This window comes from Adiantum capillus-veneris, chromosome 1 (assembly GCF_014529385.1).
Source record: "Adiantum capillus-veneris isolate H3 chromosome 1, ASM1452938v2, whole genome shotgun sequence".
Taxonomy (NCBI): Eukaryota; Viridiplantae; Streptophyta; class Polypodiopsida; order Polypodiales; family Pteridaceae; genus Adiantum; species Adiantum capillus-veneris.
Genome location: NC_140931.1, coordinates 121303501 through 121447679, shown reverse-complemented (window position 1 = coordinate 121447679; position 144179 = coordinate 121303501). Strand labels below are relative to the sequence as shown.

The 144179-nt window shown below is 42.3% G+C and overlaps 1 protein-coding gene across 1 annotated transcript; it reads right to left on the bottom strand.

The window, feature by feature from the left end:
- Window positions 1–74549: 74549 nt before the first annotated feature.
- On the bottom strand, window positions 74550–141125 carry LOC147465460 (protein CORTICAL MICROTUBULE DISORDERING 2-like). Its single transcript, XM_086520301.1, has 4 exons — window positions 139215–141125; window positions 138803–139045; window positions 138612–138703; window positions 74550–75851 (listed from the first exon to the last, which is right to left on the bottom strand). Exons 1-4 carry the CDS (start codon window positions 140673–140675, stop codon window positions 74921–74923), a joined length of 2727 nt encoding a protein of 908 aa, XP_086376427.1. The 5' UTR covers window positions 140676–141125; the 3' UTR covers window positions 74550–74920.
- Between the last annotated feature and the right edge of the window lie 3054 nt (window positions 141126–144179).

Below are 144179 nucleotides of genomic sequence, written 5' to 3'. Positions count from 1 at the left end.
GGGTAAAAGACTTAACGAGCAATTTACTGCAAATGCGTTTAGTATGCATGTCGTATGTGAAAATCCTCGTTTAATGCAGCAGCCTGAGATGTGCAAGATGGTGGGACCTTCTCAAGCGGTGGACCTAGACCTTATGTTCTTATTGGATGAAGCTTTGGAAGGGTTCTCAAATACAGATGCTAAGGATACCAATCAATCTATATTCATGCATGAGAAAGTTTGTCCAGATGCAGCTGATGATGAACTTATGCAGCTGTTAGATGATGCACTACTTGATTTTGAGCCTCTACGAGATAGAGGATTGTTTTCAAATGCATCTTTTGAGCCTAATGAAGAGAGTTTTACCAGAGACTTGATGTATTCAGATAGGCATGATCGGAATTTCAATACTAATGAGAATGAAGGTGAACTGCCAATGCTTTTACCTGTAAATGATGATCGACAATTGGATGAGCCAGTTGCACAAGGGATATGGCAGTATGTGATTGCTACCTGATGCTATATGGAATCTGATGCTACCCTACGATGTAGGATATTTTGAGCTAGCTTTTGACCCAGGAGGTGACAGATATATGCATGGTCCTGGGCAATTGACTTATATGCCATATGATCCAAGCGGTTTTCATGAATATTTATGGGCTAATTGAAGGAGTACGAGCGGAAGTGCGATGCGAGAGAGAGTGCGAGAAGAAGAGCACGACGATATGGTGAACTCGCTCTACTGTAATGTATAGAGCATAGTGAGTTCTTATTAGGTTTTTACAAAAGAATATGTGTACATACCTGGCGGCCCGCCCACTTACCTGGGCGACCACATTGGGCTTTATACCCCAACAACCTCCCACTTAAAGTCCAATGTGGTACTTTAAGTGTGAGAGAAGCTACTATACAAGCTAATATACAAGAGATGTAGAGAAGTGATGTACTACCCTACACCTAACTGCTTGCGAAAATGCGCAAAGCTCTCTGAGGGAAGTCCTTTTGTAAGTAGATCAACAGGATTTTCTGTGGTGTGAACTTTGACAAGATGAAGTTGCTTATCCTCGAGCATTTCCCTGATGAAATGATACTTCACATCCACATGCTTTGTCTTTGAGTGATAAACTGCATTGCAAGCCAATTGTATAGCACTTTGACTATCACAATATAACACAGGCATCTCTTCTTTGATTCCCAGATCTGTTACTAGTCGATTAAGCCAAATTTATTCTTTGCATGCCTCTGATGCTGCAACATATTCAGCCTCTGTAGTAGACTGAGTAACACAATCTTGTAATCTAGAACGCCATGATACTGCTCCACCAGCCAATGTAAAGACATACCCTGACGTAGACCTTCGGTTCTCTAAGTCACCTGCATAATCTGAGTCTGTAAAACCCTTTACACTTAGCTCCTGACTCCCATAGCATATACGCATACTCTTTGTAGCTTTCAGGTATCTCAATATTCCTTTCACTGCCTCCCAATGTTTCTTGCCTGGGTTTGACATGTATCGACTTACTACTCCCACTGCAAATGCAATGTCTGGGCGAGTAGCATTCATTGCATACATCAAACTACCCACTGCAGATGCATATGGAATCTTATCCATTTCAGCCTGTTCTTCCTCAGACACAGGACAATCTTGTTTGCCAAGTTTCACATATGGTGGCAATGGAACACTCAATGCCTTTCCCTTCTCCATATTGAAACGTTGCAAAACCTTGTCAATATACTCTGTTTGAGATAACCAAATCAACTTCTTTGATCTGTCTCTCTCAATGCGCATACCAAGTATATGAATTTCCTCACCCATGTCTTTCATGTCAAACGATTTTGCCATCTTTGACTTCAAAGCTGAAATTTCTTCCAAGTGCTTGCCAGCAATCAACGTGTCATCCACATACAAAATAAGGATCAGCCAACTACCATCCTTAGCCTTCTTTGTATATAGACGGTGATAGAACTCACTACGTTTGTAGCCTTGAGAAAGCATAAACTTGTGGAATTTATGGTACCATGCCCTCGGTGATTGTTTTAAGCCATAAAGACTCTTTAACAACTGGCATACCCAATCTTCCTTGCCTTTCTCAACAAACCCTTCTGGCTGCTGCATGTAAATTTCCACATCTAAATCACCATGCAAGAACGCTGTCTTGACATCCATTTCGTGCAACACCAAATCTAATATGGCAACCAATGCAAGAAAGCATCTCAATGTAGTCATCTTGACCATCGGAGAGAAGACTTCCTCAAAGTCAATGCCTTGTTCTTTCTTAAAGCCCTTGGCAACAAGCCTTGCTTTGTACTTTGGCTGACTATCATGAGCGGTGATCTTATACCTGTAAAACCATTTACAGGGTAGATCCTTTTTGCCCCGTGGTAATTTAACTAGCTTCCATGTCTGGTTTTTATGCAGAGCTGTCATCTCTGACTGCATGGCCAATTGCCAATTCCCGGAGTCCTTCATTTGCACTACTTCCTTGTAACATGAAGGCTCATTGCAATCAGTCAACATGACATAGTTCATAGATGGAAAAAACCTATTAGGAGGTCGCGTGACACGTCGAGATCTACGCACAATAGGTGGCTCAGGCTCAGCCACAACCTGTGGTTCCACTCTATCCTGTCCTTGCTCCTCTTGAGCCCTGACATTTTGTCTTGCACGTGCAGGTCCATCTTCTTGGAAGACAACTCTTCTAATCTCCTCAACCCTCTCTGGTTTAGAATGATATTTGGATTCATTAAAGTGAACATCATTGTTGCGGACAACCTTTCTGGATTCGGGATCCCAAAGTCTGTACCCCATCTCACCAGAATTACCATAGCCTAGAAAGATGCACTTTCTACTCTTTGGCTCAAGTTTGTTCCTAAAATCCTTTGGAACGTGAGTATATGCCTCACAGCCAAAGACTCTGAGATGCTTGTATGAGGGCATTTTGCCTGACCATACCATCTCTGGCACTGAATCCTTCTGCAAAACCTTGCTAGGAGATCTATTTACAAGATGAACAGCTGTTGATACAGCTTCAGCCCAAAACCCATTTGGCAGATGTGCATTAGACAACATACTTCTGACCTTCTCTTGTATGGTCCTATTCATCCTCTCAGCAACACCATTTTGAGGAGGATTGTAAGGAGCAGTAAGTTCACGTTTTATACCTTTTGACTCACAAAAGTCCTGAAAGGCCTTTGAAACATACTCTCCACCATTGTCAGTGCGTAAGCATTTAAGCTTCTTGCCACTCTGATTCTCCACAAGTGTCACAAACATTTTGAAAACACTAAACGCTTCATCCTTGTGCTTGAGAAAGTAAACCCATACTTTCCTCGAGTAATCATCTATAAATGTCATAAAGTAAGAAGCTCCCCCTAGAGATAGGTTAGGCATAGGTCCACACAAATCACTATGAACAAGTGCCAACTGTGTATCTCTTCTACTGCTTCTATGCTTATGTGGCTGTTGTGTTTGCTTACCATACAGACAATGTTCACAGAATTCAAAATCATTAAATGAAAAGCCAGGCAAATAACCAGAACGAGACAAGATTTCCATTCCCTTCTTGGACATATGTCCTAACCGGCTATGCCACAAAGAAACGTTCGGCTGCTCGGTTACATTGATTACATTTTTAGAGACATTTGATACATAAATCATGTAAAGTCCTCCAGACTTTACTCCATGTGCTACTGTCATAGAACCCTTGGATATCTTCCACATGTTCTGTCCAAAAGTGGTGACGTAGCCAGCATCATCAAGTAAACCTGTGCTGATCAAGCTCTTTGTAATTGCGGGAACATGTCTCACATTCTTCAGCATGAAAGAAGAGCCATTTTGAAACTTCAATTGAACATCTCCAACACCGAAGATCTCACATGTCTGCCCATTGCCTAGCCGAACATGATCTTTAGTGGGCACATAAGAGGTAAACCACTCCTTGTTTGGAGACACATGAAGTGATGCCCCTGAGTCTATAATCCAGTCACTCAGTGCATTTCCATCAGATGATGTAAGAAGAGCTGAGTCCACTGTATTCTTCAAGAAGTAGATGTCTCCTGGCACTAGACTGTCATCCACTGCAACAGTGTTTGTCACATTTATTTCTTGAATCTTCACTGAGGACTTGTTCTTCTCACCATGGTCTTCAGCTTTCTCTTTGCCTTTTTCTGCTTTCCATTCTCTGTAGTCTCTTTTCATGTGACCCTTCTTGCCACAATGGTAGCATTCTATGTCACTCTTGCCTTTAGCACTGCGGGACTTGCTACGAGACTGATTCCTCTTTCCACCTTTGTACTTTTCTTTGGTCCTTCCCCTGACAACTAAGGCTGTTCCTTTGCCTTTGTCCATTGTCTTTCTATTGGTTTCTTCAGTAAGAAGACTTCCTTCTACACCTGCTATGTTCAAACCATCTGGAGGTGCAGAATTACTCAAAGCTGTGCGAAAAGTGTCCCAACTTTCCGGCAATGTGATCAACAGGAACATAGCTCTAACAGGTTCATCAAACTTGACACCTTGAGCTGACAACTGACTATAGATTGTGTTGAATTCGTTCAGATGATTGGACATAGGTGTTCCTTCTTTCATCTTCAAGTCAACAAGCTTCTTAAGCCAGTATACCTGTGAAGCTGCACTCTGCTTCTCATAAAGATCACTCAGCTTTAACCATGCTTGATAAGCCGACATCTCGTCTGCTACATTGAAGTAAACGCTTTCTGCCAAAGTCAGCATAATGGTAGAAAGTGCCAATTCATCCATTTCGCTCCATTCATCTTCGTCCATATCTTTTGGTTTTATCCCCTTGAGCTTTATAGGTTTTATCTGCTTGTTTTGTACCAACACGTGCCAAATCTGCTTCTTCCACAATGGGAAATTGGTTCCATCCAGCTTCTTGATATTGTAAAGAGCAGTGTCCTGTGATCCAGCCATAGCTACGCTTCACAATGGTTTACTTTCCTGGGAAAAATTCGGCAAAGTTTCCCCTATAAACTGACCTCTGAACCAATATCAACCTGTCAAATGAACCAAGAAAGCTTCAGATTCTGCATAAATTTCGGCAGAGTCTCCTTTGTAAAATGGCTCTGGTGTACTCAAAAACAGACCAAAAAACAACTCAAAAAACATTGTCTCTCTAACACTATAAGCTGCGGGTAAACCTGTCCTGCACTTGTACTGTCTCTCACTGTCCTGTGACTGTCCTGTAAGCATAGACTACGGCAATGCCTCAACGGCAGTAAAGCAAAGATGCAATCCCAACTGTCTAACTCACAGTCAATACATCCTAGCTGTCTATCTAAGGGTGCTCGAGGGATCGCTCCAAGACCTGTATCACCGAAAGGATCTCAACATTCGAGAATCCCCCAGCTCAATAAAACCTCACTCGACCCTCAACAAAGGCTGCAGTAAATCTGACAGTACATAGACTTCCCACAAAGTCATACATCCACAAATTTCCCACTATATGCTATAACCGCTGCGGCGGTTGTTTGCTGCGTGACTCACAGCCAGCAAACCCTCAACAAACATACATCATCTCTGACAATACATCCCATGTGGAAGTACCTGCAATGTCAGGATGAAATCTGGAATATCAAGCAGCAAACACAAGCTACCTGATGAACTAGTGGATGTCGCCTACAGTCTGTGTGTAGATGCGCCCGTGTCGTATGTGACACGTCTCCAAGAACTGTGAGCCGTCCTTCGATGTGTAGACAGCCACAAATCAACACTCTGGGAGTGTCGATATCCTCAGCACCTGCAGTCGTAGGCTGAAAACCCAAATTTGAAGAGTCGGAACTGCACCCGCCGAGACCACGTAGTCGAAAATGGCATGCGCAGACCTTTGTCGAAGCCGAACGGTGGCCGAGATGACCTCAGAATGAAATTCTGAGAACACCGAGCCCTTCCGATTTCCCCACAGGATTTGGGGCCGGTTTCGTACCACTCCGGTCGGCTCGTATGGAGTGCCATCTGGGAGTTTTGGATCTCGAACGGATCTTGGAATGCAATGGTCGTGGGATATAGCCAACAAGGTAGGACCAGGAAGTTGGCTATTTGGAGCAGATGCAAAGCGAGGAAAACTCTCCGAATGTATCCACTTATGGCACTTAGAAGTGGATATGAGCATTGGAATTCACGATGATATTGTTAGTCAAGAGCTGGTGGAAGATTGGAGTTGTCGTGTTTGGAAATGCTTTGCTAAATATGTATGCCTAATGTGGAGCTCGAAGGCCGACCGCCCAAACTAGGCCACTAAGCAAAGCCGCCCAAGCCAACCAAGGAGCCCAAGGGCCGTTAAACAAGGCCGCCCACTTGAGGGTTTTATTGAGTGTGAACAAAAGGTGGAAAAAGGCCATGGCGTGCAGACAACGGCGACGAGCAGGCAACGTGAGGGAGAAAGAGAGATGCGCAGGCCGCAGGGTTGCTCAGGCGGGCATGGCCACGAAGCAAAAATCATCATCATCTCGGGGCGACCTCATTCGGCACCACTCCTACCGGCTTTCATGCTGGTCGAATTCACAGCTGCCACGTCATAAGCCCGGTTCCCGTGCCACGTCAGTGACGGCCGGCGCTATTGAAGGGAAGGGGCATGCTAATAATAAGAGGCTCTTTTGCATGCGTATAAGCAAGGTAACGAGGGGAAGTCAAGCTTAGGAGAAGAAGCTCGAAGGCAGGCCAACGAGGGCATAAGAAAAGGAAGGCAGGCCAATGAGGCTTCAACGAAGGTGACGAAGGCAAGGCCAAGGGAGGAAGCATCTCTCTCTCTCTCCATCGGGCTTTGGCATGAGATGAAGGCAAGCCAACGAGAACTAGGAGAAGAAGATCTTGAGGCAAGCGAAGAAAGCTTGGCGGAGGCAAGCATAGCAAGCAAAAACAAAGGGAGCTCGAAGGCGAGGGAGCTCAAGGAGGCTATCAACGAAGCAAGAAGAGGAGATAATAAGGGAGGAGATGATAGAAGACGAGCTCTCTCTCTCTCTCTCTCTCTCTCTCTCTCTCTCTCTCTCTCTCTCTCTCTCTCTCTCTCTCTCTCTGTTTAAGTAAGAATGAAGTCTCTCCCTCTCCATCATATACTCGAGAAGCGAAGTTATTACTCTCTCTCGATCTCCAATCAAGCTAAGCAAGAGAGATAACGAGGGTAAGGAAAGCAAGAGGAATAAGGAGCTTGAAGCTTTTTCCAAAGCGACCAAGACGAGAAACCTGTTGAAGTAAGCAAGCAGGCTTGAGAAGGCGAGAATTGATAAAGCGACAAAGGAAAAATTCCATCACCATCATCCGTTAAAGATTGAATTAACATTCTGATAAGTCCGGTGTCGTTAACGGCCCAGTTAATACTGTAAAGCGGGAGCTTAAACTCCTCGTGAGCAGATGATCCAAGTGACGGCGCTGTTAACAGCCCGCCTCGGCGTAAGGATTAAGTTGTACTCAAAGTAATATTCAATTAATTAATGATTGCGGTGATTGGCAGAGCTGTCATTGTCTCTTGTTCTCTCTCTTTCACACCTCCCACAGCCAGAGACCCGGCGCCTGCCCGGCTCACGTAGCGAACACATATCCCCCGACAACGGTTGGGTGGTTAGTGGCATGTCTATCTCCCTATGTCCTTTCACTTTCACAGGGCCAACATACTACATTTCTATGTTGACTTGCATTATTGCGCTGTGCATTTCCATAACCTCTTTCCTCGGCCTCGTCCACAACCTATACCACATTCTCTTCCTCTTCCTCTGTTGTTGAAAAGGACCTACTCAGAATTGTTTCCACCCTGTGTAGAGGAGTCTACCTCAAGTTTCTTCTTTTTTACAATCAATATGGACACCAAATCTGTAAATGAGGGAATGTTCTCTCGAAGATGGTTGCCAGTTTTAAATTGCTTGTACTCGGGACCCAAACCTCGTAGACAGATTTCTACTTTATTAGCATCATCAACCGTAACATCAATCGATGCAAGTGACTCATGTATGTTGGAAAACCTACTGCCCACGTAAGTGCAAGGGATGCGTATTTTATTACAAGTTACATAAGCATATAAGTTAGGGATAGGTCCCCAATAATTTATCTTCGAAGCTAAAAAATAAGGGAAGGGGGTATCATATTTATGGAGGTGAGGGTTGGGGGGGGAGGGGCTTGTAATGATTGGTCAACGATGTGCACTAGAGCTCGGATGAATTTCAGTTTAATTCAACCTAACAATTTTATCACTTTCTTATTGTTTTTGAAAGCCGTCGTGACCCTTTCACTTGTTTAAGAAGGATCTCTGCCTTGGACCCTTTCACTTGTTTAAGAAGGATCTGTGCCTTGGTGGGAAAATTTTTTGAACTCCTGGGCTTCTAATCTACACTCAAAATATAGATATTGCTTCCTTAGTAGTATCTCAAGCAAAGGTTAAGAAATGCCGTGTATTTGGTAACGAACTCTCTGTGGATAACTTCTCAAATATTGTACAAAAAAGTAAGGAGATAATTTATGTGTTACGGAAAGGGAAAAACTTGAATGATTGATGTAGGGCGACTCTCGCCATCCCATCGAACCTTCATGTGTAAAGGGTCGGTAATAGTTTGTTACTAGGTTATGATGTAACCTTGTGGCCCTCAAGGCTCGGCAGGCTAATTTGTATATTTCTCGAGATCATTATCCAATACTATCACTCACAATTGTGAGTTTTGCCACCAAAAAAAAAAATGTTCCTAAGACATTAAAATTTCTGCTGGATAGATCTTTGAGGTCTCTTGGGTTGTTCCTACAACGTTAAAGTTTATCTTCTCTTCTAATTTTTCTTCTTTTTCTCTCTCTCTCTCTCTCTCTCTCTCTCTCACACACACAGACAGACACACACACACACACACACACACACATGTGTACGGACGCAAGGTGGGGCAATTTTCATGGAGAGAAAGATGGTTGTAGGGCTAGAAAAATACATTTTTTCCTAACCGGTTATAACAAATCATCCTCTTCTTTGCATGAAGTCACGTGAAAAGGTCGTGATTTTTGTTCCTTTTTCTGTCCTCCCAACAAAGACAAAGATAAAGGTCGTGTAAGCATTGTATACTAACACTTTAAGGCTCAAAGCTAGTATAGAAAGTATTGTTTCTCTTGGCAATGTTTCCTCTTTTGGCACTATGCTACATACCTTAAAGTGGCATCCATATCTCTCTCTCTCTCTCTCTCACACACACACACTCTCTCCACACGCATGCGCGCGCACAATCATTTCTTACATACCACCTCCATACTTAGAGTACAGCTCACTATCAATCATTTGTTGCACACCACCTTAAAGGAATTTTTAAAAAAATCCATGAACACTACATCCATCATCCCTTTCTTAGATTTGTGTGTCATTTCTACTTTCCTCAAAAGTAGCCAATGCATAGGCAAAGTCATTATCATGGCAAAAAGAGTTAGATTTCTCCCTCGGAGGTCACAATACCTTTAAAAAAATGTCAGTGCATTTAAATTACACATTTTGGTAATGGGTGCATTCATTGAGGCTCACAAAGGTAGTAACCAAAATTCTTCTTTGAGATAAGGTCTAACTCACAAAAAGAACATGGAGCATTGGTACATATCATCTCTCCTCTAAAGATAGGACGCCCCATCCAAACCTTACACGTAGTAGTGCAAGCATTGTATACTAACCTTTTAAGGTTTAAAACTAAGTATAGAAAGTATTGTTTCTCTTGGCAATGCTTCCTCTTTGGCACTATGTTACATACCTAAAAGTGGCATCCCTCCCTCTCTCTCTCTCTCTCTCTCACACACACACACATACTCAATCATTTCTTACATACCACCTCCATAGTGAAACTTCTCATTGTCTATTATTATTTCCCTTATGCTTATAAAAACCTTAAAGAACTTTTTCAAAAATCATAACACTACATCCATTAACACTTTCTTAGATTGTGGGTCGTTTCTACTTTCCCCAAAAGTAGCCAATGCATAGGCAAACTCATTATCATGGAAACAAGGTGAAAGTTCACTATGGCCTACATAAGACTATAAAAAAAATTAAATAATAAAAGGGTTTTTTTTAGAAAACAAGAAAGTGATATTAATCTTTTAAAACATTTGGTATCATAATAAAATATTATGTTTAAAAAAATATATAACAATAAACTACAAAAGTTAAAAAAACAATGTTTGAAAAACCAATTGAGAAAATTGTAGCAAATTGAAGGATAAAAAGGTGAAAGAAGACGACAAACATTGTATATGACCCAATATTCAATGGTCCTCTTTAAAAGAGAGGTACACAAATGTCAACATCTCTCACAAAGACTTAGAAGAAAAGATAGTTTGTTTCCAAGTGGCACTAATCTGCAAGCTTTATTCAATGGTCCAGAATTGCACCAAAAATCCAACGCTTTACTAAAGACTCCTTATGTAATCCAAAAAGAGTTAAATTTTTTTTAAAATGTCAGTGCCTTTAAATTACACATTTTGGTAATAGGTGCATTCACTAAGGTCCACAAAGGTAGTAATCAAAATACTTATTTGAGATTAAGTTCTAACTCACATCTTCATCAAAAGCATAAGAATCATACCAAATGAGTATTGTAGGATGATCCAATCATGATTTGAAACCAATGGTGACAATCACTGTTCAAAGTCAAGAAAGCTTAATCTTTTGGGATTATTAATAAACTTGTGTGCGTAAAGGTAGGGCCCAAGGGAGCATGTAAAAGGACTAAAAAGGGATATATTTTGTACTATTGTGAGATTAATAAAGTTTTGAGCATGGAGAAAATGACTAACAAGGTACAATTTCTTGGAGAGATGTATTTTGTAGTCTTTGACTAAGTATCTTTGACTCCAATTCCATTCTGTATGCACTCTTCTTTTAAGCCTTTGAGATTTTTTGAGTATTTATGCTTCGATTGATGTACCTCTTCAAGTGGCATGTACATGGTCGTGGCACTTGTTCCACATGCATAACTTTAGCTTTTTCTTTTAAGAAAGCTATTGCTTGTACCTCAACGAGAGCCATTTCTTCATATAAAAATTTAGATTCCATAATTAAAATAGCATCAACTTTGGGAATATCAACTATGTTCAAAATGTCAAGTTATCTTCAAGGAAGCGAAAAATATTTCTACTCTCAAAAGAATGGAAAATCATTGTGTTTTCTAATTACTTGTGTGATTGAAGGAATGATGATGCTCTTTTTTCAAAAATAAAATTGACCCACAAACGTAAACTTTTTGTTCAAGATGAGATTATCTTGGGAAGTTTTTTTCTATTTTAACATGAATAATACCATAGAACATTTATTCAACACCTACTTTGAGAATATTACTAAAGTTTTTTTGAGTTGCTCAATCAGAAATCCACTGCCTTCTGCTGGTCTCTCTCGTGCTCGTGAGTGTTTGGGGAAAATCATTTTCCTTTCATGAGCTTTCCAAAAGGAAAATTTGAAAATTTGCTCCTGAAGCATGCAACATTACTCACAATAGGGTGGAATAAAGGGTACAATTTACTTTTTTTTTAATATTGAACTTAGATTTAAAAATTAATAATATATTTATAATATAAGATTGGGTTATTTTAGCAAGAAGACTATTGAATCTCCTTAATCTTTTTTAAATATTTTCAAAATAAGATGTTTGGGAGAAGTAAGTATTAGCATATCAATTCTTGTGAATATGCATGTTGTATTTGGTATACTTTTGAAAGAAGTAAGTATTGGCATATCAATTCTTGTGAATATGCATGTTGTATTTGGGATATTAAGGGGAAAACAAGGTCTCACACATAGTTAATGAATGGCTCTTCTCATTGTGTCTCTACTACTAAGTTTGTCAAGCATATTTTTTTGGGGGTAAAACTCACAATGGTGAGTGAATTATATTAGCAAATCTAGCAAATTTTAATCATGCTCGTGATGATGAACAATGACGTCTCCTAGAAACCATAGATATATCAGTTGATAGAGAGGCCACCCCATGGCATTGAAAATGGCTATAGAGAGAGTCTTAGCTAACCACATCTTGATCCGAACATGGATTCAACAAGTATCTAGTTATTGCGACACCAATCATACTATTCCATTAATCAAAGTCCATCCATTTCCCAATGACAATGATCGCTTCCCTATCTTCTTGTATAATATCCGTGAGTCTAGCTGTTTTCAGGGCGTTCTTGAAGATCTAATAGCTTCTTGCCTTCCACTCATGTTTGAAGTAGCAATATCTAGAAATTTGTGTTCCATAAGTAGCACTTGACTCTTGATTACCTTGCCACCCAAGAAGAGACTTCTTAAAGAACCCTATCTTCTAGGTCTTTTGAACCCATTTGAAAATCTTACTTGATAGGCCATAGATAGGCAAGAACTCCTTGAATATGTAAGGGAGGTTCTCACTGGCCATTCTGCATTGTGAGCACCTCTGCTCCAATATCTTTGGCTAGGATCTTCACACCAGTAGGGAAGGCTCCGGTTGTCAAGCAATTCTTTTATTAGAAATTCATTACACAACAAAATAATGTAGTATTTTACAAGTCCCTATTTAGATGGATCAAACCATAAGTTTTGTCTATTTGGACAATGTTATCCCTAAATTTTTTGTTACAAGGAGTTTTCTTGAAAATCCATAAACTAAAGTAGAAGACTATAATCTTCTTTAGAAAATAATAGACAAGCAGACTTGTTCAAAGGCCTTTGCACATCGCTTGCATCAAGGGTCTTGCAACTCTAACACATCTCTACACCTAGTAGCCGTAGTTGATCCTCCCTGGGTGGGTGCATTTTTTAGTGTGGTCACGAATCTCGGGGAGGTCACCTAAGAAAAGTGTAACCTTTGAAATTTTTTGAGTAATGATTCGGTTGATGTACCTCTTTGAGTGGCATTACATGGTCATGACACTTGTTCCACATGCATAACTTTAGCTTTTTCTTTTAAAAAAGCTATTGCTTCTGCCTCAATGAGAGCCATTTCTTCATAAAAAATTTGGATTCCATTAAAAAATTAGCATCAACTTTGGTGTGTCAACTATGGTAAAAGTGTCAAGTTATCTTCAAGGAAGAAAAAAAAAGTTCTACTCTCAAAAGTATTTTATTTTATAACTACATGTGTGATTGGAGGAAATCATTGTATTTTATAACTACATGTGTGATTGGAGGAATGATGATTCTCTTTTTCCAAAAGAAAATCGACCCACAAAAGTAAACTTTCTGTTCAAGATGAGATTATCTTGGGGAACCAAAAAAATTAAACATGAATAATACCATAGAATATTTATTCAACATTTACTTTGAGCTTAGATTTTGAAATAAATAATATATTTATAATATAAGACTAGGTTATTTTAGCAAGAAGACTAGTGAATCTCCTTAACCTTTTTTAAATATTTTCAAAACAAGAGGTTTGGGAGAAGTAAGTATTGGCATATCAATTCTTGTGAATATGCATGTTGTATATGGGATACTTTTAAAAGAAGTACGTATTGGCATATCAATTTTTGTCAATATGCATGTTGTATTCTAGATATTAAGGGGAAAACATGATCATGATGATCATTGAAGGTCTCACACATAATTAATGAATGGCTCTTCTCGTTGTGTCTCCACTACAACTATGTCAAGCATACTTCTTTTGGGTAAAACTCACAATGGTGAGTGAATTATGTTAGCAAATCTAACATATTACAAATTTTAATCATGCTCATGATGACAAGCAATGACGTCTCCTAGAAACCATAGATATATCAGTTGATAGAGGGGCCACCCCACGACATTGAAAATGGCTATAGAGAGAGTGCTAGTTGACCAGATCTTGATGTGAACAAGGATTCATCAACTAACCAATTGTTGCGACACTAATCGTACTACTCCATTAATCAGAGTTCATCCATTTCCCAATGATGAGGGTTGCTTCCCTACCTTCTTGTACAATCTCCTTGAGTCTAGCTATTTTCAGGGTTTTCCAGAAGATCTAATAGCTTCTTGCCTTCCACACATGTTTGAAGTAGCACTATCTAGCAATTTGTGTTCCATAAGTAACACTTGACTCTTGAATGCCTTGCCACCCAAGACGAGATTGTTCTTAAAGAACCCTATCTTCTAGGTCTTTTGAACCCACTTGAAAATTTTACTTGCTAGGCCATAGATAGCCAAGAACTCCTTGAATAAGTAAGGGAGGTCCTCACTGGCCATTCTCCATTGCGAGCACCTATTTGGGCCAATACCTTTGGCTAGGATCTTCACACCAGTAGATAAGGCTCCCCTTGTCAATCAATTTTTTATTAGAATTTCATTCCACGGCAAAATCATGTAGTATTTTACAAGTCCCTATTTAGATGGATCAGACCATAAGTTTTGGGTCTATTTGGACAATGTTATCCCTAGATTTTGTCTACAAGGAATTCCCTTGAAAATCAATAGATTAAAGTAGAAGAGTATAATCTTATTTGGAAAATATAGACAAGAAAAATTTTTCAAAGGCCTTTGCACGTCGCTTGCATCGAGGGCCTCCCAACCCTAGCACATCTCTACACCTAGTAGCCTCAGGTAGTCCTCCTTGGGTGGGTGCCCCATGTAAAATTAAGTGCATTCTTTAGTGTCGTCACCAATCTCTCACCAATGTTGAGTAGGTCTATAAAACTACTTTGAGCAAAATTGCAATGGCATCTTCATTTGAAATTGGGGCTTGTATATTAGGCTCTCTAGTATTCATGTGAAATATAAAAGCTCTCAAACCATCCTTTTGTCTATACTCCAAGTGAAACAACTCCAGTTCACACCCTTTATGAATGAGAGCTTCATCAAGATGAAGCATGATGATTGATTGCGCTTGCTCATCATCCTCCACATCTTTCGCATCTACAGAGTCAATTTTTGTTGTATCTTTTGATGATCGACCAATATTCTTTCTCCATCATTTTGTACTTAATTAAGACTTGCCAAGAATGGATTTTCTTTTTTAAACTTACATTTTAATTCTCTACATTGATGGCTTTAAGAAGCATACTCTAATTAATTAAGTGAGAATGGAATTTCATGACAAGGAATTAATTGTTGAGAGCCACCACATTGTTGGTGGCTTAACAATTATTATGTTGAAGTAATGAATGGAAAAATATTTCCTTCTTGTAATTGATCTCTATTTTATGATCACATCTCGAGTCAAAGAAGAGAAGGGGTTCATGATACAAGGGCCTGGTGTTTGAAACACGACCTTGATTGTACAACTTGATACTTGATAAAGAAAACTTGATTATAAGGCTTGGTTTAAGACTTGTTTTTTGCAAGAAAAATGCTTGAGTGTAAGGACAAAGCTTGAGTATAAGATGAGATTTAGAAGAGCTTACAAGACTTGATTGCAAGGATAAGGCTTGAGTGCAAGATGAGGTCTAGAAGAATGCTTGTCTCACAAGAGCTTCACAACTAGTTTTTGCATGACCGAGGGGCTTGTAGCCAAAGACCTCTATTTATAATAAAGCCTAAGGAGTTTAAGAACCTTCTATGTTTTACATTTTGAGTTCTTTCTTAAGCTTCTAAATATTCTATAAATAGCTCTAAAACCTTTCAAATACTTCTAGAACTTTCTTGAACTTTTTGAATCTTCTCATTTCTTATAGAATCTTTTGGATTCTTCTAGGTTTCTTTAGAACCTTCTGGAAGTGTCCAAAATAATCTAGATGTTTGCATCCACGACATTACACCCTCCTCTAGTGACGAGTTCCACAAGAATCAATTTTCCCTCTTGGTGTTGGGGCAGGCTTTGACGGATATTGTTGATGATACTCACAAACTTTGGTTAGTGCTTGATAGAAGCTAGAAACTACTAGGTATTCAAGCCCATTAGTGTCTTAGCTCGTGGGTACAAGCTATTTAACATGCAAGTCACTTTTAATGGTAAGTTAAGACACGCATGGCATTTTGCCTTCATATGTAAGGCTATACTTCAAAGAAAAGATAGCGTGTTATTTTTGTTGCAAGCAATATCAAGTTCTCTCTCTTTCTTTCTCGCTCTCTGCTGTAGCACGCCTGCACCATCATGCTTCCATAGCTAGCCTCTCCCTCCTCAACAGATGGTATCAAAGCTCGGTGAGTCTTGGCTTGAAGTGACATGGCGTGGGTACGGCCGCATGTGAAGGTGAAAGAAAACGTTTTGACCTGTAGCAAATCCAAAGCAAACGCCATCAAACAGAGCGCCTTGGCCTGAACATCAACACTCGACACTACAGCTCTTTCCATATCAAGCTCTGTGCGTTGCTCTGAAGCAAGCCGTTGTCGGCGTCGTCTGCAACAACAGAAGGAACTCGCTATTTGTATTTCTTTGCATTAAAATTCACACACAAGGCTTATTTTGAGCCTGTCTGCCCATTATTTTCTTGGCCACCCCCTCTGAAAGAGGTGCTTCTCACCTTCAAAGCCAACTTGGTGGACCATTAAGGCATTGGACCACCATCTTGGGGGTAGGAGGCACAAAGCTATTGCTGAAGGAAATTGTGCCATTGCTGAAGGAAAATTAGCCAAGTCAAGTAACACGTCAGTTGATGGAAAACCTAACCCTATTTTGATTTTTCAAAAAACGGGCATTCCCATCCTCGAAAAATCTTTCTGCTACAAGTCAAATTTGACTGAACTCTTCACCTTTTATTTTAAAGACCTCAACATGGCATCGAAAGTCGACAAATATAACGGGACCGGTTTCCACACTTGGTAGATCAAAGTTCTATTTGATGCGGAAAAACCTATGGAACGTGGTCAAGCCTCTCGTAGTAGACGAGCCTGGCACATCCACTGCAGTTACAAGGGCATTATCTGCCGAGCAATAGAGGAAAGACAAACAAGCTTTTGGTATCGTTCTAACTTCCTTAGAAGATGACTTTATTCATTATTTGGATAATGTTGACTCTTCAAGTGCTCCCTGGATAGAGTTAGAGAAGCTTTTTGGTGCCAAAGCTAAGTATTCAAAATTGAGTTTAAAAATGGAATTATATTCTATTCGCATGCGTGAAGATGAAAATATCGCAGCTTTAGCTAATAGAATGAAGAGCATCAAAACACAACTAGTTTATGTTGAAGCCCCTGTGCCAAATGAAGACCTTATAGCCGTTTTTTTGAATAGTCTCCCTACAAAATTTTGTCAAATTGTCACTATTTTGAAGGAGAAGGATCCTCTGCCTTCTTTGGATGGTATTGTGAACTCATTGCAGGAAGAAGAGAAATGAGTACCACGAATCAGCTCTTTTGTACCAATTGCATATGTGTAGCCCGTGGTTGCACTTCAACTGCCAATTCCACCAGGTCTGCTACTAGCACTAGACCTTATGCTATATGTGGACACAGCAATCATCAAACCAAGGATTGTTTCAGAAAAAATCCTTGCACCCATTGTGGAAAGACTAATCATCCGTCGGACAAATGCTTTAAGAAGAACAAGCGACAGATCAATATGGTAGAAGGTGATGAAGACGATGCAGCAACAATGCTTTTCGTAGAAAGTGATGTCCTGTAGTTTGTTTCTCTTTAGTCTGTCTTTATATTTCTATTATGTCAGTTATTTCTCAATAATTGTATGGGTTATAGACACTGCCACAAAATAAAGTGGTAAGACCACCCTTTGTTTTTTGGTTGAGTTCTGGTATGTCTCACACTGATGGTTGTTTCAGGGAAGTACACACACACACACACACCTATGCTCTAGTCAAGGGGGGGGGGGGGGGCTTCTACTCATGGTTTCAGGTGATTGGACTCTGCCATGGTCTGCGTTGTCAATGGTTTGGGCTTGAGGGGGGGTTGTTGGGTATTCAAGCCCAGCAGTGTCTTAGCTCGTGGGTACAAGCTATATAGCATGCAAGTCACTTTTAGTGGTAATTTAAGACATGGATGGAATTTTGCCTTTATATGTAAGGCTATACTTCAATCAAAAGATAGCGTGTTATTTTTGTTGCAAGCAGTATTGAATTCTCTCTCTTTCTTTCTCGCTCTCTGCTGTAGCATGCCTACAGCATCATGCTTCCATAGCTAGCCTCTCTTTCCTCAACAGAAACAGGCTCACATGTTCATTTGTTAGCATCATAACCTTTCCAGTGTACAAGGTACTAAAGTCCTCCATGAGAGATTCCAAAGTCAAAGATTTTTTTGACTTCATATTCTTCATGACCATAGCTCTCTATGGTTGGTGCTATCTATGCACATGGTGACAAATCCAAAAATGTTTTCGAAGGTTCCATTGTTGATTCACGAACATGAGCAATGAATGCAGGTGCAAAGCTAAGGGTGCTACACCAAGATGTATGTAAAGAGTTTTCAATTTTTCTTGATCAATTTGAAGCATTTTTGAAGCAATTAGAGATTCTTATGGGTGTAAAGGAGACAAGTACTTAAAGTTGTCAAAGTTGCTAGATTTTTTGCATCCAAAGATCAAAGAAGAGGTGGAATTTGGTGTGGATAACTATGATGACCTGGTGTATCTAGCCAAAGTGAAGAGCAAAAAGATAAGCCAAAAGCTGGAGCTGGGTTTGCGAAGGCCTGTAAATTATGTGCCTGTGGTGGTGATAGTGTACTCTATGGTTCAACCAAACTTTGGTGCCATTTGTTTGAAGTGTGGAACTTGTTGAGGTAGGACAATGGTGAATTATGCTCCTTGAAAGTTTCATGTTTATGATGTGCCTATGATGATGGATGATGAGCTTGTCAACAAGGATGATAATTCCATGGAAAAGAACCTATGTGTTGAAGAGATAGCCGATGTTGAGTCTCAAGAGCAACATGAAGAGCAAGATAATGAAAATATAGATATGGATTCAGCTTATGGTGTTCCGTTGATGATGAAGATACAAGCTTGAGTTTTTTGGGGACAAGCAAGGAGGATAAAGTGGATGAGTCCAAATCCTATGGCAAGGAGATTGATTCCAATGAGCTTGTGTTGGTAAGGGTAAAGCTACCTTATTGTTTGTCTGATAATATGGTGATTGACAATGTGAAAGAAGAGTAGGTTGAATTGTCAAATCTTTTCAATGCAAATATGCAACTGAAGGCGTCTTGGGGCTCTATGTTGGTGACCATGCTGATGAGGGTTGCAATGGAGAGTGCTATGGCAATGCAATTGGTTTATGCCTTTGCTCAAAAGGGCAATGCCTTATTTATGGATAGCCAATTGTGCCTACAAGATCAAAAGAGAACGGTGATGAAGAGGAGACCAAGGGAGTTGGAATATCTTTCTGTGCTCATGATGTGTTGGTGGATGTTGGACACACGGATCGGTTATAGTTGCTTATGGATTACACTGGTGATTTCGCCGTGGAAACAGATTCTTTGGATCAGGTATGCATTGAAGATGAGTCCGATTGGGGATTTGATGATCCAGTGGTTGGTATGGATGAAGAATCACAACTGCTTGTTGGTAGATCTTTGACCAAGATACATGTGATGCAAGAGTTTTCCCCATAGAAAGTGGAGATTTCAATGGGTGATCAATGGTCTACTACTATGGTTATACCGATAGAGGCACCCGTGGAGGAGTGTTTGTATCAACCACAATGCTCTTTGGAGGAGATTTCTTGCATGGATATTGTTGCAAAGCATGGGTATGTAGGAGGGTCAAGTACAGTTTTTTTATTTGATGGTGTGCAAGACGAGGTTGTAGCTGAAGGCAGCTGTAAAGAGCAGATTCGTGGTTGGGTGAAGCACTATGGGAAGGTGCTACAGGTGAAGGGTGAAGACAAAGTTTTCTATTTGAACCAAGGGGTGTTGATGGTGTTTTGCACGGTGCAGCAAGTGGTTGGCCATTTCACCCAGGTGGATTAGAATAGAAAATAGAAAGATTAGAGAAGAGAAAGAGAATGATTAGAGTAGACATAAGAGATATTAGACTAGAAAAAAGAATAGAGTAAAAGAAAAAGACAAAAGGAGTAGAATGGAGAGAGGAAAGTAGAGAGAGAGAGAAGTAAGGGGGGAGAGAGAGAGAGAGAGAGAGAGAGAGAAGTAGGAGACAGAAGGAGATGGAGATTAGAGCAGATAGAGAAGATTTATGAAAAGAGAGATTTTTTTGTCTGGATAGACATAGTGGAGAGGGAGTATAGGGTAGAGAGAGATAAAATAAGACATTAGAGAGAGAGAGAGAGAAAGAGAAAGAGATAGAGTGGAAAGAGGGAGAGATAAAGAGGAAGGCCAAGAAACGGCCATTTGAAGCTTCAATGAGGGCCGATTCTGAGCCTGTTTGGTCACATTGAAAGTTTTCCACGGTTTGTAGAGGTAAAGGAAAACATCTAAGTTGCATTGTACGCTATATGGCATACATATAATATGCTTTAAACGAGTGTAATATACAACATCATCAATTAAACGGACGTCTAATACGGTGCCACATCAACAAAATCATCGTATCATTTAATTTAAAAATAGTTTGATCAAACTATATTTTGATCGAAATAAATTATTCTATATTTATATGAACCACGAGCCCTTTTCCATTATAGGCTTTTTTATTGAACTATTTTCCTTGAGTTCAACCTAAAGGTGAACTCTAAAAACCAAAACAAAAGAAGTAAATTGTATTGATTGAGTTAGAGTGGATATAGTGAATCCTTACCATGTGTAGAAAAATTCACCCTTTAGAAGTAATTTGATTTTATGTAGTTTTGTAGTCACTTCTTTGTATAGAGCCATGCTCACACTTAAAAGTAACTTAGGTACACTTAGCCAGCGATTGTATGCCAAGTGGAGAGAAATGCTCATGCTAGAGGTGATTTTTGCAAGCAGAATAGTCATCCCTTACCTTGCATAGAGTTTGACTCACATTTAGAAGTGATTCAAGAAGGGTAGGACAAAATACCTCATGTGTTGAGATTGCCTCACACTTGAAGTTCATTTAGGATAGATCTTGAAAAATGTATGTTATGTGTAGAGTTTACTCACACTTAAAGGGTATATAAACAATTCTTCCTCATGTGTAGAGTGAAAGCTCACTCTCAAAAATAATTTTTAAGATGTAAATAACAATACACATATGAAATGTTTATGTTTATGTTTGTGACATTGTAGATGTTTGTTGATTTTTAAATAAAAAAGCAATGGTGATGATTTGATTTTTAAATAGAGCTGCAATGGTTTTTATAGATTGAAACTAATTTGAGGTAAAATGTTAATAAAGTTTTGTTATGCTTACATACCTCTTTGCAATATGGTGAAATGATATGAGTGGAGCTACATAGATAACTGGACAGCAGGAAAGACTTCATCGAGGTTGAGGTGTAAGTCTTGTGGCCACAAACCTAGCAAGAATGCACACTGAATAAAAGAACATGTGTTCAGAATACTTGGAAATGTGCTAGATTACAAAATTCCCCCAAACGATATCGCTGAAAAATTTCTTGAATGGATGCTCAAAGTAAAGAGAGTACTTTCCGAAGGGAAAAAAAAGGGTTGGTACAAAAGTAATTCATTCATTCAATGAGAGGGATGTGGAGATGAAGCAAGCCAGCCCATTGTGTGTGTAGAAGGTGGTGAACAATGATCCCGATGCTACTACTACATACATCCAAGCATCTAGTGGTTCAAGCCTCACACCTACCACTTCCCATTTAAAAGGATGCGATGTAGCACCAGTTGGTGGTCAACAAGCATAAAGTAGTGCTACTTTATATCAAGCACTTGACAAGCAATGGTTGCTTGAGCTATATCTCAAGTGGACTGAATCCTTTGTTACTTTCGAAATCCTCTTTAATGTAATCCATAATCCTATCTTCAAAGATGCTTTGATGAGCACATCAAAGAAAGGATTTGTGGCACCTCATTACAATAAGATGTATATATGATATTTAGATAAAGTCAAAGCTTCAGTAGAGAGTATTTTAAAGCGCATAGTGCTTGAGTACGTGACACAATATGGATGTACAATTTCTCTTGACATATGGATACGTTGTTAAAAAAAAAACCCTTGATAAATGTGATGCTAGTGTGTCCTAGGGGATCCATTTTCATTCTGGGGGGGGGGGGGGGGGGGGTAAACTTAATAATTATGTGACTATCATGTGAGTGCAACAAAGGGGTTGCTTATTTTATTTTTTCTCACATTTTCACATACAGAAGGGCACCACAAAATAAAATTAGGGAAGAATTTTACAGATTGAATAAAATAAGGATGTATTTTATTTGTAAAAAATTCATAGATAAGGATTTTCAAAAATAGTCTTTGAATGCACGTGATATACACAATTTATACATAGTGACACACCCCCCCCCCCGACCCCCCCCCCCCCCCCCCCCCCCCCCCCCCGAGTTTTCATTGAAGCAATCAATGCATCTTTGAAACAAAAAACAAGCAATTGTTTTTTAAAAATCTATGAACATGCAATTTTGAAAGCTAGTGGCCCCAAAAATGTTACTACCATTGTCATAGACAATGCATCTAACTATAAAGGTATAGGGTGCCCAATCAAAAGAAAGTATCATGAGCTTACCTAGATTCCATGTACTGCCCACACTTTGAGTTTTCTTCTCAAAGACTTTGGAAAAGTGTCGTCAATGAGACAGACTTTAATAGAACCTAATCATGTCGTCAAGTTCATTAGAGAGCATGCCTTTACTTATTCTATTTTTAGAACTAAATCACCTGGCAATAATTTATAGATATTTTGTGAAACACAATTTGCAATAGCGTATTACGTTCTTACAAATACATTGCAACAGGTAAAGCCAGCCCTTTGTGAAAAAATTTCAACTAGAAGATGGGATATTTGGCTTGACAAGTATCCTTGGTACTATGAGTCCACAACCACTAAGTGCTTTTAGCTTGTGAACTCTCCTATGCACTGGAGAAATGTTGAAAAAACTTATCAATGTTACGGAGTCCTTCGTGCATCTAGTGTGCTTGGTTGACAAAGATGCGTTCATACTTTGGTGGACTTATTAGTACCTGCATGAATCTGTTCACAAGCTAAAAGAGAGTATGTCCTTTGTAGTAAGAGAGAAAAACATGATGGTCTCTTTTGTTGAGAAACAGTGGGATCAATTGCACATGTTGTTACATGGAGCAAGCTTTGTGTTGGATCCAAAGTTTCAAATGCACAATCAATCTGCTAATTGTTGAGATGTCAAGCTCAACATGTAAAACCCTTGGATGACCACCACCGACAGTCATCACATCATTGGCGCACCGTGGTAGATACAAATATCTTGGCTAGTGATACTACAATTGTACTACACCAAGTTGGTCTACTTACCGGAGTGATATCACACTTATCTACTCACCTCACTCTCACTAGCAATTCATACTAGACCCTTTAGAAAATTTCGAAGGTCTTTTGGAGGGTCTTATAGTAGAGAGAGAAAAAGGAGCTCCTTGAATGAGAGAAGGGCCAACATTACGTTAAAAAATAGGTTGATATTAGCAAAAATATAAAAAAGGTATCACCTACTCATTCAATGAGACAACAATCCTAAAAACGATCACCTATTTATTAAATGTGATTGTCTTTTTCACGAGGTCGGCGTAGTTCATTCAATACGACTTTCGACATCATTGAATTTTTTTTTAAAAAAATCACAAATCTATCCACTAATGTCAAAATTTGATGATTTCGACACCACGAATGCGTCTGGAATGCTTAAAAACATAAAAATCAACTGTCTACTTGCCCTATTCTGATACCTAGAGAGGGAGAAAATGTCCAAAAATCCCTAAAAATGGATTTTAGCCAAACGATGCGTGAGGGGCACTCTAACTTCTTGTGGAATGGCCTATGCGCGCCGTTCGACTAAAAACTCCTTTTAGGGGTTTATGTATATATAAAGAACTTCTCACTATATATATATATATATATATATATATATATATATATATATATATATCACACAGGCCATTCCACAAGAAGTTAGAGTGCCGCTCACGCGCCATTCGGCTAAAACCGGTTTTTAGAGGTTTTGGACATTCTCTCACTCCCCGGGTGTCAGAACAAGGCATGTTTTTGTGCGTTCCAAATGCATAAGTGATTGAAAAATCATCAAATTTTGATCCTAATTGATAGTTTTCTGATTTTTTATAATTTCAATGATGTCAAAAGCCGTATTGAATAAGCGGCACCGACCTCGTGAAAAAGACAATTGCATGTAATGAAAAGGTGATCGTTTTGAAAAACCCCAAAAAGTTAGGTTTACTTTTTAGAGTACTTAGTTGTCCTTTTGGAAGTACTCAACAAGTGCAAAGGCATTTTAAAAGGATTTTCTAGAGAGAGACATAATTTCTTAGAAGGCCCTCCAATGACCTCCAAAATCTTCTAATGGTTGTACTAATTATCCTTTTTAGGTTTTATTTTTTTCTTATGTTTTATAGGCCTCTTATCTTGAGTTAGTGAAGAAGAAGAAGTACAGTCTTTTGCCTCCATCTTTGTGTGTGTGTGTGCATGCGCACGCTTGCAAGAGTTGAGGCTCTTTCTTTCTCTATCTCTTGACATGGTATTAGAGCCTGGTTGTGTCTGAGGAGCTTGGAGCATCAAGCAACACAGTCTAGGAAGCTGCTTTGGTATTCTCGAGAGCCATTCTCAATAGTCTTCGATTAAGGTGATTCTTCTTGGAGAGTGTGCATATCAAGGTGGTATAAAGTCCTTTGGACTGCACTTTGCAACCGGGTTTCCATTTTGGGCACGTTTTGACCCTCGTTTTGGAGTTATAGTGTATTCACATGCAAAAACTCTAAGGTTCTGGATTCTGTTGATCTTAATATAGCTGGTGCATAAAAATTTGGTTTGGCTGCAGTGTCCACAAATACTGTTTAGTATATTGAGACAAGTGTATGCACGTAGATTGTGGTTACAAGAGGTAACCGACTATTTTTAGCAGGCTACTCAGAGACTCTGTGAAGGGTTGGAAACATGTTGTCAACAGTGATGGGCTTAATCAGGTTTTCAATAAGAAGCTATACAAGGACAACTTCAAGCTATACAAGGACAACTTCCATGCTTGGAAGTTTAGAATGACCAATTTCCTTATGGGCAAAGGATATTGGGACTACATTGATGGAGAGCATGAGATAGCAACACCATTGCCATAGGAAGATGTGAGTGTTGTGCAAGTTAAGACATTTAAAGATTGGAACGATGGATCTTGGAAGGTTATGAACTGGCTTTTGATCAATGTACATGACACTATGATTGGACATATACATGATGCTCAATCTCCTAAGGAGGCTTGGGACACTTTATTATCATTGGATGTGACCAACACAAAGGCAAGGAAGCTACAATTGAAGACTGAGATAAATATTGTGCATAGGAAAAACATGTTTATCACTGACTACCCGATGAAGATAAAGAACCCTGGGAGATTCACTCTATATACAAAGCGGGATGCCACCTACGAGAAAAAACTTTGATAAAACCCCTATATATGACTCATATTAGAGAATATGACCCCTCTTTCTACGCTTATACAACAATCAATGAAGAAACTATCATATCCCTATTTTACATATAAAATTTAGGTCTCACATGATCTAATGGAGTAAAACTAGTCAAAGAGTGTGTAGCATAGTGACTGGCAATGTACTAAGGAACCACTTCTATTGATAACTAGATGTACCCTCAATGTGTCTTAGGTTGACTTTCAAACTATGTGCTTGATCAACCTAAACTCTTGCGACTCTCGAGTTCTGGCCCATCCAAAGCTGGTGTAAATAAACCCTTGACCTGCTCCAAATCAACCCTTCTCTATGATCAGCTTGATGCAAAATTTGATATGTAACCTGATAAAAAAACTTTCGTATCAGTGTTTGGGAAAGGATTGCCTCAGCTTAGTCTTGAGCCAATTGAAAATTGAGACTAGCTAGCTGCAAACCATGGTAAATGGAAGAAAAACCAATGAAATATGTGAGAAAGTCGTCCAAAAATTTTGCAAATCTTAAAATTTCTACTAGTATTTTCGGCTCTTCTTTGTGAGGAGGAAACTCGATCCGCTTAATAAAACAGACTTTCTCGAACGTTAACACTGATTGGAATCAAGCTATAAAATGCAAGAAAGGTATTTCTGTGGAAAGTCATGTGGGGTGCTCTGCTGACGGGCGTAAAGATACAAGAAAGAGGAATTGGGTCCGATCGTGCTCGGGGTGCCGAATAGCTAGTGAAGACCTAGCCCACCTGTTCATGGGATGCCATGCTATCAATGGCATGGTTGGGAAAATATGCAAGTGGATTCAAAGGACATGGAAAATTAAGTTCTTCAAGACTGATCTGCTCTTTGGTAGTAACAGGATGGAAGGTCCTGCTCTTCTTGTTTGCACTCAAATAATCAGATACTACTTCTTTCACCATATTTGGCAAGCAAGGAACCGACACGTGTTTGAGGGGGATCTAGTTGTGGCAAGCTTTTGTGAAATCATACAAGAGAGCAGAGTGACGATCCACATGATCGGAGGCAAACAAGCCTCAGAGGACTCGTCTAGAATCATACATGTCATGGTAATAAGTAAAGCCTAGGAGTAGTTGTGGTCTCTATGTCAAGCAGAAAACTTGTAGTCTTTTGATCCTCAAGGCTCGGTCTGAGCTTGAGGTTGGTGTGTATTTCTAATGTTCTTAATACTATCCACTCACCATTTTGAGTTTTGCAAAAAAAAAAAAAGTGAAATGAAAGGTGAAATAAAAAGAACTAATTAATATGTGTGTGTATAGAATTTATTAGAATTATGCAAAGTGAAGCTTCACTTTAGCATTCTAGAACAATAGAATTAAAAAAAAACATATATGTGTGTGTGTGTGTAAAATTTATTAAAATTATGCAAGGTGAAGCTCCACTTTAGCATTCTAAAACAATAGAATGCAAGAAAAGTAAAACATGTCCCGATGTGAAATGAAAGGTAAGTCTCCATCGTTCTTTGAAAACAATGAAAGTCTCCCTAACCCAACACACCACTAAGGGTTTCTTTTAAAAAGCCAAAAACCTATCTTGAACTCTAGTGAAATTAAGACCTCTTATTCAAGAGGGAATTGGGATAACCAACCTAGAGAGAGAGAGAGAGAGAGAGTACACAACTACACACTTTTTTGAACTTTGTCCTTTAGCAAGTGACATTTCACGTGATTTTGTGAGATACATTGTGAATCTATACTATTATAAAAGGGAGAGGGATTCTCCCCCCCCCCATTCACATGTGGTGCGAACTCCTTGATTGGTCACCTTCGACAGTGTGGCCTGCAACTAAGTGCGCTCAAGAGAGAGACAAAGACTACATGGAGAGAGAGAGAGAGAGAGAGAGGCGGTCGAAGGCTGTTGGTTGTACTAGTACTTAATATGTACTAGTATGTGACCCACGTGTTGCTACAACTAATTAGAATCCATGCTTAAGTTTGTGACACTCTCCTTCCTTATCTTTTCCGAAGGTGGCAACATGTGCAAACATTCTCTATGCATTGATAAGGTAGTGCAAATATATTCTTCGATGCTTCATTATTAATTAAGATCATCCTCCAAAGCTATGATAAGGCAACTATAATAACTAACTATCAATAGTGACATCTTATATAGAAAAATGGAGGAGATGACATCTAAACCTTTTGAGAAGACAATCCAATGAAAATCCACCCACATCAATGTGTTTATCCCTATAACCTTTTTGAAACATAAACTAATTATTGGCTACTTCAAGTTGTTATATTGTTCCATTGACCTGGTTATTCTTTGATGTTCATTGGTTATCAAATGACTTAGAGGTGATACATTTTTTTTTCCTCATAGCATGGCTTAATTTTTCTAGGATCTTTAGATGGGATGTATAATCGTGGTGCATATGGTATATAATCTATGAGGATTTGCAGACTTGCATATCACATAATTTCCAATCATAATTCCCAAGATTTTGTTGTTCAATTAGCCAAGAAAGTTGAGGCACGAGTTCATTTGTGTGTGTGTGTGTGTGTGTGTGTGTGTGTGTGTGTGTGTGTGTGTGTGTGTGTGTGTGTGTGTGTGTGTGTATAGAAGCGGATCTTCACATACAACATTGTTCGTTACAAAGGAACATGCGAAACTATATAAACTGGCATTGAGAATTTTCTTTGACAATACTTTGAAATAATTGGCCCTGAAGATACGTGCTTACCTAAGTCTTTGTTCACCTATGCACTTTGTTAGGTACTTGACATATTTGATACACCATGTATCTGTGCATTGTAGGGGGCTTTGTTAATGGCGTGGATAGGCTCTCTGGCCTTATTTATCTATCTATCATTGTTTGAAAAACAAAAGAGACATTCTTTCTCTCTTAGTCACTTTGTACTAGTATGTGACCAGCACGTTGTTGCAGCCAAGAGAAGCATGGAAATTGGATCTCTCTCTCTCTCTCTCTCTCTCTCTCTCTCTCTCTCTCTCTCTCTCTCTCTCATACACACAATGGAATTGTAGTCCTTGGCATCACTCTAGGAAGATAACAATGCATATGTATGCTTTCTCTCTATCTTTCTCTCTCTCATAAAAAATCTTGAGATCAAGACTCATCGAGTAGATTTGATATCTCTTTTATCACCTTACTTCCTCTATTTCTCAGTTCTTTTGAGTCAAAGACTTGATCAGTAGGTCTCTCTCTCTCTCTCTCTCTCTCTCTCTCTCTCTCTCTCTCTCTCTCTCTCATAATAAACACATGGAGTGCTTTCAGCCGCCCAATTTTGATTGACTCATCCTTCACATGACTTCCAACAAATTTGAGCTATTCATATCTCCTTGCTCGTCAACCAATGAAAATGTACCAGATTTCTATCAACTTTCTACTATTGTGCCACGCTATCAAAATCATGACTTGCCAAGAGACGCGGGCTTCTCATGACACTCAATTGGTTGGAGCAAGACAGGTTTTGATGCTTTAGAGTTATTTTGGTGGGCTACTAGCTTGCCAAGAAAAGTATCTCTCTCTCTCTCTCTCTCTCTCTCTCTCTCTCTCTCTCTCTCACACACACACACACACACACACACATAGATTGACAACAGCTTGTCAGACGCATGATTTTCACTATTTCAAGTTGCTGGGAATGATAGATTTGCATAGAATTAGGACTATCTCATGCAATTTTTGAAGGCTAGGAATCAACATCTCAATTTCGGCATTGATCCAATGGGCCATGCAAATCAACCAGAAGGCAATGTGTGAAGTCCCTCTCCTTCCTCTATTTTTTCAAGGTCCATCATAAAGAGTATAGGTAATGGACTATTGAATAATAGCCAAAAACTATTTTGTACCCGAGTGCTCAAGGAAAACCTAGGTTTAACAATCTCACCTACAAATTTCTCAACTATATCTAATGCACCTTGGAGGCCCCACCATGTGACATAAGGAAAGGGCTTGGGAGGTGGAGGCCAAGGCAAAGAAATAAAGAGAATGGATTGGGTGCACCCCCCCCTTCTCTCTCTCTCTCTCTCTCTCTCTCTCTCTCCATAGGACGGGCCACACACTCGTAAGATTTAATTTGAAGATTAGGACACCCATAATAATTGAAGAGAAAACCTAGGTTTAGTGTAATTCCACCTGCAAATTTTGAGAATTACCTATAATTTTTTTAAGTTTTTGTTTTTAGCAACACTCACTTAATAGAGAGAGTTGTACTGAATAAAAAAACATAAAATGCTCCAACAGAGCCATGGATGTAAAAACAATAACACTTAACATCACAACCTTAAATTTTAAATTAAAGGAGAGAATACCCTCAAAGTTCAAAAAAACTAAAAAGTTCTGAAAACCTTTTTTGGCTTTCTAAAAGAAGACTCATAGGAGAGTTGAGTTAGACATACTTTCAATGTTTTCATTGATGATTGAAACTTACCTTAAATGTTATTTCAATTTTAAAAACTTAAGTATATCTTTTTGTTTCACCTTTCATTTCATATCCTCACATGGCTTGACTTATCTTCCTTTCTATTCTTTTAATATGCTAAAGTAAAGCTTCACCTTGCACAATTCAATAAATTATATACATACAAAATATATTTATATATATTTATATATTTTATTTATATATACACATACATACATACATATATACATATATATATATATATATATATATATAGAGAGAGAGAGAGAGAGAGAGAGAGAGAGAGATAAATTAATGAGAAAACCATGGTAAACGGGTTAATAATCAATGAAATATGTAAGAACTTAGTTCAAAAATCTTGCAAATTTTAAAAAAATTGATAGTATTTTCGGTTTTCTTCTTTGCAAAGAGAAAACTTGGTCGCTTAATAAAAGAGACATTCCTGAACAATGCTTCACCTTCTATAATACTAGTTAAATTCAACCTAATGATTTTATCACTTTGTTATTGTTTTAGAAAGCCACCATGAATCTTTCACTTGTTTTTTTCTTGCAGTACTCACTCAACTAAGTGAGTTAGATTAAATTAACCATCCAAAAAACTACATGACAGACCCTGCTCAAAGACTAAGCCAGGGTTTCAAAAAGAATTTCCTGGCTCAGAGGGGAGTCACCACACTAACCTTAGATACAAAAGACAACATTCCAAATACCTAAAGCAAGCTATGTCAGGCTTTACACAGAGCCACACTTATACATCGATACCTAGAGGGAGTTGCCACAAGAAAGAGCGTCGACTGCCACCGAAGACTCACCGCCTCCAACTAGGAGCATAAACTTTCATAGAAAACAATATAGCCAAATGGGCGGGGCCCGAGTCCCCATCACCAAAAGAACGGGATGCCACTAAGAAGTCCCAGCATCACAACCTCCAAAGCCATTGGAGAGACTGGGATGCCACCACTGTCCAGGCGGTTACCACCATCCCGAACACTATCCGCAGCCAAACCTCCACACACAGCTGGAGCCACACAACCCCCATGCAGCCATGAGGACACCTCATATAGATCAAAGCCGAACATGAACTGCCAAATCCTCCAATGCAAGGAGAAATACGATGCAGGCTGTTTCGTGGAGTCAAGCCCCATCATCAAGTCCCACATGCTACCACCGAGCACCTTGCATTTGCCACCCAGAGAGCTATCCGCATGCAATTGAGCTTGAACCATCCACAAGAAAACCTAAATCAAAGTTTAGAGGATCTACAAAGTGTAAAGAAGTTTAGTGCATAAACCTTCAAACATAGTAAATTTGCCTCTAAAGTTTTTGGGAAAATGTATAGCCTAGCCAAATGCTCCAAAAACCCTAGACCTATCGTAATCTCACCTAAATATTTTGTAATTTATCTCTATACCTACAAAGTATAAAAAAATTGATTGTGAAAGCCTTCAGATATAATAAAGTTACCCTTAAAAAATTTCATACCTACATTTTTCAAGTTTTTGGGAGAAAACATTGCACCTCAACTCGATTCAGTGTAACCCCTCCTACAATTTTTTGAGATTTTCTTTGAAAATTCTAATTTTTCTTCAAGCCATTAAAAAGCCTAGGGTTAGTCACTTTTAGAATTTAAGTCAACCCTAAGGAAACCACAAAGCTCACAAAAATATAGCGTAAAAATCTTCAAAAATAGCCAAAAGTTGATAGAGTTGCCTTCCATCGTCTGCCTTTGCCGTCTGTTGAGGTCCGATCCTCCCTTGGGCTTGCACGCTTTCTGCTTTAGATTTATTAGATCAAACTTTTTTTATTACATCAATTGCCGATTTCGTCGATTATTGATTTTTGGTAGATTTTGATTGTCAATTCTCGATCCTTGATTGCAAATTTCATGGATTGTTGATTGTAAGACCAATGTTTATTATCCCTCCCCTCTATCTCTAGTGCCGGTGTGAGAGCTCTCTCTCTCTCTCTCTCTCTCTCTCTCTCTCTCTCTCTCTCTCTCAGACACACACACTCACATGGACTATAATAACAAATGGCACTCTCTCTCACTCACTCAAACATGAATTCTCTCTCTCTCTCTCTCTCTCTCTCTCTCTCTCTCTCTCTCACACACACACACACACACACACACAATGGATGAATCACATGGACCATTTTCTATTTTTTAGCACACTAACTGACAAGCATAGAATGGTACTCTCTCTCTCTCTCTCTCTCTCTCTCTCTCTCACACACACACACACACACACACACACACACACACATACATGTGCATACAATGTGTCCAAGGTATCTAGTGTAGATCATTTGACTCCCATGGCTGAATTTTTGAGCTTGTTGCACCTCATTAGTGCAATGCAAATGTGGAAGACCTCCTTGAAACGCTCCAATACCTTAGCGAATGGCATGTTGACTCTATCTCTCATACACACACATGCAACGGGTCTCTCTCTCTCTCTCTCTCTCTCTCTCTCTCTCACACACACACACACACACACACACACATACACACATGCAAACAAACAAATACACATACAAAACATAGATACACACATGCAATTGGTGAGCTTAGAGCATTGAGGTCGAGGATCATTTACCGCATGGAAGGTCCGTGCAAGCCTGTTGAGAGAGGTTCATTGGGCAATACATAGAGGACAGTACTTTATGGCGTTCAAAATGCAAAGTAGAGTTATTCTTCAAAGAAGGGCTTTCAAAAATAAAAGTAGTCACCCTTGACATTTGAGGGCTGAAGTGAAACTCCATGGGCTTCTCAAGACTTGTGAATAATGTAAATATAGATAGAGTACTAATTTTTTAACTTTACATTATCAAAACTGAGTGCTAATCTTTTGACTTTACATTGCTAGCAGTATGTCCCTCTAATTTTGGTTTCGTTCATATTAAAGAGAATCTGTAAAGATGCCTTTGGCTTGGAAGTGGGAAAGTCGAAACCTTTGGGAAAGTCGGAAGGGGGGCGGTGGCTGCGCTCGACACCTGGCAGGAAATGTCAGAGAGATGCAGCATTTTGGCATCTGTAAAGTGGGGGACGAGAAGAGAGTCTTAGGTAGTTTGAGGTCTGTGCTGATGCGCATGGCCTGTTGTTGCAGGCGACGAAGGGAGAGGAAAAAGAAAAAAATGCAGGCAATTTGGACCGTGATCTCTTGGAATTGCTGTGCATGTTAACAAGCTGCTACCGGTTTGTGTACTCTCAGATTTCGTCGGCATCCGCACAGAGCAACACGGACTTGGTTGGAATGCAGGCAATAGATTATGGGAGTCTTCTGGCCATTGCTAGATGGGAGCCTCGTGGCCATTGCTAGATGGTGGTAGGATCGGAGCCCCAGTGCGAAGAAGAAGACTTCTAGCAAGCAGGCTTGTCCACAACAAGCGTAGTGGACGCATTGGCAGAGGTCACTCGAAGCGCTGCTCAGCAGAAGGGGAAGACGGAGATGGCCCAAGGGACGCAAGGAGCAAAGGTGGTTTGGGGCGACTGCTACCTGGTACAGAAGGGGAAGAGAGACATGGCCTAGGGGGTGCAAGGAGCAAAGGTGGCAGGCACCTGAGCCAGAGAGAAGGGGGGGCGTGATCGCTTACGAGGCGTGTGCATCGGACGCAACTCAGAGATTGCATTTGATAGTTAAGCTGTAGGGGAATCTTCCAAAAAAATTAATTAATGTATGACATAACGAGCCACTATGATAGGTGAGAAAGTCTTTTCATTTTCTATTATCTAAGTACTTGCCCTTCATTTTTTAGTTTCAAATGAAATGTTGCCAAAGGTTTTCTTTGAAATGAACCACGGTGTGACACATGGAAGCTTTGTCCTTCCTTGAAAGTTTTAAGCACCATTATATATAGTATAGATTTTCAAATGAAATGTTGCCAAAGGTTTTCTTTGAAATGAACCACGGTGTGACACATGGAAGCTTTGTCCTTCCTTGAAAATTTTAAGCACCATTATATATAGTATAGATATAGATTAATAAAAAGAAAAGAGTGTTTGAAACAAAAAAGAGACATTCTTTCTCTCTTAATCACTTTGTATTAATAAAAATAAAAGAGTGTTTTCATGATTATTTTGTAATTGAAGCTTTAACTTACACACAATGTAGTCTCTAATCATTACTACACTCAAACTTTAGTTTGCCATGACAACATAGCTTAACAAAATGCTCATAACTCTCCCCATTGCTACACTAGCCCACTCACTCTTTCCAAGATTCATTATAATATCATCTAAACTCTTTCAAGATATGAGGATCCAAAAAACCGCGAGGTTAATGTAAGACAGGGGTGACCAGAGCCTGAGAGTCCACCACCCAACCACCCTTTATATAGGCATGCCACTGGCCCTTTGCCCTAGTTGGACTCCCCGTTCCACACCGCCTAGCCCGGCTCTGCCTTATCTAGTCCGGCCTTGCCGGTGTCCTGACATTACTCCCCACTTAAGAAGAGTTTTCGTCCTTGAAAACAAAAGTGGGGAACTTCTTCTTAAGAACACTAATGTTTTCCCAAGTGGCATCCTTCATGGATCTAGTTGTTTGGTTGACCGGAACACGGTTCAGCAGGAGGCTCAATAAAACCAAGAGTAGCATCTTGATTTTTCACATTGTTGTCCATATGCAACCATCTTGTGTTACCGATTCCTATCCAATCATAGTGTATAGACTCCATTTAGAATACACATGAGTACGCAAAAACGAGTTATCACACAAAGATGTACCCTAAAGAGTACCTCTTTTCACTTTCCATGGAAGTAACTTGCTAACATGACTCATTAGCCAGGTTTAAGTCCTTGACTTGTTTTTCAAGTTCAACAGTAAATAACCCCACTATAACTAGTGTTCAAGGTTGAGAACTTGATTTAAAAATGAAGAGATTACACCTAATGGCAAACATGCTTAAACTAATGGTAAGCAACACTCCAAGTAGAGCGATAAATGCTTACCAATTGGATCATGTGGTGCTAACGTACGCACTTGCATATCCTTTAGCACAAGATTAAACTTTGTGATCTGCATATCCCCTTGGACAAGTGACAGTATTGAAGTGTGTTTCTCCCATGGTTTACAGCCAGTCATTCTAGATGGCTAGTAAACAGGGATCCCCTTGAACTCCTTGAGTCTCTAGACCATGTTGTATCCCATGTGACAACATGTGCCAAATCGAATCCGACAAGTGGATTCATAACAGCATAATGTACTTTGGACACTACGGCCCAAAATACTTGTTTCAACATGCCCTTGGCATGGCCCTGAAATATTCAAGTGTATTTAAACGACTTGAAACACCCAAGCAATGCATACTAAAAACTGGATAACACCAAATCAATAGATGCGTACCTGGATCTTGAATTGATTGTTCACTTACCCATATTCCAATCTAGAGGTACACGTTGCCCATTCGTGAAAAAACAAGCAACATTGCAGTGGAAACCCTGGGTGTTGCCTTTGCAATCCAATCCCTTTGGGTAGAATCTACATAGTCAAACCCCTTGGTAAGACCCTTTGTAGAAATTGCTCAACTAGAAGGTAACGATAACCAACCTAGTTAACCGTGTATAGAATGATGAGAATTAGCTTGAAATATTGAATTTTTCTGCTACTGCGTGGTAGATTGCGGAATTCTTTCCTTGAAAGTATAACGGGAATAGTTCAAACTATGATCCTCAATGCATATGGGTGATTTAGTAAGCACCCACTGAATAGTATCCCCAAAACTGTGATGCCATAGACACTCGTAGTGCTATAGAGAGAGCAAGAAATCCACACAAGTGAGATGCCTAGCTTGTATCAACAGCCATGATGTCACAACTGTTTGCTGCATCTAGACTCCATGGTATAGATCAGTTGATGTAAGTGCAAGAGTATCAAAAAGTCAACTTGAGCGTCACACTAGAAACATATAGTGCAATAATGACACCCTAATCCTCCGAAAAACTCTTGCTCGTCCATGAACGTTGATGTATTCGATGTGTACTCCACTGGGCAGATCTATTCGATCTTGAAAACAATCGCCCAAAAAATGACAGTAGTTAGGTCTTACCCTTGGCCTGACAATGGCTCTTAGCCAATGTAGCTCATGGCCATGATGCAAATCATTTCAATGGACAAACTGATGAATACTAATTTGAGTAGAATCTTATTCACATGTTAGCTAAGAGGTAGAGCACCTTGGCTCAGGCTGACTCACCAACAAAACATGTGTCAAAAGTTTCGTAGACGATTTGCATTATTCGCGTAAAGAGAGAGAGAGAGAACACGAGCATGCTAGGCTGAGGAAATTTCCTTAAGGTTTTAGAGGGTGTACGCAATTTGTGTGCTCTTACGCATCTTATGTATAAATTACAACCTATCATATAAGTAGTCCATAGTTTTCAGGCATGATGCTCTCATCTAGAGAGGTAACAGAAAAACAAAAAACTCATTTCGACCCACCTACCTTGCAGGGGTCGTGATTGTATGAGGAGGACTTAGCATCGACACTTTTCTCGTAAAGTAAGTCCTAGAAGTAGGTTCCTTCTAATGTTGTTGTGTTTTGATAGCAACCAACAAGCATATTAAAACAATTCCTGTGTTAGTCTCTCCGTGACAGAGTTGCCAGTGTGATATTGGAAAAATCATCAGATAGTCAGTGTAATTCTTAGGGTAGCATGCCGTGCAAAACTCATGCATAAAAAATTATAGGCCCTTGGCTACAATGACGGGCTCTAACATACAAGCCAAAATCATAAGTGCCTTGCATAGTCGGTACCGTTAGGAATACTTGGGAGGTGATATCCCATTGTCGCGGGGTCGTACCCCAAACTTGTGTGCCAATTACCTTGACGTCCAGTAGGCAGTATCTCGTGTAGCTGGCAAAATTCTTTGCTTTGCATAACTGACAATCCTTTGCAATGGAAATGTATATGCATGAATAATAAAGCAGATCTTAACATAATCTAACCCGGCTTCCATCACGTATATCATATATACTCTCCTATGGCTTTCATGTCCGTCTGGTATGTAGTGAAATAGCATGCAAGCATAGTGTCAAATTCCTTCCTAGTTGGTATGATCATAGCATATGCCAAACGTGGAAAGTCTCAATACAAAATTTGTCACTTTTAGCTAAACGACCATGTCAGAATTGCTTAAAGAAAGCATTATGTTTTATATCGTGACTGAATATGCTATACTATGCCAGGTATTGTATCATATACAACTAACCAAAAAGGGTTATCTGAAGGGAAGATAACCTCTAAAGAGCATGCAAAAAATTGATTGACTACTTAGCTGCAAAATCCTCGAAGAGCTAAGAATGCAGTACTTGGGGACAACGTTTCCGTTGATGCTATCCCATACAATTGAAACATAACTTTTGCACTTTGGCTTTGCAAAAATCGACTGTGGAAAGTCTCCTCTTTGCCACCTGCTGGAGACTGGTTCAACAATTGCCATAGGTGTAGACACGGTAGCTTGTGGAATGCACAACATGACCAGATTTGTAAGGTTATCCACCTATGTAGCAAGCAATTGGATACGAACCACCAATTTGCGAAACCGTTCTTTAAATATTTGAAATTGATGTCGTGTAACGTACTCTTCGTCATTGATGAGATTGCTAGTATCCTCCAAAAGTTCAAGCACATTTTGAGGAGGAGGAGTAGATGCGGTTGAAGGAAGTTCAAAATCAAAAAGGTGATTCTCGGAAAGTTCTGTATCCATGATGACTGTATGTATTGAGAGCAAATAAGGAGAACAATCGTGGCCGTATGATATATTCGCGTTGCCCAATAACTAGCCTTGATAATTAGGCTCGCAACAACTAATATTGAGATGCTGACAAAAACTTGGAATTGTTCGCTTTGAAACCTCGTAGACGACTGATTCTTCCCGAAGGAAAATATTGCAATAGATAATTTCTCGAAACTTCAACTCCGTCGAAATTTAACTTCTACTGATTTCTGAAATTCTAACAGTTTGCCAAGAATTTCTGGCCCCTTGCCTATGCTTGTGTCGAATCTCGGGCGACAACCGTCGAACACCTTGTGTATGGGGTGTGTGCCCTGGTGGGCACGCACCCTAGCTTGATTTAATTGAGGAATTGCCCAAGGCCAAAGGCCTTTGGGCACCTTGTGTGTGAAAAAAAACCTCTGCTGTTGACTATGGTGACCACGGCAATGCCGCAAGGGCGACGGAGAGAGAGAGATTCCCCTTTGATGCTTGTTGGGCGTCGCTGCTGTGAAGAAAACTCCCCCCCTTCGCAGCGCGCATCCACTGGGCTAAGCCGCACAGCATATGGAGGAAATCGAGGTCGCCTCCCTCCCGGCACAAGAGGCTCTTCTCATGCTATGGAACTTCGTCTTCCCCCTTAGCAGGCGGTTCTTCACGCCCTCAAAGAGAGGAGCATGCAAAAAGCTCCACGCCCTCTTGCCCAAAATAGACCATGCTCTGATACCAATGTAAGACAGGGGTGACTAGAGCCTGAGAGTCCACCACCCAACCACCCTTTATATAGGTATGCCCCTGGCCCTTTGCCCTAGTTGGACTCCCAGTTCCACACTGCCTAGCCCAAGCCTGCCTTATCTAGTTCGGCCTTGTTGGTGTCCTGAGAGTTAATGTAAGATATCCAATTTTTGGGTATCTTCTAAAAATAAGAAAAATAGCTTTCAATATCTATTTTGCCAAATTTTAACTTAAGATGCTTGATTGATAGTATTGGAAGGTTCTAAAATAAAAAGCAAAGTCGTTTCCATGTTCTTGTAGGTTAGACAGACGTTTGGTTCAGTTTTGGAAAAATCCTCTATCTTTATCTTTTCCATGCTTTTTATGCCTTTAGGTGCTTTTTTGCAAAAAGCAAGGTCGGATCCTTTATCTACATGTTCCAAGGAAACTATGGTTCAATTTTGTAAAAATCTGCTTTTTGAGTGCTTTTCACTCTATTTTCCAGTGTAAAAGGAGAACCCGTGGTTCAATTTTAAAACTTTTTCTTTTTTTTTCTTTTTATCCTATTTTTAGCTTTTTGTGCTTTTTGGTGTTTTTGAAAAAGCAATATGCTTTCTATGATGATCTAAACATAAAAATATTAATTTTAGTCTCCGTCGGATTTAAAATTGATCACCCAGAGCAAAAACAAGATCAAATGAGATTTTCACGAAAATTATTTCTATAAAAAAGCGGTACTGTAAATACGTCGAGACAGTACAAAAAAGTCATAATTATGTCGGAACATTACGGTGCGGCATAGTCTAGCTACAGTTTTCATTAGTTGGCCAGATACTGTTCAATTGGCCAATTTTGTTGTAAAAATTGAATGGTAAGTGGAAGAGGTGACCACCAAAAGCAAAGGCTTGTTTTTAGCAAAGTTCCCAAAAGCTTGCAGCTATTCCTCGCTCAAAAAGTAGCGCTAGTTTTCTGCTTGGGAATCACTCCAGCCAACTGTTGCAGAGCCTATAAATTCACGTACAAGCCTCAGTTTTCAATGCCGTCTGTTGCGTCTACTACCCCAAGGGTATACGTATCTATTATATGAAGTGGTGCAAGCACTTCATCACCATCTCCATAAGCTCTACTCTCTCTCTCTACTTGCTTATTATCTTCTCTCTCGTTTCACGGTGTACGTGCTCTCCGGAAGCTTTTGTGGTGGATACCTCTATGTAGCTCTCATCATCACTCTCTTGCGGCAAAGAAAGAAGCCTTTTGACAGCCACTAATCGACTCTAAATCACGGTGAGGATCTCTAAACTCCGTAGCCATCATCTCTCTATCTCTCTCTATGTCGTTTTCTGAGTAGTCACCCTCTCGGTGATTGTTTTTTTCGCATGCGAGTGCATGCATGGATTAACCGAGTACGTACGAATTTGCCCCATGATTATTTCATCATGTTTAATATGCTGATTTATGCACATGATGTGTTTATGATCACGTGCATGCATAAAAAACGCTTTTCATTTCATGTCATAGAGGCGGTAGGAACAGTATTTTGGTCATAGATCACAAATCGTTATAAATCAGCCTGAACCCTTTACACCAGAGATAAAACACATCATTTAGAACATTTTCTCTCCTTGGTGTCATGTGAAAAACACGCACGAGCTAAGAGATATGGTCAAAAAACAGCTTGTTGTCCACTACACAACCAATTTTTTTGACTCTAGGCTCCTTGGAGAATTACTATATAGATTCACCGGATGGGCAAACCCACTTAAAAGATTGAAAAGCTTGATGAAACTCGATGATGAATGAATTTAGGTCTCTGTTATCACTTCGGGAATGCGAGTTATTGATCGTTCTATAATTGGATTTACCTACACATGTGGGGGTGCTACCTGGGGGGGTACCATATGACGTCGTGAGTTGACCGAGTTGTTTTTATATGTTTTATGGTTTTTTTTGGTGAGTTGATTTCAACTATTAGATGGCCATAAACTTATAAGGTTAAACATCCCGAACCGCATAGGCATATATGATTAAAGTGGCTTTCTTTTGGGGTTGTCGTTTGTTGTGTGAGTACTCTATGGATCAAGTGATGTGATAGAGTGATACTCTATATTATGGAGATGATCTTGATGCATTGTTTTGAGGTCAATTACTTTCATTTGCATGTTTTTCATACTCACAAAAATACCAACAAATTGTTTTTTGCATATGAAGGTATGGTTTATGGTTGACCTAAAGGTCGGAGCTGTTTTGCATCATGTTTATGGTGTTGAAATGTTATCATATGATGTATAGGAACTTATGTATTGATGTGGATGCCTCATATGCATGGTTATGGCTGCTTTCCACCTTTCTAGGTAAAACTATGTGCTAGGGAGGTGAAGTGCAGATGTGATGCATCAACTTTGCATGGTTGGATATTTTCAAAATTGGATTTTTATATCATGATTAGTTGCTAGTCGGACTCTTTTTATGCATGAAAGAATGATGTCTTAAGGTTCATATGTGTGTGGACTCCGATTGACTGCAGGAGATGTGTCAAACTCCAAGTGCGGGAGTTGGTTCACTGTGATTATGATTCATGGTTAAGGACTAAGATTCCCTTATGGATTATGGTTGATATTTGATGGTGTAAGCTAAAGTGGCTCATGGTTTTTTTTTCTGGATATGGTCATGTTGCCGAAATTTTTGCAGACATGTTATGTTCTAAAGTGGTTATGCAGGATTAGTTGTGCCTCACCCAGGTTGGGTGGAGTGCTCGCCTGTGTGATGTGATTGGATTATGGTTTATGGTTTTGGGATTGAATCATGAAGTGGTCTAGATGGTTTATGGTAGACATGTAAGAATAGAGACCCTGTATAGTCTAACTGCTTGAAAAAGTTTATTTGTGCATATGGGAAGTGCTATTGTGATTGGACTCATGTGTTAGGTTTCTCATGGCAGTGTCGCTACAAGGCTAGGATCACCTACATCGATTAGCCTTAGACTATAGGGTCGTTGACCTGGGCTTTGCTAGATCGGGGGTGTTGCGTAGATCTTCTTGTTTTTATTAGGCTTATCTACACGGTTAGTGTGTCGGGGGTTGAATGCTCTACACGTCTAAAACGTCTGGGATTTTGCCTTGGCTTTGCCTAACACCCGATGTTGGGCATCAAAGTGGTGTGGCGCCTAAACTGGTATGTTTGGTGTTGATACCCTACCACCTACTACTACTTGGGATCCTTTCAAAGCTCATGTTCATGGAGGGAGGTGAAGCGGCCTCAGCCTATGTCTGTCTTAGGTAGGTTAGAGGTGTTCTGGCTCGCTCCCGACAAAGTGAAATTCTCTCTGTCCATAGTAGAGCGGAAGTGGATGGGTGGACCGGTCGATCCCTACATAGGGTCCGATGCTCTGCTAGTTATTTTGTCATAATTTTTTTGATGTTATGGTATACCCAGATTTTGTCATTGTATTAATACACGATTGCCTGTTTCATTTAGACAGGACATTTAAAGATTCTCTGTCGTCGTTTTCTCATGTCTCTATGCACTCTATTTCACCCTCCACTATATTCTCTCTCTCTTTCTCTCTCTCTCTCTCTCTCTCTCTCTCTCTCTCTCTCTCTCTCTCTCTCTGTGTGTGTGTGTGTGTGTGTGTGTGTGTGTGTGTGTGTGTGTGTGTGTGTGTGTGTGTGTGTGCAACACGGTGTACACATATATTCACTCTCCACAATGTTATATTTTTCTTGAGTATGCTTTCATTCATAACACCCATTCAGGGGTAGCACTAGTTGCTAGGTACCTCTGGATGCAATTCGTCTCATGGCCTAAACTCCATGCTTGGTCGGGCTGAGAACTCCTCTCCTATGCAAATGCTTTCGCAACTCTGATGTATATTGAAAATTATATAAAAGTGTAAATTGTATATTTTCTACATAGACCCCCAGGGAGGGGTATCTCTCACCTAGTATCAGAGCCTATGCTTAAGGTCATGGGGATAGACTAAAGCCTGATACTAGTCAAGTTAGTTATGCATCATGCACGGATTCATGCATGCTGTTTGAGAAAAGATATTGTATTCATGATGCATCTATAAGTGACATTGGTTGGTGATACTTGTTTGACTTGTCTTCTTGAGTGGAAGTGTTTGGTTTGAGTTATGGTTGAAGTGTTCACACAACGGTGTTGTAATTTCTTTGTATGTTGTTTTGTAGTAACAAATGGCTCCCCGAGTGATGTCTGAATGCTTTAGCCAGCGGGATGAGGTTTTGGCCATAGTGTTCAACAATATGGTGACACCGTTGTCAAGGGATGATCAAGAACTCTTTCACTTAGAATTGACACCAAAGTCTTTGGCATGCCAGGAAGCACAACTTGTTGGAAGAGTGTTGACCATAGTTACCTTACCCGCCACCAAGAACCCTTCCATCAACTCTTCATCTATATTGACGACAGTCCAAAGAATTGGTTTGCCAACCTCAGACTACTTCAACTCATAATATGGTTAGGCCTAGAAGACATGTTCTACTACTTGGCGATGCGTTCCTAAATGTTAAGGATTGCCAAATTCGCTAAGAAGTTTGAAGCTCTTACAGATGTCATAGGAAAGGAGAAGTTGGAAGATAACTATAGACCTTGTTGTTGCGTGGGAGGTCTAAGAGAATACCCTGTTATGAGAGTTAAAAGAATATATAGAGAAATAGCTCCAAGACACCCATAATATTGTAATAAAATCATAAAAATAAAATTTTGATAAATAAAAGAAGCATAGACTCGGTTTTGATTCACATGTGTACTAAGTTTTTCTCTCTCTCTCATTGTCTTGTTTTAAATAAATCTTCTTAACTGTCTAGCTGAACTCTCGAGTGAATTTTCACAAAGAGTTTTTTTCAGCTATGCGGTTGGGTTCAATCTCCATTGGGGAATTGAAGTGGTTCGAGTTTTAAATGGGACTAGAGATTACCCTGTACCCAACACTTACGTAGCATGGGAGTTATATGTTGAAGCTCAGCCTGAACATCGAACACAAGTGCCTGATAGGTTTATGACCAACCCACAGCTTTGGGTGAAGAAAAAGATTCAAGAAGGCGATGCTAAAGTGCAAGGATATGTTCTTTACATTAACTTATGCTCTCTTTTGAACATACCAAGTCGTAAACTCATACTTAGTAAGAAGGCCCTTATGCTAAACCAAAGATACGGCTTTTGTGAGAAGGTCATAATCAGAGTATAAAAATGAAGTCAAATGGTGGGAACCAATTCTATTATGTACCCCAAGATTGGTTCAATATAGTCTATGGACCTATTCTCAAATACAACCCTCACAATGTCACCGTTACCTTTGATGACTACACGAAACCAAGGTGCATTGGTGACTTTGCCCAAGCATAAGCAATGGAAGTGAACTTGAGTAGATATTTCTACAGAAATGATGTAAATGAACGACATGCTCATGTAAACTTCTTTAATGGATTATCACCCAAGGATGTATCACGGGGGGGAGGAATGGTACGAAAAGAAAGACGTGAATTGTAGTGCACAAGTTGAAGTTCGAAACTTTGACACCCAAGATGTGAACAAATATAAGGATAGAACCTTAGTTGTAAAAACCAAGGATTGGTTCATTGGACCCTTTTGTATTTATGTATCTCCCTAGAAACACAATGTACCTTTTTGGTCTTGTGAGATTATACAAATTTGATTTTGATATAGCACATATTGTTTTAAGGATATAATATTTGATTTTGAATCTTGGTTTTATCATTCTAACTAACTCGAGTGATGGGGTGTGTGTAGATGACTGATATCTTACCTCGAGGGATATGGACGGATATACTCTCTCGTCTTATGGTGGAGGAGCATTTCCAAACTGGAGTGGAAGTGCAAAGACTTGTCACTACCACGCATAACAGGGAGGAGAAGAAAAGGTTGATGTCTAAAGATTACATTGTACCAAATACCTTTAGAGCTTGGTATCATTATGCTGTAGGGAACCCCGAGTTTAGACCACCTGAGCATAAATCCTTGCTTGTTGAGGGTATCGAGTGGATACAATGCAAGTTGGGAACAGAGATTGCTGTTACTAATCAAATATTGTACATAAATGCATATGAACTCACCCTAAGATTGACAAAGGAAACATAGGATGGCTAGAAACATACTTCATTTAGTAATGGCTATGGGATGCTTTGACATTGTTATGTTTAATATATGAAGCCGGCAATGTGAAAACAAAAATCGATATTCCTTTAGCCCGGTACCTTGGAAGCTAGTCTTTGACTTATTTGGGAAGTCGCTAGTCTACAATATTCGCAATGTAAAAATTTTATACAATGCCTACAACACACCTTAGTGCCTTGCAAATTATGCAAATATTCACAGATCAGTTGGATGGGACACACCGGATGTGTTTCCAAAAGAATCTTCTTTCTTCAATGACTACTTCGGGTATAAGAAGGCGATTGTTCACACCGAAATGGGGGTACATGTAACAAACAAATCTCTTACTCAAGAATGATATGAATCACACGCCAACAAAGAGATATTCCAGCCAAGGATCATAAAGGGTTATTGGAATCAACCATCAGACATGCTCAAGAAATGGGACAACTATGCTCCATTAGTCGAAGGATGTTACAACATGGATATTACCAAGTGCATTATGTTAGAGCCATTATGATTTATTAGAATCTTTTGAGACACGTGTAGACTTTTCAAAAACCCAAAGTTTTGTGATATAGAAATCGGATTAATTTATTCATTATTCTTTCTCCTATTTTCTTCTCATCTTATCTTTAAACATCTATTCTATTTGATTTTAGGACTTCGAGCGGAATATAATATTTTACTAAGTGTGACTTTGGTTGATATGGTGCAATAAGTTACGATGCCTCCTAGAGGAAATGCACATGTTGCTAATGCAAATGCATGTTAGGAAATAAGTCGTAACTAAATAGATAATTGAGTAGATTACTTAATGGAGAGAGACATATTTACATACTCGAGATTATAGAGTAGACAGAGAGAGAGAGAGAGAGAGAGAGAGAGAGAGAGAGAGAGAGAGAGAGTACACACGATATACGTGGTTCACCCAATGTGGGCTACGTCCACGAGAAAGCAGCCACTCAATGGCTTTAGTACTTCAAAACAAGAAGTAGTTTACAAAGGGATTTTACACTTAATGGAGCTCCCGCCTTGCTTCACTCTCATCACCTCACACTCACCTTGTTGCATCAACTTCACACTATGAAGTGTGTGTAGAAATGGCCTCCTTTTATAGGCCAAAAGGGCTCCCTCTCTCATGAGAGACAGCCATGTGTAGCCGCCCTTGTGTAGATAAGTCCAAATCGGACCCTCCAATCCACCCATGTGTGGCCACCCTTGAGAAGACAAATCCGCTTTTGAATTCAGCCACTAGCCACCGGCCATTGACTTCCAACCATCGGCCACCGGCCATTGACTACCGGCCACCGGCCAACCGACGGTTGTTTTCCGACGACTTTTCGACTGCCATCCGGCCATAATATTCCGACGGAAAGGAATATTTTGATGAAGGGAAAAAAAAAGTCTCGGGGGCAAAAGCCCCCGAGGCCCCTAAAGTTGCCCCTGATTTTTGGCCGTGAAAATTTTGGTTTCCAGCGAGTGATTTTTCTTCACGCACGATGGCTTCTCCTCATAATGGGGGCCTTACAAATGTGCGCTTTTACCACAGAAAATTACAAGGTAAATCAGGCTCCATACTTAACAATCTCCCACTTGGAGACTGATCTCCAAACCAAACCTGTGACTGCTTTCCATCCTTGCTTCTTATACTTGAATGCCGATTGAAGATGAGCAAAAGCTCAACTTCTCCTTGTTGACCACCTTTATACACATGTCTGCAGGATTTTCACTTGTATACACCTTTCCTAGCTTTAGTTGTCCCTCTTTCAAAAGAGTGCGTATGAAGTGATATCTCACCTCAATGTGCTTTGTCCTTGAATGAAAGGCTGAGTTCTTCGCAAGATGGATAGCGCTTTGGCTATCACTGTACAAAACACAATTGTCTTGTTTGAATCCAAGCTCTTCTAAGAATCTGTGAAGCCACAGAATTTCTTTTCTTGCCTCCGTCATTGCTACATACTCTGCTTCCGTGGTAGAAAGTGAAACCACTTTCAGCAACTTTGAAGCCCAGCTTACTGCTATGCCTCCAACCGTGAACACATAGCCAATAGTGCTCCTTCGAGTATCTTTGTCACCTGCCATATCTGCATCAGCATACCCTTCTAGAAAAATATCAGTTCCTCCAAAATACAAAGCATTTGTTGTTGTCCCTTTTAGATACCTAAGTATCCACTTCATAGCTTGCCAATGCTCTTTACCTGGGTTGTCCATGAACCTACTCACAACTCCCACTGCATGTGCAATGTCTGGCCTTGTCCAGACCATAGCATACATTAGAGAACCTACCGCTGCAGCATATGGAACTTTAGACATATAGGATATCTCCTCTTGTGTCTTTGGACACATATCCTTCGTTAGTTTAAAATGACCAGCCAAAGGTGTAGAAACTGGTTTTGCATTTTGCATTGCAAACCTTTCTAGTACCTTCTTGATGTAATCTTCTTGAGATAGCTTTATTGTCTTCTTCGTCCTGTCCCTTGATATTTTCATACCAAGTATCCTCTTTGCAGCACCTAAATCTTTCATTGAAAAAGATTTAGACAGCTCCTCTTTTAGGTCTTTGATGGCCTGCATGTTAGCACTTGCAATCAACATGTCATCAACATACAACATTAGGATGATAAATTTCCCATCTCCCAAATTCTTCGTGTAGACGCAGTGATCCGAGTTGCATCTTGTGAATCCATGATCCAACATCCATCGATCAAACTTCAAGTACCATTGTCTTGATGCTTGCTTTAAACCATACAAGCTCTTTTTTAATCTGCAAACCATTTTCTCCTTACCTTTTACTTCATACCCCTTTGGTTGAAGCATGTAGATTTCCTCCTCTAAGTCACCGTGAAGGAATGCCGTATTTACATCCATTTGCTCGAGATTTAGATCATGAGCGGCCACAAGGCTTAAAACAAGCCTAATTGAGTTCATTTTTACAACAAGAGAAAATATTTCATTGAAGTCAATACTTTTCTTTTGAGAAAACCCTTTTACCACAAGCCTAAACTTGTACCTTTTCTTCCCACCTTCTTCTTCTTTCAGTTTGTACACCCATTTGTTTTGAAGTGCCCGCTTACCTTTAGGCAGCTCAACCAACTCCCATGTTTGGTTGCGATGTAGTGAGTCCATCTCCACTTGCATGCTCTTCGTCCATTCTTCTTTGGATTCATGTTGCATAGCTTCTTCGTATGATTCTGGCTCTCCATAATCTGAGATCAAGAGATGGTTGAAGGAAGGAACAAACCTTTCTGGAGGTCTACTTGCTTTTGTAGATCTTCGGGGAATAGGTTGAGGCTCCTCATTTGGTTGATGTTGTTGCACATTGTCACCGTTTGCAATCCTTGAGTCTTCACCGTCCTCAAGCTCCATGTACTCATCACCTGCTTCTTTTGTTTGTTTTCTTTCCAAGTAATCTTTGTGCATATTTTTTTCGTTAAAAATTACATCCCTACTCCTTAAGATTTTACCATCTTCAGGATTCCATAGGCGATACCCAAAGTCACCTTCTCCATAGCCAATGAAGAAACACTTTTTGGACTTTGCATCTAACTTTGATCTTAGGCTTCTATCTATGTGCATGAAAGCCTCACACCCAAACACTTTGAGAAATTCAAAATTCACCAGTTTACCGGTCCATGCCTCTTCTGGAACTCCCCCATCCAATGCCGTTGAGGGTGACCGATTGATTAAGTACACAGACGTACTTACAGCTTCCGCCCAAAGCTCAAGCGGTAGGCCTGCATGTAGCGGCATGCTTTGTGCTCTCTCCATGATTGTCCTGTTCATCCTTTCCGAAATCCCATTTTGTTGAGGTGTCCTTGGGGTTGTCCTTTGCCTCCGAATGCCATTGTTAGCACAAAAGCTTTCAAAATCTTGGCTGCAATATTCGCCTCCATTGTCAGATCTGAGGCATTTAACCTTGGTACCTGTTTCATTCTCTACAAAGGCTTTCCACCTTTGAAATATGGAAAATACATCGGATTTATTCTTCATGACATAAACCCATGTTTTTCTAGTCGCATCGTCTATGAATGTTACATAGTACAATGAGCCACCAAGTGATGGTGTACTTGCAGGACCCCAAACATCAGAATGAACCAACTCAAGTTTTTTATTTTTTCTTTCATTTCTTGATTTTTGAAATTTTACCCTCTTTTGTTTACCATAGACACAATCTTCATAGAACTCTAAGTCCACTTCTTTCAAACCTGGTAGAAGCTTCTTTGTTTGAAGGATTTGCATTCCTTTGGCACTCATATGCCCAAGCCGGTAGTGCCACACCACACTGTCAACTTCTGTAGTTGCTGCACAAGCTGAAGGTTGCGTGCTAATAGTACACAAGTAAAGTGTACCGACCTTTTCTCCTTTGGCAACCGCCAAAGATCCCTTTGAGATCTTCCACCGTTTGTTTCCGAATGTAATGTTGTGACCTTCATCGTCCAATTGTCCTGTAGAGATCAAATTTTTGCAAAGAGAAGGAACATGCCTAACATCTTTAAGCTTCCATTCATTTTCGTTAGCAGTTTTGATAGAAACTGTACCTTTGCCGACAATCTCACAAGCTTCATCATCTCCCAAGTATACATACCCAAAATTACCTTTGGTGTAGTCTTGGAAATGTTGCTTGTGTGGTGTCGCATGGAATGAAGCCCCGGAATCTACTATCCAGGATAATGAGAGAATTAGAGCATCTTGCTCTACTTTACCTGCCTCATTGGCCTCCGATGTTGGCTTGTTGTCTTGAGACTCTATCTCCTTCTTCTTCTTGGACCAGCAATCCTTCTTGACATGGCCCTTCTTGCTGCAGTTCCAACATTCAAGAACTAACTTTGTGCGTGACTTTCTCCGCCTTGAGCAATCACGACCCTTTTGGTTTTTGAACCTTTCCTTAGGCCTTCCTCTTGTTTCCACTGATAGTGCAGCACTTGATGATTCTTCTGTATTTCTCCTTCGTATTTCCTTGCTTAGGAGAACACCCACAACATCATCAAACTTAAGAGTATTTGTACCAGAGATAGAATTACTTACATCCATCACAAGGCTGTCCCAACTATTCGGTAGAGATGATAGTATAAGGAGAGCTCGCACTTCATCATCAAAATTGATTTTCACCGATCGAAGTTGACTTATGTTTGTGTTAAATTCATTTAGGTGTTCTGTAACTGAACCATTCTCTGCTATCTTTAGATTGAACAAGCGCTTCATAAGAAATACCTTACTGAATGCCGATGGTTTCTCGTAGAAGTCGTCAAGTGACTTCATCAAGTCCTCCGTGGTCTTCATCTCCGAAACATTGAAGGCCACCGTTGACGCCAAGCTTAACCGGATTATTCCCAGGGTCTTTCGATCAAGGACAATCCATGCTTCATCTGCCATCGTTGCGGGCTTCTTTGCAAGACCGCCTAGTGGAAAATAGAGGTCCTTCTGGTAGAGATAGTCTTCAATCTGCATCTTCCAATGTTGGTAGTTTTTGCCGTTGAACTTCTCAATCTTGAGCTTCCCTTCCTCCGCCATAACTCCCACTTAATTCAAGGAATCCTTTCCTTGAGATAATTTAGCTACGAGAAAACCTTGCTCTGATACCAAGTTGTTAGGAAATAAGTCGTAGCTAAATAGATAATTGAGTAGATTACTTAATGGAGAGAGACATATTTACATACTCGAGATTATAGAGTAGAGAGAGAGAGAGAGAGAGAGAGAGTACACACGATATACGTGGTTCACCCAATGTGGGCTACGTCCACGGGAAAGCAGCCACTCAATGGCTTTAGTACTTCAAAACAAGAAGTAGTTTACAAAGGGATTTTACCCTTAATGGAGCTCCCACCTTGCTTCACTCTCATCACCTCACACTCACCTTGTTGCATCAACTTCACACTATGAAGTGTGTGTAGAAATGGCCTCCTTTTATAGGCCAAAAGGGCTCCCTCTCTCATGAGAGGCAGCCATGTGTAGCCGCCCTTGTGTAGATAAGTCCAAATCGGACCCTCCAATCCGCCCATGTATGGCCACCCTTGAGAAGACAAATCCGCTTTTGAATTCGACACCGGCCACCGGCCATTGACTTCCGACCACCAGCCATCGGCCATTGACTACCAGCCAATCGACGGTTGTTTTCCAACCACTTTTTGGCCGCCGTTCGGCCATAATATTCCGGCGAAAAGGAATATTCCGACGAAGGGAAAAAAAAGTCTCGGGGGCAAAAGCCCCCGAGGCCCCTAAAGTTGCCCCTGATTTTTGGCCGTGAAAATTTTGGTTTCCGGCGAGTGATTTTTCTTCACACAAGATGGCTTCTCCTCATAATGGGGGCCTTACAAATGTGCGCTTTTACCACAAAAAATTACAAGGTTAATCAGGCTCCATACTTAACAATGCACCTATTGTTCCTCAACTCACCATCATCGATAGAGACATCTATGCTATGCTTCACAAATCTCAATCTAGGAATTTTAGCGGGGAAGGCAAATATGTAGGCAAAGTTCTTGAAGATTGGATTGAGCGCATGGATGACTACTTTGATTTGGCTCATTCACCAGTAGTAAACAAAATCATCGCTAAGTTCAAGCTAGAGAAAACAGCCAAGCATTGGTCGAGAGACCATTGCACAGAAAACAATGTTGATCCTAATGATGCAACTTGGGATTACCTTAAAACCCAACTCAAGAAGAACTATTAGAATTAAGTCTATTATTCAAACTGTATGAATGAGTTTCTTGATTTTACTCAAGGAGAAAGAAATCTGAATCATACTATCAATATTTCTTAACCCTTATCAAGTATGCTCTAGCAAGAATGACTCAAGAGGTCAAAGTAGCTCGATTCGTGTCAGGGTTACATAATCCTATGAAGACTAGACTCCAGAGTTTTTGTATTACAAATTTTGCATATGTCCTTGATGCAGGCAACCCCATTGAAATAGAGTTATCTACTACCGGAAAGAGGAAATCAAAACTTGTTCATGTTCATGAAATCAAAAGACCTCATCCCAAGGAGGAAAAAATATCTGGGAATCCACAACAAAGAAGAGAGAACTTATTACGTATGAAAGCTAGACAGGATCATTTGTGCTACATTTGTCTTGATCCTGGTCATCAATCCAAGGATTTTCCATTTAGCAATTCAAGCTTCACAAGATTGGTGGACAATTATGAACATAGAAACTTCAATCCAAATCGGAACTTCGGACCATCGGTAATTTAGAAGAACTTCAATCAACAAAACTTTAACCAAAACCAGAGACAACCTCCAAACCAAGGAAATTTTAGACCAGGCAATCCACATTTTTTTCGGAATGGACCACCTACCAACAATAATAGAAATGCTAACCGTCAACCTTGTCCAGGAGGAGGAGAAAATAAAAGACCTCAAGGAAGACCTCAAGTTAACAAAGCTCAAGGGGCTCGAGGTGAAGGAAATCAGGCAAACGCTTATGCTCATGCTGCAATTGAACATCATGGAGTGAATGAACAATTTTTAGTTATTCAAACCCAGCGGAGGATCAAGGTAACCATTTTACCTTATTGATTGATTCAGGGAGTACACATTCTTTCATATCTCCTAAGTACATCAGAAACCTCATTTTGCCTGAACACCCTGATATAGACCTTACATTAGAATTATCTATGTGTAGGAGGGTTAGATCTTCTACTTCAGTGGGTAACTTGAATTTTGTTTTGGATGGTCATAATACTTCTGCAAACTTCAGAGTCTTACCCATAGGAATCTACTTTTGGAATTCTAGAAATGGATTGGATTAAAGACAATGATGTTCACATACATTGTAAAAACGCTTCATTGACTTTTGAAAATGATCAAAACTCTAGAGTTACAGTTACTTGGAAACGAGGGAAGCCTAATCTCAGACTTGTGAACTTTACCAAACTTATGAAAATTCATAGGAAGAATGAAAGGATTTACGCAGTAAAGCTTAACCCCCTAAGGAGAAGAAGATCGATTCACTTGAACCTGAATGGATAACAAAATTTGATGATGTATTTTCTGAAGAACTTTCATACTTACTTACCACTCAAGCGTGATGTTGATCATGCAATAGAGCTTACTCCAGAAGCTCAACCAATTGCTCTTAGACCTTACAAAATGTCAGTATACCTGAATATGTGGAACTCAAGGATCAATTAACTCAACTCCTTGAAACAAGGCTTCATTCGACCTAACGTTTCTCCATGGAGTACTCATGTTCTCTTTAATCAAAAGAAGGATTGTACTCGACGTCTTTGTATTGATTATCGTGGATTGAACCAGGTAATAGTCAAGAATAAGTATGCAATACCAAGGATTGATGAACTGATTGACCGATTACATGGAGCTTCTATCTTCACAAAGATTGATCTTAAGTCAGGGTATTAACAAATCTGAATCAAGGAGGAGGACATACCAAAGACATGATTTGATACTCGTTTTGAATTTACAGTTATGCTTTTTGGACTTACTAATGCTCCTGCAACATTTAATCATCTTATGACCGACGTGTTTCGCATTAGGCAAAATTTGGACTCACAAAGGGGCCCTTTAAGGAGTTTGACTTTACCTCTCTCTACCAAAACGGGCACATGGATAAATTTTTTCAAACAAACTCCAAAGTTGGCAGAGGTTTGACAGTTAGAATGTCCTCTTCAAGCTCTATCTACTCTGTCACATCATAGGTGAATCAAAAAAAGAATCTTCTAAAATATGAGGAATCTATTGGCGTGCTATATATCAGTAGATAGAGCTTGAAGAGGACATTCTAATTGTCAAACCTTCGCCAACTTTGGAGTTTGTTTGCAAAAAATTATCCATGCGCTCGTTTTGGTAGAGAGAGGTAAAGTCAAACTCCTTAAAGGGCCCCTTTGTGAGTCCAAATTTTGTCTAATGAGAGCATCTTGATGATTTCATTCTTGTCTTCTTTGATGATATCCTTGTTTACTTGAACTTCTCCGTCAAAATCAACTTTATGCCAAACGTACCAAATGCACCTTCATCACTAACAAGGTGGAATATTTGGGATTTATTGTATCCAAGGATGGTGTTTCTATTGATCCAAGTAAGATCAAACTTGTTATAGCTTGGCCTACACCGAAATCAGTACGTGGCTTTCTTGGTTTGATAGGATGGTATCGTACATTTATTGAGGGTTATGCTAAGATTGCATCTTCATTGACTAATATGCTTAAGAAGGCTAAAGTATCTACTTGGAATAAACGTTCTCAAGCTAGTTCTGAGAAACTCAAAGAAGCTTTGGTAAATGCTCCAATACTACAGCTTTTAGACTTCTGAAATACATTCACTGTGCTCACTGCTGATGCAAGTGGACAAGCAATTGGTGGCGTTCTGTCTCAAGAAGGAAAACCAGTAGCTTATGAGTCTCGCAAGTTGCATATACATGAGTTAAATTATCCTACACATGACTTGGAATTATTGGCCGTTATGCATGCTCTTAAAGTATGGCGACATTATCTTCTTGGAAGGAGATTTGAACTACATACCGACCATAAAAGCCTAAAGTGGATCTATACCCAACCTGATCTTAATACACGGCAACGAAGATGGATGGAGTTGCTATGCGGATATGATTTTGGAATTGAATATAAACCTGGCAATGAAAAGCTTGTGGCCAATGCCTTGAGCAGGAAGAGTACTGTAGTGGCTGTCACAACCTCTACTACTTCTTAAATTGACCTTATTCGAGAAGGTATGACTAATGACCCGTATTACATAAAAATCCAGTACCTCATGAACCTAAATAATCACACGAAGAAGCAAGAAAGGCAAATCAAAGTCTTTCACGTTGAAGGAGATGACCTTTACTTCGATAACCGTCTTTGTATTCCAAATCAAGGTGGAATCAAACTTCAAATATTACAGGGAGCTCATGATATACTTATAGCAAGACATCTAAGATACATTAAGATTTACTCTACTGTAAGAAGGAGTTTCTTTTGGCTAGGACTAAAGTGTGATGTGTTGAACTATGTTACAAGATGTTTAACATGTCAACGTATTAAAGCTGAACGAATTCAATACCCCGGTAAGCTTCAACCTATTGATGCTCCACAAATGAAACGGGAATGCATATCCATGGATTTATTTTACAGGCTTCCTACATCACTGGGATATGACTCTATTGATGTGGTTGTTGATATGCTTACAAAAATGATCCATTTGTTTCCAATCAAGACAACATTTACAGCTAAGGATATAGCTCAAGTCTTCATGAAAGGTGTTTTCATGTATCACGGTTTACCTCGACAAATACGTTCTGATCGTGATGTGAAGTTCACCTCTAATTTTTGGAAAGCTTTATTCTCAACTATAGGAAACCAATTAGCCTTTAGTATTTCTTATCATCCTCAAACTGATGGGCAGACAGGAGAACAGATCAAATCATTGAAGACATGTTAAGAACTTATTGTATGCATGAATAGAGTAATGGACTAGATATTTGTATTTGGTTGATTTTGCGTATAATTCATCATTCCAACACTCAATTGGAATGTCTCCTTTTCAAGCATTGTACGGACAAGAGTGTCTTACTCCACTCAAATGGATAGACCCTCTCATACGACAGGATATTAAGACTGCTCAAGATAGACAGAAGAGTTATGTTGACCCAAGACGATCTGTCAGACTTTTCAAACAGGGTGATATGGTATTTTTTAGGGTAAAACCCAAACGTAGTTCTTTATCAATGGGTAAGTGTAAGAAGCTAAGTGCCAGATATTGTGGACCTTTTGTAATCACAGAGCGGATTAATGATCAAGCTTACAGAATCTTGTTGCCACCACACATAAAGTTACATGATGTTTTTCACGTCAACTTACTCAAGAAGTATGTACCTGATCCGCAACATATTCTTGATGATTCTCTATTATCTACCTCTACCAATGGAACTTTTGAAGTATATCCGAAGTAATACTTCAAAGCAAAAGAAAGCCTCTACGTAATCGGACCATTAGTGAACACCTTGTTAAATGGTCATTGTATCCTCAGGAAGATACAACTTGGGAACGTGATAAAGTAATGAGACTAAATTATCTAGATTTCATGTCGAGGTGAGGACACCTCGAATTCTTCAAGTGTGGGAGGATGTAAGATCTCAAATTTTTGGATCTTTTCTAAGAATAAAAAAAATAGCTTTCAATATCTATTTTGCCAAATTTTGACTTAAGATGCTTGATTGACAGTATTGGAACATTCTAAAGTAAAAAGCAAGGTCGTTTCCATGATCCGGTAGGTTAGACGGACGTTTGGCTCAGTTTTAAAAAAATCCGTTATTTTTTGTCTTTTTATGCTTTTCATGCTTTTAGGTGCTTTTTTGCAAAAAAGCAAGACCGCATCCTTGATCTACCTGTTCCAGGAAAGTTATAGTTCAGTTTTGTAAAAATCTGCTTTTTGAGTGTTTTCACTCTATTTTTATCTTTTCATGATTTTTAGTGTTTTTTGGTGAAACACGAGTCTGCTTTCTTATTCCAGTGTACGAGAAGAACCCGTGGTTCAATTTTAGATTTTTTTTTCTTTTAACGCTATTTTTAGCTTTTCGTACTTTTCGACGTTTTTGACCCGCACAAAATTGTTGTTTTTGCTCTCCAAAATCCATCTTATTGAAGACAGGGGCTTTGAGATGTAAGTCCCAAAACTTGTCTACATATTTGTGAATAGATTCGTAGGGAGAGAGCTTCAAGCTTCACCATTCGGTGAGTACTTTGACTTTGGCATCGGTAGCCAAAAGCTGCTTCATGATGGAAGCTCTTAAAGCTTTCCATGTTTGTGGAGCTTTACCATTTACCCATAGGCTAGACCACCATTGCCTGCTGGCGGACTTTTGAAAGTGCACAACTACATGGTGTAGCTTAGAGGATTCCATGAAGCCCTCATCTCCAAACACCGCATCATATTGTTGGATGAAGGCCAAAACTTTGTTCGTAGCACCAAAGGTGCCATTGTAGCTAAGGAAAGAGACGTTCTTTCCTCCCTCTTTGAACTTTTTGAGCTTGGACGACCTCTTCCATGTGGCATAGGATTTTCTATGGCCTCTTCTTTTTGGTGGTTCAAAAGCTGCACCATCACTTTCTTCAGAAGAGGAAGAATTTGAGGAGTATGGACAAGAGGTGACCTCTTTCTTGCCTTTTTCTTCCCTTGTTGCTCCTTGTCTGCACCATCGCTTTCTTCATAAGAGGAAGAGGATGAAGAAGATGGAGAAGAGGCTGACCTCTTTCTCGCCTTTTTCTTCTCTTGTTTTCTATCATCCCTCTTTGAATTATGGTGTGGAGAAGTGTGCGATGATCTTCTCCATTTAGAAGGTGTTGGAGAGCTTTTTGCCCACCATCTTCGTGGATCCATCTCCACCAAGGTGGCAGGAGACTCACTTATTTCTCATTCTTTCGGTGGGGGCTCTACCATTGAAACTTGAGTTCTCCTTTGGGAAGGAGATACGTCGTCAAGTAGTAGATTTTTGAGCCCTTTGTACGGATCCTCTTCTTCTTCCCTTATCGGCTACAGAGAGGCCTCTTTTGGAAGTCTCACAAGGAGGCTTCCTAGGTACTCGCTCTTCTTGGTGGGGAGTTTGAAGAATCCTGTGAACACGTAGCTTCCATTGCACTTCTCTTTGGAGGGATGGATTGCCCATGGCTTGTTGAAGCCTAGAAACAAGTTAATTAACAAGCATAGGGGCATCATTAATAGCATGTTCATTAGCAAAATCAAAGCTATCAACATTAATTTCACTCTCTTTACTATTGTCAGTCATTGTAACAACATTTAGATGTAAAAAGATTTAGGTGTACTTTGGCACTTCAAGCCCTAGTTGCTACTCCTCTTAACCCCTTTAGAAAAGTACTCAAGCTCTTGTACCGGTGGCTCAAATATCATTAATTGCAAGGAATAAAAGAGAGGGTCTTCACCACCAAAATAGTACCGACACCTGTCAAAGCTTCTAATAGCTCAATAGTGGTTAAGCCGTAGGCAATCTCCATAGGACTCCACTATTAAGACCATAGCTCTCGACGGTGATGCCCCATTATTTGCACAAAGTAGGCACACTCCAAGGTTGAAAAATCTCTATTCTACTTACTCAGTTGCAATTAATAATACCAACCATTTAAATTCGGCTTGAGGACCTCTCTTCTTGAGCAAGAAAATAGAAACCTTGTGCTCTGATACCAATGTAACATTGAATGGTCTAGTAACTTGTGTGTAGCAAAAAATAACATAGACATAGTGAGCATTTCATTAGAATAGATTATTAATGAGCATAGCAAGAGTGCTTGGATGGGGAGAGCAACAAAAACATAACACCTAGTTAGATAGGCATGAAAAATACTTCAAAAAGAGAGAGTATTAAGCTATTGACAATCGAATTTACATGGAGCCGGTCCACCCTCCAAAAGGCTTTGTATAATAGGTTTCCCCATCAAGGGAGATATTTTACAATACAATACTTTGTGTTCCTTCAATAACTTGTTGGTGCAATGAAGATGGAAGCTTCAAGCACCAAGCTCACACTTGTAAAACACAACATAAATTCCCTCACGGTCTTAGACCCAAGACCTCACACACCTTCGAAGATGGTGAGAGCTAGCGGGATATTAGAGTAGACAGAGAGGAAGAAGGAGTATTCTTACGAGAAAGAAGTGTGTCTCCTCACATAATCACTCATAATAGCTTAGCATAGCTTAGTAATTAGCATGGTAGAGGAGATGAGCATGCATTGGAGCTTGGTTCTTGGTTGGATTTGCATCACAAAGCCAAGAGTTGTTGGTGTAGGCCTCCCTTCTCACAAGCTTCGAGTAGATGATGAGATTTCCATTAAATCTTGAGAAGGAGAGACAGTCTTCTTTTCCTCACACATGAGCTTGTGTGAGTGTGTAAGTGATAATGCTTTGCAAAAATCATCCCCCTCTCTCTCTTGGCTGACCCCCTTGCTAATTGCACATGTTGGCATTCTATTGGATCCTGCAAAGCTTAGCCAATGACAATTAAGAAGCATAAGTAATAGCCTTGTGACATGTGTTCCCCTTTCCCCTTTTGTGAGAGCTTTAGGTATTTGAACAATGCAACTAAACTCTCATTGGATCCCTAATTCTCATTGGATCCCTTAGTCTTCTGGCCAATAGGAATCAGGCAAGCCATTGGGCTGTTGAATGCTCATTGGACCCCTTGGGAGACTGTCCAATAGTCTTGTAGAGAGCTTAATTTTTGTTGGTTCTTTTTATCAAGTGTTTTTGAATGAATTAAACTAGATTTACTCTAGCCTGATTCTCATTGGTCCACCTCTATGGCCATCCAATAGGATTTGAATGCACCTTGAAGGCAACTAGGCTAGGAAGATGAAATGTGTCCACTATGCCCTTTGTGTAAAGGGAGCTTGGAAGAGTGTGTGTGTTTATCTCTCATCCCCTACTAAAAGGGCTCTCCCCCTCAAGGATAGGGATGTGGGAAGACTTTTGAGTCTTCCCACAAGCATCCAATTTACCCTAAGCTTGACCATTGGACATAGCCTTTGAATTTTGGAACCTTAGCATTTTCGAAGTCTTAATGGGCTGAACCTTAGGGTCTTTGAATCCCATTGATGCACATTTCTCTTTTGCATATGGCCCCCCCTTTGGATCCCTATTTTCCCTCCTTTGGATCCCTACAATGACCGGTCTGCCAGTGTAACCAATATTCTAGCTTTTTCTCCCCTGGTACTTCCCCATATTAAATGATCAGTTTAACATGAGAAAATAATTTAGGAGAATTAGATATTAGTTATTATGACATAGAAGATCCCTTTTACTCTATGAAATCATTTTAGAATGGATGACTAGTCTATTTGGTGCTCAAGAGACTCAGCTGCCGCAAGCATGTCTACTCTTTAGTTTGTCTCTCATAATTCCAAGAAAATGTCAAGTTAAGACATTAATGTATACTTGGCACCTCTAATTGACGCCCTTCAAGAGTTGTGGAGAGGCATATACGTGCTTGATATGTCAAAATCAAGAAAAATAAAAGAAGATTTAGAGTGCAAGGAATTTTTGCATGGACTATACAGGACTTTGTTGATCACAGATTATGTGCCGGTATTGATTTCATTTAAAGTAATACATGCAAATACTTTTCATTTCATTCTATTTTTATCATCATACTAAATATTTCATTGTGGATGTAGGGTGCTCAATCAAAGGTTGTAAACAATGTCCCTCATGCCATGATTGGTTGAAATCTATGTATAGTAAGCAACTCAATAAACATAGATACCTTCGACACAGATGATTCTTATCCGAAGATCATTTTCTACACCAAAGCACACAAACTAGACATTTCAATGGAAAGCTCAAGAGTGGATAATGTCCAGAATGACTCACACCCGTAGGTATGTATCTAAAGTGGACTGACGGGCCCATTAGAGCTTACAAGCCAAAAATGGATGACCGATCTTGAGGACAACCCTCTCTAACTCCCTCTATCTTTGTATAATTTTCTTTGAAGTATTTGAAATATTTGAAGATCGCTCATCTTTTTTATCATATTCATATGTTTAAAAATGTAGACCACTCTTTGTGGAAACATCTATTGGTTTGAAAGACACGAAAGAAGATCAAAATCACAAATGCAACTTGTGGCCGCACATTGATGAAGAGACGGGTCAAGAAGAATATGCACTTGTACCATGGGTGCTTAACTCCAAAGACACTGACACGATTAATCAAAGAATACAATCTATTTGCACACCCATGTGATATGGTATCTTATTGAAGAATATATTCATTGTGAATGACACAAGTCTTTTGAACTTGAAGACATATGATTGGCAAAATTTCATAAGGTAGACCAATATTTTTTTAGTCATAACAACTCCTTTCTCCAACTAAGATATACTAATTTGATTGTAAATTGATACATGTAGCATATTATCCCCCTCGTTATTGATGATTGCTTAATGAGTGGTATCCGAGATGTTATCTATTGTTTAGGGAAGCTACCAAGGTATGTGTATAGCTTACCAATTTTTGTATATATGCTTTCAAAAAACTTTCCACACATTGTTCTTCTATGTTTTTCATAGATGGATCACGTCTAAGGAGATTGATACAAGGTCAATATCGCAAAAGAAAAGGGAATGCTTTGAAATCTTTTGTTTGGTAGAGAAAGAGTTACCGACGCCCTTTTTTGATCCAAGTCCACATATTCATTCATCTCGTGGATGAGGTAGAGATTGCAGGTGTTGTTAGCACTCATTGGATGGTTCGGGCTAAATGATTTATGGGAGTTAATTCATTAAAGGGCGCGACCAGAGGGTTCAATGGATCCTACATTTTTAGATAAGGTTTTATGTGGCAAGGGTATTCCTCGCAAGCTCACAGCTGCAAAAATCTTGAACATATCTATGTTTGTTATTTTCAACTCACAGTGTATGGAAAGATTGTCAAAGAGTACCAGGAAGTTTGCAACCCACAAATAAGGCAAAGAGCTGGAAAATCTACCAAGACTGAACCTCCATCCATTCTATCATGGTTATCTAAACTTATAAGAGATGGAATTTTGGAGGGAGAAGACATCACAGATGAGAGAGAGACAGAGATTGGATTTGTTTGTGATAGAGAAGTAATAATTCTTCTATAAATGTATATTTACAAAGCTGTTTGAATCCCTCTATGAATGTATATTACAAAGTTGTTTGAATTTCTAATATTCTTACTTGTAGTTTATGTACTCAGCTCTGTACTTTTAGGTATCCCCGTATAGCAACATGTGGGCCTATGGACAACACCTTCGAGTTGATAATTGATCAACAACAAGTTACTCAAGATTCTTGCATTGTTTCATATTTCATTAGGAAAAAAATATGAACTCCAAAAGGGCCTTGTAAGGATCCCTAATTTTAAGGGATTAAGGCTAAGTGATTTAGGAGACAAGGCCATTGCATGAGGGTATTCTTATAGGATTTTTTCTAGGCTATCATAGGTGTTTTGTAGGGTGAAATAGAGGCTAGGGAGGGAGGATAGGTATAGTCTCTCTCTATCAAAAAGAGTGGTGGCCCTTATGAAAATAACTACCCTCCCCCCTTTGTTTTGCCACATCATCAAGGGAGTCCATAACCCTAGTTCAAAAAATCACTTTTCAAAAGAAATTCAAATAAAACTCATTTTTACTCAAAAGTTCTCCCCAACCTATATGTATACCCAAAAGTCAAATTTTGCTCTCAGAATCTCACTGCTAGACCTGCAAAATGTCAAACTTCCTTCCTAATTTTATTTCCTTTTAAAATCACTCCCATCTCTCTCTCACTCCTCTCCCTCTCTCTTCTCTCTCTTCTTTTTAGCACATACGCTTCCTCCTTCCCTCTCCTTGTTGTAGGTCCACTCCATAGCTCTCCATTCCATGGCTTTGTTGAAACTCTTCTCCCATAGCTCTCCACTCCATAGCTCTCCTCTCCACTTTGTAGCTCTACTACAGCTCTCCATCCCATAGTCCTCCATCCCATAGCTCTCCACTTTATAGCTCTCCTCTCCACTCTGTAGCTCTACTGTAGCTCTCCACTCCATAGCTCGCCTCTCCACTCCGTAGCTCTCTTGCTTGAGGTTAGCTTTATTGCCCTTGCCATGGAGCTAAAGGACATTACAAATCTCCCATCCACACCAAACTGATAATGGAAAAGCCAATGCACTTGGATGCACATGTAATCCCCTTAATTTGAGTATTACAACATATTTTTTTTGTCACAACTCTCTTGTTTTTGGATTGAGTGTTTTCATTTTTTGATTGTGTACGCAATTGTTCAATAGACATTTAGCTCTGCGTGTTTGAATAGTTCTCTACTTTCATGTGGTTTTATACTTCAAAAGATTATTTACTTGTCCTTTTAGCGGCACTTTTCCACCCTGTGAACCCACCCTTATATGGCCACCCTATATAAAAAGGGAAAAGCCCCTCACCACAAACACAAAACACGCCCTCCCTCACCAAAGACCACAAGCTCTAAGAACGTACCCAAATGCACTATCTAGATGAAAAGGACCAAACAAACTACAAACAAGAATCCAAAGACCAATGAGATGCACAACAGGCAGAAGATGTGCGTTAATCGGCAACCAAAAGAGCTAAACGACCTGGAATGCATAGAAACAAACACATCCAATGAGAGTCGGCCATGGGAAGGGGAGGAGGTCCCATTGAATCATAGGGTGGGCAAAACTACGTTGCCAAGAGAGATGTACGCGAGGTTTTCCGGCCCAGATCGCCAAAATGTGGTCGGCAAGTCACTGCCCAGGGGGATGGGTGCCATGCCTTATAATCCACCCAACAATGATGATGCAACAGCGATGATGAAGATTATGATCCCAATGAAGATGCCCTCGACACACATCCCAAGCACCGCCGCAAGTCGGAATTCTACAAGAAGCCACAAAGAGCACGCCCACAAGGAGCTTAGAGGCCCCCACAACAATGATTTCAAAGAGAACGATGCTTCTCAAGAGCATTCACTAAAATCCGACATTACCACAAGACGACGGACATGCTTATCAAGAAGGCACCATTTGCATGGATGTGTAGAGAGGTGCTACAAAGCTACAGCACAGAGCTTCAAATGTCTATTGTTGCCCTCTAAACTGAAGTCCTTGAGTTCCTAGACCATGTTATATCCCATGTGACAACATGTGCCAAACCAAACCCTACATGTAGGTCCATAACTGCATAATGCAAAAATGTAATTTGGACACTAAGATCCAAAATACTTTGCTCATACATGACCCTGTCATGTCTCTGAAGAGCAAAATGAATGAAAGCATAGAAGCGTATACATCCTACTTGGAAAAATTCAATCAAAACATACTCGATATTAAAACTAAATCAAATGTATACCTGGAGGTTGAACATGGTGTTCACTTACCCATAGTCAAATGCACATGACCAAATCTCCCACCTAAGAAGACCTGGCTTTAGGAAAGGGCTTGTTTGTGAGCTTTGTTTTGTTAACCACTATGAAAACCCTCTAGCTTAATCATGTCATCTTTCATTTATGAGTAATGTATCCACACATGCACACGAATTGACACCAATTACATATCATCAATGATGTCACTAGAGCTTGTCCCTGAACTTTTATTTAAGAGTCACTCATTTTGTGATGCATCCTATAGTTGGGGCATGCACATCCAACAGTTGGGACAAGGGGTCATGGGCCACGGGTGAACCACCTCCTAGAAATTAAAATTAAAGTGTGGGGTGTACAAGTGTCAAATGATTGGTAATATTCCCTATGCAATGTAAGGAGGCCATGAGTGGAGGTGTGGCAATGTTGTGTGTGTGTGTGTGTGTGTGTGTGTGTGCACGTGCGTGTGCGTGTGCGTGTGCGTGTGTCGATTATCGAACAATAGATTGGATTGTACAATCTATTGAAACATACAATGGAATAGACTAGATAATATATGAAAACAATACATGTCTTAGCATAAACCATAATTATACAACCTTTTAGACATTATATGTTTATAAATCATTCCCATAACCATACAAAAAAGTTATATTGTGTAATCATCATAGCCCATAACCCGTGTAAGTCTGCTCAAGCCAATATGGATATGCTGCAACATTTGAAGTCTACTAAGTACTCCCAAGGAAGGAACGCCACCATCCAAGAAACACAACAAGACATGAGTATTCTTGTTAGCATTTACATGGGAAGACAGGTGTCAATGACCCCTTCCCCTTGTTATTGGTGTCAAAGATTACTAAAACACTAGCAACATGTAAGCAATAGATGATGTAAAAAGCTATATGTGTGAAAACCTATTAATTGACTAAGGAATCCCCATATTAGAATATGTTTATTTTCCCTTCATTTGGTTATTTTCCCTTCATTTGGTGTAGGTTATTGAACCCAATTGTTAAAGCAAGCACCTGTTTTATGTGAAGCCCAAATATGGGACTTTTCGGAAATTACTTTTAATTGCTCAAAAGGAGAAAAACAAAAATACTTAAATTAAAGTGGTATGCTAAGTAAAAGCGGGGTGTGTGTGTGTGTGTGTGTGTGTGTGTGTGTGTGTGTGTGTGTGTGTGTGTGTGTGTGTGTGTATCAGTGATACAACAACAGCTTCTAGATATCTGCATGATTTATCTATATAATTTAACAAAAGAACTGTATGCTATATGTGCTTGACCACATTAGGAGCAATGGCCCCAACCCATCCTCTTGGATTAGGTGGGCCAAGTAAAAAACATATGACTGGTCTAGGCCCATTGTATGGCGCTAACCCGACCAAAGGCTAGCTAGAAACAAGTGTATGTGTGTTTAAGAATGATAATCTAACAATAGTTTGATTTAATAAACTATTGAGCCACACAATGGGACTAGAAACCAGACAAAGTGTATATAATGACCAAGAACTATCTCCACATTAGATAAGAAGTAGTATTTAAACTTGATAGAGATAAAACTACAATTGACATATAGACTAGACATTGACATATAGTGTTATTTGTCAATATATGAAATTATCAAAGAAGCATATACAAGGGCTATCAATCAATTATACAAAAATCTCGACAATGGGCGATCATCTATATTATTGCAGTTGTCATCGTAATCCCAAGGAAGGAACCTCTTACCTGCCACCATCCAAGAAACACAAGCCCATCAGAACTGGCATTACTTGGGAAGGCCGCTATCAACGACTCCCTCCCCTTGTTTATCGGTGTCAAAAATTACAACAAAAACTAACAACATAACATAGATCAAATATTAGGTTTAGAGAATGAGCCATTTATTTACGGTAATGTTTACATCATTTAATTCCAAACAAAATCGGACAGCACCTCCTTTGGAAATTGGATCAGTTCTCAAAAGTCCTGTCTAATGCCATGTCATCCGAGAACCCCACTTGAGGCTTAAGGCTCTTTTAACAATCTTTGGACCAATTTCAAAGTAAATTACAAACATTTGTTTTGAAAATTATGCATTTATCCACCAAGAAAGGATAGCATAAAAAAAGCCCGTTACAATTGTGAATTCACCACTTTATACCTACCTTCATCACAAGTGAGTTCCTGCATATATAGATAGAAGTATAAGAACTTTATGTCCAGGACCAAGTTCATGTAAAGTTATTGTTGCTGGAATTCCAATAAACATTAGGATAGCAATTAAAATTAAATCAAATTGGTGAAACTTGAGTCCCATATATATCACTATTAAAGCCCCAAAACACTGAAGTTTTATCTACGAGATACAGTCGAATCTCAGTTTGAGACTACATCCAACCAAAGTGTACAATGTAACAATTAAAAACAATGAAGAATCATCTCAAAAGTATGAGATATACATTAGGTATATATCGTATGGTTACTATGTTATGGCATTTATCTACTATGTTACTGCTATGCATACGGTCTGGTAGCCTTGAACACAAGATAAAATAGTGCCCAGCTAATAAAGTTGGGTATGATAGCCCTGAAATGAAGCTACATTATCCTCAAGTCACACATGATGGGCACAGTTTCCCTGAATACAAGATATCAGCTTTCATCTATTTATCAGATGGTTAACAGCCATATATACACTAGTCTATGTATGCAAATCAATGTATAGAAATTTCGGCATCCATTCCTTGGTATGTGCTCATTATGTTTTAAAAAAATAGTCAACACCATCACCCATGAAACTCTCACATGAGGTTGTAGGCAACCTAGGTAGTGACAATCATTTCCAAAAACCATATCCCAACTAGACCATGTCAATTTATGTAGACTTTTTTCTGCAAGTCTCAAAGTGAGCAGACCAAAAAAAAAAAAAAGATTTTGAAGCTTAAAAGTTTACTTACTCAAGACCAGACTATGTACTTGCTGACATGTGTTTGTGTCTAATGAGCCAAATGCTTATAAAAATAGTGGTGCACAACACAGAACTTTTCATTCAAGAACCTATTTAAAAGTCTGGATGTACTAGTAGGTGCAAATGCACCTACTTGTGTGATCGTAATCAACGAGCCTAAGGTATGAAAGGTAGACTTATGCCAACCATCTCCAACCATCAATCTCTAGATAGTACAGGTTGTGTATTCGTTCAGATCCAAGCTTGAGTTTAGCAGTTCTGTGTGTACATTGTGTATTCGTACTACCTCGACGTTTGTCTTCCCAGCCATGCAGATGCTAGAAGGTGGGCTAGCCTGCTAAAGAAGTAGAGTATTACCAAAGATTATTCCGTGTATAAACCCTTGTGTGTGTGTGTGTGTGTGTGTGTGTGTGTGTGTGTGTGTGTGTGTGTGTGTGTGTGTGTGTGTGTGTGTGTGTGTGTGTAGCAGTTCTAAATCTTTATATATATATATATATATATATATATATATATATATATATATATATATATATATATATATATATATATATATATACGCAAACGAACACTACCTTTCACAGACCAACAATTCTAGAATAATACAATGGATTTATATAGTAATTTATTTGCAGTTGAAAATAAATTTTGTACAAGGTAATGATGATAACAGAATATAGCGCGGGAAACAACAATCCCACAGTCTGGGAAATTTTGCTTCACGGTAAGAGATCCGCCATAAGTTAAGACCAGAATGTTTTAATCAAAGAAGGTAGCCCTCACCTGCACCCATAGCCACAAGAAAACAATTCGTTAGCACGCAGGTGATGCTGGGCATCCCAGTTGTTATCCATGTCACAATAAAAAAAACACAGTTCTTAACTTGTATTTTGTTCTTTTAGAAAAAAAGTTCCTTGGCTTTTTGCCAATCCGATAAAGGAAATTGAAATTCCCACAGAGCAGCTATATATCTTGTTAGTTCCTGATTTAATTTATAAAATTTTCCTTGCCTAACCTTAGATTTAAGGAGTTTTAAGGAGATTATCAAAACTAAAAAAACTTCTTCTTCAATTAGAATGGAGAGAATTTCACTCTATAGAAGTAGGCACAAGAAATCTCGAACTAGATATCAGTTTTTTAAGGACTACCCTCTCCCTTGTAATTTGAAGTATAGAAAAAGCAATCTTTTGGAACAGTTCCTAAAAAAAGTTTTATTAGAAAGCTGAGTTATCCCAAAAACATCTAAGTATTTACCGATTTCCAAAATACAAACCAGAGCCTTTTTTGCTGGTTTAGTTATATTACTGTCTTTATAAAAAAATACCTCTGTTATTATGTCATGTCTGACATACTTTTGCCCAAGCCAGCTATAAACTACTTTTCATACCATAATACCCTAGATGACTCAATCCATAGAGCCAGCTCAGACATCGCCCGAGAAAGAATTGAAGTAAGCTAACCAGCCAGGATTAGCTAAAGGGAAGTTGATGAAATTCCTTATACTATCGAGAACCTTTTAAACCAACCCCCTAGAAACTTTTCCTTGTATACACTGCAAGATGGTAGGCAAAGAATTGTTGATATATACTTGAGAGAAAAAAAAACGAGCAGATAATGGCAAGCTTAATTTATTGAATAACCGAGGGTCAAACCAAACCATGGCCAACAAAAATCTGTCAATACACTGAATTTGTGACGAGCCACAAGAAACTTTCACTAATCTTACTAGCATGTGATGTAATACGGTAAAAAAGAGCGAGTAAAATTGCAAAAAGAAATTTACTACCACAATAGGGTATGTGATGCCACTCAATACCTACAGAATATCAGAAGCTAGGGCAACAAATCTGAAAAAATGTATTCGGTGAATTCAATATTCTTAGATGATTCAGTAAAATAGGCACCTAAACTAAGAAACGAATCAATCTAAGGTCTGTCAACTTACCCAGAGTACCTCAAACCTACAATATTACAACTTACCAAAGTATCCTATCAATCTTATAAGACCATTACAGCTCACTGTTTTGAGATTTTTTATTTTAATGTGAATTTCGGCTTTATTCAGAGACCTGTGGTATCCCATTCATCAGTACATTCCTCCTATTGAGTATCTATTTTACAAAAAATAGCATCATCAACCATATAGACATACCACTTCTCATCAGACACAACGCCATCCAATACCCAGTACTCAATACATCCATACATTATGATAAACTCGAGACCTGTCAGTTCTTAGCAAATAGGGACAAATTTTATCTCATCCAAAAAACCCCTTTACAGAACCCGGAGTTTGTTCAACACTCAGCTTATTTTACGGAAACCAGCATCATTAGTCATATAGACTCACCACTTCCCATCAGTCATAAAGCCAACCAGTACTAAAAACTTGGTAGTTCTTAGCTATATGAGCCATTCCCATTTCCTCTCATAAACCAGAAAAAGCCAATTTCCAGAACATGGTTTTTAAAAAAATAAAATTCTAATTACTGTTTTTCCAAAACCTTACATTTTACTAAGATTCAAGCACTTTCAACATAGCCACATATTCCGGCTCGCAGTATCTTTCGAAAGCCTCGAGAGCAAAAAAAACTTTGTTAACCTGTAGATTAGGAGACGACGAAGGCTCCACAATCCCCTTCTCAGTCTTTTTCGGCATGTTGAGCTTACAGTAGTCAATAGATTTGTACTCACACAGTTTTGAACGCACACACAGGTGATTATAGAGCACAATGCTAAGTGAGTATGAGTACTCACCTTGAGAGGCTTTTATAATTGTTGATGCTTATCTGTAGTAGACACGACCCACAGTCGAACAGGTTTCCACAATCAAGGTCGCCAACAAGGGCCATATTCTCAAGGATTACCCCCAGCCAAAGATCCAGACGTTATTACAGGCCTTGTCGCTCCACATCCGCTACAGTATACGCCTACAGACCCATATCCCAGTACATACATGGTAGTGTGCGGCAAGAAGCACGAAAACTTAATGCAAAGAATACCTTAAACGCTACAGAGCTTTTTTTGAGTACAATGTAGAGATATATTTAAGTTAATTGCAAGGACAAGTCACAATATCCCAAATTTTTTGGGGCAATAGATAATAATCCATTCACATGGTCGATACCCGGTCCGTAATTCGCTATGCGTTATTGCCCCTAGCCCTGTGTGGTCATACATAACCCGTTACCCATACGATAGAAACCTCCAATGAGCTTATGTCATACAGCTATTCACTTGGGTAAATTATAAGAGTATACATGCGCCGATCTCAAAAGGTGTGAGTTAATCTACTTATAGAAGTCAATTTTGGGTAGTCTTTATTAGTTCCAATTTGGTCTAGGAGTCATAAAGTGGGTCTATAAAAGACAGGTGTCATTTTTACAGAACCGAGTGCATAGTATTAGTCTAGAGTAACTTTTCCAGAGTTAACATCTCCAGCTTACTTGTTCCTCAGGTGTATCTAACATATTATGGCTTACATTCAAGAACAGGTTTTTGCCATAGCGATAGCACATCTTCGTCTGTCAAGTGAATCTACTCGGAGAGCAACATCACTTCGTTATGAACGTTATCTATTTCCTCAATTAGGAACTTCAATATGGTTCTATGGGACTTTACGTCGACTATAGAGCACTAAATAATCTTAACAATCAAGAATAGGTTCTCTATGCTTAGAGTGAAAGATCTTTTTGATTAATAAGAAGGAGCCAAGTATTTTACAAAGATCGACTTAAGATATGGTTATCATCAAGTCAGAATAAAGGCTGAAGATGTTGCAAAAATAGTCTTTAAGACTAGATATGGGCATTATGAGTTTTTGGTAATGCCTTTTGGGCTTACTACTGCACCTAGTACTTTTATGAAGTTGATGAATAGTGTTCTATGGCACTATCAAGGCGAACTCTTAGTAGTCTTTCTTGATGATATCCTCATCTATAGCCGTCCTTGAGAGGATCGTTTAGAACATCTCCAAAAAGTGTTCCAATTGCTCAGAGAAAATTCCCTTTATGCAAAGGAATCCAAATAAATTCAAGATATTTTGCAATGGCCTGAATCTAAGAACCTAAAAGTGTTGCAAAATTTCTTAGAAATGAGTGTCAGGTTGATCCTACATATTCCAAGATATGGGAAACCATTCAGAAAGGGGATATAAAATGAGAGGTTTCCAATGAGAATGAAGCATTGACTGTTGCTTTAGAAAGGTTCAAGTGGAAGAATTTTTTTATAGATGATGGCTATTTGCTCTACAAAGGTTGGTTATGTGTCCCAAAAGATGAAAAGATTAGGCACGAGATACTCTATGAGTGTCATGATAGTCCAAGTGTGGGACACCCAGGACTTGTACTCTTATTAAGAGGCAATTTTATCGGTCTAGAATGTAAAAGGATGTCTTAGAATATGTGGTTAAATATAATAAATGCCACATCAACAAGGCTAAAAGGTTTAAGATGGGAGGATTACTCCATCCATTAGACATTCGTTCAGGGAAATAGGAGAGGATCCATGGATTTTATAGTTGGATTACCTAGAACACAAAGGGGCCATGACTCTGGGTAAGAGTTGATAGATTAACCAAAATGGTTAGGTTTATTCCAACCAAATATGATGTTATAACTCCTAAATTGGCTAGATTATTTGTAAAAAATATCTATTGATGTATAGTTTACCAGCAGACATTGTGTGAGGTAGAGATCGAAAGTTTAATAGCCATTTTTGGAGATCTGTTTTTAAGAGGTTGGACACTAAAGTAAGCATGAGCGCAACTGAACGTCCTCAAATGGATGGTCAAATTGAAAGGGTCAATCAAATCCTAGAAGATATGCTACAAGCATATGTAAGTAAAGCAAACTAATTGGGAGGAATACTTACCTATAGTAGAGCATATAATAGTCCCAAGGACTCTTCCACTGGAAATAGTCCACTTATATTAATCTATGGGTAGGTTTCATCCTAGAGCTCCTTATGCATATAATAGTCCCAAGCACTCTTTCACTAGATATAGTCCATTTATGTTTATGGGTTTCATCCTAGAGCTCCTTATGCACTAGGATTGCAAAAGGAAAAGGTTCATGCAACTAAAGATTTTTTAGAAGATATAAATGAAATGTTTAGACTTGCTAAAGATAGTACCAAAAAGAATCGACATAGAGCAAAGACATATACTGATTTTCATAGAAGGCATCTTGCCTTTGAGGAAGGGGAGCAAGATTATTTGAAAGTTCCTGAAAAGTTTGAAACCATGAGGACGAGACCATGTCCAAAATTATCACCAAGGTATTGCGGACATTTCACAATGCTAAAGAGAGTTGGAGATATGGCTTACAAACTCCAATTAACAATGACAAGTGGCATACATCCAGCATTCCATGTTCGCAAACTCAAAAAGAAATTGGGTCAATCTAATAATCTTGTTCAAGATTATTAAATAGTGGAACTTGTGAATACTCAATCTCTCCCACAAGAACCTAAAAAAATACTAAATGCTAGAGAAAAACGAACTAGAATAAAATTTATAAAGAGTGTTTAGTTGAGTGGAAAGGTTGTGTTGAAGAGAGTTCAACATGGGAGTCAGTAAGCACTCTCCAAAAAAAGTCCCCAACTTTAGGATCATTCCTTCCAATGAAATTTTTGAGGACAAAAATTCTTCTCAAGGGGGAAGGAATGTGACGCATCCTATAACTAGGGCATGCACATCGGAGCAAAGGGGTCATGATCCATGGGTGAACCGCCTCCTAGAGATTAAAATTAAAGGGTGGGGTGTACAGGTGTCAAACGATTGGTCACATTCCCCATGCAGTGGCGACGCCTGCGAGGAGACCATGAGTGGGGGTGTGGCAATGCTCCGTGTGTGTGTGTGTGTGTGTGTGTGTGTGTGTGTGTGTGTGTGTGTGTGGCCGGGGGGGGGGGGGGCTTGAGATCAGAGCGCGATCAAGCACGCCATAGTTCCTAATGGGAGTAGAGCTCGATCAAGCACACCATAGTTCTCAAGGGGGAAGGAATGTGACGCATCCTATAACTAGGGCACGAACATTGGAGCAAAGGGGTCATGATCCATGGGTGAACCGCCTCCTAGAGATTAAAATTAAAGGGTGGGGTGTACAGGTGTCAAACGATTGGTCACATTCCCCATGCAGTGGCGGCGCCTGCGAGGAGGCCATGAGTGGAGGTGTGGCAATGCTCTCTCCGTGTGTGTGTGTGTGTTGTTGGGGGGGGGGGGGGGGGGGGGGGGGCTCGATGAAGCACGCCATAGTTCCTAATGGGAGCAGAGCTCGAGCAAGCACGCCATAGTTCCTCTTAATACATGTACTCTCTCTTTGAAGTTCTAATTTAATGTTAGTAGAATCTTTTTCAACATTTGAGTCTTCTCTCTCTCTCTCTCCCTCTCTCTCAAACATGAATGTGAAATGCAACAAACCACCCCCACCCCCCCCCCCCCCCCCCCCCCCCCCAAGTACATAAACATAGAAAAATTTCATAACCCAAGTAGAAAAAAATACAAAGCACCTTGCATCAAAAAAAGAACAAAAGAATAAACCCATGGTTCGAGAGGAGGAATGCAAAACTACAATAAATTAGAATTAAAACATGCAAAGAGCAGTAGAGTATAATAAAATTAGAAACAACCTTTGTATTAGAGGAAATTGCAATAAATGTTTAATAAACACAACACTAGATTTTAAAAACATCAAAAAGTACAAAACATCGCTATGTGTATATTTGTATTGCATGCATTCCATGCTTGAGCATGTGTGTTTTGCTTGTATTGCATGCTTGCGTTGGTCTCTCATTACAAGCATGTGTTTGTGTCTGTGAGCACTTGACACTGTGTGCATTGTCAGACCAACAATTTACATGCGTGGTAGTGAGCGTCGTGTGTTATCTAAGAAGTATCTAGTATCCTTCATTTATCTCACTTCTCTTAGCCTTATTTTTACAACGTACGCTATATGTCAATCACACTACTCCTATGGGAAGACCAATATTGGAACCACCCAGCAGTCCAATACTAGCGGACAAAAATATCTAGCGGTTGTTTTTTGGAAAATATAATCAATAGCTATGCATAGCTTTGTACCCAAATGGCAAGCACAATAGTTCAAACACTAACTGAGAAAATTTCTTCGCAATGTAGTGGCTTCAGTGGATTAATTTTCCAGAGAACTATACCTTCACGCAGCAGAACGAGATTGGATAGTGACTAGGTCACAATATAGATAAACAATTATGATACACATCAACTACATTTGTGTAAACTGAAGATCTGAAAAGAGATGTAATTTATATGAGAAAACACTGATAAAATGTTTGTCCAGTATTTTTTTCTTCTACTCAACAGGTGTGGCCAACTCTGGGAGAGACTTGATCCTGAGCTTTCCTGTTGAGATGATGGGAAGAAGAAGCGGGCGATAAAGGCAACAGCTGAAGCACCGGACGACCGCAGGAATCATTTCACACTTCCAATAGAGACATCCCTGAACCAGCATAGCCAGACAGCTGAAACTGGCCCAGGAATTGCAGAAGCGGTGCCATAAAGGAGGATTACTGAGGGAGTTTTGTGAAGGTAGCCTGTCCCTCAGATACCTATCTCTACTCAGAATTTGTAGCCATGCCTAAGCTGTCTAGCTACATCTACCTGGCACAAGGAGAGACAGGTGTGATGGATGGGGCAATTGAATTTGGAGGGGTGCTTGTTCAACGCACTGTTCATGTGGATAGGACGCCTAGCAGTTGGTGGAGGTGCAAGGTGAGCAACAGGAGAACTTGGTCTTACTCCCCATGAGGATGAGGCTCAGTAAGACAGTTCAAGACATGAGGGGGCAAGATAGCTGGGCAGGTAGCGGGTTTGCATCCACAGACGCAAGGTGGAATTTAGCACAGGCAACTTTTTTTCAACACTCCATCCGCCTCGAGATGCCCATTTTTCTCTCCCTCCGTTGATCCCATCACTCCCAGCCCATGGAAATTAGTGTTGTGGCTAGGGCACCCTGGGCTTTCTGGATTGTGCACAACGTGAGCATCTCCCACAATCCCCACTTCCTCACCTTTCTCTTCCTTACCAGACCATGCTAATGACTAATGAGTATACAATCACCCATGGTTCAGAATTTTCCCAGGGTTGGTAGCTGTAAATACTTAACTACCTTTCTGCACATAAACGGTCAGTCCAGTAATAGCTTTATTGATGACTTCTACACTCGCATAAAAAGTCCTTCTGATTCATACGTCACATTCCTTTATCAGAAATGTGCTCTGCTTCAAAGGAAAATTTGAGTTAAAGCACAGAAGTAAGTCGTGAAAATAACTTGCTGTAACTGGTGCCGGACATTTCCAACCCCTGCCGCCACCCAAAAAGCAATAAAAGCCACAGCTTGCCACAGTGATTACTCAAGTTATGGAAATTGTGAACATCCTCCTTCAAAAATTAGCAGGCTTGATTCCCAAGGCTCTCAAGCTATTTTGAGAAATAATTTAGCAGAGAAAGAATGACTTGTATTATCATTGTTACTTATACAACAGGAAGATGCTAGCAAGGTTCGACAGCATGATGACATTTCACATCATCCACTGTGGCCTTGAGCTTATGCGAATGTAATGACATGATTGGTGTCAAAGAAAAGGTCATATGCTTTGTTACAACAGTAGAGGTGCCCAACCCGACACAAGCAAGAAGTTACCTCTCTCAATTTAGAAAAGACTTGCACTCACTCATTTGGAACCATCGGATTTATCCATGAGTCTGAGGAGAAACCAAATCTGCCACAGGGTTGTGCCACTAAGCATCTGCTGCACGGTCAACTGGGCAAATAAAAGAAAGCAGCTTGCGAAGCCCAGCATTCACCTAGCTTGAACCCAATGCAACTGCAGCAGATTCGACATGCTGTAATAAGTAATTGTAGATCTTTTTCCGAATGCGAGAAACAGTTACTGGCAGCTCAGTGCTATTCGGATCCTGCACCGTCATGTCCACCTGATCGAGCCAATCGTTCACCCGTTTTAGCTGTGATAGCATAGCGGCAATTTGAGACTTATCTTGCTGTATGGCTTTTGGAGCAGAAGCATCCGCATTGCCTTCGCCAGAGTTTGAACTCTGAAATCCATTATCTAACGCACTTTCCAGAAATTTCAAGAACCAGCTTTGAGATTCCTTTTGAAGTTTGGAAGCAAGTTCTGCAGTTTCCTGCAGCCCATCACCCTTCCTCCAGCCTACTCCAAGAGGTGTAGGCGAACACTGAGCACTTAAATCAGAATCAGTTCCAGATTTGGACCCAGTTGCCACCTTATTGGCCACTCCATTAGGTGAACGCTTGAAGGGAGATTGCCCCATCTTCAATGAGTTCGTTTGCTTTAATTCAGATACTTCCCATGCATTAATGTTCTTTTTCTCGTTCCCACTACAGGGGCTCAATGGCTGCAGCCCATTGCTAAGAACCAGCATTGCTTTTCCCTTGACAGAATCTTTCTTGGTAGTCGTACTAGCCGAGCTGCATGTTTGCCTGGTCATTAATGAGAACGCAGCCATATCAGTTGACAAGGCCGCAGTCACCCACAAATTTGCCCTTTTGGCCTTCTCTGAAGCAATATTTTTAAAGCGCTCTGTATCAGCTTGACCTGTCTCCACGCCATCCACTACTTTGCAAGCATCCCTGACACCAGCAAAAGCATCAGCAACAGCAGTGGCTTGAGCAACCGCTTGTTGAAGCTCTAAGAATTGCTCGATGGAAGGCTCTGGCTGCTCGACCTTTGCTGCAGAACAAAGCTCAGCAAACGTGCTGCAAGTCCAGACAAACTGTTACAACAATGAACTAGTACAAAAGAGGGCATGCCAACATCATGTCAGAAAAACGTTAGAATTGGCCAATGCACAATATTGCCAAAATATGTATAATTAAAAAAGCATCAGATTAACCAAGAAAAAGCCACTTGAGCGGCAAACTAAAATGCATAAAACCAGTTTCATCACCATAAACAAATATCTTCATGAATTGCTTCAAGCAAGTATGTGCAAGTCAAGAGATAACTTGGGGCTTAGAATTACTTCAATGAATCCAATCAGAAGAGATTTCACTGTATCTTATATGAAGATTTCATCAAAAGTACAGGATGCATCAACATAAGCAGCAAAACCAAAATTCACTTCCTTAGTTCAGCCAACTATGTAAAGCATAAAACCTGAGGTCTTGACACTCGCAAGCTAAACTTCACTCAAAAGGCACTGCAGATATCCAGATACAACAACAGAACTTCTGCCATGCCTTCTTCAAATACTGTGAAGATGATGAACAAGATAAAAGCATTGAGGAAGGGGTAAATTCTGGCCGTATGCACATCAACCGTTTAAAACGGGTCCTGCACATACATAACAGATACACACCCAGGAACATGCATATACCTACCTCTTTCTTGAAGAAAAAAAGGGATTGTACCCATTGCAATACATAAAAATCTACCATGAGTCACGCCACAATTATGGGAAAAACCCTACAACATATAGAATGCTCTCAGTGGGAAAAATACCCAGATAACCACAGGATACCAAATACTGATTCAATTACTGAGAAGGGGCACGAGGTCTACTGGCTATGTGGCACCTGCAAAATTATGCCAGCCCTCATGGAAAGGCTAGTCGGTCTGTCCTCTTAAGAGTGGCATGTCAATGAGCATGAATAGCATTGTCAATCTCTAGCATGTGGGTAGCAATCCCACACCAAATCCCATTTGCACTTCCAATGAGATCTGCATCTAACAAAGAGGCCTCTGACCAAGATGCGGCCGGACCATCATTGTCACAACTTGTTGACGTGTCAAACCACTGAAGACGAGGGTTGGGCACCCTAGCCCGAACCCTAGCCAACCTACAGATCCCAACTGAGGGGCCTAAACCCTAGCAGAAGCAGAAGAAGATAAAGTTATTACCAACTTACAGATTCTTGCCGAGTGGCCTAAAAGTACAAGGAATAGGATTTTTAAATCCTAACCCAATCCCAACTTGCTGCACCCCGTCCGATAGGGCCTAAAGTCGTCCGATGGGGCCTAAAGTTAAGCGCGCGCACACACACACACAAAAGACTCGCGTAGCTGATGCTGACATAGCAGGCTGAAAAAACGCGCTGACATGCTGATGTTGTGGCAGTTGTACGGATGTCTGCATTTTAAGCTGCTGATGTGACAGCTGTATGAATTTTCATATTTGCGATGGCTACTTTTTAGCGCTAGCTTTTGGGCCAGATGCTTTTGGACTGGGCTGAAACGCTAATGTATCTGGGTTGGAGACGGGCTGTTGAAAAACGCTGATGCTGGCTGATATGGTCTGCTGAAAACGCTGCCACAGGTTGATAGAAAACGCTGATGCAGGCTGATAGAAAACGCTGGTTGGCTGATCTGCAAACGCTGAATGCTGAAATCCCTGGCGCTAGGGCTGAAAGTGCTTGATGAAAACGCTGGTCTTGCTGAGGAGAAACACTAGAGGGCCTGCTACAGGGTCTGCTTGTGCTCTCTTGGTTTCTTTTGCCTCTACTCATTGACTGCCAGGTTTCTTTTACTCTGATGCGTGGAACGTGCGATACTTGAACTTCATAAAGGTCCGCAATGCTTGCTTCTTTGGGCCGTGCCGGAAGCGACACAAAGTCATCTGTGGCTGCTTCAATGTTCCATCTGCGTCTATGGACGTAGGTCCACCTTCTTCAAGAATCTCCGAGGAGGAAAATTCCCAAAATCACTTCCAACACAAAGTCATGAACATACCCATTCCATGTAGAGTGACTGGGAAAATACCAATCTTTCTAAATGACTGTGCATGTAATGCAAATGAACAAAGTGATGGAGTGACGGAGTGCCAAATCGTTCACCAAACATACGCAAAAAGTGAGATCGAATCTTGACTTTTTGACCTAAACCTATCAACTGTGGCAAATCACAACAAAAATGCCAATGCTTTATGGACAATCTTTCTTGTGCTCTTTCTGAGACTGTGTAATGCCAAGGAAGAGACATGGAATGTGAATTCCTTGAATGTAAACTTTTCTTCTTTTCAAGAAAAATCCGCATACATTCGTGCTCATCCGTGAGTGAGCCATGTACATCGTACAATACGACATGCCTATGAAAAGGGAACACATAAAGATGGTGATGAACATACAAGAAACCGTCACGAATGAAACACTCAAAACATGTGTGCTGACTAATCATGCAAACACACAATACTTCCTGAGTGGGTTCTGTGGACCTTGACTCGAGAGCCAAGATCGGTTCTGCGCAATTGATCGTATCTGCAATGAGGTTAGCTTCACTAGAAAAAGCTTGCTAACCTCCAAGCGGGCTCTTTCGACAAGAGAGTCACCAATCACATCATGCATACTACCAGAATCAAACAAGACCAACATGTGTTGTCCATTCACATGACCTAACACTTCATGAGAGACTCATCAATGAGAGGATCAGGAGAAACTTTGGGACACAGGAGTAATCTCATTTATAGCATTAACAGAGAATGTGGGTTCTGTGGGTTCTTTGGGTTTGTTGGATGGGTTCTTAAAACATGTGCTCTTTATATGACCCTTGATGTGACATTGATAACAACGACCTTCCCTAGAATAAATGACTTGTTCTTCTGCCGTTATGTATCCTCCTAGAGTTCCTTGTGCAAATTTTTCATCTGAGGTGAGCTTAGGTTTAGCAAGTGTGCTAGCTTTACCCTTAGATTCATTTTGAGAGTTCTTGTCCGAAGGATTAGAGGAAGATTGGCTAGAAGAGTTACCATTCTGTGGGTTCTAAGGAGTCTAAGAAGTACTGTGAGAAGACTTGTTCTCCTTAGGCTTTCCCTTGTTGTGCTTCATCTCCTGTGCGAGAGCAATCGCTACCTCCTTTTTGAGATAGACAGGGTCGAAGACTTTGACATCAAACCTGATATAGTCATCCAACCCGAAAATAAAAGCCTCTTTGCGCTTCGCATCCGATTTGCATAATTGGGTGCTAAGCTAGAAAAAACGGTTAGAAAAAGACATGACTGGGTTACCATTTTGCTTGAGATTGCGTCAATCTTCCTTTAACCGCGCTAGGTACTGAGGTGGCAAGAACCACGCCTTGAGCTTGTCTTGGAAGTCGGCCCAATTAAAAGAAAGGGGCACGCCTTCCTCTAGGTGCGCGGCCAACTTCTTTTCTTGCCACGCTTGATACCAATTAATGGCATCACCGGCAAGATACATGGCTGCCGTCAAAAGTTTGCTATTTCTTGTCTTCTTAGTTGTTGCAAAATAAGCATTAAATTGATGCAACCAAGAATGAACAACATTAGCATCCATCTTACCGTCATACTTATTGAATGTCAACTTCTCCGTGACGAGGTTGTTGGAATCTCCTTCTTGACTTGTGTTACCTGATGATTCTTTGAGTGGCTCGGACTTCGAGGTGAGTACCTATAGGACCAACTCTTGCATGCGTTCGTCTCTCTGCGCCTCACGTTCTAATTCCAAGGCCGCTCGTCTTTCTTCGGCCACCATGCATGCTTGCTCACGCTCATGCTCCAAGGCTACCCTTCGTTCTTCGGCCGCCAAGCGCGCTTGCTCGCGCTCGCGATCAAAGGTTGCACGTTGCGCCTCTTGTTGTAGCATCATGTCCATCATCGTCTTGACCAAAGCCTCCATAGGATTTGGTGCAAACCGTGGCATTGATGGGGAAGGGGGGGAGTCGGAAAAACCTCCTGGTGGGAAATTTTTTCTTCTCCAACTCCATGCTCATCACCTTCACCAAAGTATCCATTCCGCTTCGGGTGATGACCATACACTGAGATCTTGGGTACTTAAGTTCACGAGGAACTTGGGTTCTTGTGGTTCTTGGGTTCTTGCGATTCTTGAGTTCTAAAGGGTCTTGAGGTTCTTTGGTTCTTTAGCGTGCACTTTGTGTTAGAGAAGGCTTTTCTCTTATCCAAGCTCAACTCTTCCCTGCAGGCGCACCCCTTGGCGGCCTTGCGCTCACACCAAAGTTGTTTTTTCCCACTGCACATCAATTGGCCGGCCGCTAAGTGCACGGTCCGCTCTCAATGAGTGAAAAGAGGAACAAGGGGAGGCCGGACAAGCCCTTCTTTCTTGGGTTATCTGTCACTCTTCAAAAACACAATTAGGAATCGATACGCCCAAGTGGACTTGGGTCCCGTGCGACCGCAACAAGCAAAAAAAATTCTTGTGTGCGTTCTTTCCTTGAGTGATACAGAACACTGCCAAAGCTCTGATACCAATGTAAGGTGCAGCGAAGTGAATGTTGAACTTTGCTCACGATGAGTGCTCCAAACTATGCTCACGGCATAGTAACAGGGAACGGGTGGAACGGACCCTAAATGTTCCGAAACGGCGTTTTGGACAAGTCCGGCTCCCGAAACGGAGTCGAGAATAGAACATCGTTCCGGAACGGGGTGTAATTGGAACAATGACCCGGAACGGGGGACAACGGGGCGGAACGGTGGAACGGGAATCCGGAACGGTCAAACCAAAAAGTCAACTTTTTTTTACTAGCCATTCGAGGGCATGTTTGGGGCTGTTTGGGGCTATTTGGAGGGCTGAGTTGGGGCTGTTTGGAGGCTCGTCACACCTCCTCCTCAAGCTCTCAACATCTCTACTAAGCTACTCTCCTTTCTAAAGCTTTAAGCTTGGACATGGAGCTTTAGCTTCTACCTGTTCTTTTTTGGCGGAAAGCACAACACCCTGAAAGAACAAATGTGGCTTCTTCCTCTCTTTCTCAGGCTCCATCCCTCCCTCTCGTGTCTCAAGCTCCATTCCTCTCTCTCTCTCTCTCTCTCTCTCTCTCTCTCTCTCTCTCTCTCTCTCTCTCTCTCAAAAGAGTCAAACTCCATCCTTGTCTCAAGCTCCGTCATCGCAAAACATGTCTATATATGGCTTTAATTAGGATGGTCGAATTCAAAAGCTTAGCTTATAGTTTTTCACTAACATATGAGCCTATAATACATATAATATATATAGTTTCTTTCGTCACGTTCCCGTTCCGGTCCCCCCTCCTCCCTCCCGTTTCCCTCCCGTTCCGCATCCTTCCGTTCTCGTTCCCCATTCCCGTTCCGAGTAACTATGGCTCAAGGGTTCCTTTTACTTACGGAAGGGAGAGCCTTCCGTTCCTTTAGTGAGAGAGTGCAAATGATCACAAACAAAGTGAATGACTCTGTGAATGAAGGTGCTGAGAGTGAGAGAGATAGAGAGAAGAATACGACACCTGACTGTTGTCAAATCCTCCTCCTAGGGCCCCTCTCTCAATGGCGAGAGAAGTCTATGCTATTGATTGCACAAATCTGGTACAAAGGTGCTGATGCAAGTTCTTGATGCTATGATGCAATGATAGTCTAAGTCGGTGACAATGGCAACGACGAGGGCGACAACGATGCTGACGACTGCTGGCTGAAAACGCTGTCTTCAGAGGCTGGAAACGGGCTGTTGAAAAACGCTGACGCTGGCTGATATGGTTTGCTGAAACCTCTGCCACAGGTTGATAAAAAACACTGATGCAGGCTGATAGAAAACGCTGGTTGGCTGATTCGCAAACACTGGTGTAGGCTGATCTGCAAATGCTGAATGCTGAAATCCTTAGCCCTAGGGCTGAAGGTGCTTGATGAAAATGCTGGTCTTGCTGAGGTTCTTGCTGAAGAGAAACACTAGAGGGCCTGCTGCAGAGTCTGTCTGTGCTCTCTTGGTTTCTTTTGCCTCTACTAATTGACTGCCAGGTTTCTTTTATATTAATTTAGCAAATTTGCCCTACCCAGTTTCCCAACAAAGTCACCTATTAATAATAAGTGAAAAATGCATAAATAGGGGAAATGGGTTCTATGCACTGTGAAACGCTCATGATGGTTACTGAATGTCATGCTGATGATCATGCTGTGTGCAACCAGAGGATATGCAACTACTCTAAGTGCCTAGAGTCCTAGACATGCACGCCCCGCACACACGCTCACACAGGTGCCAGAACACTTCCTAAGCTAACATGAACCCTGGACCTGAAGTCTTGTCCACATACACATAGGGTTAGATGTGCATGTGACAGCTTGGAAGGGGTGATGACGTGGCAATTGTACGGACCCATGAATTGCACTGCTCGCGTGGCAGGCCTACGAACTTCCATGATTTGCAATGCTGACATGGCACCTGTACGGATTTCCACAAATCGAGCTGGCAGCCCTAGCACTAGCTTTAGGGGCCCAGATTCTTTTAGACTTGACGCTTTTCATATGTACTGCTTTTGGAAGGCCTAGGGCCTATAAATAAAGTGCCAAGGCCTCAATTTCAGGCAAATAAGCTTGGGAGCGGGAGCGCTATTGAGACGAAGATCCTCGGACATTGTACTTTGTGACACAATAATAATAAAGAGATATCGAAAGGGGAGCCAGTCTCTGGGTCCAATCACTCTAGGCGCAGAACTACGCCGTGCGTGTGTCCTCTCTCTCTCTCTCTCTCTCTCTCTCTCTCTCTCTCTCTCTCTCTCTCTCTCTCTCTCTCTCTCTCTCTCTCAGTTCTTTCAAATTGCTCTCATGTGTTGTGGTAAATTCCCAACTTGGAGTGTCCAAGTCTGTTTCAGCTTTACAATTTCTCCAACAATTTGAAAACATCTATGCCCTGGGGAGCTACTCAAAAGAATCAAAGATCTATCGAGCCACCACTTTTCTCAGAGCCAGTGCCATGCAATGGTGGATGTCTATAGCTACCAAGCCGCACACTCCAAGGACTTGGCAAGCACGAAAATTTTTGCCCTAAGTTACATGACATTTGACATCTTCCTTCGGAGTGCAGTGTCACGTGCACACATGTAGCTGCTTTTCATAGGCCAAGGGCCTTTAAAAATGTGCAGAGGGCTTAGTCTCTGGCACTCTTTCAAGTGAAGGTGCAGAGCGTGAGTACCGGCATTGTACCGAGTTCAAGTAATATAAAAAACTACTGAAAGGGGCACCAAGGTATGGGGCCACTGCTCTCTCAGGGTGGAACTCAGCCACTCCCCGTCTTGTGCCATGCCTCTCTTTCTGTTCAATTGTTATTTGAAGTGCTTAAAGTTGTCCAGTCTGTTCTTTTTTCTTGGCACGTGATGCCCCGTCCCGTGATAGTGGTATCAGAGCTTCAAGCGTATGCTTTGCTGAAAGCATACCAGTCCTACCAAAGAGGAGACAGAGCAAGATGGCGCTTCCAAAGATCATTTACAAGAGAAGGATCAAGGATTTTTCAAGCTGTTGTTTTTCTCAGAGGCAGTGCCATCCAATGGTAGGTGTATATAACTACCAAGCCGGTCACTCCAAGGACTTGGTAAGCTTTCAAGAAAAAATTTGCCCAACGTTAAATGCCCTCAGACATCTTCCTTCCGAGTGTAGCTTCTGGCAGGTGGAATATCTTGAAATGCTTGCCACAGAAACCCTTGCAGATTACGACTTGAAATTTCTCGACATCTCTCATCAGGTGTCTCTTCTCGAGCTAAAAACCTTGGAGGTCCAGAGTGATTGCTCTGTCTTGAGACTACCATCACCCCTACAGGAGCATTGTCTGTCCAAGAGCTTATGGACCATACTGCAGTCGGCTACAACCTTATGGGAGAAATCTAACCTAATTTTGGTGCAGGTTTCAGAACGGAAGACCTGACTTTCAACTCGACTAATGTCAGAAATGCTTTATCAGTTTGATTTAGCCACGTACGGAGCTTGTTGATGCTCAAGCCCAGGTACTTCATGCGGCTCAGGAGGATAGGGAACACTCGCATGTTGCGGAGTCAGGGGCTCCAAAACAGGTCCCTCCTGTGCTTGAACAGGTGGCTAGAACGCCTATTCCACAGGTTATGCCAGTTCAGCCCGCCACCTTTCAGAGCCAGCATGTTGTCTTGAATGGACAGGGAACTGGATACCAGGCTATGCACTCAGTTTTTCCACCACCCACGGTACATCCTGGGTATTTCGGGGGTGGATCAGTGTTTCAAAGTATGGCTGGTTATGCGCCTGGAAGTCAGTCGTACATGCCAAGTACAGTGTTCGGGGGTATGCAAGGCATCATGCCAAACCCCATGTATGGTAGTGTCGGCATGCAGTAGGGTTTTCAGAGTAACCACGGCCAGTTTGGGGTGCCACAGGGTCATTTTGGCAAGGCTGGTTTTTCTGGACAGCAGCCAGATATTGCACCTCTGACGCAAAATGTGAATGGCCAAGATGTGCCCATCATGCCTACTACAGTGCCCATGTTGCAGACCATCCCTTATGACAACTTGGGGGCACTGGAGAAGCCGAAAGCTTACAAAGAGGGTGGTGCAGCTGTAAAGTTCAGTACTTTCAGTGGCTTTGAAGATAAAGCAAAGGCTCTTACCTTCCTCCAACAGTTTGATACAGCTTATGCGGGAGGGAATTTTACAGAGGCCTCAAAGGTCAGGAAAGCTGCCACTTTCTTAAAGGACAATGCGCTTACATGGTGGACGACATTGTTAAAGCAAGGACAGGCACCCGCCACTTGGGTTTACTTCAAGAAAATGTTTGCATTTGCTTGGCTGTCAAATGAATTTAAAGCCGACGTCATGACGGATTGGCACCAGCTTACTTCAGCTTCGTGCAAGAGCTTGCTGGAGTAGAAGCCCTTTGTGAAAACGGCTCCTGATGCGTCACAAGGGTCAGAAAAGGCCACCAAAGACAAGGATTCAAAAAGGACTTCTGGAGTGCAGGCAAAGAAACAGAAAAGGAAGCCTTTCGTGCGCAAGTTGCTCGAGGAAAAGAAGGTCCTAATGGCTGAGAACAAATGCTTTATATGCGAGCAGCCTGGTCACTTTTCTATCAATTGTCCACAAAGGAAAAGGCCAGCTGACTTAGAGGATAAAGAAGACCAGAAAGGCAAGAAGCCTAAACCCACGGCAGGTTTAGTGCCAGACATGGTGGGTGACAAGCCCAGCACAGATGCCAGTGAGTTATGCAGGGCATGGGGTAAAGTTAGGGATCAGACAGGACTAATCTTCTTTGATCCAGGTGCCAAAGCCAACTTTATCTCACCTGGAGTTAGCTATGAAGCTAGGCATCAGAGCTGAAGAGATGGGATACACAACAGAGGCAAGGTTGGCATGTCCTGGCCACACAGAGTGTGTTACTCCCATCATTGGAAAGTTGCGTCTGCATATTCAGTCGTATGTGGAAACAGAAGAGTTATACATCATGCCGCTGGAAGGTTGTGACGCCTTGTTGGGGATCCCGTGGATGTTCCGAGTGCATGGAGTCTTGGATGCCTACAACAAAAAGATCACTGTACAACATAGGGGCAAAACTCACATCTTGGATGTAAAGCTTAAAGGAGAGTCACTCCCTATTGTATCTGCTTCTGCTATCACTTCTGTAATAAAGAATCATCTTTCTGTGTACTTGATTTTTGCACGTGATGTCTCAGATAGTGATCAGTCAAATTTATCTGTGTTAGATAAAGAAAGGTCAGCATTTTTGCAAAAGTTTAGTGACTGTTTTTCTTATTCATTACCGTCGCAATTTCCGCCAGAGAGACCTGAGGACCATCGGATAGATTTGGTGCCAGGATGTAGCCCACCAAATAGACCTCCCTACAAGGTTAGTGCGGCGCAGCAGAAAGAGATAATGGGCCAGGTAGAGGAGTTATTAGAGAAGGGGCTGATTCAGCCTAGTTCTTCACCCTTTTGCTCCCCAGTGCTCCTAGTGCAGAAGAAGGATGGCTCATGGCGCATGTGTATTGATTACCGTGCGTTGAATAAGAATACCATTAAGAATAGGTTTCCTATTCCTAGAATTGATGATATTCTCGATCGTTTAGAGGGTGCTACAATTTTCAGCAGGATAGACCTTAAGAGTGGGTACCATCAGATTCGTATAAGGCAAGAGGATGTGCACAAGACTGCGTTTAGAACGACATTTGGTCTTTATGAGTTTCTAGTGATGCCGTTTGGGCTAACAAATGCTCCTACCATGTTCAACAGAATGATGGACCGGATTTTCCGCTCGCATCAACAGTTTGTTGGGACGTTCTTCGATGACATGATAGTGTATTCGAAGAATGAAGAGGAGCATAGGTGTCACTTGACCATTGTGTTCGAAGAGCTTCGCAGTCACAGGTTACTTGTCAATCCTAAGAAAAGTGAATTCTTCCTCCAAGAGATCCACTTTCTGGGTCACATAGTCTCAAAAGATGGTGTTAGAATGGATCCCGCAAAGGTCGAAGCTATCAAGACATGGCCAGACTTGAAGACTGTGCACGATGTCAGAAGCTTCTTGGGATTGTGTTCCTACTATAGAAGGTTTATCAGAAATTTTGCAGAGATAGCATCGCCTCTTCACGCTTTGCAAAAGAAAGAGGTCACTTTCAGATGGACCCAAAAAGAGATTTCAGCTTTTAGTCTCTTAAAGGAAAAGTTGACTTCAGATCCAGTTATTGTTTTGCCAGATCTTAGGAAGTCATTTGTGGTCCAATGTGACGCGTGTGGCAGTAGCATCGCAGCAGTGCTAATGCAAGATGGACGGGTAGTAGCTTATGAAAGCCGAATTTTGCAAGGGCCAAAGAGGACTATGCAAGTCTATGAGAAAGAGCTCTTGGCCGTGATTCACGCGCTTTCTAGCTGGAAGCACTACCTCTTAGGTGCTGATTTTGTTGTCCAAACAGATCATTAGACCTTGCGATATTTCTTGACACAGTCAAAGTTATCCGAAAAGCATATGCGATGGGCAAACATTCTTTCCATGTTCCACTTCCAGATCATGCATGTGGAAGGCAAGAAGAATGTTGTGGTTGATGCGTTATCAAGAAAGCCACAAATTTCAGCTGTCAATTCCTTATCATCATGAGCTAGATGACATGAAGGATGAGTATATTGCTAATGAAGATTTTGCAACAATCTTTGAACAGTTACAAGAGGGTCAACATCACGAGCACTACCTCCTCAGAGATGGTTTTATGATGATGCATGGCAGACTTTGTGTCTCTAGGCCACTGCGACATAAGGTCATGGAAGAGAGTCATGTCCCACCGTATACAGGGCATCGTGGCATTGATGCAACAGTTAAAGCGGTAGAGACATTCTTCTATTGACCTACCTTGAGGAGAGATGTGGATGCCTTTGTGCGAGCATGCATAGTTTGCCAAAAGGTCAAGTTTGACAGGCAAAAGGCACCAGGGTTGCTACAACCACTGCCGATTCCGGATAAGCCATGGGAAAGCATTGCTATGGACTTTATCTTTGATCTTCCAAAAACGCCAACAAGGAATGATGGTATATGGACCATTATTTGTAGGTTCAGCAAGCAGGCCCGTTTTATCCCTATCAGGAAGAAGATAAAATCTGATCAGATGGCACGCTTGTTCATATACAATGTGTTTAAGTACCATGGTATGCCACAAATGATTATCAATGATCGTGATCCTCGCATGACCAGTTTGTTCTGGAGAGAATAGTTTGAGAATATGGGCACTACGCTCAAGTTCTCGTCTTCGTTTCATCCACAAACTGATGGACAGTCAGAAGAGGCTAATTCTATTGTCTTAGATCTGCTCAAATGCTATGTGTCAGATAATAAGGGCAAGTGGGAACAATATTTGCCTATGCTTGAGTATGCATACAATAATACGGTGCATTCGTCTACTGGCAAAGCACCTTTTGAGATTGTTGAAGGCGGCAAAAAGGTTCCTCTCATTTTGCATACAAAGGACAAGATCTTTGAGGCAGATCGATATGTTGAGAACATGGATGAGATGTATAAGAAAATTAAAGTTGCCTTGGAGAAGACTCCGGCAAAGCAGAAAAAGGCTGTTGATCGTCACCATCGTGAATTGCTGTTATCACCTAGTGATTGGGTTCTATTAAGGTTCGAAAAGGCAAGGTTAAAGAAGATGAAGGGCAAGGAACAGCTGTTTCCTAAGCTCAGCATGCATTACTATGGGCCTTTTCAAGTGCTTGACAAGATCAGCGATGTGGCTTACAGGCTGAAATTGCCTGATGCGTGGAAGATTCATAATGCGTTTCACGTGAGTCTTCTAAGACCCTTCGTGGGTGATGTGCCAGAAGATATGCCAGATGAGGATCAGCCAGAAGTTGAGGAACTTGATGAGATCCTGGTACCTGAGCAAGTTTTGGCACATAAGGATAGAAAAGTTAAAGGACAAGTTGTAAGACGCTATTTGGTGAAGTTCAAGAACTATCCGCCTATGGATGCAAAGTGGATGGAAGAGCATGAACTGTCAGAGTCACCAAATGTATTGCAGCTTTACCTTGAAGCCTTTGGGTTACAGCCTACTTATGCCCCAACCCAACGTGTGCAAAGGAGGGGTAATGATAGAGCTGGTACATCAAATGTACATATGAATTCAGTGTAATAGATGGAAATGACAAAAGTATGAAGGCCTCATTAAGTCATTTGTATCTATAATATATATGTTATGACCTTTCTTGCGGATACATGCGATGCTAAAAGAGTGTTAATAGCACAAGATCATCAGTGGCGTGTATTTATGGTATGCAATCGAGGACGTTTGCGATTTCAAGAGGGGGGTATGTCACGGGGACGTGGCAATTGTTAACTATGTCACGATGATGTGGCAACTGCTAACTTTAGTTGTTGGTTTCTTTCCAAGGGGTTTTGTTTTATTTTTGAGACCCTCTTCTTGAAGTAGCAAACGGTCGGACATTGCATGGCCAATGTAAACGGTAGTTTCACCCGCAGATGGGTAGTGGTCGGCACTGGAATTCGTATGGTAAGAGGATGTCTAGGCTCAAAGCAAGATCATATAGGTCCCCCCATCGCACTTAGTAAGTTGGTGGATACTAGGAAGTGAACTCAATAAAGGCCTAAATTCAAGGAGTGACTACCAACAGAAAAGTATCCGACAGTTGGGCCACATTGCATTTTTGGATGCGGTCCCAATGAGGATAGATGGTCAGAAGACCAGTTGGAGCCCAATAGAAGCATCTCCTAAAATTTAGGAAACTGCTATTTAGTATTTTGGGCCGAGAAATGTGCTCGCGTCATTACCTCCGGTATGACTAGGATAACATTTTACAACTCTGCCGTGAAGTCAACTGGGCGATCAGTTGGGATAATTTTAAGCGGCGAACCCAAAACGAAAAAATGCTTGTAAATGCGTCAAGTGTCACATTTTTGTGCACTTTCCAATGCAAGGAAGAATTGGCGCTGATTTTATAACTGGGAGGCTCATTTGCAACTCTCTGTCACAGGTTAAGAGCTATGGAGTGCTTCCTTTCCCTCTTATGTACAGTGCGGTGCCAGGAGTGATGCCCTGCACGCTACGCACTGCTCTCTCTCCCCCCTACGAGCAGTATGTTATGCCCCACTAGTGGGCTTTTCATTTGACCAATGTACAGTTATGTGGGTTCATGCGCGATTGCCGAGGCAAGAGCCTCTTGCACAGGTACTGGATTAGCTATCGGCTAATCCCCCGCAGGTACACGTGAATTCGGAGAGGTTTCACGTCAGAAATCTCATGCGATTCAAAGGGCAAGTATCCCTACATGTGCGGGAGCTCGAGGTCTTGCTACAGATGTGACCAGCACACGAAACGGAGCCCAAAACAGGGAATTACAGCCTGCTGTGTATTTTTGCAGGTTTAGGGTTTCGGCCCTAAACGGACCCTAATACCCCCAAGAGGTTCGGGGACGCGAGGGGACCGCTGTACAGGTGAACTGGCGCATTTTCGGGGCAGAAAACAGAGAATTCAGCGTGCTGCAAATTCTCGCCAGGTTTTGCAAAGTGTCCGTATGCGTCGGGAAAGTCACCTATTGCGTGGGAATACTGACTGTGAAGCGTCCTAGTACAGTTATGCTGCAGAAATCGGGCCAGAACAGGTGTTTCTTAGCCTAGATTGTGCGGGGCAGCTTGTAGGAGATCACAGGTTTTATTCCCTCTGTTAAAGAATAAAGAAATACCGAAAGGGGCGCCAATTTTGGGGCCTACAGGTTGTCGGCGTCTGCTTGGAGCATTCTAGCTCCCGAGCAGTGTGTGTACTTAGGTGTTAATCCCCGTTACAGGTTACCTTTGCAAAGTGCTTTGTGTATGTGTCTAAAGTAAAGAATTTCGGGTGAAAGCCAACGCCTACCGCCCTACGGGCCGGTTTCACCTGCACACACCACACTGCTCTCTATCCCCTACGTGCAGTTATGTGATGCCCTGCAAGAGGGCTCTTCATTTGACTGATGTACAGTTGTGTGGTTTCATGCTTTTGTGCTGAGGCAAGAGCCTCCTTGAGCAAGAACAAGGGTAGCTAACTGCTTTTCAAAGCAGGCACAGGTGAGGGTCATAACCTCACCGTACAGGTGCGTTTTCAACGCTGTGTTTGCGTTGTAGATTGATTGTTTTCCAGCCATACAGACGCCAGAACCATTGGAAATAGTGTCCCACTGGCAGAGGACAGTTAGGGGACTGTTTGGGGCTGAAAACAGGGCAAAAACCAGTAAATACAGCGTGCTGAATTTACTGTTTTTGGGCAGGAATCAGAGGGTTTATGCCAGTGGAAGTGAGTTCCAACAGGGGATTTGGTTTCACGCAAGTTTTGGGGCTGTTATGTTGCCGAAATTGGATATAGACAAAGGATTCCCAGGACTCTACTTTGTAAATTTACCCTCTCAAAGTATAAAGAAATACCGAAAGGGGCGCCAATTTTGGGGCCTACAGGTTGTCGGCGTCTGCTCGGAGCATTCTAGCTTCCGAGCCGTGGGTGTACTTAAGTGTTAATCCCCGTTGCAGGTTACCTTTGCAATGCGCCATGTGTGTGTCTAAAATAAAGAATTTCGGGTGAAAGCCAACGCCCACCGCCCTACCACGGGCCGGTTTCATCTCGGTGACGAATCCCGTCACTGAGAAGTTGACGTTCAGTAAGTATGACGGTAAGATGGCTGCTACTATTATTCATTCTTGGTTGCATCAATTTAATGCTTACTTTACGACAGCTAAGAAAATAGGAAATAGCAAGGTTTTGACGACAGCCATGTACCTTGCCAGTGATGCCATTAATTGGTACCACAAATGGCAAGAGGCACAGTTGACCACGCATCTAGAGGAAGTCGAAGAAGGCGCGCCCCTTTCCTTCAATTGGGCCGACTTCCAAGACAAGCTCAAGGCGGGGTTTATGCCACATCAGTACCTAGCACGATTGAAAAACGATTGGCGCAGTCTCAAGCAAAATGGTATGCCAATCATGTCTTTCTCTAATTGTGTTTTGCAGCTTGGCACCCAATTACACAAATCGGATGATGAGCGCAAAGAGGCATTCATTTATGGATTGGACGAGTATATCAAGTATGATATCGAAGTACTCGATCCAATAGATCTCAACAAGGCGGTAGCGATTGCTCTCGCACAGGAGATGATGCACAACAAAGGAAAGCCTAAGGAGAACAAGTCTTCTCACAGTACCTCTCAGACTCCTAAGAACCCACAGAACGGTAAGAATGGTAAGAACGGTAACTCTTCTAGCCAATCTTCCTCTAATCCTTCCGAAAAGAACTCTCCAAATGAATCTAAGGACACTTGCTAAACCTAAGCTAACCCCACATAAAAAATCCGCACAAGGAATCATAGGAGGATACATAACGGCAGAAGAACAAGTCATTTATTCTAAGTAAGGTCGTTGTTATCAATGTTACACTAAGCGTCACATAAGACGAGATTGTCCTAAGAACGAACCTAAAGAACCCACAAAGGAACCCACAGAAATCACATCTTCTATTGATGCAATCAGAGACCACACTAATGTGTCCCAAGTTTTTCACGATCATGCCAATGCATCTCTCATGCATTGTTATGGTTATGTCAATGGTGTCGTATTCTTCTCTCTCTCTCTCTCTCTCTCTCTCTCTCTCTCTCTCTCTCTCTCTCTCTCTCTCTCTCTCTCTCTCTCTCTCTCTCTCTCTCTTTTTTGAAAAAATCAGGGCTGTATATTACTGAGTACAATATAATCCCCAGCGGATGCCAAAATAGCCTATCATGTGGGGTGTACAAGCTAAATGTAAGGGTGAGAGCCACTATAGTGACAACTCGACTAGAACAATCTCGTGGTGGTCTGTGTGATGAGTGGAGGAGATCTCTCTCTCTCTCTCTCTCTCTCTCTCTCTCTCTCTCTCTCTCTCTCTCTCTCTCTCTCTCTCTCTCTCTCTCTCTCTCTCTCTCTCTCAGCACCTTCATTTGTAAGGTGCAACGGAAGTGAATGTTGAACTTTGCTAAAGATGAGTGCTCCGAACTGTGCTCAAGGTTCCTTTTACTTACGGAAGGGAGAGCCTTCCATTCACTTAATGAGAGAGTGCAAGTGATCACAAACAAAGTGGATAAACACTGTGAATGGTGTTGAGACTAAGAGATAGAGAGAGAAGAATACGACACCAGACAAGTTGTTAAACCCTCCTCCAAGGGCCCCGCTCTCGATGGCGAGAGAGGTCTATGCTATTGATTGCACAAATCTGGTTCAAGATGCTGATGCAAGTCGTGAGAGGCTATGATGCAATGTGGATCTAAGTTTGGAGACGACGGTTGGCTGAATTTGATATCTTCGTGCTGTCCTTATCTGCTAAAAATCGTTGGATCTACTGTTGATTTTGCTGCTGAAAACACTGAAGTCTGTTGCTGCAAAAACGCTATTGGTTCAAAAACGTTGATCTGCAGCTAGACAAAAACGTTGAATTCTACAGGCGCAAAAACGTTGGACTGCTGGCTTTGAATTGCTGGTTTGCATTGCTGAAAAACGCTGATATGCCAAGGCTGAAAACGCCAATGTTTCAAGGCTGAAAACGCTAGGGTTTCGGGGGGGGGGGGGGGGGTGTTCTTGCTTGGGAAGCTTTCCAGAGGGCCAACTGCAACTTGGTGCCTGTGCTCTCCTTCCTCTTCTGCCAGATTCCACTAGCGCTAGGTTTTCTTTTATATTTTCTTGGCTCAATTGCCCTACAGAGTTCTCAACAAAAGTCACTTAAAAATTAAAAGTGAAAGATGTCAAAAATAGGAAAAATAGGTCTACGCACTGTAAAAATGCTCCTGATGGGTTATGATGGAAATATGATGGTCATGATGTGTGCAACCAGAGGATATACATCTACTCTAAGTGACTAGACATGCACGGTCTGCGAACAGACTCACAAAAGTGCCAAAACACTTCCCAAGCTAGGCTAACTGAACTGAATTGAACCCTTGTCATGAAGTAGCTTGTCCACGTACACATAGGATTAGATGTGCACGTGACATCCCCCCTTTTTCAAAGTGAGGTACTTGTACCGAGCTGTATGGCGTCGAGGGAGATCGACAACAGTGTCTGGAATCCTGTGAAGGACTCTTCGCCGACCCACGCATCAATACTTCAACTTCATAAAGGTCTACAATGCTTGCTTCTTTGGGCCGCGCCGAAAGCGACACAAAGTCACCTCCAAGCGGGCTCTTTCGACAAGAGAGTCACTAATCAAATCATGCATACTGCCTGGGTCAAACAATATGACAAAACGTTGACCCTTCACATGACCATAACACTTAATGAGAGACTCATCAATGGGAGGATCATGAGAAACTTGGGTCACACTCGTGTTCTCATTTATTGCATTGACAAAGGAAGTGGGTTCTGTGGGTTCTTTAGTTTCATTAGATTCAAGCTTAGGACATGTTCTTTTTATGTAACCCTTGATGTGACAATGAAAACAACGACCTTCCTTAGAATAGATGCTTTGTTCTTCCAACATGATGTATCCTCCTAAAATTCCTTGTTTTGCCTTTTCATCTTGGGTGAGCTTAGGTTTAGCAATTGTGTTAGCTTTACCCTTAGGTTCATTTGGAGAGTTCTTTTCTGAGAAACTATTGGAAGATTGGTTAGAAGAGTTACCGTTCTTACCATTCTTACCGTTCTGAGAAGTCTGAGTGGTACTTGTAGAAGTCTTGTTTTCCTTGGGCTTTCCCTTATTGTGCTTCATTTCTTGTGCGAGAACAATCGCTACTGCCTTGTTGAGGTCAATTGAATCGAGCACCTCGACATCATACTTAATATACTCGTCCAATCCATGAAGGAACGCCTCCTTGTATTCAGCATCCGATTTGCGTAATTGGGTGCTGAGCTGCAAAACATGAATAGAGAAAGACATAACAGACATATCATTTTGCTTGAGACCGCGCCAATCGCATCTCAACCGTGCTAGGTACTGTGGGGACATAAACCACGCCTTAAGCTTGTCTTAGAAGTTGGCCCAATTGAAGGAAAGGGGCGTGCCTTCCTCGGCTTCCTCTAGGTGCACGGTCAATTGTCCTTGCCATGCGTGGTACCAATTAATGGCATCATCGGCAAGGTACATAGCTGCCGTCAAAACCTTGCTATTTCCTATCTTCTTAGTTGTCGCAAAATAAGCATTAATTGATGCAACCAAGAATGAATAATCGAAGCATCCATCTTACCATCATAGTTACTGAACTGGATCTTCTCTGTGACGGGGTTGTTGGAGTCCGAATCTCGGCTTGCGCCACTTGATGAACTACAAACATCTTTGGCCGGCTCGGGTTTCGAGGTGAGAACCTGTCGGACCAACTCTTGCATTCGTAGGTCTCTCTGCAGGTCACGCTCTGTCTCCAAGGCCGCTCGTCTTTCTTCGGTCGCCAAGTGTGCTTGCTCAATAGTTGCCTTTCGTTCAGCTTTTCTTTCTTTTCGTTCCTCGGCCGCCAAGCGCACTTCACGATCCAAGGATGTCTGTCTGTCTTGGCGTTCATGCTCCGCGGCAACGCAATTCGCTTCTTGTTGTGCCATCATATCCATCATCGACTTGACCAAGCCTCCATAGGATTTGGTGCAATCCGTGGCGTAGATGGGGAAGGGGGAGGGTCAGAAAAAACTCCTGGTGCGAAAAATTCTTCTTCGCCACTACCATGCTCATCACCTCCATGCGAAGTATCCATTCCGCTTCGAGTAATGACCATACACTGAAGTCTTGGGTTCTTAAGTTCGCGAGGAACTTGGGTTCTTGTGGGCCTTGGGTTCTTGGATTCTTGAAGTTCTTGAGTTCTTGAGGTTCTTAAGGGTCTTAAGGTTCTTGAGTCTTGAGGTTCTTCTTTAGCTTGTAATTTGTATTAGAGAAGGATCTTCTCTTTATTCGAGCTCTTCTCTTTCCTGCGGGCGCACCCTTAGCGGCCTTACGCTCACACCAAGGTTGCTTTTTCCCACCTCACGTCGATTGGCCGGCCGCTAAGTGCACGGTCCGCTCTCAATGAGTGAAAAGAGAAACAAGGGGAGGCTGGACAAGCCCTTCTTTCTTGGGATTCCTGTCACTCTTCAAAAATACGATTAGGAATCGACACGCCCAAGAGGACTTCAGTTACGTGCGACCTCAACAAGCAAAAAACAAAAAATGTGGTTCTTTCCTTGAGTGATACAGAACACTGTCAAAGCTCTGATACCAATAGCGGAAGTGTGTTTAACTTTACTCAAGATGAGTGCTCCGAACCGTGCTCAAGGTTTCTTTTACTTACGGAAGGGGGAGCCTTCCGTTCCTTTAATGAGAGAGTGCAAGTGATCACAAACAAAGTGGATAAACATTGTGAATGAAGATGCTGAGACTGAGAGATAGAGAGAGAAGAATACGACACCAGACAAGTTGTCAAACCCTCCTCCAAGGGCCCCTCTCTCGATGGCGAGAGAGGTCTATGCTATTGATTGCACAAATCTGGTACAAGATGCTGATGCAAGTCGTGAGGCTATGATGCAATGTGGATCTAAGTTTGGAGATGACGGCGACGACGAGAGCGGCGAAGACAACGGCTGGCTGAATTTGCTATCTCCGCGTTGTCCTTTATCTGCTGAAAATTGTTGGATCTACTGCTGATTTTGTTGTTGAAGACGCTAAAGTCTGCTGCTGCAAAAACGCTGACCCTGCTGGTTCAAAAACGCTGATCTGCTGCTAGACAAAAACGCTTAATTTTGCAGGTGCAAAAACGTTGAACTGTTGGCTTTGAATCGTTGGTTTGCATTGCTGAAAAACGCTGATATGCCACGGCTGAAAACGCCAACGTTTCAAGGCTGAAAACGCTAGTGTTTCAAAGCTAAACGCTAGGGTTTCTGGGGGGGGGGGGGGGGGGGAGGGGGGGTCCTTGCTTGAGAAGCTTTCCAGCGGGCCTGCTGCAACTTGGTACCTGTGCTCTCCTTCCTCTTCTGCCAGATTCCACTAGCGCTAGGGTTTTTTTTATATTTGCTTGGCTCAATTGCCCTACCCAATTCCCAACAAAAGTCACTTCAAAAATAATAAGTGAAAAATGTCAAAAATAGGAAAAATAGGTCTATGCACTGTAAAAATGCTCCTGATGGCTTCTTATGGAAATCTGATGGCCATGTTGTGTGCAACCAAAGGATATGCATCTACTCTAAGTGTCTGGACATCCACGATCTGCGAACAGACTCACAAAAGTGCCAAAACACTTCCTAAGCTAGGTTAATGAACTGAACTGAACCCTTGTCGTGAAGTAGCTTGTCCATGTACACATAGGGTTAGATGTGCACGTGTCACGTGACACATCCAACCCTATGTGTAAGTGGACAAGCTACAGCATGATCAGGGTTCAGTCAATCCAGTCAGTCTAGATTAGAAGTGATCTGGCACTTTTGTGAGTCTATTCGTAGACCGTGCATGCCCAATCACTTAGTGTAGATGCATACCCTCTGATTGCACACAACATGATCATAAGCATTCCCATCAGAATCCATCAGAATCCTTCAAAATCCTTTAGGGGAATTTCCAGTGCATTTAGCCTATTTTACCTATTTTTGACATTTTTCACTTATTATTTTTAAGTGACTCTTGTTGAAAAGTAGGTAGGGCAAATTGAGTAAGTTTGTATATAAGCAAACCTAGACTAGCACTAAATGGCAGAAGAGGTAGCAGGAGCTCCATGCTCAACAGGCAACTTCTCCGCAGAACCCATCAGAAGGCCTAGCGTTTTGCAGATTCAAGGACCTAGCGTTTTTTTTCCATCAAGATCAGCCAACGATTTGCTTTGCAGATTCCGACGACAGCAAGACCACAAGCCTAGCATTTTGATCCCAGATCTTTACGGCAAGCATACCCTAGCACCTAGCACTTTTGGAGACCCAACACCTAGCGTTTTTGGAGAGTTCAGCATGGCGATTTTCAGCAGACACAACCTCAGCAATGCAACGTTTTCAGCAATGAAGCACCTGCATATTCAGCCCTAAGGAGTAGCAGATTCAGCCCGGAAAGACCATCAGTTTCAGCCCTTAAGAACCTCAGTTTTCAGCCTACAGTAGATGCACAATTTCAGCCCTAAATACCCGCAGAATCAGCGTTTTTCTTAGCGTTTTCGGCAACGGCAGATTTCAGCCCATAGCGTTTTTGGGACAGCAGATAAAAGATTGCAGATTTCAGCCCTTAGGTCAGTGTCGTCATCCCCGTCGTCGTCATCGACATAGCCTAGACTTGCATCAGTCTCATGCTGTCACCAGCGTGTGACTACTATCTATCCTTTTTGTTGATTTCTTTCTTATTATTTATTCATTTTCACTTTTTGGAAACACCCCTCGGGAAATCTAACTGCCCTGCATTGCATAGCTAGTGTGGAACTGTTCAGAGGGAGTCCAGGCCTGAGGGCAAGAGAGCACTAAGGTTGGACAAGGACTATGGTTAGCCAAAGTGGGATCATTGACTAGCCAAAGTGGAATCCTTTGCAACAGAGGCTACATTTCAGTTCTTGGTGTGGCTGCAATGTACAAAGAGAGTCCGATGACCTAGTAAGATACAATGGTAGCATCTCCTAAAATTTAGGAAACTGCTATTTTGGGACCTGAAAATGTGTTCGCGTCATTACCTCCGGTATGACTAGGGGAACATTTTACAACTCTGTCGCGAAGTCAACAGGGCAACCGGTCAGGATATTTTTAAGCGGCGAACCCGAAACGGGAAATGGCATGTAAGTGTGCCAAGTGGCACATTTCTGTGCAGTTTCCTCAAGGGGGCGCTGATTTTTAAGCTGGGAGAGGGCTTCGGTTGCATTTTGTCACAGGTTGAGAGCTATGGAGTGCTTCCTTTCCCTCTTATGTACAGTGCGGTGCCAGGAGTGATGCCCTGCACGCTACGCACTGCTCTCTCTCTCCCCTATGGCAGTATGTTATGCCCCTCTAGTGGGCTCTTCATTTGACCAATGTACAGTTGTGTGGGTTCATGCGCAATTGCCGAGGCAAGAGCCTCTTGCACAGGTACAAGATTAGCTAGCGGCTAATCCCCTGCAAGTACAAGTGGCGCCTAATTTAGGGGCCAATCTGGTGTCGGTCTTCTCATACAGGTGCAATCTAGCATCTTGTATCACTTTCCCCTTTGTTGTGTCTTGAAAGTACAGGTAAAGTGGGCGACAAATTAAATGGGTGAAAGCAAATAAAGTTTAAGTCTAAGGTCTACCGCCCTTTTTGGATTAAACAGGCCGGTTTCATGGTTCCATCGCCGGGATTAAATCACTTTTTCCCATAGAAGCGAGCCTGGGTCAGTTTGGGCTGGAAGACACAGGGGATCATAGACCAGACACAGGGAATTGCAATTATGGCTGACAGACCAGATGATGTGACTGAAGAGGTTTCCTCCTCACAGGGTCAACAGACACATGAAGTGGGTGAGTCCTCAAGACCACCACAGACGAATGATGATATATTCAGGACCCAGTTGGCTACTGTTGTGGCTATGTTCACACAAGTAATGCAGAACCCGAGGTTTTTAGCCTTTCTGCAACCTCCTCTTCCATCTCAGCAAGTTGGGTCACTGGATCATATTCAAAAGCCTGTTAAGGCTCAAGCACAGGTGATTCATACTGCAGAGTCAATGGAAACACCTGTACACTTGACGGAGAACATGCAGTCTCCACAACGTGTGCCTAATGTGCAAGAACAGGTGGCTAAAATGCCAGTCTTTCAAGTTGTACCAATTCAGCCAGCCACCTTTAAGCAACCTATAGCTGGTTCTAATGGGCAGGGAAGCAACCTACAGGCTATGCAACAAATCTTCCCACCACCTTCAGCACACCCTGGCTATTTTGGAGGTGGATCGGTATTCCAGAGCATGGCTGGTCATGCACCTGGAAATCAGTTTTACACGCCAGGAACAATGTTCGGAGATGCTCAAACAACCCCATGTATGGTGTCACGGGCATGCTACCAGGGTTTCAAAGCATTCAGGGCTGAGATTGCTTCACCTTTACATGCTCTTCAAAAGAAGGCAGTCACCTTTAGTGACACAAAAAGAGATTTCAGCTTTTAATCTCTTAAAGGAAAAGATGACTTCAGATCCGGTCATTGTGTTGCCAGATCTTAGGAAGTCATTTGTGGTCCAGTGTGACGCCTCTGGTAGTAGCATTGGTGCAGTGCTAATGCAAGATGGCAGGGTAGTAGCCTATGAGAGTAGAATCTTGCAAGGGCCAGAAAAGACTATGCAAGTCTATGAAAAAGAACTGCAGGCCGTGATTCATGCGCTCTTAAGTTGGAAACACTACCTGCTAGGTGCAGATTTCGTTGTCCAAACGGATCATCAGACCTTGCGATACTTCTTGACACAGGCAAAGTTATCTGAGAAGCATATGCGATGGGCAAATATCTTGTCCATGTTCCATTTTCAGATTGTGCATGTGGAAGGCAAGAAGAACGTTGTGGCTGATGCCTTGTCAAGGAAGCCACAAATTTCATCTGTGTCAATTCCTTATCATCATGAACTTGATGATATGAGGGAACAGTATGCAAATGATGAAGATTTTGCAAGGGTCTTCGAGCAACTAATGGATAGACAACGTCATGAACACTATCTTCTCAAAGATGGGTTCATGATGATGCATGGCAGATTGTGTGTCACAAAGCCATTGCGATGCAAAGTTATGGAAGAGAGTCATGTCCCACCGTATGCAGGGCATCGTGGTATCGATGCTACAGTTAAAGCGGTTGAGACATTCTTCTACTGGCCTACATTGAGAAGAGATGTAGATGCCTTTGTGCGAGAATGCCTAATATGCCAGAAGGTCAAGTTTGACAGGCAAAAGGCACCAAGGTTATTGCAACCACTACCTATTCCAGATAAACCATGGGAAAGTATTGCTATGGATTTTATCTTTGATCTTCCGAGAACGCAGACAGGAAACGATGGTATTTGGACCATCATTTGCAGATTCAGCAAGCAGGCTCATTTTATTCCTGTCAGGAAGAAGATAAAGCCAGATCAGATGGCACGCTTGTTTATGAGCAATATTTTCAAGTATCATGGCATGCCACAGTCGATTGTTAGCGACCGTGATCCACGCATGACAAGTTTGTTCTGGAGAGGCTTGTTTGAGAATATGGGCACAACGCTCAAATTCTCTTCGTCATTTCATCCTCAAACAGATGAGCAGTCAGACGAGGCAAATTCTACTGTCCTAGATCTGCTGAAGTGCTATGTGTCAGAGCATAAAGGAAAGTGGGAGCAATATTTGCCATTGGTGAAGTATGCATACAATAATACAGTGCATTCATCAACTGGCAAGGCACCTTTTGAGATAGTTGAAGGTGGCAAGAAAGTTCCTCCCATACTGCATACAAAGGACAAGATATTTGAAGCACACAAGTATGTTCAGGACATGGATGAAATGTACAAGAAGGTCAAAGTGGCCTTGGAAAAGACTCAGGCAAAGCAAAAGAAAGCAACTGATCGTCACCGTCGTCGTGAAGTGGTATTTTCACTTGGTGATTGGGTGCTTCTACGCTTTGAAAAGGCAAGGTTAATGAAGATGAAGGGCAAGGAAAGACTGTTTCCAAAGCTCAGCATGTGTTACTATTGGCCTTTTCAAGCATGCGACATAATTAGTGATGTTGCATATAGGCTGAAATTGCCCGAGAGTTGGAAAATTCACAATGCGTTTCATGTGAGTCTTCTCATACCCTATGTGGGTGATGTGCCAGAAGATATGCCAACTGAAGATCAGCCAGAAGTCGAGGAACTTGACGAGATCTTGGTCCCGAAACAGATTTTGGCACATAAAGAAAGAAAAGTGAAAGGCAAGGTTGCTAGGTGTTACTTGGTGAAGTTCAGAAACTATCCACCAATGGATGCTAAGTGGATGGAAGAAGGTGAACTTGCACAGTCACCAACTGTGTTATCACTTTACCTTGAAGCCTTCGATTTGCAACGTACCTTGACCCCTTGAGTTTCAAAGCTACATGGATTGTCAGTATGACAATGGCTTCTGAAAGAAATGATGTACATGGTATTTAAAGTGAGCTCAAATCAAGTACATGTTACATGAATGTTAGAGCTGTACAGATTGTCAGTTTGGCAATTGCTCTTACGGAATATCCAAAAGTGTGCTTAGTGCTATAGAAGTGAGTATTTCTTGTCAGTTTGTCAAGGATACATTAATTGCTTCTATTAAAGGGTACATGTGTAACTGCATTCTTAAACTGTCGGTTTGGGTATGCTCGAAAGTGTTACTGGATCCAACGAGTACTAAAAGACGGTGGCAAAATGAGTAGCTACCATTTTGTCATTGGAAAGTTGACTCAAAGCAATGGCAGAGTGCGAAGCTACCACTATGTCATTGAGACAGGGTTCACACGCATACATGTGTCGACGAGGTGTTGAATACACCAGGGTTGACAATGAGCATGTATGTGTCGTACATGTGTCGATAGGTGTTGAATACACCAGTGTTGACTGTGAGCATGTACGACATAGATGCAAACGAGGACGTTTGAGATTTCAAAAGGGGCGTATGTCACCAACGTGTGACTAATATCTATCCTTTTTGTTGATTTCTTTCTTATTATTTATTCATTTTCACTTTTTGGAAACACCCCTCGGGAAATCTAACTGCCTTGCATTGCATAGCTAGTGTGGAACTGTTCAGAGGGAGTCGAGGCTTGAGGGCAAGAGAGCACTAAGGTTGGACAAGGACTATGGTTAGCCAAAGTGGGGTCATTGACTAGCCAAAGTGGAATCCTTTGCTACAGAGGCTACATTTCAGTTCTTGGTGTGGCTGCAGTGTACAAAGAGAGTCAGATGACCTAGAAAGATACAATGGCAGCATCTCCTAAAATTTAGGGAACTGCTGTTTTGGGACCTGAAAATGTGTTCGCGTCATTACCTCCTGTAAGACTAGGGGAACATTTTACAACTCTACCGCGAAGTCAACTCGGCAACCGGTCAGAATATTTTTAAGCGGCGAACCCGAAATAGGAAATGGCATGTAAGTGTGCCAAGTGGCACATTTCTGTGCAGATTCCTCATGCAAGAGAAGGGGGCGCTGATTTTTAAGCTGGGAGAGGGCTTCAGTTGCATTTTGTCACAGGTTGAGAGCTATGGAGTGCTTCCTTTCCCTCTTATGTACAGTGCGGTGCCAAGAGTGATGCCCTGCACGCTACGCACTGCTCTCTCCCTCCCCTATGGCAGTATGTTATGCCCCTCTAGTGGGCTCTTCATTTGCCCAATGTACAATTGTGTGGGTTCATGCGCGATTGCCGAGGCAAGAGCCTCTTGCACAAGTACTGGATTAGCTAGCAACTAATCCCCCACAGGTACAGGTGATTCGGAGAGGTTTCACATGTGAAATCTCGTCCGATTCAAAGGGCAAGTAGCCCTATAGGTGCGGGAGCTCGAGGACTTGCTACGAAGGCAACCGGCACGCGAAACGGGGCCCGAAACAGTGAATTACAGCCTGCTGTGTATTTTTGCAGGTTTAGGGTTTTGGCCCTAAACGGACCCTAATACCCCCAGGAGGTTCGGGGACGCGAGGGGACCGCTGTACAGATGATCTGGCGCATTTTCGGGACAGAAAACAGAGAATTCAGCGTGCTGCAGATTCTCGCCAGGTTTTGCAAAGTGTCCGCATGCGTCGGGAAAGTCATCCAATGCGTGGGAATATTGACTGTGAAGGGTCCTAGTACAGTTATGCTGCCAAAATCGGGCCAGAACAATTGAAATTCAGCCAAGGTTGTGCGGGGCAGCTTGTAGGGAACCACAGCCTTTATTCCCTCTGTCAAAGAATAAGAAATACCAAAAGGGGCGCCTAATTTAGGGGCCAATCTGGTGTCGGTCTTCTCATACAGGTGCAATCTAGCATCCTGTATCCCTTTCCCCTTTTTTGTGTCTTGAAAGTACAAGTAAAGTGGACGACAAATTAAATGGGTGAAAGCAAATAAAGTTTAAGTCTAAGGTCTACCGCTCTTTTTGGATTAAACAGGCCGGTTTCACATGCATACCGTTTGTATCAGTTGGTGCGATCAATAGTAGACCACTCTCGTCGGACTCTCGCCCACGAGAGTGGGGCCTTCGGAGGAGGGTTTTACGTCTCTGGTGTCGTATTTCTCTTCTCTCTCTATCTCTCAGTCTCATACACTTGCACGCACAGTGTCCATTCACTTTGTTTGTGATCATAGCATTCTCTCATTAAGAACGGAAGGCTCTCCCTTCCATAAGAGCAAAAGGAACCTTGAGCACAGTTCGGAGCACTCATCTTGAGCAAAGCGCAAACATTCATTCCGCTGCACCTTACATTGGTATCAGAGCTTTGGCAGTGTTCTGTATCACTCAAGAAAAGAACCACGAGAATCACAAGAAATTTTTTTGCTTGTTGCGGTCGCACGAACCCAAGTTCGCTTAGGCATGTCAATTCCTAATCGTGTTTTTGAAGAGTGACAGGAATCCTAGGAAAGAAGGGCTTGTCCAGCCTCCCCTTGTGCCTCTTTTCACTCATTGAGAGCGGACCGTGCACTTAGCGGCCGGCCAATCGACGTGAAGTGGGAAAAAGCAACCTTGGTGTGAGCGCAAGGCCACCAAGGGGTGTGCCCACGGAAAAGAGCAGAACTCGGTGAAGAGAAGATCCTTCTCAAACACAGATTGCAAGCATTAGAAGACCCTCAAGAACCGCAAGAACCTCAAGAACCCAAAACCCAAGACCCGCAAGAACCCAAGTTCCTCGTAAACTTAAGAACCCAAGACCACAAGAACCGAAGACTTCAGTAGATGGTCACCACTCGAAGCGAAATGGATACTTCGCTTGGAGATGATGAGCATGAGAGAGGCGAAGAAGAATTTTCCCCGCCAGGAGGTTTTTCCGACCCTTCCCCATCTACGCCAAGGATTGCACTAACTCCTATGGAGGAGTTGGAGCAATTGTTTATGGAAAGATAGTTAGACCGCGAAGAAAGAAAAGCCAAAAGAGAAGCAGAAAGAAAGGCCTACGAAGAACGAAGGGCAGCCATAGATCGTGAATACAAAGAAGGAATGGCAGCAAATAGAGTGTGAGCACGAGCAAGCACGCTTGGAAGCCAAAGAAAGACAAGCAAAATTTGATCGCGAGAACAATGAAAGACAAGCAGAATATGATCGCGAGAACAAAGCAAGACAAGAGAAGGGCGACCAACACATGAAAGAGTTGTGGCGACTTTTTTCTCAAGTGCAGGCGTACTTTGCACAGAATCAGGAAAAGGAGCCTCTCTCACTCCCTTCTTCTCCCAAGCATGACACACCGGATTTGCATGATTATGAGAAGCATGATGAATTGAATGATAATGATAAGCATGATGATTTGAATGCCAATAATTTGCACGATGATTTGGATGATAATGATGAGCATGATGATTTGCATGATCAAGATGTGATTTCTCACAAGCATGATGATTTGCATGCTCAAGATGTGATTTCTCACAAGCATGATGAGTTGCATGAAGATGATGTAATTGTTCACAAGGATAATGTGTTAGTGGATGCTTTTTCTAGCGAAGCTAACCTCGTTGTAGATTTGATCAATCACGAAGAACCGATCTTGGCTTTCGAGTCGAGGTCCAAAGAACCCCCACAGGACGATTTGATCATTCAGGAAGAACCGATCTTGGCTCTCGAGCCTAGGTCCAAAGAATCCTTACAGGAAGTATTATGTGTTAGCATGATTGATACGCACACGTTGTTCGAGTGTTTCATTCATGATCGTTTCCTGTATTTTAGTCAACGTCTTTATGTGATCCCTTTTCCTAGGCATGACATATTGTACGTTGAGCACGTTTCACTCATGAATGAGCACGAATGTATGCGGATTGTTCATGAAAAGCTGAAGTATGTATGTAAGGAAGTCACATTCCATGTCTCTTCCTTGGCACGACACAGTTGTAGAAAGAGCACATGAAAGTATGAGCACGAAGCATGGGCATTTCCGTTGTGAATTGCCACAGTTGATTGCTTTAGCTCAGAAGAGAAATTCGATCTCATTGTTTGCGTGTGTGTCGTGAACGGTTTGGTACTCCGTCTCTTTGTTCATCTACATTGCATGCACAGTCTTTTAGGAAGACGAGATTTTTTCCACTCACTTTACATGGAATAGGTATGTTCATGGTTTTGTGTTGGAAATGGTTTCATGAATTTTCAGCCATCGAGATTCTTGAAGAAGACCGAAGTATGACTCTAGGCGAAGTTGAAGGATAGAAAGAGCCACAAAAGACTTTGTCGCTTTCGGCGCGGCTCAAAGAAGCGAGCGTTGCAAACCTTTATGAAGCTCACGTACCGCATGACCCACACATCAGAGTGGGCCGGCGAAGAGTCCCTTCCAGGATTCCGGATGCTATTGGCGATCTCCCTCGACACCATACAGTTCGGTACCAGTACGTCACTTTGAAAAGGAGGGGATGTCACGTGATACATCCAACCCTATGTGTCCGTGGAGAAGCTACAGCATGATCAGGGTTCAATCAGTCCAATCAGTCTAGATTAGAAGTGATCTTAGATTAGAAGTGATCTGGCACTTTTGTGAGTCTATTCGTAGACCGTGCATGCCCAATCACTTAGTGTAGATGCATATCCTCTGATTGCACACAGCATGATCATAAGCATTCCCATCAGAATCCTTCGGGGGAATTTTCCAATGCATTTAGCCTATTTTACCTATTTTTGGTATTTTCACTTATTATTTTTAAGTGACTTTTGTTGGAAAGTAGGTTGGGCAAATTGAGTAAGTTTGTACATAAGCAAACCTAGACTAGCACTAAATGGTAGAAGAGGCAGCAGGAGCTTCACGCTCAACAGGCAACTTCTCAGCAAAACCCATCAGAAGGCCTAGCGTTTTGCAGATTGCAGAACCTGGCGTTTTTTCCCATCAAGATCAGCCAGCGATTTGCTTTGCAAATTCCGGCGACAGCAAGACCACAAGCCTAGCGTTTTGATCCCAGATCTTCACTGCAAGCATACCCACCCCAGCACCAAGCGTTTTTGGAGAGTTCAGCATGGCGATTTTCAGCAGACACAACCTCAGCAATGCAGCGTTTTCAGCAATGAAGCACCTGCATATTCAGCCCTAAGGAGTAGCAGATTCAGCCCAGAAAGATCATCAATTTCAGCCCTCAAGAACCTCAGTTTTCAGCCTACAATAGATGCACATTTTCAGCCCTAAAGACCCGCAGAATCAGCGTTTTCCTTGGCGTTTTCGGCAACGGCAGATTTCAGCCCATAGCGTTTTTTGGACAGCAGATAACAGATTGCAGATTTCAGCCCTTAGGTCAGTGTCGTCATCCCCGTCGTCATCGTCGACATAGCCTAGACTTGCATCAGTCTCATGCATACCGTTTGTACCAGTTGGTGCGATCAATAGTTAACCACTCTCGCCGACGAGAGTGGGGCCTTTGGAGGAGGGTTTTACAACGTCTCTGGTGTCTTATTTCTCCTCTCTCTCTATCTCTCAGTCTCATACACTTGCACGCACAGTGTCCATTCACTTTGTTTGTGATCATAGCATTCTCTCATTAAGAACGGAAGGCTCTCCCTTCCATAAAAACAAAAGGAACCTTGAGCACAGTTCGGAGCACTCATCTTGAGCAAAGCGCAAACATTCATTCCGCTGCACCTAACAGCACGTGACATCATTCGCAGTGTCATTCACTTTGTTTGTGATCATTTGCACTCCCTCACTAAAGAAACGCAAGGCTCTCCCTTCCGTAAGTAAAAGGAACCCTTGAGCACAATTCGGAGCACTCATTTTGAGCAAAGTTTAACATTCACTTCCGTTGCACCTTACAACACGCTTGTCATCAGCCTTCAGGACTCTACTGTACGACCTCTTAGTGTCGAGACCCGACATAGCAACTACAGTGGGAGCGTTTGCAGTTAGGATTGTTAGTCGTGCGGTGACTGACACTAGCATGATGCATCATGGAGTGGTGCAAGCATTGCAAGATACCTGCAGGGTATGCATGTTGATTCTAGCAAAGATATACGCTTCCGCACACCGCTAGAGTCTACACGACGGCATGCATTGGCTTCGAGAGAGCCAGTGGGCATAAGTTGAGACGGGTTTCCTCCTTTACCTATTGTACATACTACTAGGTCCTATAGTAGTACCACTTATCGGCACATTCGCCTTTAAGTGGGAGATTGTTGGGGTAAAGGCGGTGTGCCTCTTACCTCGGTCGGACACGTCAGAGATGTCCGACCGCCCATTACTTGTACACACCTTATTCTTTACTAGATAGAAGAATAAGGGGCTCTCTCACACACAGTGTTGAGTTGCTCCACCCACATCCTGTGTTCTTTCTCTCTCCCCTTCTCGCTCTCCGCACATGCACCGCATTCGCGCACTCACACCTCAGAATGTCTCTCAAAAAAATTTGAGCTAACTTGAGTTGTTTTGCAGATATGCTGTAATCGTGGATCGCAGCGGCGATTACTTTCTTTCAAAAAAGGGGATGTCACAAACTGTTGACGTGTCAAGCCACTCAAGAATGGAGCCAACCTGCAGATCCCGGCCGAGTGGCCTAAGCCCTAGAGGAAGCAGTAGAAGAATTTTTTTACCAACTTGCAAAGTCTTGCCGAGTGGCCTATTTAAAGACGAGTTCCCACCAACTGACAAGACCCCATCCAATGGGACCCAAGGGACTTAAAGCCATGAAAATAAAGCGGGACACACACACACACACACACACACACACACAAAGACTTGCGTGGAGCCTGATGACGTGGCAGGCAAGTGCGGAATTCCATATTATGCGTTGACTTGCTGACATGGCAGCTTGTACGGATTTTCGCGTTTCACGCTGACTGTGCTGACGTGGCTACATGTACGGATTTCCGTAATTTACGTTGGCTGATTTTCAGCGCCAACTTTTGGGCCAGATGCTTTTGAGTTTCAAGATTTCATGTAACTGCTTTTCATAGGCCAAGGGCCTTAAAATATGTGCAGAGGGCTCAGTCTCTGGCACCCTTTCGGGTGAAGGTGCAGAGCGTGAGTACTAGCATTGTACCGAGTTCAAGTAGTATAAAGAAATACTGAAAGGGGCGCCAAGGTTTGGAGCCAACGCTCTCTCGAGGTGAAACTCCGCCACTCCCCGTCTCGTGTCGTGCCTCTCATTCTGTCCAATTGTTATTTGAAGTGCTTAAAGTTGTTCAGTCTGTTCTTTTCCGTTGGCACATGGTGCCCGTCCCGGGACAGACAATCCGAGGGACAACCAATTTTCTCAATCCATATTGGAGCTCTTGATATCCTCGGTCGTTGGCTTCCTCGAAAAATGTGATCCAAAAAAGAGTCTCATTCCAGATTGGAGCTCTTGATATCCTGGGTCGTTGGTTTCCCAAGAAAACCTCATCCAATAAGGAGTATTCACTGGTTGGCACATCACAATGCAACACAAATGCTTACATACATATGCATGTTACAAGACATAGAAACACAAAGTCGCTGATGAGCAACCATGCGGGTCCGGACCATGAGTTGTTCAAGGACTCCCTCATCACTCCTCCGGCATATCCTAAAAAGGTCCAAGCCAGAAGATATAGAGGCCTTTTACAACCAAACGCCCCCCCCGACCGCAACCTGCGTTGTTTGGAGGTTCAAGCATACAACCAAACGCTCTCCAGACATCTCATCTACGTCGTTCGGAGATTTTCAAGCAGACAACGAAACACTCCCCAGACATCTTGTCTACATCGTTCCAAGGTTCAAACAATACCAAAACAGCATTTCTCACAACTCCATCCGGGAATAAATCACCAAGCATTGAGACTAGTGTTAAAACCAGAGTCAAAACGTTTCAAATCGGCACCCAGACAGGTTTAAAACAGATACCATCCATTTCAAATAAAATTCCAAACAAGATATCCCACTCTGCCAAAAGCTGCATTCCGAAGAAAGATGTTTGAAGGCATGTAACTTCGGGTCTCTCCTCCTTCCCCCTCTCGAGCTTAGTTGGGAGGAGTTCAAGGAGGATCTAAAGAATCGCTTCTTACCTCCACAATACTTGAAGTGATCGGAAGAGGATTTTCAGACTTTGTCTCAACAAGGTAAACCTGTGATGTCGTATGCTAACCGTGTCTCAATTAGGTGGACAATTGCAAAAATCGGATCAGGAAAGATTAGAGCCTTTCTCTTTGGATTGGACCACTCCATCACATTTGATGTGGGAGTCGATGATCCAAAGACATTGCAAGAAGCTATACGCTTGGCTCAACTCCAAGAGATGAAGCACAACAAGGGTAAGCTCAAGACGGCCTCAGGTAATGGTAAGTCTTCCTCTCACAACTCGTCTAAGGACAAGAATTCTAATGGGAATGGTAACAATAAAAAGAGTTCTTCTTCTTAATCTAATTCTCAATCTCAATCTCAATCTCAATCTCAAGCAAAGAGCGATAAATCTAAGGATAAGGGTAAAGGAAAATCTAATAAACCTCAACTCACACCTGATGAAAAGATTGCTAAAGGAGTTTTAGGTGGTCAATTAAGTAGAGAAGAACAAGCATTGTATGCAAAGGAACATAGATGCTTCCGATTGTTCAGTCGTAGGTCACATGAAAAAAGAATGTCCTAATACTTCTTCAACTTCTAACTCTACCCTTTGTGTGAATGGTCAAAGGGTCATTGTGTTGTTTGATTCTGGAAGTTCTCATGATGTCATAAGCGAATCTCTTATGAAACGTGCATGCCTTCAGACTTCTCCCATCCCCACCCTCCCGGTGTAGGGGTTTTCTGAAGGCATGGACGCTTCTCTCTCTCAAGAAGTTAATAATGGCATAATGGTCATTCAACAAACTCAATTTACTCGTCGTTACTTGCAGGATATGATATCATTTTAGGCATTAAGTGGTTTCACATGTTTAAGCCCGTTATCGATTGGGAAAAGTACACGCTTCTCATCAACGATAATGTGTCGCAGCCAGGCCTAGGTGACCTAAAGCCATTAAACTAAAGCGGGATCAACACACACACAAAGTGTAGAAGATGATGACATGGCCAACCTGTACGGAAGACCCGCAGATTACGCTTGACTGCTAACGTGGCAACCTGTACAGAATTCCCGGATTTTGCGCTGACATGACTACGTGGCATCTGTACAGATTTCCACAAACGCGCTGGCATTTGGGCGCTTGTGCTTTTGAGACCAAATGCTTTTGAGTTTGAAGTTTTTCATGTAATTGTTTTTCATAGGCCAAGGGCCTTTAAATATGTGCAGAGGGCTCAGCCTCGACACTCTTCCAGGTGAAGGTACCGGCATTATACTGAGTTGAAGCAATATAAAGAAATACCAAAAGGGGCGCCAAGGTTTGGGGCCAGTGTTCTCTTGGGGTGGAACTCCGCCACTCCCTGTTTCATGTGTCGTGGACTCTCTATCTCTTTCAGTTCCGTTGTTATTTGAAGTGCTTAAAGTTGTTCGATCTATTCTTTTCCGTTGGTACATAGTGCCGTCCTCGTTACAGTGGTATCAGAGCTTCAGGCGTATGCTTTTTGAAAGCATACTGGTCCTATCCAAGAGCAGACGGAGCAAGATGGGCTTCCAAGTTCCACAGGGAATTTTATCAAAGAATCTTCGTGCCCCTATTAGCTACTCCCAACCTTACTCCATCATGCATCGGGCACGCATCGCTCTGTCTTACAAGGCATAAGCCATGGTGAATTAATCAGAAGAATCAAAGATCTCTCAAACCACCAATTTTTTTTCCTCAAAGACAGTGCTATGCAGTGGTGGATGTCTACAGCTACCAAGCCACTCACTCCAAGGACTTGGCAAGCTTTCAAGAAACATTTTGCCCGAAGTTACATGCCTTCAGACATCTTTCTTTAGAGTGCATCTTCTGGCAGAGTGGGGTATCCTGAAATGCTTGCCACGAAGACCCTAATAGATTACAACTTGAAATTTTTGAACATCTCGCAATAGGTGTCTCTTCTCGAGCTGATAACCTTGGAGGTCCAGTGTGATTGGTGTATCTTGGGGCCCAAATACCATCACCGCCACAGGAACACTCTCTATCGAGGCCTGTTTCGACTATTCAAGAGCTTATGGACCATGTTGCGGTCAGCTATAATCTTTTGGGAGAAATCTAACTGTCACAAACCAGTGACGTGGCATGGTGGATGCAGTACACACACACGGTGCAGTGCTGACATGGCGGACAGACCTGCAGTGACACGTGGCAGCAACGTACGGACCTCCCCGTGAATTGCGACGCGATCTGCGAAATCTTACACAGACAGCCTACGTGGCAAAAAGCGTACGGAATTGCAACAGAAAAGCTACGCAAAAATCCTACGCTATTAGCATGAAAGAGAGGGAAAGCTTTATTTATTAAATGCTTTTGATTTACAGCTTTTGGGGCTCTGCTTTTGGCATCCCTTGTGAAACCTTTATAAGTGTGGGCAGTGGGCAGGCCTCCCACTTCTCAGAGCATCTGGACGCCAATGAGAGTGAGAGCATCCCACTCCCTTGTACTTTGAGTTGCAGATTAATACAAAAGGAAATACCGAAAGGGGCACCTGTATTTGGGGCCAATATCTCTAGGCACAGAACTCCGTCGGGCCGTGTCGAATCAATTGTGAACTGTGAACTGTTTCAAAGTGAATTCCTGTCGTGTCGAGGTAGAATCTTGACTTGGAGTGTCCAAGTCTGTTACAATGGTATCAGAGCGTGGCCGATTTCTCTTCTACCGAGAAATCCAATCCTTTTTACGCGGCACTTATGGATTCAGACAGAGATCGGTCGACTTCCTCTGCATCCAGAGATGCAGGAAGAGATCATGAAGAAGATTCACGCAAGGAGTACAACCCGCCTCGGCCTACTCAGGCAGAACTCGAAGAGATGGAGCGTCGACGATTGATTGACGATGGAACAAAGATGATGCCAAATTTTGCAAAGGACCCGAAATTTGCAAAATTTATGATTGAGACCTCCTTCGACGAGGTGCATTCACAGTGGTGGCAAACCACAGAACCACCTCTCAAACCAGCACTCAACAAACCTCCTACTCCAAGGATATTTACAAAGCAAGAATTAGAAGAGGTGGTTGATACACGGATTTCTTAGCTTATTGACGCGCAGAACAAAGCTGAAAAGCACGACAAAAAGCAAAAGAAAGGCACTGACTTCCCGGGTTATTTGGGTCGTCAATCTACATTTGCCTCGGTAAGAAAGCAGAAGAAGCATGTGCGATTTGAAGGAGTACCCAAGTTGTTCTTCTTCTTCTTCTTCTTCTTGTTCTTCCTCTTCTTCTGACAGTTCTTCTAGCTCCTCTGACTCGAGCGAAGAAGACAGAAAAGGGAAAAAGCGAAGCACAAAGCAAAGCTTCGAAAAGGGTAAGAAAAAGGCAAAGAAGTCTAAATCTCGCCCAGTGGTTGACAGTCTGCAGAGGACTCGTCTTCGAATAGTTTCGGACTCTGACGACAGCAGCTTTTATGCAAAAAAGAAGAATTTGTATAAAGCCAACCAGTATGACTTTCTGGAGGATAAAAGCAAGAAAGTCCGAGAGTTTAAAGAAGGCGGATAGTCAATTAAATTTGACACGTTTTTTGGATAACGAGATGCTTCAAATGCTTTGGCCTTCATTCACCAGTTTGACATAGCTTTCTCTGGAGGGCGTTACTCAGAGCACTCCAAGATTCGAAGGGCTACCTCTTACTTCAAGGGAAATGCTTGAACTTGGTGGTCCATGCTTCTATTAAACAAGACAGTGCCAATTAAATGGCTGAAGGCTTTTTATTTCTTCTTGGTTGACTCAAGAGTACGAACGCTGTCACCAGCGTGTGACTACTATCTATCCTTTTTGTTGATTTCTTTCTTATTATCTATTTACTTTCACTTTTTGGAAACACCCCTCGGGAAATCTAACTGCCCTGCATTGCATAGCTAGTGTGGAACTGTCCAGAGGGAGTCCAGGCCTGAGGGCAAGAGAGCACTAAGGTTGGACAAGGACTATGGTTAGCCAAGTGGGGTCATTGACTAGCCAAAGTGGAATCCTTTGCTACAGAGGCTACATTTCAGTTCTGGATGTGGCCGCAGTGTACAAAGAGGGTCGGATGACCTAGAAAGATATAATGGCAGCATCTCCTAAAATTTAGGGAACTGCTATTTTGGGACCTGAAAATGTCTTCGCGTCATTACGTGCAGTTTGACATGGGGATCATTTTGTTACTCTGTGGCCAAGTCAACAGAGGCTGCAGGTGAGATATTTTTAGACCCGAGGGTCTAAAGCGGGAAAATGCACAAATGAGTGACACTTGGCACTTTGAGGCCAGTTTACTACTTATAGAGAAGGCAAAAACGTGATTTATAGCTGGGAGGCTCATTTTGCAAGTCTCTGTCACAGGTTAAGAGCTATGGAGTGCTTGCTTTCCCTCTTATGCACAGTGCGGTGCCAGGAGTGATGCCCTGCACGCTACGCACTGCCCTCTCTCTCCCCTTTGGCAGTATGTTATGCCCCTCTAGTGGGCTCTTCATTTGACCAATGTACAGTTGTGTGGGTTCATGCGCGATTGCCGAGGCAAGAGCCTCTTGCACAGGTACTGGATTAGCTAGCGGCTAATCCCCCCGCAGGTACAGGTGAATTCGGAGAGGTTTCACGCCAGAAATCTCGTCCGATTCAAAGGGCAAGTAGCCCTACAGGTGCGGGAGCTCGAGGACTTGCTAGGGATGCGACCGGCACGCGAAACGGAGCCCGAAACAGTGAATTACAGCCTGCTGTGTATTTTTGCAGGTTTAGGGTTTTGGCCCTAAACGGACCCTAATACCCCCAGGAGGTTCGGGGACGCAAGGGGACCGCTGTACAGGCGATCTGGCGTATTTTCAGGGCTGAAAACAGAGAATTCAGCGTGCTGCAGATTCTCGCCAGGTTTTGCAAAGTGCCCGTATGCGTCGGGAAAGTCAGTCAATGCGTGGGAATACTGACCGTGAAGGGTTCTAGTACAGTTATGCTGCCGAAATCGGGCTGGAACAGTGGAAATTCAGCCGAGTTTGTGCGGGGCAGCTTGTAGGAACCACAGCATTTATTCCCTCTTTTGAACAATAAAGAAATACCGAAAGGGGCGCCTAAGTTAGGGGCCAATCTGGTGTCTGTCTACTCATACAGGTGCAATCTAGCAGCCTGTATCCCTCTCCCCTTTGTTGTGTCTTGAAAGTACAGGTAAAATAGACGACTAATAATGGGTGAAAGCTAAATCAAGGTTTAAAGTAAAGTCTACCGCCCTTTTTGGATTGAACAGGCCGGTTTCATGGTTCCATCGACGGGATTAAATCACTTTTTCCCATAGAAGTGAGCCTTGGTCAGTTTTGGGCTTGAAGACACAGGGGATCATAGACCAGACACAGGGAATTGTAATTATGGCTGACAGACCAGATGATGTGACTGAAGAGGTTTCCTCTTCACAGGGTCAACAGACACATGAAGTGGGTGAGTCCTCAAGACCACCACAGACTGATGATGATATATTCAGGACCCAGTTGGCTACTGCTGTGGCTATGTTCACACAAGTAATGCAGAATCCGAGGTTTTTAGCCTTTCTGCAACCTCCGGTTCCGTCTCAGCAAGTTGGGTCACTGGATCATATTCAAAAGCCTGTTAAGGCTCGAACACAGGTGATTCATACCGCACAGTCAATGGAAACACCTGTACACTTGACGGAGAACATGCAGTCTCCACAACGTATGCCTAAGGTGCAAGAACAGGTGGCTGAGATGCCAGTTTTTCAAGCTGTACCAGTTCAGCCCGCCACCTTTCAACAGCCTATAGCTGGTTCTAATGGGCAGGGAAGCAACTTACAGGCTATGCAACAGGTCTTCCCACCACCTTCAGTACACCCTGGCTATTTTGGAGGTGGATCCGTATTCCAAAGCATGGCTGGTCATGCACTTGGAAATCAGTTTTATACGCCAGGAACAGTGTTTGCGGGTGCTCAAACGATGATGCCTAACCCCATGTACAGTGTCATGGGTATGCAACCAGGGTTTCAAAGCACTCAGGGACAATTTGGGATGCCACAAGCAAATTTTGGTATGGCTGGAATTACAAATCAGCAGCCAAATATGGCATTTCCAGGTCAAGTTAATAGCGGCCAAGGAACACAGATGAACCCTATTAGTGTTCCCATGTTTCAGTCACTTCCATATGACAATTTAACGCCGCTGGAGAGGCCAACTCCGTACAAAGAAGGTGGCAAAGGTGTGTCATTCACGACCTTTACAGGGTTTGATGACAGGAAGAAGGCTCTTTCATTCCTCCAGCAGTTTGATAAGGCCTATGCAGGGGGAAACTTTACAGAGGCTTCAAAGGTCCGCAAGGCAGCCACTTTCTTGACAGGGAATGCGGGACAATGGTGGACAACTTTATTGCTTCAAGGGCAAGCTCCGTCCACATGGATTTACTTCAAGCAGATTTTTGCAGCAGCATGGTTATCTGATGATTTCGAAGCAGATGTCATGACAGAATGGCACCAGCTAAATGCTGCCACTTGCAGAAATCTGGATGATTACAATCGGAAGTTTTGGAAAGCTCTACTTCCAGTAACTTCCTATAGGTTTGTGCCATTGACAGAACAGATTGAAAAATACTGTTGTGGCCTACCTAAAGGATTGAGAAAGTACTGTACGAAGACAAAAGTCACTACTTTGACGCAGCTTATCGAGGTAGCAAACACTGGCAATGGTTTGCTCAAGGGAGAAGATTGTGAATTTAATACTGGCGTCAAGGCAGGATCAGGCAAGAAAAATTCAGCCAAGAAGCACGTTCCCAATGAGGCTCCTAAAGGGACTCAGGAGTCAGCCAACGCAGGGAAAGACAAAGCTACGGCTGAATCAGAAAAAGGACCAGCAAAGAAATGGAAAAGACGTTTTCCTCGCAAGTCAGAAGAGCAAAAGAAGGTCCTGAGGACAGAGAACAAATGCTTTATATGTGAGCAGCCTGGCCACATTGCTTACAACTGTCCTACAAAGAAAAGGCCAGCTGATTCTGAAGACAAGGAGGACAGGAAGGGAAAGAAGCCCATGGCTGGTCTAGTGCCAGATATGGTGGGCGACAAGCCAAATTCAGATGCAAGTGAGCTTTGCAGAGCATGGGGAAAGGTTAGGGATCAAACAGTGCTTATCTTCTTTGATCCAGGTGCCAAAGCAAACTTCATTTCCCCAGAATTGGCTTCAAAGTTGGGAATCAGACCTGAAGAGATGGGGTATACAGCAGAGGCAGGTTTGGCATGTCCTGGCCATACAGAGGCTGTGACACCCATCATTGGAAAGTTGCGTCTACATATCCAGTCCTATGTAGATGCTGAAGAATTTTACATCATGCCACTGGACGGATGTGATGTGTTGTTAGGTATTCCTTGGTTGTTTCGTGTACAGGGAATCCTGGATGCCTACAACAAAAAGATCACTGTACAGAGCAGGGGAAAGACTCACATTCTGGATGTAAAGCTTAAAGGGGAGTCTATTCCTACTGTATCAGCTTCTGCTATTACTTCTGTAATGAAAAAGCATCTTTCTGCGTACTTGGTTTTTGCACGTGAAGTGTCAGATTGTGATGAATCAAATTTATCTGTGCTAGATAAAGAAAGGTCAATGTTTTTACAACAGTACAATGACTGTTTTTCCGATTCATTACCGTCTCAATTACCACCAGAGAGACCCGAGGACCATGCGATAGATTTGGTGCCAGGTTGTAGGCCACCAAATAAGCCTCCGTACAGGGTTAGTGCGGCTCAGCAGAAAGAGATAATGGGCCAAGTACAGGAGTTGTTAGAAAAGGGGCTGATTCAGCCCAGTTCATCTCCATTCTGTTCTCCAGTATTGTTGGTGCAGAAAAAAGATGGCTCATGGCGTATGTGCATCGACTACCGTGCACTGAACAAGAATACCATCAAGAATAGGTTTCCTATACCTAGAATTGATGATATTATGGACAAATTAGAAGGAGCAGCTATGTTTAGCAGGATAGATCTAAAGAGTGGGTATCATCAGATCCGCATTAGATCAGAGGATGTGCACAAGACTGCTTTTAGAACGACGTTTGGCCTTTACGAATTTTTAGTGATGCCCTTTGGTCTCACAAATGCTCCTGCTACGTTCAATAGGATGATGGACAGAATTTTTCGTCCGCACCAGCAGTTTGTTGGTACATTCTTTGATGACATGATAGTCTACTCAAAGAATGAAGAGGAGCATAGGCATCACTTGGCCATTGTGTTCAAAGAGTTACGCAGTCATAGGTTGCTCATCAATGCAAAGAAAAGTGAATTTTTTCTGCAAGAGATCCACTTTCTAGGACACATTGTCTCAAAGGATGGTGTCAGAATGGATCCTGCAAAAGTTGAAGCGATCAAGTCATGGCCAAATTTGAAGACGGTGCATGATGTCCGAAGCTTTTTGGGACTATGCTCCTATTACAGAAGGTTTATCCGAAATTTCGCTGAGATTGCTTCACCTTTACATGCTCTTCAAAAGAAGGCAGTCACCTTCAGATGGACACAGAAAGAGATTTCAGCTTTTAATCTCTTAAAGGAAAAGATGACTTCAGATCCAGTCATTGTGTTGCCAGATCTTAGGAAGTCATTTGTGGTCCAGTGTGATGCCTGCGGTAGTAGCATTGGTGCTGTGCTAATGCAAGATGGCAGGGTAGTAGCCTATGAGAGCAGAATTTTGCAAGGGCCAGAGATGACCATGCAGGTCTATGAGAAAGAGTTACTGGCTGTGATTCATGCGCTCTTAAGTTGGAAACACTACCTGCTAGGTGCAGATTTCGTTGTCCAAACGGACCATCAGACCTTGCGATACTTCTTGACACAGACAAAGTTATCTGAAAAGCATATGCGATGGGCAAATATCTTGTCCATGTTCCATTTTCAGATTGTGCATGTGGAAGGCAAGAAGAACGTTGTGGCCGATGCCTTGTCAAGGAAGCCACAAATTTCAGCTGTGTCGATTCCTTATCATCATGAACTTGATGATATGAGAGAACAGTATGCAAATGATGAAGATTTTGCAAGGGTCTTCGAGCAACTAATGGATGGACAACATCATGAACACTATCTTCTTAAAGACGGGTTCATGATGATGCATGGCAGATTGTGTGTCACAAAGCCATTGCGACGCAAAGTTATGGAAGAGAGTCATGTCCCACCGTATGCAGGGCATCGTGGTATCGATGCTACAGTTAAAGCGGTAGAGACATTCTTCTATTGGCCTACATTGAGAAGGGATGTGGATGCCTTTGTGCGAGAATGCCTAATATGCCAAAAGGTCAAGTTTGACAGGCAAAAGGCACCAGGGTTATTGCAACCACTACCTATTCCAGATAAACCATGGGAAAGTATTGCTATGGATTTTATCTTTGATCTTCCAAGAACGCAGACAGGAAATGATGGTATTTGGACCATTATTTGCAGATTCAGCAAACAGGCTCATTTTATTCCTGTCAGGAAGAAGATAAAGCCAGATCAGATGGCACGCTTGTTTATGAGCAATATTTTCAAGTATCATGGCATGCCACAGTCGATTATTAGCGACCGTGATCCACGCATGACTAGTTTGTTCTGGAAAGGCTTGTTTGAGAATATGGGTACCACGCTCAAATTCTCTTCGTCATTTCATCCTCAAACAGATGGGCAGTCAGAAGAGGCAAATTCTACTGTCCTAGATCTGCTGAAGTGCTATGTGTCAGAGCATAAAGGAAGGTGGGAGCAGTATTTGCCATTGGTGGAGTATGCATACAATAATACAGTGCATTCATCAACTGGCAAGGCACCCTTTGAGATAGTTGAAGGTGGCAAGAAAGTTCCTCCCATACTGCATACAAAGGACAAGATATTTGAAGCAGATAAGTATGTTCAAGACATGGATGAAATGTACAAGAAGGTCAAAGTGGCCTTAGAAAGGACTCAGGCAAAGCAAAAGAAAGCAGCTGATCGTCACCGTCGTGAAGTGGTATATTCACTTGGTGATTGGGTGCTTTTACGCTTTGAAAAGGCAAGGTTAAAGAAGATGAAGGGCAAGGAAAGAGTGTTTCCAAAGCTCAGCATGCGTTACTATGGGCCTTTTCAAGTGTGCGACATAATCAGTGATGTTGCATATAGGCTGAAATTGCCTGACAGTTGGAAGATTCACAATGCGTTTCATGTGAGTCTTCTCAGACCCTATGTGGGTGATGTGCCAGAAGATATGCCAGCTGAAGATCAGCCGGAAGTCGAGGAACTTGACGAGATCTTGGTCCCTGAACAGATTTTGGCACACAAAGAAAGGAAAGTGAAAGGCAAGGTTGCTAGGCGTTACTTGGTAAAGTTCAGAAACTATCCACCAATGGATGCTAAGTGGATGGAAGAAGGTGAACTTGCAGAGTCACCAACTGTGTTATCACTTTACTTGGAAGCCTTCGATTTGCAACCTACCTTGACCCCTTGAGTTTCAAAGCTACATGGATTGTCAGTGTGACAATGGCTTCTGAAACAAATGATGTACATGGTATTTAAAGTGAGCTCAAATGAAATACCTGTTACATGAATGTTAGAGCTGTACAGATTGTCAGTTTGGCAATTGCTCTTATGGAATGTCCAAAAGTTTGGTTAGTGCTATAGAAGTGAGTATTTCTTGTCAGTCTGTCAAGGATACAGTGATTGCTTCTATTAAAGAGTACATGTGTAACTGCATTCTTAAACTGTCGGTTTGGGTATGCTCGAAAGTGTTACGGGATCCAACGTGTACTATAAGACAGTGGCAAAATGTGCAGCTACCATTTTGTCATTGGAACGTTAGTGACTCAAAGCAATGGCAGAGTGCGAAGCTACCACTATGTCATTGGGACAGGGTTCACACGCAGGCAATACATGAGTCGACGAGGTGTTGAATACACCAGGGTTGACAATGAGCATGTATGTGTCGTACATGTGTCGACAGGTGTGGAATACATCAATGTTGACTAGGAGCTTGTACGACATAGATGCAAACGAGGACGTTTGAGATTTCAAGAGGGGGGTATGTCACCAGCGTGTGACTACTATCTATCCTTTTTGTTGATTTCTTTCTTATTATCTATTTACTTTCACTTTTTGGAAACACCCCTCGGGAAATCTAACTGCCCTGCATTGCATAGCTAGTGTGGAACTGTCCAGAGGGAGTCCAGGCCTGAGGGCAAGAGAGCACTAAGGTTGGACAAGGACTATGGTTAGCCAAGTGGGGTCATTGACTAGCCAAAGTGGAATCCTTTGCTACAGAGGCTACATTTCAGTTCTGGATGTGGCCGCAGTGTACAAAGAGGGTCGGATGACCTAGAAAGATATAATGGCAGCATCTCCTAAAATTTAGGGAACTGCTATTTTGGGACCTGAAAATGTCTTCGCGTCATTACGTGCAGTTTGACATGGGGATCATTTTGTTACTCTGTGGCCAAGTCAACAGAGGCTGCAGGTGAGATATTTTTAGACCCGAGGGTCTAAAGCGGGAAAATGCACAAATGAGTGACACTTGGCACTTTGAGGCCAGTTTACTACTTATAGAGAAGGCAAAAACGTGATTTATAGCTGGGAGGCTCATTTTGCAAGTCTCTGTCACAGGTTAAGAGCTATGGAGTGCTTGCTTTCCCTCTTATGCACAGTGCGGTGCCAGGAGTGATGCCCTGCACGCTACGCACTGCCCTCTCTCTCCCCTTTGGCAGTATGTTATGCCCCTCTAGTGGGCTCTTCATTTGACCAATGTACAGTTGTGTGGGTTCATGCGCGATTGCCGAGGCAAGAGCCTCTTGCACAGGTACTGGATTAGCTAGCGGCTAATCCCCCCGCAGGTACAGGTGAATTCGGAGAGGTTTCACGCCAGAAATCTCGTCCGATTCAAAGGGCAAGTAGCCCTACAGGTGCGGGAGCTCGAGGACTTGCTAGGGATGCGACCGGCACGCGAAACGGAGCCCGAAACAGTGAATTACAGCCTGCTGTGTATTTTTGCAGGTTTAGGGTTTTGGCCCTAAACGGACCCTAATACCCCCAGGAGGTTCGGGGACGCAAGGGGACCGCTGTACAGGCGATCTGGCGTATTTTCAGGGCTGAAAACAGAGAATTCAGCGTGCTGCAGATTCTCGCCAGGTTTTGCAAAGTGCCCGTATGCGTCGGGAAAGTCAGTCAATGCGTGGGAATACTGACCGTGAAGGGTTCTAGTACAGTTATGCTGCCGAAATCGGGCTGGAACAGTGGAAATTCAGCCGAGTTTGTGCGGGGCAGCTTGTAGGAACCACAGCATTTATTCCCTCTTTTGAACAATAAAGAAATACCGAAAGGGGCGCCTAAGTTAGGGGCCAATCTGGTGTCTGTCTACTCATACAGGTGCAATCTAGCAGCCTGTATCCCTCTCCCCTTTGTTGTGTCTTGAAAGTACAGGTAAAATAGACGACTAATAATGGGTGAAAGCTAAATCAAGGTTTAAAGTAAAGTCTACCGCCCTTTTTGGATTGAACAGGCCGGTTTCAAACGCGACATACGAACTGCTTGGAACCATCTTCAGATGACCAAGAAGGATACATTGGACGCACATTGCGAGAGATTATGGAGCTCTTTTCTACCAGCCTCTTCATTTAAGAAGATCTCGTTCAAAGAATAGATTGAGCGGTTTACCTTGGGACTTCCTACAGAGATCCGAGATCACCGCTTAGAGCAAAGTCAGATTCCATTCAAGAACTGATCAGTCATGCGAAACAGGGTTTTGCCATTCACTCAGGCAGTTTGACCTACCCCACAGATGAAATCATGATGCAAAGGACTGAACAGACTTCGAAGAATGAAAGTAGAAAAAGGAAGAGCAACACAGAAAAGAAAGAGAAGGATGCACGACCCAAACTCGCTCCTCGAGAGAGAGCTCTCTACATCAAGGAGGGGAAGTGCTTTGGATGCGGGGAAACTGGGCACATCTCCACGAAGTGCCCTAAGAAGGCACCGAAAGAACAGAATGACAAGGATGAAGACACACCTCAAGGTTTGAGAGCAGTTGAGGAACGTGGACGAAAAGGCAAGATGAAAGCAGGACTGCTTCCAGATTGCATGGGTACTGACCCAAGCACGATTGATGAGAGTACAGAACTTTGCCGAGCATGGGGCAAAGTGAAAGACCAAGAAGCCCTGATTTTCTTTGATGGAGGAGCCAAGGCCAACTTCATTTCACTTGAATTGGCGGCGCAGCTCGAGATCACACCCGATCGGATGGGACCACTAGCAGAGGTAGTTCTAGCGGCACCCGGCAGGGACGTAGCCATTACACCCGTCATTGGCAAACTTCGATTGCATTGTGAGGGGTATTTGGGGCACGAGGACTTCTACATAATGCCCTTGGAAGCTTGTGATGTCCTCTTGGGAATTCCCTCGTAACATAAGCACAACGCCGTGGTCGGCTATCGGGCGAGAAAAGCGACTTTGACTACAGAGAAGGGCCGAACTATTGTACTTGATGTAGAACTTAAGGGCGAGTATGTCCCTATTGTATCGGCTTCGTGTCACAAACTGGTGACGTGGCTGCCCAGTGCACACACAGACCCAACCCCCGACTGGTTTGCAGAAATGATGGCGTGGTAGGCCTGTACGGACAAGTCCGGAAATTGCGGAGCAAGTTGCGGACAGCCAGCCACGTGGCAGTGTACGGACGCCCGTGTTTTGCGGCGGATTTTGCAGCAGCAGAAAAGCAGGGCCAGCTTCTGGGCTACTGCTTTATTCTACGCAGTTTGAGAGAGAGAGAGAGAGAGAGAGAGAGAGAGAGAGAGAGAGAGAGAGAACTCTTTTGCTTTATTTCAAAAAGGCTTTTGATTTTGAAGCTTTTGGGCTCTGCTTTTAGCATCCCTTGTAAATCTATATAATGGTGGGTTTGGGCTCTCACTTCTCAAAGCATCGGGACGCAAAGTCTGAGAGTGAGGCCCGACCACTCGCTTGTACTTTGAGTTTCAAATTAATACAAAATGAAATACCGAAAGTGGCGTCAGTCTTTGGGGCCAATATCTCTAGGCACGGAACTCCGCCGGGCCAATGTCGAATCAATTGTGAAATGTGAACTGTTTTGAAGTGTATTCTTGTGGTGTCGCGGTAGAATCTCGACTTGGAGTGTCCAAGTCTGTTACAGTGGTATCAAAGTGCGGCCGATTTCTCTTCTACGGGAAATCCGATCCTTTTTATGCGGCACTTTATGGCTTCAGACAAATACCATTCGACTTCCTCTGCATCCGGAGATGCGGGAAAAGATCACGACAAAGATTCACGCGAGGAGTACGGCCCACCTTGGCCCACTCAGGCGAAGCTCGAAGAGATGGAGCGTTGACGATTGATCAAGGATGTAACAAAGATGATGCTAAATTTTGCAAAGGACCCGAAATTTACAAAATTTATGAGTCAGACCTCAGAAACCTCCTACTCCAAGGATGTATACAGAGCAAGAATTAGAGGAGGTGAAAAGCACGACAAAAAGCAGAAGAAAGGAACTGACTTCCCGGGTTATTTGGGTCGTCTGTCTACTTTTGCATCGGCAAGAAAGCTAAAGAAGCGTGTTAGATTTGAAGGAGTACCTAGTTCTTCTTCTTCTTCTTCTTCTTCGAGTTCTTCTAGCTCCTCTGACTCGAGCGAAGAAGACAGAAAAGGCAAAAAACGAAGCAAAAAGCAAAGCTTCGGAAAGGGCAAGAAAAAGGCAAAGAAGCCTCAATCTCGCCCAGTCGTTGACAGTTCTACAGAGGACTCGTCTTCGGATAGTTCGGACTCTGATGACAGCAGCTTTTATGCAAAGGAGAAGAATTTTTATAAAGCCAACCAGCATGACTTTCTGGAATATAAAAGCAAGAAAGTCCGAGAGTTTAAAGAAGGTGGACAGTCAATTAAATTTGACACTTTTTCTAGTTATAAAGATGCTTCGAAGGCTTTGGCTTTCATACATCAGTTTGACATAGCTTTCTCTGGAGGGCGTTACTCAGAGCACTCCAAGATTCGGAGGGCTACCTCTTACTTCAAGGGAAATGCTCGAACTTGATGGTCCACGCTTTTACTTGAACAAGACAGCGCCAGTTAAATGGCTGAAATTTAAAAAGCTTTTTATTTCTTCTTGGCTGACTCAAGAGTACGAACGCAACATACGAACTGCTTGGAACCATCTTCGGATGACCAAGAAAGATACATTGGACGCATATTGCGAGAGATTCTGGAGCTCTTTTCTACCAGCCTCTTCATTTAAGAAGATCTTGTTCAAAGAACAGATAGAGCGGTTTACCTTGGGTCTTCCTACAGAGATCCGAGATCACTGGTTAGAGCAAAAGTCAGATTCCATTCAGGAACTGATCAGTCATGCGAAACAGGGTTTTGCCATTCACTCAGGCAGTTTGACCTACCCCACATATGAAATCATGATGCAAAGGACTGAACAGACTTCGAAGAATGAAAGTAGAAAAAGGAAGAGCAACACAGAAAAGAAAGAGAAGGATGCACGACCCAAACTCGCTCCTCGAGAGAGAGCTCTCTACATCAAGGAGGGGAAGTGCTTTGGATGCGGGGAAACTGGGCACATCTCCACGAAGTGCCCTAAGAAGGCACCGAAAGAACAGAATGACAAGGATGATGACACACCTCAAGGTTTGAGAGCAGTTGAGGAACGTGGACGAAAAGGCAAAATGAAAACAGGACTGGTTCCAGATTGCGTGGGTACTGAACCAAGCACGATGGACGAGAGTACAGAACTTTGCCGAGCATGGGGCAAAGTGAAAGACCAAGAAGCCCTGATCTTCTTTGATGGAGGAGCAAAGGCCAACTTCATTTCACCTGAATTGGCAGCACGGCTCGAGATCACGCCCGATCCGATGGGACCACTAGCAGAGGCAATTCTAGTGGCACCCAGCAGGGACGTAGCCATTACACCTGTCATTGGCAAACTTCGGTTGCATTGTTAGGGGTATTTGGCGCATGAGGACTTTTACATAATGCCTTTGGAAGGTTGTGATGTCCTCTTGGGAATTCCCTGGTACCACAAGAACAACGCCGTGGTCGACTATCGGGCAAGAAAAGCGACTTTGACAACAAAAAAGAGCAGAACCATTGTACTTGATGTAAAACTTAAGGGCGAGTCTCTCCCTATTGTATCGGCTTCTGCCATTTCAAAATTAATGAAATCCAGTCTGTTTGTTTACTCGATCTTCTTGAGAGAGATGAATGATGAGAATAGGACAAATATGTCTGAACTTGATAAAGAACGCCAAGATTTTCTCCACACTCATGCCGATTGCTTCTCAGAGGGCCTGCCGGGCGAGTTACCACCCGCTCGTCCTGAGGATCGTACCATTGATCTGATACCTTGAAGCACACCCCCAAACGGGCCACCTTACCGTGTGAGGCGAGCCTAGAACGAAGAAATTATAAACCAAGTGAAAGGGTCTTGTCCAGCCTAGTACTTCACCGTACTGCTCTCCAGTGTTGTTGGTTTTGAAGAAAGACAGATCTTGGAGAATGTGCATCGATTATAGAGCTCTCAACAAAATCACCATCATGAACAGATTTCCGATTCCTAGAATCGATGATATATTTGACCGACTAACGGGATCCTTGTGCTTTAGCAAGATCGACTTGAAAAGTGGATATCATCAGATTCGAATGGCGAAGGGAGATGTCTGCAAGACAACTTTTCGGACGACTTGTGGGTTACTTGAGTTTTTGGTGATGCCTTTTGGCCAAACCAATGCTCCTGCCACATTTAATTGGATGATAGACAGGATTTTTCGAGAGTACAGACTATTTGTTGGCACTTTCTTTGACAACATCATTGTTTTCTCCAAGGAGATGTCTGCAAGACAACTTTTCGGACGACTTGTGGGTTACTTGAGTTTTTGGTGATGCCTTTTGGCCAAACCAATGCTCCTGCCACATTTAATCGGATGATAGATAGGATTTTTCGAGAGTACAGACTATTTGTTGGCACTTTCTTTGACAACATCATTGTTTTCTCCAAGGATGAGGCAGAACATAGAGAACATCTGCTTTAGGTCTTTCAGGCATTACGAGATCACAAGTAGGTGATTAATGCGAAGAAAAGTGAATTTTTCTTGCCGGAGATACACTTTTTGGGACACATTGTCTCGACAGCAGGAGTGCAGATGGACCCGGCCAAGATAGAAACTATCTGTGATTGGCCCGATTTGAAGAATGTCCATGAAGTTAGAAGCTTCTTGAGCTTCTGTTCATACTACAGGCGGTTCATCAGAAAGTTTGCAGAGGTTGCTTCCCCTTTGCATATCTTGACACAGAAAGGAGTCCCTTTCTCGTGGGGACCCACAGAGGTGACTGCCTTTCAGACATTGAAAGAGAAATTGACTACAGGACCACTTTTGACTTTGCTGGACTTGCAGAAGTCATTTGAAGTATATTGTGATGCTTGTGGTCGTAGTCTGGGTGCAGTCTTAATGCAAGAAGGCCAGGTCATTGCCTACGAGAGCCGATTGTTCTCAACGCTGGAATTGACAGCACAGATTTATGAGAAAGAGCTTTTGGCGGTTATCCATGCTCTTACTCAGTGGCGGCATTACCTACTGGGAGCGGATTTTACTGTCTTCATAGATCATCAATGTTTACGCTACTTCTTCTCACAGAAGCAGCTATCGGAAAAGCAAATGCGGTGGGTGAACATCTTATCACAATTTTACTTCAAGATTGTCCATGTGCAAAGACAGAAGAATTTGGTGGCAGATGCTTTGTCTCGGAAGCCGTTGGTTCTGGCTATTTCCACGATACATCATAGGAGCTTCGAGAATAGGGTTGATCAGTATGCCACTGATACAGATTTTGTAGACATTTTCACACGGATAGGGGATGGGGAGACAGTAGCCGGATATTCCATTCGGGATGGCTGCTTGATGAGGAAAACCATGTTGTGCGTTACACAACCGTTGAGGGAAAAGGTTATGACCGAATGCCACTATCCGCCTTTTACGGGTCACTGCGGCATTGCTACCACCTTGAAAGGGGTAGAGTCTTTTGGCCGAGACTCAAGAAGGATGTGGACGAGTTTGTGCGCAGTTGCTTGGTATGCGAGAAGGTCACGTTTGACAGGCATAAAGCACAGGGATTGTTACAACCTTTGCCCATACCCACCCGGCCCTGGCAAAGTATTGCAATGGATTTCATTTTTGATTTCCCGAGAACACAGAGTGGTCACAATGGTATCTGTACCGTTATTGACAGATTTAGCAAGAAGGCTCATTTCATTCCAGTGAAATAAACAGTTAAGCCGAATCACTTAGCAAGACTGTTTGTGGCCCAGATTTTCAGATTACATGGCATGCCTGAGACGATTGTCTCCAACAGGGACCCCAGAATCACAAGTTTGTTTTGGAAGGCTATTTGGAAGAACATTGGCACGCGGTTGCAGTTCTCGTCATCTTTCCACCCGCAGACTGACGGGCAATCTAAGATTGCCAATTCAATGGTACTAGATTTAATGAAGTCTTATATCTCGGATCGGAAGACTCAATGGGAAAAGTATTTATCTTTGGTGGAATTTGCCTACAACAACACGATACACTCTTCAACATGGAAGGCGCCATTTGAGATTATTGAAGGTGCTGCGAAGGTTCCACCCTTCCTAAGCACGAAAGATAAGATTTTTGAAGGCGATGAGTACACGCACGACTTGCGACTTAGACACGGCTTTTGCCAAGGTCCGCGAGGCTTTGCACAAATCTCAGGAAAGACAAAAAAAGGTAGTAGATTGCCATCGACGCGATTTGAAATTGAAGGAGAATGATTGGGTGTTGTTACGTTTTGAGAAGGCACACCTGAGAAAGAAGAAGGGAAAGGAGAGGCTATTTCCAAAGCTTAGTATACGATACTACAGACCTTTCCAGATTTCCGAAAAGATAAATGATGTCTCCTTCCGATCGAAGCTGCCCAAAACTTGGAGGATTCACAATGCTTTTCATGTGAGTCTCTTGAAGCCTTTTAAAGGCGATGTGCCGGAAGAAGGGGAGCCTGATGAGCAACCCAAAGTGGAAGAAAACGATGAGATCCTTGTTCCATATCAGATTTTGGCACATAAAAAACGAAAGATTAAGGGTAAAGCGAAGAGGCGGTTCTTGGTTAAATTCAAGAACTATCCTGCATTGGATGCGAAGTAAATGGAGGAGGAGGACCTAGCAGATACTCCTCAGATTGTGAATCTTTACCTTGTAGCTTTTGGTTGAGCATAGTCTATTCCAAATGGAACCCCGAATTCAGCTTGGCCGGAGATCTGGTGCAATGGGTATGCAGAGTCACTGATGTCTCTTTGAGCTTCAGGGATACTGAGAGCTGACAGTATTCTGTTGTATGACTTTATGAAATGGAATTCCGGATAATATGAAACTGATTTGTTCTTGACTTGTTTAAGTGCAGGAATTGATAGACGAAATGAATGCAGCATTTTGGTCTGAATGATCTTGATAGACATGGTTGCAATAGGGGTTAGTCAATCGGGCACCTCTAGGGTCCTGAGTGGAATTAGATGCCATTGCTAATTTTGCGGCAGCAGAAAGCAGGGCAAGATTTTGGGCTACTGCTTTATTCTACGCAATTTGAGAGAGAGAGAGAGAGAGAGAGAGCTCTTTTGCTTTATTTCAAAAAGGCTTTTTGATTTTGAGGCTTTTGGGCTCTGCTTATAGCATCCCTTGTAAATCTATATAATGGTGATTTGGGCTCTCACTTCTCAAAGCATCTGGACGCAGAGTCTAGGAGTGAGTCCCGACCACTCCTTGTACTTTGAGTTTCAGATTAATACAAAAAGAAATACCGGAAGGGGCGCCAGTCTTTGGGGCCAATATCTCTAAGCACGGAACTCTGCCGAGCCAGTGTCGAATCAATTGTGAACTGTGAACTGTTTTGAAGTGTATTCTTGTGGTATCACGGTAGAATCTCGACTCGGTGTGTCCAAGTCTGTTACACTTCGATCGTTTCAAATTTAATGAAATCTAGTCTGTTTGTTTACTCGATCTTTTTGAGAGAGTTGAATGATGAGAATAGGACAAACATGTCTGAACTTGATAAAGAACTCCAAGATTTTCTCCACACTCATGCCAACTGCTTTTCAACTCGCCTGCCAGGCGAGTTACCACCAGCTCGCCCTGAGGATCATACCATTGATCTGATACCTTGAAGCGCACCATCGAACCGGCCATCTTACCGTGTGAGCCGAGCCCAGAATGAAGAGATTATGAACCAAGTGAAAGACCTCTTGGAAAAGGGTCTTGTCCAGCCTAGGACTTCACCATACTGCTCTCCAGTATTGTTGGTTTTGAAGAGAGACAGATCTTGGAGAATGTGCATCGATTATAGAGCTCTCAATAAAATCACCATCAAAAACAGATTTCCAATTGCTAGGATCGATGATATTCTTGACTGACTACAGGGATCCTCGTGTTTTAGAAGGATCGTTTTGAAGACAGATATCATCAAATCCGAATTGCGTCGGGAGAGGTCTACAAGACAGCTTTTCGAACGACTTTTGGATTATTTCAGTTTTTGGTGATGCCTTTTGGCCTAACCGATGCTCCTGCGACATTTAACCGGATGATGGACAGGATTTTTCGAGGGTACAGACTATTTGTTGGCACTTTCTTTGACGACATCATTGTTTTCTCCAAGGATGAGGCAGAACATATAGAACATCTGCTACAAGTCTTTCAGGCATTACGAGATCACAAGTTGGTGATTAATGTAAAGAAAAGTGAATTTTTCCTACCCGAGATACACTTTTTGGGACACATTGTCTCAGCAGCAGAAGTGAAGATGGACCCGGCCAAGATAGAGACTATCCTTGATTGGCCCGATTTGAAGAATGTCCATGAAGTTAGAAGCTTCTTGGGCTTGTGTTCGTACTACAGGCGGTTCATTAGAAAGTTTGTCGAGGTTGCTTCCCCTTTGCATATTTTGACACAAAAAGAAGTCCCTTTCTCGTGGGGACCCACAGAGGTGACTGGCTTTCAGACACTGAAAGAGAAATTGACTACGGGACCAATTTTGACTTTGCGGATTTGCAGAAGTCATTTGAAGTATATGTGATGCTTGTGGTCATAGTCTGGGTGCGGTCTTAATGCAAGACGGTCATGTCATTGCCTACAAGAGCCGACTGTTCTCAAGGCCGGAATCGACAGCACAAATTTATGAGAGAGAGCTTTTGGCGGTTATCCATGCTCTTACTCAGTGGCGACAATACCTACTCGGAGCGGATTTTACTATCTTCAAAGACCATCAACATTTACGCTACTTCTTGTCACAAAAGCAGCTCTCGGAAAAGCAGATGCGGTGGGTGAACATTTATTCACAGTTCACTTCCAGATTGTCCATGTGCACGGACAGAAGATTTGGTGGCAGATGCTTTGTCTCGAAAGCCGTTGGTTCTAGCTATTTCCACGATACATCATAGGAGCTTCGAGGATATGGTCGATCAGTATGCCACAGATACAGATTTTGCAGATATTTTCACGTGGATACTGAATGGGGAGATAGTAGCTGGATATTCCATTCGGGATGGCTACTTGATGAGAAAAATGATGTTCTGCGTTACACAGCCGTTGAGGAAAAAGGTTATGACCGAATGCCACTATCCACCTTTTACGGGTCACCGCAGCATAGCTACCACCTTGAAAGGTGTATAGAGATACTTCTTTTGGCCGAGACTCAAGACGGCGGACATGGACGATTTTGTATACTGTTGCTTGGTATGCCAGAAGGTCAAGTTTGACAGGCATAAAGCACAAGGATTGTTACAGCCTTTACCCATACCCACCCGCCCCTGGGAAAGTGTTGCAATGGATTTCATTTTTGATCTCCCGAGAACACAGAGTGGTCACGATGGTATCTGGACTGTTATTGACAGATTTAGCAAGCAAGCTCATTTCATTCTAGTGAAGAAAACATTCAAGCCGGATCACTTAGCGAGTGTTTGTGGCCCAGATCTTCAGATTACATTGCATGCCAGAGACGATTGTCTCCGACAGGGACCCCAAATTCACGAGTTTGTTTTGGAAGGCTATTTGGGAGAACATTGGTACGCGGTTGCAGTTCTCGTCATCGTTCCACCAGCAGACTGACGGGCAATCTAAGATTGCTAATTCAGTGGTACTAGATTTATTGAAGTGTTACATCTCGGATCAAAAGACTCAATGGGAAAAGTATTTACCTTTGGTGAAATTTGCCCTACAACAACACAATACACTCTTCGACGGGGAAGGCGCCATTTGAGATTATTGAAGGTGCTACGAAGGTTCCACCCTTCCTAAGCATAGTCACCACCCGAAACGAAAACGGCAGAAACGGAAACGGAAACGAAAAAACCGGCGTTTCAGAGTTTCGTTCGAGGCAAAAACGGTTGAGAAACGGCACTTTTTTTTTCCAATTTAAAAACAATGAATTTCATAAAACAAGTAGCCCAAGAGCCTAGTGAGACCATGGGTATACTCAAAAAGTTAAAGAGGACAAGTCACAAGTCCTAAATCCTAATGAAACTTAATGCTCAAAATCAAAAACATCAAACCTACAAATACAATTGACAACTTATAACTTCCAAGACATGTCACAGACTCACATGTCAAAATGTATGACCGTGCATAAGCTGCAAGAGTCATATATATATATATACCTAGATGAATCCATGATAAGCCCAGATTCACCCTTAAAGGAAAGTGCAAGGTATAGACCCATGGTAGTCACCCACAAGAGTCGTATGCTTAATCCAAATATCAATGTCAAGGCTCAAAACATAGCAAGTTGAAGTGACGAGTCATGACTCGTAATTTCCAAAATCCAAATCACATAATTTCATAAATCACGATTCATTGCCAATTGGATACATAAATCATTTCTAACTCAAAAGATAGGGTCGAGAGTCCATAATAATAGATGATAAATGAGTCAATGACAATACTAAACTATCATCTATGATCAAATCAAAATGTAAGTACTAAGTAGCAATGAGCATGCTCAAGAATCTGACTCCTCTACTTCATCCTCTGCAACATCCTCCGCCTCATCCTCTGCGTCATCCTCTTCACTCTCCTCATTGGAAGAAGAGGAGGACTCTTCCGCACTCGCTGAGAAGAGCCAAGTTCGTTGTCATGTAAATACTCGCCGTCCGATTTTTTCCCAAAATACCCTTTGGCCAATTTTCACATGGCGAAACGCAGTTTCTTCTGGTCCAAAACGGTCAAGAAATGGCATTTCCGTTTCGACCCCCCAAAACGTTGTTTCGTGTGACTATGTTCCTAAGCACGAAAGATAAGATTTTTGAAGCCAATGAGTACACGAGTGACTTGGACACGGCATTTGCCAAGGTGTGCGAGGCTTTGCAGAAATCTCAAGAAAGACAGAAAGGCGGCGGACCACCATCGTCGCGATTTGAAATTGAAGGAGAACGATTGGGTGCTCTTACGTTTTGAGAAGGCACGCTTGAGAAAGAAAAAGGGAAAGGAGAGGCTTTTTCCAAAGCTTAGTATGCGATACTACGGACCTTTCCAGATTTCTGAAAAGATAAATGATGTCTCCTTTAGACTGATGCTGCCCGAAACTTTTTGAAGAATGTCCATGAAGTTAGAAGCTTCTTGGGCTTCTGTTTGTACTACAGGCGGTTCATTCGAAAGTTTGCGGAGGTTGCTTCCCCTTTGCATTTGTTGACGCAGAAAGGAGTCCTTTCTCGTGGGGACCCACAGAGGTGACTGCCTTTCAGACATTGAAAGAGAAATTGACTACAGCACCAGTTTTGACTTTGCCGGACTTGCAGAAGTCATTTGAAGTATATTGTGATGCTTGTGGTCGTAGTCTGGGTGCGGTCTTAATGCAAGAAGGCCATGTCATTGCCCATGAAAGCCGATTGTTTTCAAGGCCGGAATTGAAAGCACAGATTTATGAGAAAGAGCTTTTAGCGGTTATCCATGCTCTTACTCAGTGCGACATTACCTACTCGGAGCGGATTTTACTGTCTTCACAAACCATCAAAGTTTACGCTACTTCTTGTCACGAAGCAGCTATCGGAAAAGCAGATGCGGTGGGCGAACATCTTGTCACAATTTCACTTCCAGATAGATTGTCCATGTCCAGAGACAGAACAATTTGGTGGCGGATGCTTTGTCTCGATACCCGTTGGTTTTGGCTATTTCCGCAATACATCATAGGAGCTTCGAGGATATGGTCGATCAGTATGCCACGGATACAGATTTTACAGACATTTTCACACGGATTCGGGATGGGGAGTTAGTAGCGGGATATTCCATTCAGGATGGCTACTTGATGAGGAAAACCATGTTGTGCGTTACACAGCCGTTGAGACAAAAGGTTATGACCAAATGCCACTGTCCACCTTTTAAGGGTCCCCTCTGCATTGCTACCACCTTGAAAGGGATAGAGAGATACTTCTTTTGGCCAAGACTCAAGAAGGATATAGATGAGTTTGTGCGCACTTGCTTGGTATGCCAGAACGTCAAGTTTGACAGGCATAAAGCACACGGATTGTTACAGCCTTTGCCCATACCCACCCGCCCCTAGGAAAGTATTGCAATGGATTTCATTTTTTATCTCCCGAGAACACAGAGTGGTCATGATAGTATCTAGACTGTTATTGACAGATTTAGCAAGCAGGCCCATTTCATTCCAGTGAAGAAAATAGTCAAGCCGGATCACTTAGCGAGACTATTTGTGGCCCAGATCTTCAGATTACATGGCATGTCCGAGACGATTGTCTCCGACAGGGAACCCAGATTCACGAGTTTGTTTTGGAAGGCAATTTGGAAGAACATTGGCACGAGGCTCCACTTCTCATCATCTTTCCACCCGCAGACTGACGGGCAATCTGAGATTGCTAAATCAATGGTACTAGATTTATTGAAGTCTTACATCTCGAATTAGAAGACTCAATGGGAAAAGTATCTACCTTTGGTGAAATTTGCCTACAATAACACGATACACTCTTCGACGGGGAAGGCGCCATTTGAGATTATTGAAGGTGCTGCAAAGGTTTCACCCTTCCTAAGCACGAAAGATAAGATTTTTGAAGCCGATGAGTACACGTGCGACTTGGACGCGGCTTTTGCCAAGGTCCGCGAGGCTTTGCAGAAATCTCAAGAAAGACTGAAAAAGGCGCCATCGACGCGATTTCAAAGCTTAGTATGCGATACTACGGACCTTTCCAAATCTCCGAAAAGATAAATGATGTCTCCTTCCAACTGAAGCAACCCGACACTTGGAGGATTCATAATGCATTTCATGTGAGTCTCTTGAAACCTTTTAAAGGTGATGTGTCCGAAGATGGGGAGCCTGATGAGCAACCTATAGTGAAAGAAAACGAGAAGATCCTTGTTCTAGAACACATTTTGGCACATAAAGAACGAAAGATTAAGGGTAAAGCGAAGAGGCGGTTCACTTGGGATTTTGTCCGTAGAGACTTGTATTGTGGTTATGCTGCCAAAATGGGGTTAAGAGTAGGGGAATTTCAGCCCGATAAAAGTGGGACAGCTTGTAGAATTTTACGGGTTTTTCTCAAGTAATAAGAATAAAGAAATACCGAAAGGGACGCCAGTCTTCGGGGCCAACAGGGTGTCGTTGTCTGCTTGGTAGCGCTCTGGCTGCCAGGCCGTGGTTTGTTTGAAGTGTTAATTCCAGTCACAGGCTTCTTCGTGAAGCTCCTTTGTATCGTAAAGTTAAAGCAATGATCAGGTGAGATCTAAAGTCTACTGCCATACGGGCCGGTTTCATGGTCCGGCCGAGGAGCCTAAACCCTAGAGACAGCAGCAAAAGTTTTGCCAACTTGCAAAGTCTTGCCGAGTCGCCTATTATTAAAGACGAGTTCCCACCAGCTTACGGGACCCCATCTTATGGGACCCAGGGGACCTAAAGCCATTAAACTAAAGCGAGATCTACACACACACAAAGTGTAGCAGATGATGGCGTGGCAACCTATTCGGAAGACCCGCAAATTACGATGGACTGTTGACGTGGCAACCTGTACAGAATTCCCAGATTTTGCGCTGACATGTAGACATGGCAAATGTACACATTTCCACAAACGGGCTGGCATTTAGACGCTAGTGCTTTGGGGCCAAATGCTTGAGTTTGAAGCTTTTCATAGGCCAAGGGCCTTTAAATATGTGCAGAGGGCTCAGTCTCTACCACTCTTCCGGGTGAAGGTGCAAAGCGCGAGTACCGGCATTGTACTAAGTTGAAGCAATATAAAGAAATACCGAAAGGGATGCCAAGGTTTGGGGCCAGTGCTCTCTTGGGGGGGAACTCCGCCACTCCCCATCTCGTGGGTCGTGCATCTCTTTCAGTTCTGTGTTATTTGAAGTGCTTAAAGTTGTTCAGTCTGTTCTTTTCCGTTGGCACGTGGTGCCCGTCCCCGTGACAAGTGTCACGGTCTTTTCTAAAAGAAACGAGGAAATTTCCATTTGATAAGAACGGTAACCCACTATTCAAAAGAGGGTTGCACCAAGACGTAGGCTGAACCAAGAGGACTTTACAAAGGCTAAAAAAGAAAACTTGTGATTCACTTGTTTGTCACCCGACCATTCTCAATGGAATTGTCCAAAGAACAAAAGAAAAAAAGATGATGAAAAGGATAAAGGTCCTGACAACCGTTGGCAAATCCATGTTGTCCAAACACTTCCAATAAATGGTAATGAAAAAAATAAATTCATAGAAGTGTTGCATGAGTAACAAGGGCATCATTGTTGTTTGTCAACCAACATGCGGAAATCGAGTTTTGGTTCACATGAGCTGGTAAAAATACATGGGTTTGTAAATGGGTCAGGGTCATGATAGATACCTCTACCACACACAACTTTGTGAACTCTGCTCTTGTCAAGAAAGTAAAGCTTTCTCAACAACCAAGTGCTCACCAATATGCCGTCTCCATGATATATAGTGAAGACAAGAAGATATGGGATACACTAGTATCCAATTTGGAAGTTGAGATACAAGGGTATAAAGATGTGCTTGACTTCCAATATTATAAATATAGATTGTGCGGACTCGATTTTGGGAAGGGAATAGTTGTGGGGTCTAGGACCTTCTTTGAAACGGAGTTATCAGTAAAACTCACTAGATTCTGAGAAAGAAGGTAAAAAGTTTGTTATACAGCAGAGCATGATGTACAAAATAGTCCATTGATATGTTCTCTTGAGCTGCAAAAGCTTGTAAATAAAAGGTCGTGATGTATATATGCTTTGGTGTTGACCTATTGTAGATAAAAATTCTGATGTGTAAATGAAGGATCAGGTCGTCTTTGTTTTCTCATAGTGATTAGGAAAGTGATTTGAAAGTCTTGCTAGAGGAATTTAAAGAAGTCTTTTCCTACTGATTGACCAAAAGGTTTACCTCCTGAAAGCGGTGAAGTGGATCATGATATTGATTTAGTCAAAGATGCAAAGCCTGTTTGTAAACCACCTTATAGATTAGGCCAAAAACAGCACTTAGAAGTAGAAAATCAATTGCAAGCCTACGTAGATAAAGATTACATTCAACCTGGCAATTCTCCATGGGCTTCGCCAATTTTATTGGTGAAGAAAAAAGATAATTCTATGCGACTTTGTGTCTATTATAGAGCACTAAATAAACTCACAATTAAAAACAGATTCCCTATGTCTAGAATGGAAGATCTTTTTGATGAGTTAAAGGGAGCCAAGTATAATAAAAGATCGACTTACAATCAGACTATCATCAGTTAGAATAAAAGCTGCAGATGTTGCCATCTTTAGGGACTAGATATGGGCATTATGAGTTTTTAATAATGCCTTTTGGGCTTACCAATGCGCCAGCTACTTTTATGAAGCCAATGAATAGTGTTTTACGGCCAACATTGTCACTGAAAGCTCCAGAGCTAAAGCCGAGAACTCCCTCCAAGATAGGAAGTCCCCTTCCCGCTCAAGGGATGCCCAAAAGCAGAGCCGCAAAAGAATTGATAGGGGTTAGGATTTTAAATCCCTAACCCCTTAGGCCCCTCGGTCCATATTCTAGGTTCTCTTCCTCTTACTCTCTCTGCTCGTTCTTTCCAGTTGGGCATGCCACGTCATCAGTTTGTGACAACAGAGCACTATAGACTGATGCTCTCATCCAACTGAGATCGGATTTTTTATGATGATAGAACATCAAGGAGAATAGTCATCGGTTTATGACAGCATAGCACTATAGACTGATGCTCTCACCCAACTGAGATCGGAATTTTTATGATGATAGAACATCAAGGAGAATAGTGGCCTCTTGGATTTACCAAGGACATGCCCACACACAACTAGATTAGAACTCGATTAGGGAGAAATGCAATTAGCTAGGAGAAATACCAACAATGGACCTTAAAGATGATTAGAAATATTCCTTGATGGCTCTAATACCATTTGTAGAGCTTAGGGAGGACAAAATAGCCATTCATGGTAATGGCATGATAATTGCAAGCGTAATTGCACAAAAGAATTGGAGTAGAATGTAGACACAAAAATGATTACTAGATTGCTATAAAGTGAGTACAAAGAGGCTCATTATATAGAGCTAGTGTAAGCATCTTTGCATCATCCATGACATCATATGGAGTTCCAAATCATCCCTATCCACTTGTGAACTTGTGCAGAGATTGAGACTGGGAGACACTGGTGTCCCTCGAGAGGAGCGAGTTTGCAGAGCATGCACAGAGGAGGTGGAGAGCGAGGAGCATTTTGTGTGTTGATGCAGCGCATATACTAAGATTAGAGGCAGGTATAAGGCCTTATTCAGAGGACAGCCCACTCTCTGAGAGATCATGGACTCTCGAGATCAAAGACAGCTAGGGCGTTTCTTATTAGAGATACACAGCCACCGGGACACACTACTACAGATACACGCAGCTACACAGACATAGGATAGATAGTTGCAGCTCACAGACTTCTTTCAGAGAGTTACAGCCCCCCCCCCCCTCTCATCCGACACTCAGAGGGGAGTGACACTCCCACAGGCCGAGGCGAGCCAAGCTAGACAATGACCACGAGTCACTAGCTACAGGGGTGCAAGCCTCCACCACCAACAGATTGAGGAGATCCGGGCCCAAGAGCATCGTTAGGTGTCTTTTCCACATGCTATCACATAGTTCCATGCCGCCTATCATCCCCATAGACAAGAGGTGTTACACACAAGCATAGGCTAAAGCCCAAAAACATAACATAAAGTTTGCCTGTCGAAGGATTGTTCAGGCGTTGAGATCAATCTTAAGGCCCAACATTGCAAATTGCGAACCATGGACTGTTTGGCCAGCAAAACAACCTAGCAATTATTGCAAGTGAGATTTTCTAAAGGGAGACAGCACATGGCCTAAATGATTAAACTGTAGGAAATAAAGCACAAACAGTACCTCAAATTTCTAATGACAGCTTCAATAGCTGAGGCTTCAGTCAAAGCTTCCTCAGCAGCTACAGATGCAGCATCCCTCTTCTGGACAGCATCCTGCCCAACAAAACATATTGTAAGCATATTTTCCATTTTGGAACAAAACTTCTACACATGAATGAGCTGTCTCCTCAGTGACAAGCATACAATACTTACACTTCCAAGTGTAGCAAGACTTGAGGATAGGCAATCCCAAGAACTGTTCTTGTGAGTCAACCTTTTGTCATCCATGCACGGCTTCAGCGGTTTGCCTTCAGTGTTAGGTTCCATTGTTGCCACACCTTTTGGCTTTGCAAATACTGGAGTTGATGACCTCATTTGTGACTTTATTGGAGATGCCTTAGAAGCCTCCTGTGACTTCTGCAGACTAGCATCACTCAACCTCCTTGAGACTGACACCTACAAGCGCAGTTGAATGCAAAAAATTATGAAGGCACCTCGTGATAATGACATCTAAGCATTGGGTTGCTGAAAAATTAAGGGACAATGGAGTAGAACAACCCAATGCAGACTCAATCCTATTCTTTATCAACATTCACAGCAACCAAACAAAGCCCCAACCACATACCACTGTTGATGTTATGTTCTTAGACTCTGCTTTTGTCCCTACTTTCAGAGTTGATTTCTCTTTCAGTTCCTTGACAACCGCTGAGCCTTCCCAGCTTCGCCTCAACGTCTTGGCACTTACAGAGAGCAAGTCTCCTACTTTGGAGGCACTAGAAGCAGCTGTAAGGATCCCACTCAAGGCAGTCCGCCTAGAGACGTCTATCAAACCGTTCTTTTGTCCAGCATTAACAGATGCTTCAGCTGCCTTGGAAAAATCTCTGAAGCTAGACTTATGCCCTGTGCTTACAGAAAGGGCAGTAGAGATGTCTTTTGAACCAATCCTTTGACCGCTGGACGCTGAGGCCCTGACAATTTTTTCAGTCTTTGACTGCAAGATTGAGCCAGACTTCCTCGATGAGCTTCGTCTTTCCTCTTTGGGTGGAGTGCTGCAATTGCTTCCAGCTCTTTCCAATGTTTTGTCAACTGATCGAGAGAGAGCTAGTGAGCTAGCAGGTGAGCTGGAATAAGAACGAGAAAAAGAAACCCCTGTCCGTGACTCTTGCAGTACTTTCAAAGCAGATACCTGAGGCTTGCTCTTCTTCTGTGACACACTCTCTCGAATCTCCTCTTCAGGGTTTTCCGAGGGAAAAGAATGAGATCTGTCAAATGCATTAGGACGGGTTAATTTGTCTACTATCCCTTTAACAGAAAGCCTGGTCTGGGGTAACCCTGGAGCCAGAGCATTCTGAAGCAAATTCGGACCGCCTGGATCCACACCTGTTTTATATGTGAGCCTTTCAGGCATCTCTGGCGCTGTGATCGCTCCATTAACAGAAGAGGGGACAGTAGAATTTGTTGGTTTGCTAGAAACATCTGTAGAAGGACTATCTGATTCGAGATCCTCTGATGCCGAATAAGAGGATAACCTCCCTCTGCTGTGCAACTCCTGCTGCGAGGGTCCATGTGAAATGGAAGGAGATTCATGCAAAGACAGGTCTTGAGATGAGAACTTCTCACCTGGATGAGCACCTTTCTGGTGGAAGGATGAAGACATGGACAGTGATTGCTCCAATGCCGATGAAACGATTGGTGGAGATTTGACTTGTAAGGCGGGAATTGCTGTCGTAACAAGGTCTTCAGGTGAACCAAGGCAAGGATGCCTGCCTGGGAGAGGCTGAACTCCATGCAGAAGAGGGAGAGGAGAGCCTGCTTCAAGCCTATCCACATAGATAAACTGTCCGAGCTGCAGCTTGTCACTCAGAATAAGGTCATCGTCCTCCTCTTCAGCCAGAGAGACATATATAGCATGAGATGAGTCAGACACACGCAAGTAGAAGCCATGATTAGGCCATAGGTCCGCCCCTGCAAGTGCTGGAACTATGCTTATAACCTGCAATAGAGAGGGCGCCTCTCCAAACCCTTTAGTATTGCCATTCATCTGTTGCAATAGCTTCAGCAGTACCCCAGGCGTCAAGGACGCCATTGAAGCTGCCCTAGCAAACAGGTTAAAATGAGATGTAAATTTTAAGATGCATCTGGTGAACGAAGGTTGCCATCAAAGCTGGATCATTCTTCGGATCGAAAAAGGGGATGGAAGACTGTGCTCGCATGACAATTGGGAGGAGAACGTTCGAGCAGCAAGCCCGAAGTCGGGAGAATTGAAAGATCCTTGTCAGCGCGTTGGTACAAGATAAGTTGAGGCCTGTGTGTGAGTGTGTGTGTGTGTGTGTGTGTGAGAGAGAGAGAGAGAGAAAGAGAGAGAGCACCTGCAGCTGCACGCACGTTCGCGGTCAAGCTCGCCACTAAAGCTGGTGCTTTACAAGTTTACGCTGTTGGAAAATGAGGAGCAAAAGAGGGAGAAGCAACTAGTGTTGTCCTCTCTCTCTACTCCCCGCCTGTCATGCATGCCAGCTCCCTCTCCTCTCTGTGGTGACCGGCTGCATCCAGTCGGACAGCCCGCATGAGCCGGTTGTTGTCGTAAGGACCTTTGGTCCCTTGATCCATATTTCCATACCATAAATGAAAACCATTCAAATAACTAAGGTTTTCATAAATTAAATTTTTTTTAAAAAATTAGATAACAAGGAAACGAATTAAACAAGTGAAACGGTCACCATGGCTTTCTAAAACAATAAGAAAGTGACAAAATCATGAGACTGAGTTTAACTAGAATTATATAAGGTGAAGCAATGTTAAGGAATGTTTCTTTTATTAAGAGATCGAGTGTCCTCTTCAATACTAACAATTTTTTGGCATGTCCAAAGGGCAAAGGCTATAGCGATACAATGTCTTTTTGCTGACTAAAATAGAAAAAATAATTGAGTTGTATTTTTAAACATTTTTTGCTAAGTCAAAATGTTGATTGGTTGAATTAAGATAGTGGGTACTCATTTAAACGAAGAGTGTGTAACTCTACTGATGACATGTCTTGAGTTTTGAAATATTAAAGATTTTGGGTTGCCTCTAATGAAAAGAACGTGGGTTTAGTTTTGAGTTTTTTGACCTACCCAAAGGGCTAAGGTCATAGTGATGTGTGCCCTTTTTGCTAACAAAAAAGGAGAGGTTAACTTTTTAAAAATAAACAATTTTTAGTATTACTTTATTGGTCGATGGAGACAGTGGACACTCATTATGCGCAAAGGAGATCCAAAAAATGATGAACTTGGGGCGTGTGTGAGTCTGTCGCTTTTCAGTGAATTACTATTCCCCGCTCCCACTCTTTCCATCTTCTTCCTCTGTGTAGAGGAGAGAGAGAGAGGGGGGGGGTAGGTGGATGAGATCGAGCAGCAGCCATGGCATCCTTGACAATCTTTGCCCCTGAAGAAACGCTTGCATCCTCGACTGCTTCCTCGTCGTGCTTGGAGAGAGAGACGAAGTCGTGCGCCCCTGCGCTGAGAGAGAGAGAGAGAGAGAGAGAGAGAGAGAGAGAGAGAGAGAGATCAACAACCATGGCATCCTTGACAATCTCTGCTCCTGCAGAAATGCTTGCATCCACTTGTCGAGAATGAAGGTGGCTCATGTTGTTGCTCGTCCGAGTGTGAAGGCAGCCATTGCCCCCGTCAGAGCCATGGTTGTGCAAAAGAGCGAGGCGGAGAAGGAGCAGGAGATTCTAATGAGGCACGCTCTTGTTTGCACAGAGTGCCTACTGAGAAGGCCCTCGCACCTCGAGTCTTGGGTTTGTGTCCAAGGAGAAGTGTAGTTCTCTCTCTCTCTCTCTCTCTCTCTCTCTCTCTCTCTCTCTCTCTCTCTCTCTCTCTCTCTCTCTCTCTCTCTCTCTCTCTCTCTCTCTCTCTCTCTCTCTCACACAGGAAGAGAGCGTCAGCCTGCGCAGCTTTGTTGTTGTGCTTCTTACGACAGCTCAGCTCTAGCAGGCTTGCCATCCCGACCTGTCTGTGCCTCTCTGGTTCTACGCCTGCAGATGAGCAGGTTGAGGATGTCTTAGCAAGGATAGAAGCCAATATAGGAGAGTGATGGTGATGAGCGCGGATAAATTTGGAGAGATTCTCTCTCTCTCTTTCGCACTCTCTCGTGTTGAGTAGTTTGCACTGCACCAGTGCATGTGATGCTTTTTGTGTCGATCGCCGCCCTCAGTTTCACGAAGCAGCCAGGGGACGTATGCAAAGCATGAGCAGGAGCAGTATTAGCAGCAAATGGAGTTGTGCACGCAGGAGCACTAGGCAATGTGGCGGTAAATGGTTCGTGAGCGGGTCAAGACTCAAAGCAGGCATAGCTGCCGATCCAAGGCCTCATCGTAGAGGAGAAAACATCGTGTGTGGACGGAGCCACCTCATGAGAACTGTGGGTATGGTCTTTGGTATGTGAAGAAGGGGACGAAGCGAGCAACCTCCAAATGATTATAACTGAAGACATACTTTAATGACTGTTAAATTTATTAGCAAGATAGCAGTCGAACCACTTGCTATCGATACTAGGTACAGTGGTAGTCGTTGTAGTAGTACCCTGCATTTCTAGCTGGATCATTACTTCTATAATGTTGCGCGGACGCTGACCTCGATCTTACACTCTATGACCATGCCTCATGACGATTCACGCAAAGGCTGAGCCTGTAGATTCTATAGCAGGTAGTATCTAATTGTTGTATAAGCAGAGTACGCCAATGGATTGTGGGGCAGTTGCCTTTGACTTCCAAAGTCTCGCAGTATCCAATTCTAGGAAGGGGGGACCTGGGCTTTGTCAGAGCTGCATGCTAATTCTACTAGTTTGTTGGAGCTGACGCTCTTGATCCTATATAACCACCCCTGTACCAGTGCTCTCGCCTCTGATCCACACTTAAATGGGCACCCCTGCCCTGCGATAATAAAGTGGTGTAATTAGGGAGTAATGGGCCTGCTACACACGGGGGATCAATTTCCTGATTGGCTTTCTTTTCCCTGCTTAAAAGTCCCCTCTCCCCCTTAATCTCTCTTTTGCGGTTTCTTCTTGCATGGGCAGTGACAATAAGAGATAGAGAACTTCCACACTCTAAGGAAGAGATGCACTCGCTCTTTGTATAACCGTCGTCGTCTCTCTCCCTCCCTCTCTCTCTCTCTCGATTGTGCTCTCTGTCTCTCACAAGAACATGTCAATTTACAAAAGACACCTCAGAATCTGTGCATTCTCATGCACTCTTCGCCCATGCGTCTCCCCTACAGGCTAAACAAAATGCTATGGACGTCTATAACATTAAATTGCTAAGCTCTTTACTCTCTCTCTCTCTCAAGATCAGTATCGACCCTCACAGTGTGTAACACAACTCTTCAACAGATCAACACGTGTGTGTGCACACGCGCTTTCTGGCAATTCTGTCTCGGTTTCAATTTTAATCTACCTAGCCTAGAGCCCTGCAGCAATGTTTGAAATTTGAAGGGTATTTTGGGAATTTTCACAAATTAGAGCGGTATTTTGATAATTTTCCCTAAGTTTTACTAAAGTCTTGTCTTCCTAGTTGTTTGCAGGCCTCGTGATTTATCACTTGTTGAATTTGTAG

Bases quoted from the DNA above. Each gene is read 5' to 3' on its own strand.
- LOC147465460 (XM_086520301.1), bottom strand. From the start codon at position 140,675: ATGGCGTCCTTGACGCCTGGGGTACTGCTGAAGCTATTGCAACAGATG. The intron at 139,046-139,214 runs GTATGTGGTTGG...CTGCGCTTGTAG, and splicing joins AGAACATAACATCAACAGTG to GTGTCAGTCTCAAGGAGGTT. The intron at 138,704-138,802 runs GTAAGTATTGTA...TTTGTTGGGCAG, and splicing joins GTCTTGCTACACTTGGAAGT to GATGCTGTCCAGAAGAGGGA.